The sequence below is a fragment of the Myripristis murdjan genome, chromosome 18, assembly GCF_902150065.1.
Source record: "Myripristis murdjan chromosome 18, fMyrMur1.1, whole genome shotgun sequence".
Lineage (NCBI taxonomy): Eukaryota > Metazoa > Chordata > Actinopteri > Holocentriformes > Holocentridae > Myripristis > Myripristis murdjan.
Window position 1 is genome coordinate 3,879,371 of NC_043997.1, and position 144,179 is coordinate 4,023,549.

General features: G+C 41.5%; 5 protein-coding genes across 5 annotated transcripts in view; 4 read left to right on the forward strand and 1 right to left on the reverse strand.

Annotated features, from left to right (window-relative positions):
• Positions 1-5,900: 5,900 nt before the first annotated feature.
• Positions 5,901-63,487, forward strand: LOC115376415 (endophilin-A1-like). The gene is made up of 9 exons (XM_030075979.1): positions 5,901-6,091; positions 46,556-46,624; positions 47,765-47,837; positions 47,945-48,088; positions 51,520-51,653; positions 52,093-52,251; positions 52,884-52,987; positions 53,231-53,361; positions 57,456-63,487. The coding sequence occupies exons 1-9, from the start codon at positions 6,047-6,049 to the stop codon at positions 57,650-57,652; spliced, it is 1,056 nt and encodes a 351-aa protein (XP_029931839.1). The 5' UTR covers positions 5,901-6,046; the 3' UTR covers positions 57,653-63,487.
• A 3,360-nt stretch (positions 63,488-66,847) lies between these two features.
• On the forward strand, positions 66,848-76,396 carry LOC115377010 (uncharacterized). Its single transcript, XM_030076864.1, has 11 exons — positions 66,848-67,165; positions 68,274-68,624; positions 68,755-68,829; positions 69,345-69,536; positions 70,512-70,697; positions 72,885-73,030; positions 73,469-73,550; positions 74,053-74,394; positions 74,525-74,599; positions 75,107-75,313; positions 76,287-76,396. The coding sequence occupies exons 1-11, from the start codon at positions 67,096-67,098 to the stop codon at positions 76,394-76,396; spliced, it is 1,836 nt and encodes a 611-aa protein (XP_029932724.1). The 5' UTR covers positions 66,848-67,095.
• A 3,339-nt stretch (positions 76,397-79,735) lies between these two features.
• On the forward strand, positions 79,736-90,855 carry LOC115376421 (acidic leucine-rich nuclear phosphoprotein 32 family member B-like). The gene is made up of 7 exons (XM_030075983.1): positions 79,736-79,910; positions 85,258-85,404; positions 85,709-85,831; positions 85,950-86,136; positions 87,598-87,692; positions 89,016-89,088; positions 89,249-90,855. The coding sequence occupies exons 1-7, from the start codon at positions 79,857-79,859 to the stop codon at positions 89,323-89,325; spliced, it is 756 nt and encodes a 251-aa protein (XP_029931843.1). The 5' UTR covers positions 79,736-79,856; the 3' UTR covers positions 89,326-90,855.
• Positions 90,856-92,424: 1,569 nt separating this feature from the next.
• Positions 92,425-103,914, reverse strand: coro2ab (coronin 2Ab). The gene is made up of 13 exons (XM_030075982.1): positions 103,705-103,914; positions 101,599-101,715; positions 100,988-101,137; positions 99,100-99,300; positions 97,734-97,850; positions 97,512-97,616; positions 97,084-97,180; positions 96,190-96,305; positions 95,991-96,081; positions 95,809-95,908; positions 93,723-93,918; positions 93,215-93,283; positions 92,425-92,490 (listed from the first exon to the last, which is right to left on the reverse strand). The coding sequence occupies exons 1-13, from the start codon at positions 103,903-103,905 to the stop codon at positions 92,425-92,427; spliced, it is 1,626 nt and encodes a 541-aa protein (XP_029931842.1). The 5' UTR covers positions 103,906-103,914.
• Positions 103,915-134,429: 30,515 nt separating this feature from the next.
• LOC115377011 (endonuclease domain-containing 1 protein-like) overlaps positions 134,430-144,179 on the forward strand; it is a 23,451-nt gene continuing 13,701 nt past the window's right edge. Inside the window, exons 1-2 of the mRNA XM_030076865.1 lie at positions 134,430-134,518; positions 135,424-135,640. Of these exons, the coding sequence (XP_029932725.1) occupies positions 134,509-134,518; positions 135,424-135,640 (227 nt within the window). The 5' untranslated portion in view covers positions 134,430-134,508. The remainder of the gene's footprint in view (positions 134,519-135,423; positions 135,641-144,179) is intronic.

Here is a 144,179-nt window from a genome sequence, read left to right on the forward strand (position 1 = left end):
TCTGTATCCATCGGACAGCGGAGTGTACTGGTGTGAGTCTGGATCAGGACGGTGCAGCGACGCCATCAACATCACTGTGACCGGTGGGTTTAGTGGATTATCACTGTGAACTTTATTAACCTCTATTGTAAACCAGGTGAAGCTGCATACTTTGCTCAAGGGCTCCTCAGCAGGTGTTGTTGAGGGAACCGAGAGCTTTCGTCGCTCTTTCATGTCTGATTTTGTCCTGGGATTTGACTGGTGATTCTTGAGTTGCAAATTTACAAGACATTTCTGCTTTTTGATATCTTTAAATTAACACTGTCTAAATCTTTACAGACCACAGCTGGCAGAGGCATCTTGATGTGTTTTGTCTCTTGGTTTGATTAGGTTGTGACTGGCAGGAGGCGGAGCCTAACAGAAATGCAGAGAATGTCAGCTGTTGGTTGGGAGGTTTATTTTGGAAAGGATATGGATAAAACAGGATATAAGATTATATTCACACACCTGGCATTTTGTCTCAGATGTTTGAATAAGTTCAGGTCAGCGTAAGAAGCTATAAGACCTAAATAGAACTTCATCATCATCAGAGTTATAAATTTATCATGGGCATGAGTTGAAGACCTTCTGTACTTGGTAATCCACGCTAGATTTTCATGTCAGAATTTGGCTAAGAACACCTTTTAAAAGTTGCAGCTCAGTCATTTCCCAGTGTTTCTGCCTGATGAAAACTGTGTGACTGTGCAGTTGGCTCCGTGATCCTGGAGAGTCCTGGACTTCCTGTGACAGAGGGAAGTGATGTGACTCTGCGCTGTAAAACCAGGACAACTCCCTCAAGCCTCACAGCTCATTTCTATAAAGATGGCTTCTTCTTTGGGACCGGCTCCACAGGAGAGATGACCATCCACAGCGTCTCCACGTCTGATGAAGGTTTCTACAAGTGCAGCGTCTCAGACTCTGAGGAATCACCAGAGAGCTGGCTGGCTGTCAGAGGTGAGACCTCTAGAATTTAAAATAAAGTTCAATGGGTTTGATCAAAGCTCCGCCGGACAGGCAATGCAGACCCATCTTTGGGTACAGAAGAGTTGAAGGTCAATGTGTGGTCACTTAGCAACAAGTCGCTGATAAATGTGTGTTTCTGACTGAAACCTGGTGGAAGCGAAGGACCTACAATTCTGAATGTACTCCTCTCCACCGTCTTACAGCTTTGGCCGATCCAGGTGCAGGTCCGACTCCAGCTGCCGTCATGTCTGTCCTCAGAGTGATGCTTCATGTTGTGGTGGGAACTCCTTACCTGCTGTCCACCATCATCCTGGGACTCATCTACAGAGACAGGAATAGAGGTGAGAGCAGGATCTACACCCACAGAGTCTGGACGATTAGCATTAGATATGATGAAAACAAATAATAAAATAGATGATAAGTTGCATATAACAATCACAAATTTACATGCAAAGTATATAATCAAAACAACAGGAGACTAAATGTGTCATGTTTATATCTGACAAATCAGATTTTTGTTGTTCCTATTGGTGACGATGTCTCTTCCCACTCTTTGGTAAATTGTGGAGTCCCCCAGGGGTCGATACTGGGACCCCTTTTTTTACACTGTATATAGTCCCAATGGGCCACATCACACATCAACATGACATGTAATTTGACTGTTAATCTAATGACACACAGCTGTATCTTCTGGTAAAGCCTGATGACACTCCAAACCTCTCCAGTCATAAAAATGATCTAGTGGATATTTAAAAACGGATACCTTCAAATTGCCTTAAATTAAACCCTGATAAAACTGAGATCTAATCATTGGTGCCAATCATGTGCATCTGAATGTCCAGTCCTCTCTTGGTCCCTCATCAAATAATGTCAAACCAGCTGTGAGGAACCTGGTGGAGCTCTTTGACTCCAACCTCACTTTTAAGAAACACACAAACAAAGCCATCCCGTCTTGTTTCTACCATCTGAGGAATATCGCCAGGATCAGATCGATGCTGAGTTTTAATGACACTCAAACTATCATTCATGCTTTGATTTCCTCACATTTGTATTATCATAATGGTCTTTTAACGGGCTGCCAATTTTATTTATAACTCTTAAGGCTCTCCATGGCCTGTTTCCAGAATGTGTGTCTGTTTTCCTACAAGCTGCTGTAAATTTATGGAGTGAAGAGGATCTGGGAGAAAAACAGCAGAAGGATGATGGTCCAGGTTCTGCAGTGTTCACCTCTGTTCTGTCCGGTTCTGTTTGTGTGTCAGCAGCTCAGCGTGAAGAACAGGGCGGACACCATGTTGTTGACATGGTGGTGGAATAGATGACAAAACAACAACAACAACAACAACAACGACCACAAGGACACACCGGCTGATCCAGTTTTCCACTCCTGTAATTACATATTTATAATGTTTGTGTTGCGTGTCATGTTCATATTGCCTATTTCTGTTGTGCATTTTAATTTTCTAGGTGTCCCATTTCATTTAACTGGGTGTCAAATGAATGTGTTGTGCTTTAGGTGACAGTGTGTTTCAAAAAAAGAAAAAAAAAAAAGAAAAAAGGTTTACGTTTAAAAGGTCTGACAAAATTACACAACACAGATGAAGCTCTAAGGTTTTTTTTAATCTTGAGAGTTTCCAAGAACATGAAGACGTGGAAATGACCTGAAACCAGCGAGGGAGGAACAGAGATGGTTAGGCTGTGGTTAACACTATATATATGTCACACACACACACACACACACACACACACACACACACACACACACACACTGGTGCCTGCAACATGTGAACAACAGTTCTCAGGTATTCTCATGCTTTTTTTTTTTTGTTTGTTTCTTTTACTCGTCTGTCAGAGATCTGTTTATCAGAACAAGGAAATCGAAGCCACACAGCTGAGTTGATCTCACGTGACGGCAGGAAAGGAAAGAAGGGAAGGAAACAGGAAGCAGTCTGCGCACAAAACTATAGAACTGAATAAAAAAAATGAGAGATGGAAAGAGAATAATACGCAGAACACAGTAGCTTATATGCCATACTCTGTTTCCTGCAGCTTTGTGTGACAGCTCAGCTCTTGTCCTGTAGGTGTCGCTGTTGGAGTCAAAGTTAGGATTTAAGTGGAGGTTCTGCACTAAAAATGGTTTTGTGATCACGATATAATCATCATGAATAGAACATTTGGACTGCATTTGTTTTATTTTCATTTAAAATAACCCTTACCCTCACCAGTATTGATATTTTTCATATATGTAACTTTTAGCTCTTCTGTCTGTCCATCTCTGTCATGTTTTCCCCTGTTATGAGCTGCTTTGTCCACTTGGGGGTGCCAGGCACTCAGTCTGCTGTAAAACACACGTGCTCTGTCCCGGGTGCTGAAACACTCAAACCCATCGCCTCTCTGTTGTCTGTTCACATGTTTCTGATTCTGGGAGAAAAATGTGGATTTGATGTGACTTTGTGTCTTTATAGTTAATTAAGTTTTGTATTTTGGCAGAAATTCATCCTGATAAATGAAATAACTTTTTATTTCCATTAAAGCCAAACTGAAACATGAATGTATCTGATGAAGTGGTTTACAAGCTCAGAATGATCAAATTAAAAAAAAGTAAAAAAAAAAAAAGTGTCTTTATCAACTATGTTTTTATCGTTTCAGATGTGAGTTCCTCTGTTTACACCTTTTTCTGCTGTTATTTATGTTTTTTTTTTTTTTTTTTTTTAATTATTATTATTTTTAGCTCCACCATTGAAGGTGGATGAAGGTTTTGTTTGACATCGGTTTGTTTGTTTGTTTTATGCTTCTGTTAACAAGAAAACAAAAAAAACTAATATCTGTGTCAAAGGTCATAATTCACATTTTGGGTGACATTTCTGCTGGAGGGATGCCCGGCAGAGAGCTGCAGCGAGGTGTGTGTGTGGTGTTTGGAATGGGGACATGAGCATAAAACACACACCTCGCTGCATTGTATATTGCATATCCATACTGTGACAGCGCTGTAGGTCTGACTCTTGGTGGTTTCAGGTGATATTGACACACCGGAGATTTTTGTTAACCGGGCATCGGTGACGTGGATGTGATGAGCGAGCAGGCGGAGGCAAATAAACAGCTTCATCAGTCTGGTGCGTTCAGGAAACTGCATTTCTTCCCTGTAACGCAGCTTCAAAAGCAAGAGAGGACAGCACAGATCTAACTTCATATCATTTTTTTTTTTATTCATATTTTTAAAGACATGCAAAACAAAAAATATCACCACACAGTACTGACACTCATCTAGACAAGGACAAAAGACTAACCGCACAAAACCAGACAAAACAAAACATGTCAGAGTGATAGAGATTGGCAGAGGACAAAAATCTGTCTTTTTTTTTGTTTGTTTGTTTTTCTAACTTAATGTCATGATATCAATAACATATTGATAAGGTATCGATATATCAGCCCACCTTTAATGCAGCGAGGCTGAGGGTGCTGGTTCTTGTTTGTTTGTTTTGTTTATCTTTCGTTGTTGTTGTTTCTGATGCATGCTCTGATTTCCCACAGGAACCATCTTTCCCCATCTGAGCCATTTTATTCCTGTAATTACCGGAGATCACCGCTCGGGGGCGACAGAGACACAAATAACATAAAACAGTACGACGCTGTTATGAGCTCTCCGTGGTCCTGAACCTCTGTGCGTGTGTGTGCGTGCGTGTGTGTGTGTGTGTGTGTGTGCGTGCAGATGATCAGCATGTCATCCCGTCACGCGACCGTGTTCCGAGCCCCACGCGGCGCTCTGCGGTACGCGGGTCTCGTGCCCTCTCCTCCTTCCGGCGCGCGGGGAGCACGGTGCGCGGTGGTGGCATGCGTGCGTGCGTGCGTGCGTGCGTGCGTGCGTGCGTGCGTGCGTGCGCGGCGCGGGTACGTCACAGCAGAACGTGGCGGCGCTCCGTCGTCGCGGCTCCGGTCCCTCGCTTGTCTGTCGCCGAAGATCGTCTATGGTGAGAAGAGTGGCTCGTCAATAACGGTGGGGAAAAAAACAGCCTTTTTTTCTGCTCTGCAAAATTTGGTTAGTGTACCATAAAGACACCACATATATACCATAAAGTTACCATGGCAACGCATCTGAACCAGACCCGAGTTTATAAATTTGTTTCAAAACTGCTCATCACCAAAAGCCAGATTTACTATGACAATGGTTTGGCACTGGCCCCGAGATTTATAGCTATAACTAAATGAGCTAAAAAATAAAAGATGAAATGAATGTGGTGATATAGCAACCAACAATATACATGTTTTATTTGAAATGTCTTTTTTTGCTGTAATTGTGAATCTTTACACTGTAACTGCATTTTTTTTTACTACTGCTTTGCTGAAATGATTTAAAAAAAAAAAAAAAAAAAAAAATCACCGTTCCAGGCAAGTGTTTCTGTCAAGTACACTGCAAAGTTTTCATTTGTTTGTACAGATTAAATGAATAAATAAACAGACAAAAAATAGCTGACAAACTAAACTCGGCAACAACAAAAATATCAATTAGAAGAAAAAAAATACATAAAATGATAAAAAGAAAAAAGGTAAAAAAAAAAATAGAAAGAGAAAGGGGAGAGGGGGTAAGTGCCTTTAGATCTTATTTATTTTTGTATGTCATCTCTAATTGTATATATATATATATATATATATATATATATATATATATATATATATATATATATATTTTTTTTTTTTTTTTTTTTTTTTTTTTTTTTTTTCTACACAATTATCTCCTGTTCAAATGCACCATGCTGGATTTGGAGTTGTTTACCACTGTGTGAGCCATTTTTCAATAGACGATCTTTGTTCCCCCCTCTCTCTCGCTCTCTCTCTCTCTCTCTCTCTCTCTCTCTCTCTCTCGCTCTCTCACTGAAAATAGAGCTACTCGCCTCATCTTTGCATTATTCCCCGTCGCTGTCAAGCGCCAAAACCACGAAAACACACCGACGGACGCGGACATTACAGCCCGTCGGCGCTTTTCTGCGGGAGGATTTACCGACGTTTCTTTGGCCTCCGCTTCCTTCCGATCAGCGCATTTTGAGGGTTTTATTCTCCCCCAAACGAAGGGATGTCTGTTGCGGGCTTGAAAAAGCAGTTTCATAAAGCCACCCAGGTAAGGAGCCGCCGTGCCGTGTGTGTGTGTGTGTGTGTGTGTGTGTGTGTGTGTGTGTGTGTGTGTGTGTGTCGGGCGGGTTTCTCTGAGGCTGGCAGAGGGAAATAATAAAAGGGGGGATGAACGGCTGTGAGTGTTTGTGCATCGCCGTGCGCGCTGTTTGCTCCGAGGTCATGAAAAGCTCCGTGCGAGCGGGACTCCGGCTCTCCGGAAATAATGCAGGACCTGTTCGTCAATAAAACATGTACATTTCCACAAAACAACCCAACTTCACACCCTGCTGCTCTTAAAACACAGCATATCCACATAATGTCACCACGATAAATACCATAAATATGCATCTTTCAGCTTGTTACCAGGCTAATAAGGCGGGGAAAGTCTGTCTTCTCCTCTCTTCTCCTTCTTTTCTTCGCTACTTTTTATTATGATGTTTTTGTTTTTTTTTTATGCTTCTGTCTTCGTTTCCAAGCCTTTGGGAGCGGGGATGCCCGTTGTTTTTGCTCCAGTATGACGGGGTTTAGTCTAATAAACGAGCCTCATTAGGCTGTGTGTGTTAAAGCAGGGTGTAATCCTCCCCCCGCACCCCTCCTCCTCTTCCTCCTCCTCCTCCTCCTCCTCCTGCTCGGCCCTGTTTGCACCGCGCTGTGTTAATATTACGCAACAAGCCGGAGGAGAAACCAGAGGACCAGCCGGTGCACAGGCTTTTTTTTTTTTTGGTGTGTGTGTGTGTGTGTCTATGCATACTGTGAGGGAGACTACTGGAGCAGAACAGGGATATAAGGAGGAAGAGGAGGAGGAGGAGGAGGAGGAGGAGGGCCGGGCTGAGGTGGATGGATACCGTGTGCAGCTGCTGGCGGTGGTCCGGCCGGAGAGGGAAAACCTCCCCGCAGCACGCAACAGGGAATTCCCATCACCCCTCCTCCTCTCATCCATCCATCCATCCATCCATCCCTCCGTCCTTACACATTCCTCCGTCGTCCCTCTGACATAAGGTGGCAGGGCTTTGGGGGAGGAGGGCGGAGACATTTGTGCCGAACATCAGACTAAAACACGAGACATTTTCCAGAAACCGACCTAAATCAAAACAACATCATAATTCCTTGAAACCCCGGGATTCTATGCCCGTATTTGTTTTGGTTGGTAAATTTATTTTTTCTTTACATTTTTTTTTTTTTTTTTTTTCAAATGCATTTATTTAATTTTAATTCATATATATATATATATATATATATTTTTTTTTTTATAATAATATATAATTAATATATATTATATATATATATATATATATATTTTTTTTTACATTTTTGTGTGGACTAATTTCCCTCGGATTTTTAAATTTATTATTGTTATTATTATTATTATTATTATTATTATTATTATTATTATTATTATTACTTTTCTTTTTTTACTTTTTTAAATATTTTTGTGGTAAGGTGGACTGATTTCCCTTCGATGTTTTTTTTTTTTTTTTTTACTTTTTTAAAATTATTTTTAACTTTTTTTGTGGTAATGTGGAATAATTTTCACAATTTTGTGTAATTTTTCCCCCTCATTGTTTTTTCGAAAGGCGTCTTTTTTCATTTTCTTCTTTTTTTTGGATAATTTTTCAGAAATTGTATTTATTTTAATAATTTTGGGCACATTTTCTTGTAATTTAATTTATAAATATACAACTTCAATAATTGTATATATATCTAAAATATTTTTTTGTTTTTGTTTTTTGTGGTAGTGTGGACTAATTTTCTAATTTTATCTTGGAATTTATTTTTATTTTTCTGTTTTTACTCATCTGCTAGTCCCTTTGAATATTTGGAATTGGGGTGATTTTCTTGTAATTTAATTTTTAAAAATATATTAATAACTTATAAATCATTTATAAATACAAAAAGAAATGGAGATACATTTGTTTATCCATCCCTCCACTCTTCTTTCCATCCCTCCATCATTTCTCCATCTGTCTTTCGTGGCTCCATTTGTGTAACCATCCCTCTGTCCTTCTCTTCCTCTTTCTGTTTGTTTTTCATCACTCCCTCATCATTTTTCCTCTGTCACTCCTCTCCCCTGTCCTCTGATCCACCTTTCCATCCCTCCATCATCCTCCCATCCCTAAATCTCTGATCACTCCTCTTTCTCTCATCATTCCTCATCCCTTTATTTCCCTGTCCATCTTTTTATTGTCCTTTCATTTCTCTACACATATTTTCACCCCATCATCCTCCATCTCATCCCTCCATTTATCCCTCCATCTCTCTATGCATCCCATCACCCCCACCATCTATCATCCCTCTGTCTTTCATCATTCCTCCATCCCTCTATCCTCCCTGTATTTCTCTGTTTATCCCACTATCCTTCTTTTACACCCCATCTGTCCTCTATCTTTCCCCCATTTGTGTATCCATCCTTCCATCCCCTTTTCTGTTTTTCATTCATCACTTCCTCATCATTCCTCTGTCACTCCTCCGTCTCTCTCTCTACCCATCCCCCATTTCTCTATCTACCTATTCATCTCCCATCGCCCTCCCATCCCTTCATCAATACACATCTCCGATTTCCCACATCATCCACCCTTTTTCACCTTCCCTCCATCCTTCTCTCTATCCATCCTACTATGTTTATAATTCCATCCCTCCTTTTTTATCCATATTTCCACCCTGTCATGCCTCCACCCCTCTCCTCATCCCTCCTTCTTTGCATTCGGAGAGAGAAAGAAGAAGGGAGGGGGGTCCCTGGAAAGACAGAGCTGCAACAGATGGTGCTTTATGTTTTTTTTTTTTTTTTTTTTCAGGTTTAGTGTTAAGTATGAAGAGAGTATGAACAGAGCGAAGGAAAACAGAATATAACAGGGACGCACGTTATGCGTATCGGCCGGTATCACCTTTAGAATGAAATATTGAAATATTTGGTGAAATATCAGCTCCGCCTGTATAATCTAATCTAATCTAATCTAATCTAATCCAGCTGTTGTGCCATAAAGTTTCCTCTCCTGCTGCCTATAATGCTCAGCTTGTCTTGTTGTCACGGTAACAGAGGTGTTCATTCACTTCTGTGTTTGGTACTGAGCTCATAGTTAGTGCTGCACTTTACTGACAGCTGTTTCCACTATTCTGTCCCACCTCATTGTCTATAAACGGCGAGGACAAAAAAGTGGAAACCCCTTTCAGTATAATGCAGTCCAGTAGCAGACCTCTGCAAACTACAACCTCAGTAATAAACACAGAATTAAAGTGACACATTCTGCACAATGTCAACACAAAATGAACATGATAAACTTTGTTAAAAGGTAGAGTTGATGGCAGAGCTGCTGTCAGACTGGACAGGAGGAGCTGAGGAAGTGAAGTGTGTTTTTATAGAACATTTGAAGTAGTTTTCTTATTTTGCCCAGTGAAAGCGCCTGCATCTGCCAGTGGGCCTTCACAATAAGAGCCGGCATCGTAACTGAATGTTAATTCCACTACAGGAGAGACTTGCTGTTCTCTGCAATGAGGTGGAAAAAATGTGCATCTGTTGGTGTCGGCATCGGCCAAAACAGTTGGAAAATATCGGCATATTGGCTATCGGCCAAAAAAAAAAAAAAAAAAAAAACACCCAATACTGTGCCTCCCTAGAACAGGGCAAAGTGGAACAGAGCTGAACGGTGTAACACAGAAAAGAAAAAATAATGGAGATGTAAGAGAGCTATGGGGAATCCCTGCACCCACGCACACACACACACACACACACACACACACACACATATCTGTCTGAGCTGTGACCTTTAACCTCGTTACTGTTGACTTTGTGTAAACCTGGTGATCCCTGAGTTGGAATTTATCCTGCTGATGCCAAAGGAGAGCGTCAGGATCAGTGTGGATTTAGAAAGAGATGGAGAGGCCCGTGTGTGTGTGTGTGTGTGTGTGTGTGTGTGTTACAAAGAGCTGAAAGGCAGAGATGTAAAAGGCAGCAGGGCCTCGTGGTGACAGCTTCAGACGGATCGACGCTGCAGCCTGTCTGCACTCCAACATCAAGGCAGCGTCTGTTTACCCGGCCGGGAAAACAACAACAACAACAACAAGCACAGTTGTTGTTTTTCTCACCGCTGTTCCCGTCGGAGGAGCTGTGATTGGCCCTCGAGGCGGGGCAGGAGGTCGGTGTGGTTCAGGTTAGAGGGTTAGGGACGTGGACGTTTCACCTTCTCAGCTCCCAAGAAAGAGGCTCACTCTTCATTATGGTAGCAGCTCACCACAAACGACGTTTTATTGTGAAGGAGCCACATGACCACAGCAGACAGCTCTGTGACTGAGTGATCTACCATGTTCCACTTCTGTGGCTCTAACCTTCATCCTCCTCCTCCTCCTCCTCCCTCAGCTGATCCCACCTCTTAATTAAATATATGAACCGAGCAGAGACGTTTAGAGGCAGACAGAATATAAACAATAACAATGTCATATTAATAATAATGATGATGATGAAGATGATGATGATGATGATGATGATGAGTGTAACTCTCAGGTGTGGGTGGCCCTCTGCCCCTTCAGCACCACGGACAGCAGCAGGACAACTACCAGTACTGATGAATACTACTACTGTTAGCAGTACTATTACTACTGATATTACTACTACTACTACTGTTAGCAGTACTATTACTACTGATATTACTAATACTACTACTACAGTTAGCAGTACTACTACTACTGATATTACTACTACTACTACTGTTAGCAATACTATTACTACTGATATTACTAATACTACTACTGTTAGCAGTACTATTACTACTGATATTACTACTACTACTACTGTTAGCAGTACTATTACTACTGATATTACTACTACTACTACTGTTAGCAATACTATTACTACTGATATTACTACTACTACTACTGTTAGCAATACTATTACTACTGATATTACTAATACTACTACTACAGTTAGCAGTACTACTACTGCTGATGTTACTACTACTACTACTGTTAGCAGTACTATTATCACTGATGTTACTACTACTACTACTACTACTACTGTTAGCAGTACTATTACCACTGATGTTACTACTACTACTACTACTACTGTTAGCAGTACTATTACCACTGATGTTACTAATACTACTTCTACTGTAAGCAGTACTATTACTACTGATATTACTAATACATTACTAATGTTACTAATACTGTCACTACTCTTACTGTTAATAATACAATCACTACTATTAACATTACTACTACGACTGATGTTACTAATACTACCACTAAAGTTACTACTTCCACTGTTACTACTACTACTACTACTACTACTACTACTAATGTTACTAACACTATTATCACTATTATTACTACTTATTCTACTAATGCTGTTATTAATACTGCTAATGCGCCTAATCTTACTACCACTAGTACTGCTACTAATACTATTACCACTAATGCTACGAATACTGTTACTTTTAATGCTACTATTAGTTCTACCACTACAGTTACTAACATACTGCTATTACTACTGTTACTAATACTACTACCACTACAGGTACTAACACTACTACTGCTATTATAAATACTACTACTGTTAGTATTACTGATAGTACAAATGTTATAATATTATTACTGATAATGTTACTAACACTACTACTGTTATTGTCACTATACTAATTTCTATTGTACCCTAACCCTAACTACTACTAGTAGTGTTGCTAATACTAAAACAGCAACTACTACTACTACTTCTAATCTTACTAATACTACTACTATTATTGTCACTAATACTACTATTTCTATTGTTACTACTACTACTGTAAATGTTACTAATGCTACAAAAGCAACTACTACTACTTCTAATGTTACTAATACTACGACTATTAATGTCGCTATTACTATCAGTACTGCTACTAGTAGTGTTACTAATCAGAAACAGAGTCAGAAATACTTCATATTAATATTAATACAGCAGATTGAGCAGCTGTCCATCTTTACCAGAAGTAGAAAAAATTAAAAACACCAGATTTAAAACAAACAAACAAACAAACAAACAAAAAAACCTCTCTTTGTGAAGCTGCAGTGTGAACGCAGCCGGATGAGGCTGAGGTGGATGATGGGGGCCGTGGCGTTTTGTGAGGCGGCGGCGGCGTGAAGGAGCGTCGGCAGCGAGCGAGGCTGAAAATAGAGCCGTGAATCAACAGCACACGCAGACGGAAGGGAGGGGGGGACGAAGGAAAAGAAAAAGAAAAAGAAAAAGAATAAGAATAAGAAAGAAAGCGGGGAGCTGACAGCTGACAGGAAAACATCAGCGACTGGTAGCTCTGGAAACCAAGAGAGAGGGAGGGATGGAGGGAAAGGGGGAAAACAGGAAGGAAAGGGAGGGGAGAGGACAGGATGGTGAGACTTGGGGAAAAAAGAGGGAAAGAAAAGAGGGAAGAAGATAAAGATGGAAGAGGAAAGCACTGTCTGGGAAGAGGAGGAGGGAAGGGGGGAAATGAAGAAGAGAGGGAAGAGGAGATGAGAGGAAGAGGGTGGAAGAAGAAGAGGAAAGGTGGGTGAAAGAGGGAAGAGGGGAATGAAAGAAGGAGCAAACAAGGCAGACAGGAGGAGGAGAGGAAAGCAAAGGAGAGAAAAGAGGAGACGGGAAGAGGGAGAGAGGGATTTCCATCGATCTGTTCATCCATTCATCTAAATTTGAAGTGGACTGATACTCTGTCATATTTTTGAATCAGACCTCGAGCGAGCGAGCAGTGTGTTGCTCTCTCTCTCTCTCTCTCTCTCTCTCTCTCTCTCTCTCTCTCTCTCTCTCTGTGCTGTGGATTAACCATTAGACGGCTGATCTAGTTCATCTGCATGGTTTATTCATGATGACGCCAGGCAGAGAGTGACACACACACACACACACACACACACACACACAGGAGCAAAAAGGCCTGTAACCGGGGGCAACCAGAGCGCTGCTGTGCTGCAGAGGTGAGGGACGAATCACCTGTGAGGCACCAGGTGAGACGGACCTGACTCACTGTGAGCCTCCCTGCTGCAAACAGAGCTGGTGTTTTTTTTAATTTTTTTATTATTATAACTCTTAAAGCTTTGCAACTCATAAAGAGACAGGATGACCGCTTTTTTTTTTTTTTTTTTTTTTTTTTTTGGACATAATTTTTTTTTCACATAAACTCTTAAAGCTTTGCAACTCATAAAGAGACAGGATGACCGCTTTTTTTTTTTTTTTTTTTCAATAGCAGGTGTTTTATATTTAGTTACATTAGTATTTTTCAGCGTAGCTTTCCATTTAAAGTTGCTGTTTTTAATCACTCACACAGCCGCTTTAATAAAATTAAGCTCCATGAAACAGTGACCGGACAGCTGAGGGGTGTTTTAAGAAAAAGGATTTTTTTTTTATTGGTTTATTTAATAGGGATAATGCATATTCATGAACATTAGTATGAGAGATACACACAGGTAAATATGCCAGAATTAGTAAAAACTACTTTTCATGTGTAGTCCCTAGGCAGGTGATATAAAGACTAACATAGAGACAAAGACAAAAAAAAAAAAAAAAAAAAAAAAAAGAGACACTGTATGATAACAAGGATATTATTTATCCACATCCAGCTGCATCTACATTGTAACTGTGTTAAATGTAATTCTGACGCTGTGATGTCCAGGCTTGTCTGTGTTTTCTCCTCATTGCACTAAAATCATCACATCATCAGGTAGAGTTAAAAAAAAAAAAAAAAAAAAAAAAATCAGAGTAAGGACCCTGCCAGCTGCAGTGTGAATGCAGCACACACCATCCATCCTTACCAGAAATAATAAAAAAATAAATAAATAAATAAAACAACAACAACACAAAAAACACCAGATGTTTGTCACAGGTGAGGGGAAATCAATAAAACTCCTCTTTGAGTCAAATTCTGCCTCAAAGACCTTTTCCTGTAAATTTGCACATTGTATACATCGATGCACACTGTTTTTTTTGTTTTTTTGCACATTGTTTTGATCTTTAGATCTCGAGTGTCATCTTTTATTCTTTATTTTTTATTATTCTTTATTTTTTATTATTCTTTATTTAGGGCCCGAGCGCTGACCGGCGCGAAGCCCTATTGTTTTCGTAAGGATAATAATTTTTTTTATTATTATTATTATTGTTATTATTATTTTTATTATTCTTACGCCCCTTTGAACGTGAATAACTCGATTTTTATTATTCTTTATTTTTTTATTATTCTTTATTTTTTATTTACTTATTCTTGTACTCTGTGGATACTGCTGAAAACTGTGAATTTCCTTCGGGATGAATAAAGTATCTATCTATCTATCTATCTATCTATCTATCTATCTATCTATCTATCTATCTGTTTTCACAGTAGAAAATCAAAATTTTTCCAACTTTCTGGCGTACGTGAATGCGGCTTTAGCTCCGTTTGCTGTGGCAGAACAGCGCCCTCTTCCTGTTTCGTGCCATAAAGCAGCACAGCAGATTTCCTGTCGTCAAGGCTTTCTGATGTTGAAGAGACATCGTAGCTTTAGAGGACGTTACTAAAGGGCTCCGTTAGTTTGGCGGGACGCTGCTGATGGAAGCAGCTGGACACTCACGGTATTTAGTGTCATGTTAGTATTATTTATTATCAGCATCAGGTAGTTCATATTCATGAGGGAAGACAATTAAGTGAATACTCCTAATGATGTTTTGGGAAAAATATCACCTTTTCTCCGTCTTCCCCAGACTGAGACCAGATGTTGGACTCCATTCTCACCTCTGTACCTCCACTGGTTCAGCTCCTATGGGTAGCATCTCCTGTTAGCTTAGCATAAAGACCTGAAGTCTATGGGAGTCGTTAGCCTGGCTCCGTCAGAGTGAAAAAATAAACCTGAAGCTGTGTGATTCGCTCAGAGGATCATGTGGATTTAAAGCGCAGAATACAGAAGATAAATAAATAAATACAGAAAAAGTGAATGAGCTGATAATCTGAATAATATTTAAATGAGCACTTTTGCGACGGCAGGTGTGTGTTCGCTGACTCGGCCAATCAGACGTGAGAACAGGAGGCGGCGTGTTCTGTGACGAGGAACACGGATTCTGTCGAAGAACATTAAAAGTTGATTTGAGCTCGACTCCGCCGAGAGCGCAAACTAGGACACATCTCAGCGGTGTGAGTGTGTGTTTACACAGGGTGTGTGTGTGTGTGTGGGTGTGTGTGTGTGTGTGCAGGCAAGCTGATAGACGTGTGCAGTGTTTTGATGCTCCCAAAATATATGCTGGCCCAGGTAGTGTGTGTGTGTGTGTGTGTGTGTGTGTGTGTGATGTAATGCTGGGTAATGACAGGCAGAGCTGCCGTCGGGGAGCGATGGCGGCATGAAGCTGTTTGCCAAGTCACTGTGCCCTCGACCAAGATGGCCACCGTCACTGCTGGCAGGAAATGGGACACCTGAGTCCACCTGGCTGAATAAAACATGAGGGAGAGAGAGAGAGGGAGAGAGAGAGAGAGAGAGAGAGAGAGAGAGAGAGAGAGAGAGAGAGAGCTCAAAGCGGCGCCACAGTGAATAGAGAGAGGAAGAGAGGGAGGGTGAGATAAAGAGGAAAGAGAGATGACAGGGAGAGAGAGAGAGAGAGAGAGAGAGAGAGAGAGAGAGAGAGGGAGAGAGGGAGAGAGGGACGTTTGATTTCCTCTGTCCTGTCCTACATTTCTGTTTGTGCTCCACTTCTCGTCGGCGTCTCTAAATCCTGGGATCTGGGAGTTTTCTGGTCGTGTTCTCAGGTTCCAGCTCGGCTCCGGGCCGTTAGTTTCCACGACTCGCCGCCGTTTTAATCGAGTTAAGTTACTCTCCGAAGAAAAAGAGGCTTCTGGAGTCACAAAAGACTTTGGCCTCCACACTGCAAAAACTCAAAATCTTACCAAGAGTATTTGTCTTATTTCAAGTCAAAAATGTCTTATTTCTAGTCAAAATATCTCATTACACTTAAAATAAGACATGATCACCTCAGAAGTAACTTGTTTTTAGACAATTTTCACTTGTTTCAAGTGAAAATTCACTTGAAACAAGTGAAAATTTGCTTGTTTCATTGGCAAAATTTGCCAGTGGAAAAAGTGAAAATTCACTTGAAATAAGTGAAAATTAGCTAGAAACAAGAAACAAATTTTGCCAATGAAACAAGCAAATTTTCACTTGAAACAAGAGACAATTGTCTAAAAACAAGTTACTTCTGAGGTGATCATGTCTTATTTTAAGTATAATGAGATATTTTGACTAGGAATAAGACATTTTTGACTTGAAATAAGACAAATAATCTTGGTAAGATTTTGAGTTTTTGCAGTGTGGCCTCCAGTCTCACGGCTGCGTGGAAAAAAAAAACAAAAAAACATGCAGTTTAGCAGCAAACATGGCAGCAGCTCTCGGCTCTTTGGACCAAGCAGCTTCAGCTCTTTACTCCTCAGCGTCTCTGTGGAGGAAACACCTGGTGACATTTTAGGATCTGTTTTCTCAAAACCGCAGCGAAAACAGAGTTCATGAAAAAACACAGAATTTCCAAGATTAAAGTTGAAAAATGAGAAAAAAGTTGGAAATTCTCCAAGATTAAAGTCATAAATTTAGATTAAAAAAAACACCTCATCATTTTATGTAAAAAAAAAAAAAAAAGTCAAAAATTCTGAGATTATAAAGCCACAAATTTATAAGAAAAAAAATCCTAAATTATCTGAGATGAAATTTGTAAAATAATGAGGGAAAAAAACCCTGGAAAATTTGTTTTTCTTTTACTTTTTTCTTTCTTCTTCTTTTTTTGGGGGGGGGTCAAGAAACAAAGAACCAAGAAATGGAAGTGATATGGTTCCTTGTCCAAAAAAAAAAAAAAAAAAGACTAAAAAAATAAATCAATAAATAAATTTACGACTTTATAATCTCAGAATTTTTTGAATTTTTGAGTTTTTTTTCTCATAAATTTGTGAATTTTTTTCTTGCAATTTACCACTTCAATCTCTGAGAATATCCAAGTTGTTTCTCTGGATATTCACCCTCACTCAACTGGTTTTCTGTAATTTTATTTTTCCTACAATAACGATACACCGTCGTGCTCCTTGGCGCTCTGGCAGTGAGGAAAAAAAAAAATTTATTCTTCAAGCAAAATGAATAAATGTGATGATCTGAGATCTAAAACCCTTCAGACAGACAGAAAACAAACTCACTGATGAGGGATAAAGTCACTGGGAATTTGATTTTTGTAGATTATTCTCAAACAAATAGTAGTGCATGTCACTGTGTGTGTGTGTGTGTGTGTGTGTGTGTGTTTACTGTATCACTCTGACAAATGTGATTTCAGCCAAATTGAAAGAATCCGACCTTTTTGTTTTTCTGCGAGGAAAATGAAAATGTTTCATCAAATCAGATTATCGGGAGAGGAAAAATAAAATGATCCTGTCGGCTACACGGCGGTGTGTTTGGTGGATGTCAGCGAGTGGAGGAGGAGGAGGAGGAGGAGGAGAGGAGGAGAGACGACAGGAAATGAGCACAAGACAGAGAAGAAAAGAAAAGAAAAGAAAAGAAAAGAAAAAACAAGGCTGCTCCCTCTCTCCCTCTCCCTTCCTGATCAAACACGCCCCTCTAGGTTCAGTGGGCAGCGTTGTCATGGCAACCACACACGTGCAAAGAGAAGGGAGGCGTGATGCGCTGTCACACACACACACACACACACACACACACACACACACACACACTGTGTTCTTGTTGGCTCATTCAATAATTGATCGTCCTTGAGGGCATCGCACGTGACGAGGAGCCAGAGAGGGGGATCCGCACGCGTGTGTGTGTGTGTGTGAGTGTGTGTGTGTGTGTGTGTGTGTGTGAGTGTGTGTGTGAGTGTGTGTGTGTGTGTGTGTGTGTGTTTGCACAGAGAAATCGACCTTTCCTGCCTGCCTCCTCTTCACTCGTCCTCCCTGTCTGCCTCCTGTGAGGAAGATTCACCCCCTCTGTCCTCATGGAGGCGCTGTGACCTCTGACCTCTGACCGCTGACCGCTGACCTTTGACCTGATGCCGCCAATTTAGGCGAAAGTGAAGCTTTTTGGCGCCAAACCCACTCCAGCGCTCAGCCGTCTGCTTTGAGAGGAGTGAACGGTGGCAGACGGGACTTTTTTTCCTTTTGCAAACATTTGAGTCCGAGGCAGAGGCCAGGAGCCGCCTGATTGGCTGAGATAAACCTCAGTGGGCGGGGCCAAAGAGCGGCAGGTTTTTCTGGTTGCTCACCTGCTCCAAGTCCTATATGCTCACGTCTTTGCGTCGACTCAGTGTTTAATTAAAATGTTTGCTCTGAACTCGCGGTGTTTGCCTTCTCCTTCCTCTCTCCTGTTTGTCGTCTTTGTCGTCTTTCTTTGATCGGGAGATGTCGTCTGCTATAATCAATTATTTAACATGCTGCGTGTGTGTGTGTGTGTGTGTGTTGAGGAGGATTATGACAGAAAAAAAATACATTGTGGAGAACCTTTGCAGAGACAAAACTAAATTCAGACGAAGGTCACACGGGATTTGTTTTGTCCGCGGCTGAAATATGAAAATGGAAGTGCGGCGCCGTGGAAAATAATATTGTGCCGCACCGCATTAGTTTGGCCTGTGCTCTGGTATGTATCTGTGGGCGAGTGCGGTGGAGTTCAGGAGAGCCATGAAGCAGTGAAATCATTGCACTGCAAAAACTCAAAATCTTACCAAGATTATTTGTCTTATTTCAAGTCAAAATGTCTTATTTCTAGTCAAAATATCTCATTACACTTAAAATAAGACATGATCACCTCAGAAGTAACTTGTTTTTAGACAACTGTCTCTTGTTTCAAGTGAAAATTTGCTTGAAACAAGTGAAAATTTGCTTGTTTCATTGGCAAAATTTGTTTCTTGTTTCTAGCTCATTTGCACTTATTTCAAGTGAATTTTCACTTTTTCCACTGGCAAATTTTGCCAATGAAACAAGCAAATTTTCACTTGAAAATTGTCTAAAAACAATTTACTTCTGAGGTGATCATGTCTTATTTTAAGTAATATAATAATTATTCAGCTCCCTGTAATTCATGCAGACGAGATATTCCTAACTGTCTTTCAAAAACTTTCCCCCCAAAAAAAAAAAAAATTGCAAATTAGAAGAAATTATTAATGGGCAAGTGACTATTTTTGGTAATTTCAAAAATTTTTCCATATCACGCCCATCCCCTGTCTCAGTTAGTTCAATAATCGTTCGGTCTTCACCCAGCCAATCAGCAAAGATCGCTCCACATCCCAGGTCACATGATTGTGGCACTTGACCAATCATTGGTTTTGATTTTCTATCGGAAAATGAAAATTTTATAAAAATTTTATAAAAAGTGTCATGTTCACTAATAACAGTCTAGGGTTGTTTTTTTGAATTTCAACGTATTTCAATGAGTGCGCTATAAATATCAAGATAATTACAAAAAAATATACATAGTTATTAAGTTGTTGTTCAGTTGCCTTTAATACTAAACATTAACCGAATTTTAATTGATATAAGGGACCCTATGGGGCAAAATCACTTCAAATGGGAGTGCTCGGCTCATTGATTTTTTTTCTTTGATGTAGTGCACAGAAATAATTTAAAAATGAGAGAGAAAATCATTGAGTGATGTGCTGAGATGTGCCGGTCGATAACGAGGAGCCGCACGTTTTTCAACCGTCCTCCGAAAAGTAGTTAACAAGTTTGTCTCTGATCGGCTTTTCTTTATAGCTGTGCACACAGAGAGAAAATACCAATCTATATCAATCTGCATACTGATCACACACACCACACACACACACACACACACACACACACACACACATGCACACACACCTCCCCACTCCCCACTTTCAAAATAAAAGTGCTCTGTAAGGCAGCCAGTGCGACTGTCGGGACAAATGGAAATTGGTTGTGTCCAAAGCCATCAGAATGAGCCGAAGGGCTGTGTTTAACAGTGTGTGTGTGTGTGTGTGTGTGTGTGTATGTGTGTGTGTGTGTGTGTCTAGCCTGAGAACAAACTGTCTGCAGTATTTGTGGACTATTCATCTTCTGGAACAAGAGAATCGATTCACAGCTGAAAAGATAAAAAAAGATGGATTTGTTTCTCTGTTCCTTTTGCTTTGTTTCTTTCTTTCTTTTGTGTTTGCTTGTTTGTCTCTGTCTTCCTTCCTTCCTTCCTTCCTTCCTTCCTTCCTTCCTTCCTTCCTTCCCTCCTTTTCCGTCTCCTCTGTAAATTGATGCCCCTGGGAACCCATCATGAACACTTGGAACACCTTCAGGAACCCTGGAAACCTTTCAGAAACCCATCAAAACCATGTGGACGCCTTTTAAATACCCCTGGAAACCCATCGAGATCCTCTGAGACCCATTCAACGACCCCTGGAGACCCTTCAAAACCCACTGGAACCCCATCAAAAACCCTTAGAACCTCTAAGAAACCCTTGGAACCTCCTGGAAACTCTCCACATACTCCTTCCTGCCTTCCTTCCTTCCTTCCTTTTCTTTCTCCTCTGTTACTGGATACGAGTTTGCTGTCATATTATGAAGATGTAGTGAGGCAGCTGCAGAGGTACCACGCATACTGATTTATATCCATCAGTCTCTCTCTCTCTCTCTCTCAGTTTCTCTCCTCCTCTGCATCACTTATTCCCCCCTTTCCTCTGTCTGTCCTCCCCTAATATCTCCCTCGCTGCTCCTTCTCATTCCCCCATTTTCTCATATCCTCTCTCTCTTTCCCTCTCACTCTCCTCCTTTTCCCGACTCAGAAATCCAATTCGGAGTAATTGTCTGTATCGCTGCTGCCTTCTGCCTCAGTATGTGTCTCTTGGCCGGGCTTTTTTATTGCTCCATCATCCGCGCGCCGCTCTCTGAACAGCCCTTTTATGGCGTCCAGGAGCGGTGCGGCGGCCCTGCAGGGCTCCATTACACTGAATGGGACTAAGGGGATTCTCCTACGCTGTGAAAGGAGGCGGCTCCTCATAATGTCCGTGTCCTGGAAGGCTATTTATACACCGGGAGTTTCAAGCAGGGTGATCTGATGGGTCGAAGACACGTCACGACCTCTCTCATAATGCAGAATATTTATTTTTGCCATGCCAACCCGTGTGACAACGAAGCTGCTTGACAGTCTATTTTTCTATTTTTTAAATTACATGGTGACACTGCAGCACTTTTTTTTAGAGAGAGGCAGACGTTGGTCATTTTGAACACAGAATCTGCATATATACTGCATGCATATGTGCAGTAGGTATAAAAAGAAATAACACTGACATTACTTAAACATAAGAAGCCACTTATTAAAATGTTAATGTGTATCCCTCCGGATTACTGAGGTAGCCGAATTTTGTTTCTAGCATGTTTTTTGCAGGACAATCTTCAAAATGATAAAGGTGTGCCGCCAAACAAATCGAAAACATAAATGGCGTAACTTTAAATGGCTGTGCATCAGGAAGCAATCCAACAACAAATGGAAAACCTTTGATACAGGCCTGAACCCCATCAGGAAACATGGAAACTTTTCAGAAATCCCTGGAAAAACCTATGAAGAATAAGAATCCATGGATACCACCTAACAGCCCCTGGGAACCCATTATGAAAGGCTGGAACACATTCAGGAACCCTGAAACCTTTCAGAAACCCATCAAAAACATGTGAAAACATTTTAAATACCCCTGGAAACCGAACGTGAACCTCTGAAATCACTGGAATCCTTAAAACCTCTGGAAACTCCTAGAAACGCTTCACATACTCCTTGAAAACCATGAAGATCCTCTGAGCACCCTTCAAGAACCCCTGGAAACATTTCTAGAAATGCTGTAAACCCATCAAAAACCTCACGAGACCCTCTGGAAACCCTTCAGCTACCCTTGGAAATCCATCAAAACCCCCTGGAATCCCTTCAGCGAAGCCTGAAAACCCTTCATGTACCACTGTAACCCCTTGAAGAACATCTGGAAAATGATCCAGAACCTCTTGACACCCTTGACAGAACCCTAAACTCCCTTCACTAACCATTTCAAACTCGTCAAGATTCCCTGGAACCTCTTATGCAACCCACGAAAACCCTTCAAGTACCCCCCAGAGTCCCTGCACCTCTCTAACAAACCCCGTAAACTCATCAAAAACACTTAGAAATCCCTTTAGAACCTCTGGAAACCCTTCAGCTACCCTGGGAAATCCATCAAGAATGCCTGGAATCCCTTCAGCGAAGCCTGAAAACCCCTCATGTGCCACTGTAACCTTTTCAAGAACGTCTGGAAAACAATCGAGAACCCCTTGAAACCCTTGACAGTGACTCTTAACTCCACTCAGTAACCATTTGAACCTCTTCAGCAACCCACAAAAACCCTTCAAGTACCCCTGGAGTCCCTACAGGAACCCTGGAAACCTCTCTAACAAACCCCATAAACTCATCAAAAACACTTAGAAATCCCTTTAGAACCTCTGGAAACCATTCAACTTCCCCTGGAAATCCATCAAGAACTCCTAGAATCCCTTCAGCGAAGCCGGAAAACCCTTCATGTACCACTGTAACCCTTTCGAGAAGGTCTGGAAAACAATCAGGAACCCTTTGAAACCCTTTACAGTAACCCTTAACTCCCCTCAGTAACCATTTGAACCTCTTCAGCAACCCACGAAAACCCTTCAAGTACCCCTGGAGTCCCTGCAGGAACCCTGGAAACCTGTCTAGCAATCCCTGTAAACTCATCAGAACCACTTAGAAATTCATTTAGAACCTCTGGAAAACCTTAAGCTACCCCTGGAAATCCATCAAAAACCCCCTGGAATCCCCTCAGTGAAGCCGGAAAACCCTTCATGTACCACTGTAACCCTTTCAAGAAGGTCTGGAAAACAATCGGGAACCCTTTGAAACCCTTTACAGTAACCCTTAACTCCCCTCAGTAACCATTTGAAACCCATAAAATTTCAGTGGAACCTCTTCAGCAACCCACGAAAACCCTTCAAGTACCCCTGGAGCCCCTGCAGGAACCCTGGAAGCCTCTCTAACAAACCCTGTAAACTCATCAAAACCACTTAAAAATCCCTTTAGAACCTCTGGAAACCCTTAGAATCTCCTCAGTAACTATTCCCCCCAACTCTTGAGAACCTTGGAATTGCATCACTTGTTATAATTAAGCACAGCTAATCTGTTGTCTGTAGCATTTTTCAAGGAGTATTCCCTCCCCTCCGCTTGTGCACACACACACACACACACACACACACACACACACACACACACGTACAGTTGTTTTATTGCCTCATGAATCGTGACTACAGCTATGACGCACAACAGCCTATGGAGCCTGCAGTGCTGCATGGTAATGAATGGGTGAGGGGTTTTCCTGCCCTGCTAATGGAGCTGGACTCATGTAGAAAAATGTGGAAGGTGGATGAAGAGAAAAGAAATATTTCTAAGAACAGAAAGTCGAGTGGAAAGGGTACAAGACCCTTTTGAAATGCAGCATGGCTCTCTCTCTCTCTCTCTCTCTCTCTCTCTCTCTCTCTCTCCATCCCTGTCCTCCGTCCTCTCATTTGTTTTCAGTCCCTCATTCAGACAAGTCGATCTTAATTTGTCTCTTTTGCAGTCTTTTATTTTTTTCCCCTCCATCACGCTCTCACCGCCTCTGCCTGTCGGACCGCCTCGTCTCGCTCGCTCGCTCGCTCGCTCGCCCCTCTTTCTCTCTGTTCCTTTCTCTTTTTTCATTTCTTTTTTTTCTCTTGCTGTCACCTATCCTGTCTGTCTATTTCCACTTTATTTTTTTTTTACTCTCTCACCTTCTCTGTCATGCTCTCTTTCCCACTCTCCCATCTCTGTATATAATGTGACATCCCTTGTGTGTGTGTGTGTGTGTGTGTGACTGTACTTTACTACTGTAGCAAGTGACCCTTTAATTTGTTATATAACATGTCATCACACACTTTCTCTCACACACGCACACAGGGTATGACGTGACTAGCTCCCACTGTAGCCCAGTGGCAAAATCTCATTACACACACACACACACACACACACACAATTACAATGAAATACAACTCAACAAAGCACTTGATGCAAAAAATCTTAAATTTAAGTTAAAATGCAATATAGTTATATGCATTTTGTCTGTAATCACATCACGATGAAACATGATAACTGGCACCAAATTTAACATGAATAGAAAGAAACCACAAGATTGTAATGTTGTGTGTTTTTATTTAAGGTGGCTTGTGTTTTATTTTACCATGAATAAATCATTACCGCACTCAGAGACGTTATAATTACCCGAAAGATATAGATCAGTGAGGGAGCGGCTGCTGAGTGTTTCCTCTGTTTTCATTTGAACCACCGCACATCAGAGAATAAGTGAAATCTGCATCTTATTATTATCGAAACCTGAAAAAGTGTTTCAGAAGTAATGATTATATAAAGACTTGAAACATTTTTAGCACTAAAAACTCAACTTGAATGGTAACTTCGGCCCAGACAGCGACAGAAATGGGACCAATGTCGAATAGTTGCTCAAAGGCACCACAAACATTACAGAGGAAACGCAGCTCTGTTTTTACTGTTCACCAGCAGGGAGAATTCGTCAATAAAAATCTGCCGTGTTCCTTTACGGCGCAAAAAAACAGGAAGAGGGCGCTGTTCTTCCAGGGCAAACGGAGCTTAAGATCCAGTCCAGTTATGTCAGAAAGTTGGAAATTCCTACTTTCTGCTTTGGAAAAAATGCGATGGAAAAAAAGGCCATTTGGGTCAGAACAGACTGGACACTGAACGCCACACAGAATTACATTTAACACGCTTACAGTCGTCAACATACATGTTACATGAACATTAACTCCATCAAAACAGCTGTCTGGAAGCAGGTAAAAATGTCAATTTGAAATGCAAAATGGTGCTAACAACCGCTACCAAATGCTAAATACATGGCATTAGCAGGGAGGGTAGTCAGGCCTATTCCTAATTTTTTTTTCTGCCAGAGTTGGCAATGAACTGGAATTATGACCCAGAAGCTGGGAATTTCCATCTCTGTCCCTGTTTGGACCTTTTTGGAAACACTTTCTTGAGTGAAGAAAATTTGAAAATGGTAGTTTCTGCTGAAGCGTCACCAGAGAAATCGAGAAAAAACCAGAGGGTTTGGTGACATACGATTGTCATGTGATTCTGGCCAGGAGCAAAACAATCAACACGGCAGCGACGGATTTACCATGGAAGCCTGTTAAAGAAATTTAAGCATTTTTTTTTTTTTGGCTCTTTGATGATTGATTGATGTGTTGATTTCTTTTCAAAAACTTGGTGAAAATGCCATTTCTGTGAGCGCACCTTAACTAAAATGATCATTACTTCATCAAGTTTTAATGAATGAACTCTTAGCTCACCTGTCCTCGTCTCAGTCCGGATGCTAACGTGACCTCCATTAATGAACACTGGTCGTTGTAGTTCTTTAACTAACGCGGCACTATGTTGTCCTGCCATGTTTTCAACAGTTTGATACGAAAAATGACCTTTTGATTTCTCCATAACAGTGTGGACTTGGCATAACTTTGCGTGAAATGCAGGCATTTTTATTTTTCGGGCAGCTCTTGGCCACAGGGCTTATGGGAAATGTAGTCTTACCTTTGTGATATTCAAAATAGAGGCGACCAGTTGTCTCAACAGTGGTCTCATTTGTATGCAGTTATTATACCGAGCCTTCACAATTAATGTGAAAAGGAGGAACTGATTGTTTAAAAAATGCACCTTTAGCACCTTTAATCTTAATCGAAAATGTTTAATTATGAATATAAAATGAGGCAGTGTTGAAAACTGGCATGATGCTGGCTAATTTGACTGCAAAAATAAACAGAAATGAAGGTAGTTTTCCTCCTTTCTCTGCCTCTCCTTCCCATTTGTCCTGGTTATTGATCCACACTGTGTTTGATTCTGGCTTTGTCCTCTGAGGAGACGGATACAGGAGTAGGTATTGATCCCTGGAACTCCTGGCTCATAGTTTATTGATCAGGTATTGATTGGACACCGATTGTGTATTAATCCGACTCCCAGAGGAGCGACTGAGCAGCTGAAGTGAAATGAAAAGCCCTGTCAGTCAGTTTCCTGGTCTTTTGTTTCAATTGACATCCCTTCAGGCTATTGCAATTCCTTGTAAGACATCTTGTAAATCATATTTTCACAAATTTCATTGGCAAATAAGTTATTCTACAAATAGAACAAGGGAACAGAAGCAGTGCTGTCTTTAAAATAAAACAACATATTTCAGTCACATGGAGTTTTCAAAGGAAATTTTAAAGTATTGATGGATTAGTGAGCACATTTTATTTAAATATCCCTTTGTCCTATTTTTCCTTATTACCAAAAGCACATTCCTGTCATCCAGTCTTAGATATTTTAGTTCATGCGTATCACAGTCGTCGCTCTCTTCTTTCTCTTGGGAACTTTTTTATCAAAGACACTCGCGATTTCCCACATAATAAAGAGCCATGGAATTTTTTTTTGAGAGCAGTTGATTTTAATGTTTAATGTGATTTGAAACCTCATGTTTCATCCGTCAGTCTTTGAGCAGATAAAGTTGCCACGGCTTGACGGTTTGAGAGACGAGGCATGCCGACAAATGATGTTGCTTGAGGCTGAAGGGACTGTGCAATAGTTTCAGGATGTTTGCCATTGGATGTGTGCAATAGGTGTTATGTGCAATGCATGTGCAATATTTTTGTTATGTGCAATGTGGATTGTGGTGGTACAGTTGGCACTGTTTTTTGTTTATATGAAGTTTGTTTCAGGCATTTGAGTCCAAGACAAATTTCCCTTTGGGGACAATAAAGTATATTTTATTATTTTGCATTGTATTGTGAGTGGAAGGTCGCTGGTTTAAACCCTGTAACAGCCAATATTTCACTTTCTTTCTACCACTCTGAAATGTTCATGTGTGTGTTAGTGTCAGAAACAGAAGGAAAGAAATACATTTTTATTCACAACATGTGGAATGTGAAGATTAAAGTACTACTGCAAGTACTATCACTATTACTAATACTGTCAATTCTACTACAGTCAGAACTACTGCATGTCTTCTAGGGGCTTATAGGAAATACTTATTGAGGTGATTCCCAGGGGTCATTGAAGGGTTTCCTGAGGTCCTTGTGTTGTATTTCTGTGGGTTCTTGACATATTCCTGGATTTTGAAGGGTTTCTCGGGGTGGTCAAGGGATTTCTACGTTTTTTTTGTGGGGTTTTCAGGGTTCCTCAGAGAGGTGTCCAGGTTTCCCGAAGGGGTCACAGAGGTACATGAAGGGTTTTCAGATTCTGCTGAAGGGAGTCCAGGGATTCTTGATGGATTTCCAGGGGTTGTCGAAGGGTTTCCTGGGGTCTTTGTCATGTTTCTGCGGGTTCTTAACATATTTACATGGGTAGCTGAAGGGTTTCTTGGGGTGCTCAAAGGATGTCTGGGTGTTTCTGATGGGTTTACATGGTTTCTTAGAGAGGTTTCCAGGTTTCCTGCAGGGGCTCCTGAGGTATTTGAGGGGTTTTCAGGGATCATTGAAGAGGGTCCAGGGAATCAAACTGATGGTTTTCCAGTGGTTTCTGAAGATGGTTCCTTCAAGTGCCTTTGGATCATTTTCCAGAGGTTCTTGAGGGGGTTACGGAGGTACATGAAGGGTTTTCAGGTTTTGTTGAGGGGAGTCCAGGGGTTCTTGATGAATTTCCAGGGGCTGCAGAAGGGTATTCTGGGGTCCATGTTGTGTTTCTGTGGCTTCTTGATGCATTCTCAAGGGTAGTTGAAGGGTTTCTCGGGGTGCTCATGTGATTTCTAGGTGTTTTTGATGGGTTTCCACAGTTTCTAGAAAGATTTTCCTGGTTCCTGAAGGTGCTGCAGCGGTTAGTTGAATGGTTTTCAGGGGTTGTACAGGAGGTTCCAGGGGATCTCGATGGGGTTTCCAGTGGTGCCTGAAGGGGTCCCAGGGTTCTTTCAATGGTTTCAATGGGTTCTAGGTCATTTTTCAGAATGTTCCTTTTTTCCCACCTTGGTAACGCCCCCAGGGCAGCAACTTCAGTCATATATAGAAATACTACAGCAAAATTATTGCAAATGTATTAGTTCTGCTGAGAATTTGGACAGGAGCTTCTTTAGTGTTACAGATCTTCCTATTCAGACTGCACTGCCTCCATATTAAACTGTCTCTGGTAGTGTTACCACGAATAATACTACCACTAGCAGTAGTAATACTCTTGCCACCACTGTTAACACTAAGATAGGATACCATGTCATTGACACCCAGTTTTGCAGCTGCAAACGCAACAGGATGCAGGAGCAACAAAAAGAAAATAGCCTGTAAGTGGAGAAACAGAATTTCAGATAAGCAATGAAAACGCTAATACAGCTGTCCCTCGGTATAACACGGTTCACCTTTCGCGGCGTCGCAGTTTCGCAGATTTTTTTTAGTGCAATTTTGCATGCTTTTTTTTTTTTTTTTTACTGGACTTATTTTTCTACGAAGGTTTGAACTATGAGAGTTTAAACAAGAGAGAAAAGTGAGAAAATGTTAATGCCTGTCTGAGAAAAGTGTATAAAGTGTGTAGTGAGGGGTTTTACAGCCTTAAAACATCTAGAATAACTGTAAAAAATAAAGCTGACTACTTCAGCTTCAACTACTTTCACCTATTGCGGGTTATTTTTAGAACGTAACTCCCGCGATAAACGAGGGACCACTGTATTGTTGCTCTTAGTTTTGGTGAGCTTCATGTTTTTGCTTAATTTGAGTGTTTTCGCGCTCCTCTGTGGGTTCAAATAGTTTCACACAGCTCAAGGTAGAGAAACCACAAAACTAGTCGTATAAAGTGAAAAATGTTCATCGTCCACCTCAGAGACAAAACTGTTTTCCTCAGTTTGTTATGGAGATACGAGGTTTTGGTTGGACAGGGAAACAGATCATTAGTATCGGCGAGGTGATGTGGATGTGAGTCGTCGGCGGTTTCTTCTCAGAGTCGGAGGGAAGACAGAAAGTTCTTGCCTTTGGTGTTTAGATGAACTCGGTGGTTGTGACTGTAGCCGCTCCGCCTGGCCGGGCCCGCCGCCGTTACCGGGACTCGCCGCCTGCGCCGCTCCCGCTCACGTTCATGAATTATGCATGCGAGCCGGTGAGGTATTTATCTCCTCCGTCTCAGCGCCTCTGCAATGCAGCTGGTCAGATTTGTGCTGAAATGCACAGATCGTCTCCGAAGAATTAAAATGCGTCTGTGCGGCATTAAAGCCGGAGGAGTAAAGCTCGGCGAGGGACGCCGGCTCACACCGAGGGAGGAGCCTGAGCCGCCTCCTCCTCCTCCTCCTCCTCCTCCACTCCTCTTTCTCTTTTCCCTCTTTGCTCGTCATCTTCATCTTTTCTCCCTACTTTCTCTTTTCTTAGTTTCTCTCCTCCAGTTTCCTCCCTCCCCTCCTCTCTTTGTTTCTCTGTCCTTCCTCCTCCTCTTCTTCTCCTCTTGACTTTCTTCTTGTCCTACTTTCCTCCTTTCGTTTTGTTCTCTCCTCCTCCTCCTCCTCTCTGTTCTCGTCCTTCCTTCCATTCCCCAGCCTCCTCTCACTGGTTTTTATTTCTGACTTTTTTCCCTGTTTTTTATTCCCTCTCTACCTTTTCTGTCCTTTCCTCTTTCCTCTTCATCTCCCCTTCCCTTTCCTCTTGTTCTTCATTTTCTCATCTCCTTTCCTTCTCTTTTCTTTCCTCTTGTTCTTTCCATTCCTCTCCTCTCCCTTCCCTCTGTCCTTCTCTTTGCTTTCCTTTCCTCATGGTCTTTACTTTTGTCTCATCTCCTTTCCTTCTCTTTCCTTATTTCCTTTCCATTCCTTTCTTTTCCTTTCCTTTCCTGTCCTTCTTTCCTTCTTTCTTTTCCTCTTGTTCTTTCCTTTCCTCTCTTCTCCTTCCCTGCTGCCCTTCTCTTCTCTTTCCTTTCCTTCTATCCTTCTCTTTCCTTTCCTTCCCTCTTGATCTTCCCACCATCTTCTTTCCTTCTTCTCTTCTTTCCTTTCCGCTTGTTCTTTCCTTCCCTATTGTTTTTTCATTTTCCTCACATCTCCTTTCATTTGTTCCCTCTCTTTCCTTTCCCTGTTCTCATCTCCTTTCCTTCTCTTTTCTTTATTCAATTTATTTTCTTTCCATTCCTCTGTTTTCCTTTCCTTCTTTCCTTCTCCTTCCTTTCCTTCCCCTCTGTCCTTCTCCTTCCTTTCCTTTCCTTCTCTCCTTTCCTTTCCTTTCCTTCACTTTTCTCTTGTTTACTTTCCTCTCATCTCCTTTCCGTCTTTCCTTCTCTTTCCTTCCCTTTCTCCTTGTTTTTTTTTACTTTTTTCCTCATCTCATTTCCTTCTCTTTCCTTTTTCCAATTTCTTTCCTTCTTTGCTTTCCATTCCTATCTTTTCCTTTCCGCCTTTCCTCCTCCTTCATTTCCTTTCCTTTCCTTCCCTCTTGTTCTTTACTTTTCCATCACTTTCTTTCCTTCTCTTTTCTTTCCTTCTTTCCTCTCCTCTCCTTTCCTTTCCTTTCCTTTCCTTTCCTTTCCTCTTGTTCTTTCCTCTCCACTCATTTCCTTTCCTTTCCTTATCGTTCAGTCTCTTTCCTTTCCATCAAACCTTTAATCCGATCATTCCTGCCACAGCAGCCAATAGCTTTGATTTAATCCATCTCCCCGGCCAATCAGGGCTGTCCGGCTGATCCAATTAGCCAATCAGAGGGAGTTAACTCGAACTCTGAGCTCGGAGCTCGGCCACTTGTTTTCCAGTCGTTTGTTGGACTTTAATGACGGATCAGGTTACGGCGACGTGCACACACACACACAACACCATACGACAACATGTATGTACACACACACACACACACATTCCCTCTCTTCACACACACACAAACACACACACTGAGTGTCCTCAGAAGCCCTTGAATGTTCGATCACAGATAACTGATTAAAACTGATCTGGGCTTCGTATCCAAGACACTCTCTCTCTCTCTCTCTCTCTCTCTGTCTCCCCCCTGCCCCCCTCTCTCTCTCTCTCTCTCTCTCTCTCTCCCTCTCTCTCTCTCTCTCTGTAGTTTAAAGGGTGCTGTTTCTCCCGGAGGAACAACTCGTGGGAAGAGCCGCCGTGATTCTCTGGTTAAATATAGATGGAGAGGAGAAAAAAAAAAATGGCTGTTTGGGTTTCAAGCCGTCTCGGTTTCGTCTGCTCGGTTAGAGCCGACCGAGGCTGCGAGCGCTTGCATAATTTTCCTTGACATTTACAAATCTGCCAGATCTGATGACATAATCGCCTTCGTGCTGTTAAAATAAATGCAACCTGGCTCTGAGGAGAAAGGGAAAAGGAGGACGAGACAAAATGTAGAGTTGTATTTCAAATTGTAGTACTAACACAAATAAATAAAAAGAAAAACAAGCTGTGACAGTTTGTTTTGCTGGTGTGACGGGCTCCGTTACATTCGAGGCGACTCGTAATGAATCATCTCACACTGATTTTTATGTAAACCTGCAGCCTGAATGCTGTAGATCCTCTTTGTGCAAATTAAATTGTGCCGTCAGGATGAAGGAAAACACAGAAACACAGACAGATTTGACGTCTGCTTCTCAAGATTTCCTGACTTTTCAAACCTCGTGTGTTTTCGACAAAATCGGCACCAAATCCGCCGGCTTTTCCCGACCGCGGCGAACAACGATGACACGTCTAATCCCCACCGACTTCCACCACGACGTCACCGATGAAGCGCTCTGACTCTGATTCTGTCTGAAAAGTGAATTCATGAGCAGCCCGGAGCTTCTTTCCCTGGAAAAGAGTGTGTCACTCTGCTGAAGCGTCTCCTAAACAGCGAGGACTTCAACACCTCCAGTAACACGATAACACCGCTGTGCTCCAGAAATGTTGGAAAATACGTGGCCCATTTATGTCAGAACGTCAGGAAACTTTGTCCAGACTGTCCACCTTAAAGTTTCTTAAGTTTTCTCTAAAGTTTCTACTTACTTGATGCCAGCCACAGGTGCTTTTATTGACTTGACTATAACATAAAATATTCTTCAATGATAATTTTCCAAGATGAAAGACATTAAACATTAAGAAAAACTGTGAGGAAACATAATTATAAAAGAGAACCAGACGTGGGCTGCGTGCCGAATTTGGTGAGTTTTTGAGCATGTTTAGGGGGTCAAATTAAGGCCGAATGACACGTAAGAATAATAATAAAAAACGAAGGAAATACAATAGGGCTTCGCACTGTTCCAGTGCTCGGGCCCTAACGAGATGAAATCAGGGGCGGATCTACTGTGGTGGCCCGGGCTGGCAGCTGCCACCCCAGTTTGGCTAATCTGACGGAAATAAAAATGCTGTTGCTGGTTGGAAATTTGCGAGAACCATTGAAACAACCATCAGTTTTACTTTTCAATTCAGAAGAAATTGCTGGAGGCTCTGGATTCAGACGCTCTGTGGTGTTTGATCATTAGCAAAAGTGATCTATCTATCTGTCTGTCTGCCACCCTGTAAAGTTTCCGTGCCACCCGGTGGATCCTGATGAATATTTCTTTAGATCTGTCCCTGGATGAAAATGCCATAAAAACTCTCCAGACTTTAATTTGGAAGGAAACCAATCGTTAGTTTAGGAAGGTTCATAAAACAAAAGCTAGATACTAAATATCAGAAGCTATCATAAAATACAGAGGAGTCTATGAGGGTCACTAACAAATAACTTAATGAAGATATTAAAGAGAAAAAAAAAGAAAAATGGTTCAGTAGAATTAGACCAAACCTTTGTTTTCAGTGACTAAAGCGTGACAAGAACTAAAGTGCATTTTAGTTAAAAGAGTTAAACTAACTGTGGCTGTTAAAACGAACACTGGTGTTAGCAGTGTGTGTTAGCAACATCAGTGTGTTAGCAAAATCTGTAAAACAGCACATAGCATTACTTTTAATGCATGTCTGTTTTGTCCTGTCAGCACCACATGATAACTGAGCGTAAATGATTTTAACATGTAAATTTGAAACGTAGAGTTGTTGTTCACTAGCCAGCTGCTAAATATCGTAGCAAACGGATAAAAAGCAGATAAAAAGCGGGTCAGCGGGCCGACTTACTTTAAAATCATGGCTGGAAAATCTGAGATCCGGAGGTTTCCAAAGATCCCAAACCTGAGCTGCTGAGTTCCAGAGGAACGAGTCTGAAATGAAGCAGCAGACATGCAGATCTTCTCTATCTGATGTGATTCTGCAGCCATAAAACAAAACAACAACATCTTGTCTTTGAATGTTTCCCTCAGTGTCAGAGTGAAGGAGCTTCAGCAGAGACACAGCATGGATGTAACATAATACAGGAACAAATGTTTTTCAAACTTCAAAGAAACTCAGTGAGAAATTGAACGGAAACTCAGACTTCAAGAGGTGAAACTTAAGATTTAAGTCACAGTTAAGCTGCATCTTCTCCATCCTCTGAGGCAAAAGACAAAAATAAAGAATTATCTAGCACATGCAGTATGTACCTCTTGCATATCCTGGCATGTGCAGCTGTTAACGTGTTGTTTAAACGTGTAAAAGACGTGTTTCGTGCTTGTTGTTGTAAAAAACTGATCCTGGACGATGTGAGCAGGAAGAAATGATGCAGCCTCAGAATAACTCTGCAGTCACCAGAGACACAAATATTCTGCGAGGGAAGTTTGTGTTTTTTATTTATTTTTTTATTTCCCCCCAAAAATACTGACATAATGCATTCTGGTCCTCCACCGGCCCAAATGAACAGGCTGCACCAGTGAGACGCCTCGATCTGTCTGTCTGCCTGTCTGCCTGTCTGTCTGTCTGCCTGTCTGTCTGCCTGTCTGCCTGTCTGTCTGTCTGTCTGTCTGTCTGTCTGTCTGTCTGTCTGTCTCTCTGTCAGTCTGTCTGTCTCTCTGTCTCTCTGTCTGTCTGTCTGTCTGCCTGTCTGCCTGTCTGTCTGTCTGTCTGTCTGTCTGTCTGTCTGTCTGTCTCTCTGTCTGTCTGTCAGTCTGTCTGTCTGTCTGTCTGCCTGTCTGTCTGTCTGTCTGTCTCTCTGTCTGTCTGTCTGTCTCCCTGTCTGTCTGCCTGCCTGCCTGTCTCCCTGTCTGTCTGTCTGTCTCTCTGTCTGTCTGCCTGCCTGCCTGTCTGTCTGTCTGTCTGTCTGCCTGTCTGTCTGCCTGTCTCCCTGTCTGTCTGTCTGTCTCTCTGTCTGTCTGTCTGTCTGTCTGTCTGTCTGTCTGTCTGTCTGTCTGTCTGCCTGTCTGCCTGTCTGTCTGTCTGTCTAAAATCCAAGATGGCATCTGAACATTTTGGCAGTCGGTCAAGTTGATAGATGAGCCGTCTCCAGACACACACCGAGTGAGGGATGGAGAGGTTTATACCCTTCCTACCCAGCACACACACACACACACACACACACACACATGCACAGATTATAGGGGTGATAAGGAAGATTTACTCCACCTATCTGCTCGTTATGATCATGAGATTCTGTTGTTTCTCTGAAAATGAGAAAAGAGATTCGGCTGAAGGGATTCTGAATGTTTGGTCTGTTCAAATCCTGCTACAGATTTCACAAAATAAAAACAAAATGTGAGTTTGTGGTTGAAGCAGCCGCCTCATAATGTTCTGCTTCCTCAACACTCAGAAACCACACAGCTGATGATTGGCTGTGGAAAGCAAAACGTGTCCCCGCTTAGGGACTATTTTCCCTGGCGGAGGAGGAGGTTTTTCAAAGCTACTAGCCACCGAGCGTTTTCACTGGCCACAGTTTTGTTGTTGGAAAATTACATTTTTATTTGCTCAGCCCTTAAAAACCTGAGAGGATTCATTTGATTTCTTTCAAAAACATGATAAAAAAAAAAAAAGGGTAGGGTTAGCTTAAACAAGAAAATGACCCAAAAATTGGTGGAAAAAAGGAACGTAAAAAACAAACAAAACCAAGCAAACAAGGAAATGACCTGGACTGAAGCAGCCAGAAAAGTCCTGAGAATTAAAAACAGGTAAATAAATAAATTAATTAATTAAAATAAAAAATGACAAGAAAATGACCTGAACCTGAATTCTTTTCGTCTAATCAAATTCATTTAAGCCCCCAAAACACAGCTGGTATTAACGCGCCTCCTCAGTGTCCACATTCAGATCCGACCAGGTGGAACCTCACCTGTCACACCCTCCGGTCAGGGGGGGCGGGGCTTAATGCACTTATCCCTCCATGCAGTGAACTCACTTCCTGCTTGTTAGGGGAACATTTTAGTTTTAGTTTCACTTTCATTTTCATTGGACGCACTGCAAGAGACTGATTCTGACCAATTTTAATCTTTATACGTGTGTGTGTGTGTGTGTGTGTGTGTGTGTGTGTGTGTGTGTGTGTGTGTGTGTGTGTGTCAGTGACATGTGTCAATGCTAATAATGCACTGTATTTTTCCTCAGCAACATGAGTGGCGATATCAATGAAAAAGCAGCGTCCCGTCACAGTGCGATACTTTAATCATCTTCAGTGTGTCGTCGGTGTGTTTACACCTGTGTGTTCACATGGCTGAGTGTTAACCCTTTGCTGTCTGATCACCCGACACACACACACACACACACACACACACACACACACACACACACGTGTCTGACCTGGGACCATGTGTCTAAAACTCTGTAGACTCATGACTAACGCTGTGTGTTCGCTCAAAGCCAGAAACATGAAGACATGTTCTCTCGGTCAGATTCATGAAGCCGTGCACACACACACACACACACACACACACACACACACACACACACACACACACACACACACACGTGGTTTCTGTTTGATGGATCTCACTCATTAGGAAGTGTGTGCACGTGCACGGCTCCCACAGTGAACCGTAAACGTATGAACACACACACTCGGCCAGCTGTTCTGGCATCAGCTCGTCCTCCTGCAGCAGCAGACTGAACACCTGTCAGAGATGGAAAACACGCCGTTTCACCGATCGAGTCAAGGTTCTCCGTTACTTCATCACCTGTCACGTCGTGGAAACTTCGTCTTAATGACCAGAACAGGTGTTTTTCAAACCGAACGTTGATTTTTTGGTCACTTCAAAAACGAGCCATATGTGTTATAAACAGTGATGGGAGTAACGGCATTACTAACGGCGTTACTTTTATCAGTAACGAGTAATCAAAGAAATGACTGTTTCCCCCGTTACAACGCCGTTACCGTTACTGACAATAAAATGCGCCGTTACTAGCCGTTACTTACTACTAATACTTATTATTATTATTTTACTATCCTGTTTGAAAAATGTGCGTCTTGTGGAGAAAAAGCGGTGTGTCAATTTTCAAACCGGTCGGACTTTGCAGTTTTTCGTAACTTATCAACGTGCATGGAGAATGACTCAGCACAAATTAGAAAAATCGTCTGTGTTCTCTGACAGCAGAGCGGATAGTTTCACCGCCTGTCGTACAGAAGACCACGGGTTCAATTCCCCACCTGGACAAGCTGGCATCACTACTGTAATGAATTACTTTTTACGTGTACTAGTAACGTGGCCAACACTGACAATGATAGATGAAATTTGACAGCAATGTCCACACTGCAACAGCAACGCAGAAATATGTGCAATAATAAGAGGATTTAAGAAAAGACAAAAAGTAATCATAAAAATTACTTTCCCCAGTAACTGAATTACTCTTCTGTAGCAGTAATTGAATAGTAATCAAAATTACTTTTTTACAGAAGTAATTAGTAATTGTAACTTATTAGTTTTGTGAGTAATTGGTCCCAACACTGGTTATAAATAAGGCTGGTTTCTACGAACACACAAATCCTCTGTTTATAAAGTTGCACATTCTGAAATTTAAGGATTTAGTTGATGATAAAATAATGCAAATTATGTTCAGAGCTAAAACAAAGTCGCTCCCAGACAGCATACAAAAAATTCTTCTCCATAAAGGAATGGAAATATATTTTGAGATATGTTGTTAAGTTTACTATACAAAAAGCAAAAAAAAAAAAAAAAAAAAAGTGATTAACAGGAGATATACTTTTTTTTTTTTGCTAAATTTATTTCTGGTCTTTTTGTTTGTTTACTTTTTTGCGAATTTTTTGGCAATTGTTTGAGGCCATTTTCTTTTTGTTAAATTTTTAATTCGGGATGTTTTTGAAGGAAATCAAGGGAATTTTCTTGGGTTTGGAGGAGGTTACTGTGGGGGGTCAGTGTCCGGGCCCAAAGGAGCTCGAGGAATTCAAATCCTCTGTTTATAAAGTCGCACATTATGAAATTTAAGGGCTGCAATAATGCAATACAAATTCAGAGCTAAAACAAAGGCGCTCCCAGACAGCAGCATACAAAAACTCTTCTCCATAAAGGAATGTAAATATATTTTGAGAGCTGTTGTTAAGTTTACTATACAAAAAGCTAAAAAAGAGATTAAAAGGAGATGGATTTCTGTTGTTGGGGTAAAACTCTGGAATGATTCTGATGAAAATATATGAAGGTGTAATTCGCTTTTGGTTTTCTAAAAAATGGTTTATAATTCTATTTTTGAGGGTAATAAAAGTGAAGGATGATTATTGTTGAAACTGGTACTATCATTATTATTACTCATTAAATTCTGGAGGTTAGAAGTTGAATGGATAAATTAAAGGATAGGCATATATAAGCTTTTTCCTTCAGCCTATAACTTTTTCAGTCGCCACCAAACACAGATTGTCTGTTCATAATGTGGTTTATATTGTTTAAAGGTTATTTTCTATGTATACTGTATATTGTTTATGCAAATGGCATTGTGTGACTGAAAGAAAACACTATAGCCGACCCCTCCTGACCCCGACTGGACATGGAAAAGAGGGAGAAAAGGGAGAAAAGAGAGGATGAGGGAGGGAGGAGGTGGAAGGAAAATAAAATAGCTGTATCACTGGAGGAGTGGGAGTCGCAGGGAGAAGAGACACAAAGCGATACAGCGAGGAACTGTGGAGGAGGGGAGAGAGAGAGAGAGAGAGAGAGAGAGAGAGAGAGAGAGTCTTTCTTTAGACTTAATTATTGATCCAAGATGAGGGAGAGACAAAGATAGAGTCAGATAGAGAGAGAATGGAGAGAGAGAATGGAGAGAGAGAGAGAACAGATGGGGTTTGTGAATGCCTCGTTGGTCTAAAATGTGGTTAGCTGTACTTTGTGGCCGTGTGTGTGTGTGTGTGTGTGTGTGTGTGTGTGTGTGTGTGTAGGTGGGTGGCAGTGTGTGTGTGGGTGGCTGAGTGTGAAGCCACTTACACAGCCGGCACCCAAGGGTCCAATGCAAGTTTTTTTTTTTTTTTTTTTTCTGTAATTATTACCACCCAGAAAAACTTAAAGTCTCTGTGGCTTTTGTGGAAAACACAGAATTCAAGATTTGGATTGCAGATAGCGCCCCCTTCAGATGAAAACTGTGTGCATTAGCCACAAGAAGCACATTTTTGCACCTTTTATTGAAATAATATGATAATAATAATTTCTTTTACGAGTTTCAAGGATGTGAGAGTCATGAAACTCAAATATTATGATCTAAACTTTTATATGAAGTTTGAAATGAGTTTTAAATCAGCCGTCGTGATAAAGTGAGTCAGAGTCACACTGATTACATATTTATGCAACACAACACACACTGTCTATGTGGTGATTTGAACCTGAACTGATTGTAATGATAATACAATTTTAAAATATTTATATATATATATATCTTTATTTGTATTGTAGTTTTCATGCCCTGGATGCGGCTTAAAGGCCTTTGAATACAAGCAGTAAAGATAATAAAGAAAACACAGGAAAGAGGAAGACAGTTGTTCATAACTGATACAGATAATACACATAAAAAAAAAGATAAATCTATAAAAATGATGGAGGAACAACAGAGAGGAAATCTCTGAAACACCGAATTTAAACACAAACGGTTCACTGAAGACTTTATTTAAAAAAATCTGGTGTGTATCTCTAATAATTTCAATTTCACAAAACAGAATAAATTGTATTTTGGACCTCAGTTATGTTATGTAATGCTGAATATTGACCTGGGTGGAAACTTCACTTATTTTTTGTTGCCTCTTGAGTTTGTTCCCTTCCATCACCTGATGTGTGTTTTATTACTGGTGCTCATTTATTTATTTATGCTTCCTCTTATTTTTCTTCTGTATGTGTGTGTTCATTACAGCAGCTGAAAATTTCAGTAAAATTTAAATTTAAAAAAAAAAAAAAAAGAAAAGAAAATGAAAAAAATTGAAAAATGTAATATAAAGTAAATGTAGCGTTACATTGTACATGCTTCATTATTAGTAACAGCATCAGTAACATTATCAGTATTAGTACTAGGCATAGTAGCAGTAACAGTAGCAGTAACAGTAGTTGTTGTTGTAGTAATACAGTAACATCAATATTTTTAAAGTCTGATTCCGCTGAAAAAAAGTGTTTTTCCTCTGTTTCGGATCTCGACTCGACCGACTTGTATCTGTTTGTCACCATCCTCCCGCCTTATGGAATTTCAGTTCAATTTTATTTATTTATATAGCCCAGAATCACAAATTACAAATTTGTCTCAAAGGGCTTTTTTTTTTTTTTTTTTTTTTTTTAGCACTTTTCATACACAAAGTGCAATAAAGCAATACCTCAAAAACAAAACAAAACAAAACAAAACAAAAAAACTCATCATCTTCCAAGGAAACAGCAGAGACGAATGAGAAACAGATAAAACTTAAAACAGCAAAAATCAAAGCAGTAAATAAAATAAAAGTGGAGCTCTAACAGGACAGGTGACAGGAATTTCTATGTACTTGGACCAATGAAGTTCACATCAGTAGTAGCAGTATTGATAATAGTAGTAGTGATAGTAGTAGTATTAATAGTATTAGTATATTAGTAATATTAGTTGTAAATAGATTTGTATATGTGGTCAAAATACTGGCTAATAATCCAGAAACACTGGTGTTGATTAAGAGAGAGAGAGAGAGAGAGAGAGAGAGAGAGAGAGAGTGTCTGTATGAGTGTGTGTGTGTGTGTGTGTTATGTAACAGTGTCAGTACACCTCTCCATAACCTGATAACCAGACTAAGTGTTCCTTACAGACAAGTGTGTGTGTGTGTGTGTGTGTGTGTGTGTGTACAGTATTAGGTTCTAAGAAACATGAGCACCCCCCCCCCACCCCACCCCGACACTGCAGTCAGATTGCTTGTCTCCATGGCAACTGCATCTTCCTCCTCATCAGTCTCTCTCTCTCTCTCTCTCTCTCTCTCTCTCTCTCTCTCTCTCTCTCCCTCTTTCTTTCTTTCATGCTCAGTTTTTATTCTTCACTTGGACTTTTTACATCTTTGTCACTCTCTCTCTCTCTCTCTCTCTCTCTCTCACACACACACACACACACACAAACTCTTTCTCTCAACTGTCTCACTCCATCCATCTCTCTCTCTCTCTCTCTCATTAGAACAGTTTATATCAAAGTGATGTCTTTAGGAAACACACACACACACACACACACACACACACACACACACACACACACACACACACACGGCGGTGCTCAGGTGTGCTGGTGGTTACATAAGCACATCCACCTTCATGTTTGCATGGCTTGTTAGCTTGATGGAGAAGTGTGCTACAGCTGGCATGCAGAGCTCACACACACACACACACACACACACACACACACACACACACACACACACACACACACAGTAACAGTCACAGGTGTCTCTGCTGCAAATGTTCACACACTTGCATCAGGCCCATTCAGAACATATTTGATCAGGTTTCTGATGTCTGACCACATGATTTTTTTTTTTTTTTTTTTTATTGCGTTGTGTTTATTAATATTTCAGGTGTTACATCACCACATTAAGAGAACCTGCATGAGCTTTGAAAAGGTTTAAAAATTCAATAACTGTTACTGAATAAAGATTTGAGAGCGGATGGTGCAGGCGAGTATTTGGTAGTTTTGCTGTTTTAATTTTATGTTGTTTTTAATTAAAATTTAAATATGTAATTATAAATACCAGAAAAATAATTTTCTTGAGCTTACTTTATTAATAATTTTACTTATTTTTTCCCTAATTTTTTTTTTTTTTTGCTAAATTTATTTCTGGTCTTTTCTGTTTGTTTACTTTTTTGCAAATTTTGTGGCAATTTTTTGGGGTCATTTTCTTGTTATTAAATTTTAAACACGGGATGTTTTTGAAGGAAATCGAGTGAATTTGCTCGGGTTTGGACGAGGTCACTGTGGGGGGTCAGCGTCCGGGCCGACAGGAGCTCAAGCTTTCAGAATCTGACCAAATATATCACTGCTGATCTGACAGTGATACATAAAACCTTTCATGTTTAATCTTTTTTTTTTTTTTTTTTTTTTAAATAATGTTCAAAAATGCCACACAGACCTTAAAGTCATGATGATTCTAATTTATTCAAATCACAAATCTCATGTGAATTTGTCTCCCATCAAAATTTGTAAATACACTGCAGCCAGTTACATGTATGCATCTGTGTATCTATTTGTGTGTGTGTGTGTGTGTCATATTGTGTGGGTGGCCAATTTGAGTCACGATTATGGAAAATCCCCCCCCCCTCCCCCCTCCCTCTGCAGCCGGAGGTGATTTGTGAGCGAGATGCGTCACTCTGAGTCACTTCCTGAATGATAATGTGCCGCCGGCTGCGGGTCGGGCCGCCGGCGCCTCAGCCGGGACCCGAGCGCAGTCTGCTGCTCGCTCTGCAGCGGATCACACACCACACACACACACACACACACACACACACGGTTCACATTCATCAGAGGCTTTTAACCACAACGGGGTCCAGCTGAGCATGAGCTGTATCAACATAATAATAACATATTAACATAATGTCTAAAAACATAAAAAACAGGGAGAAAGTTTGTTGAGGTGCAGAGACTGAATCTGACTCACCTGGCCTGCACACCTGCCCAGCTCTGCCTCTGATTGGCTGCTGGTCACTGCGTTCATCAGGCAGGTTAATTAAAGTTAGGGTTGGGTCAGCCAATCAGAGGCAGAGGAGGGCCGGGTGTTCGTGGGTATGCAGGCCCAGGAAGTCAGATTAGGCCGTGTTGTGGTGTGTGTGTGTGTGTGTGTGTGCGTGTGTGTGTGTGAGCAGTGTGATCAGGCAGAGCTGCTGTGACTCAGTAAACTGTCTCATCTCTACACCTGAACAGCAAGGCTCCATTATTCTGCATTCACATGTGACTTTTAGCCGCTAGCTGCTAGTTGACCCGCTCAACTCATGATGCAACTTTCACAAATTTCCAGAAAGCTTAAAAAAATATCCAACTACGAAGAAAAAATGTAGAATCATCTGGAAAATGGTGAACGTTCAATGTAAAAAAAAAAAAATTCAAACTGAATGCCAGTTAACAGTTTAATAATATTTAATAATTAACAGTTTAATCGTGTTTCCTTTTGCTAGAAACATGAAGAACTGTAACGTCAGCTCACTTTACTCACATTTGCCCGTCGCATTGATGGGAAACGTTTCCGACCTTTGCCTTCCTTCCCAGACGAGGTGAATCCGACATAAACATGCTAACATGCTAGCTTCCTCCAGCTACGTTAGCTAGTGTGCTAGTCAAATGTGCTAACAACAAGACGGTCGTCGGGTTCCCATTCAAATATATCGCAAATTTTAACCGAGTTTTCAGAAAATCGGCAAAATAAAATGCGAAATTACGCGCGTTTGCGAGTCAGTTCATCGAGGTGAGCAACAGGTGGCGCTAATTCTCCAGCCGGGTGACATTATACATGAAACTTTGGTGTTTGCTATCCAGAACAGCATTAATCTTGTTTTCTTTAATTAGTTCAAGAAAAGTGAAAGTCTCTTCTTTGGTCCAAACTTTTTTCTGGCGTTTTTCCTCACGTGATCATGAACGTCACCGTTTATTGGCTAAACCTGTTTCCATAGCAACTTATTGGCATTTTCCTTTCATCGATACACCAACTTTTCCACCTCCCATGAGTGTATAAACTTTTTTTGCGATATTTGGAGATTTTTTTTTTTGAATTTCCAGTGTTTCCATTCGGGTTTTTAATGTGCAAATTGAAAATGCGAATAAAAACAAGGATGACACTGTCTAAACACAAAATCAATCAGATGGATCGATGATCAGAAATAAACAAACCTGAAGCCCTGCAACATGGCCGCCTCGGGACGCACCGTGTTGCATTCAGAGCAGCTGCGGCTTAAATTTTGAAGTTCTCAGATTCAGATTGTCTTCTTTATTTCTTACCGCCGCTCTTAAAATGTCAGCCGTCTCTCCTCGGAGATCACCGGCTTTGAAGGCGAGCTGCAGGAGTGTGTTTTTCCTCAAAAAAAAAAAAAAAAAGAAAAATGGATGAAAGTGAGAGCAGTGAAAGCAGTGAAAGCGGGCTGGTCTGGAGAGAAAAGCTCGTGCCTCATCAAAGGTTTTTCACCGGGACGGATCAAAGAGGACTGTCAGAGGAGGAGAGAAAAAAAAAAAAAAAAACCTGCCCGCCTGATGCCTTCAGGGACCAGGACGGTGGATAAATAACTCTGACGGACTTTGTCTCTGTCAGTCCGGCTCACTTTGGCTGGTATTAAACTGGAGATCAATATTAGCGCAGTGGGAAAAGGTGAACATCTGCATACGAGCTCCTGGTTTTGCGGTGAAGTTGCCGCCGTGTTCGGATCACAGACGCAGGAACCCGACCGCCACCACGTCTGATTTCACGCTTCGATCACTCAGACTCGGTTCATGTCATCAATCAGACTCCAGTTCCTCCAACTTTTTTTTTTTTTTTTTTTTTAATTTTTTAAATTTTATTTTTTTTGGAGAAGTGTGCTACAGCTGGCATGCAGAGCTCACACACACACACACACACACACACACACACACTGTAACAGTGACAGGTGTCTCTGCTGCAAATGTTCACACACTTGCATTGCACCCATTCAGAACATATTTGATCAGCTATTTGATATCTGACCACATGATCGCGTTGTGTTTGTATCGGTCAGTATTTGGTAGTTTTGCTGTTTAAATTATCTGTTGTTTTTAATATAATTTATATAAAACTAGAATATACTAGAAACATAATTTTCTTGAGATTACTTTATTCATAATTTTGCTTATTTTTTTCCCTAATTTTTTTTTTTTTTTTTTTTTTTGTTATTTTTGGATCATTTTTTGGCAATTTTCATGGATTTTGAACTTTGTACTTTGTACTTTTTTTTGCTAAATTTATTTCTGGTCTTTTTGTTTGTTTTCTTTTTGCGAATTTTGTGGCAATTTTTTAGGGTCATTTTGTTGTTATTAAATTTTAAATATGGGATGTTTTTGAAGGAAATCAAGCGAATTTGTGACCGTCGCCACGTCTGATTTCACGCTTTGATCACTCAGACTTGGTTCATGTCATCAATCAGACTCCAGTTCCCAGCTGCTCTTTTTTTTTTTTTTTTTTTTTTTTTTGACATCTGCCACATTTCTCCGTCTCTGCCTGACATTCCTGACCTCCCCGTTTCATTCCCACTCTCCTCTCTTCTCTCTTCTCTTTCTCCTCTTCACTTCAAAAGACTCAATTTTCTGCTCGTTTTTTTCCCAGACACCAGACACCACTCTGCGTTCCCTCACAGCAAATTATTTTCAAACTGTTTGCTCAAGCCTGTGATCCCTCAACATAAATAAATAAAAAAAAAGAGAATAAAGTCCTAAACGCCGCTGTGCAAACAAACATCTGATAGTGTGTGTTCAGCAAATAATCTGAAATCATGTTTATGGACGATGTACGGCACGAGCGTGGACGATTAAATATCTCTAAAGGCCGCTCATATTCAATTACACAGATTATTTACAGGACATTAGCCATCAGATAATGCAGTTTTATGAATGTACCAGGCGTATGGACGAGATTGAAAAAAGAAAAGAGAGAAAAAAGAGCCCTGGGAGTAAAGATGCACTGATACCAGGGTCTGTGATGCGATCCGCTGCATTAAAGTGATTCAACACAAAGTGACTGAGTGTGATATGATGATGCCTGGGAGCGAGGCTATGCAATTCAGTGAGTTTGATTATTTCTATACCAAATAAAATTATGACCTTTCACTAATGGGCCGTCTGTCTTTCCAGCTGACGGTATGCTAAACTTTCACAGCACAGTTGTTGTCTTTATTGTTGCTCAAAATTGTTTGTATAGCAATATGAAAAGTTTTCTTTCAAACATGTATACATCAACAGTCCTTTAAATATTGACTTTGACTTGCTATGATTTAGACAGGGTGGGCCCACATGAGCCTTGGCTTTCAGCCCAACCCTTTTGGTGCCACATACTCCTGAACAGTAATGTGATGTGATACTATGTACTTCCTTCAAAGCACCAAATAAAACAAATCAATCAATCAATCAATCTTTGAAAGTGTGGAGCTGTCAGCCGGGAGGGCGTTAAAAACTGTTTTAATACTTTGCTCTCCACTCATGGGGTTAGGGCATAGGCGGTTCTAGGGGGTGGCAGGGGGTGGCAGCTGCCACCCTAGAAAAATGCCTTGCCACCCTAGTTGCCACCCCAATTTCAGACAATTTATTTCTTTATTTTTTAATTGTGGCTGTTCGGAAACTCGCTGTTACGAGACTCAAATGTCCGAGTGCAAGTAAATGCAGCAAAAGATGACACTCCCACTATTTAAGGGGTTGATAAATAAATAAATAAATAAATAAACAAATATTTCTAATGCCACCTTTTGGTTTTCTATTCAATGCTTCACTCATGTACCACAATAATGGAATGTTTTTGAGTTAAAATATCCTCATTTGGGGGTTTTCCAAGCAAATACTGATATATGTGATCGTTTGGTATTAAATCAGCATATATATTTCTGCCACCCCTTAAAGTCTCCATGCCACCCTCTTGCCACCCCATGAATATCTGTCTAGATCCGCCCCTGGGTTAGGGTTAGGGTAAGGGTTAGGGTTTGGCAGTCACCTTGACGTTCACACCACGTCGCCGTCTCAGGTGTGTGATGACGTTCGCTGTGCTGCCTGTGGACATTTTGATTTGCCAAGTTGTCCGTCTCTCTCGTAAAATCTGTAGTTTCTCCAAACTTCTGATTTGCAGTTAACCGGTGTGTGTTTGTTCTTCAACGCAAAAGAGTTTGTTGAGTGGTTGTGATGCCCCCTAAGCCACGGCATCCACTCCGTAACGCAAGGTAACACAGGAGACATATCAAATTATTGGATGGGTCATGTTTCTGAATGAAGTTATAGAACGTCTGATAATTAACTGGATTGAGTTTTATCGATGCAAAGACACAAAATCCGAAAAGCTGCTCTACCGATGCACTCACATCATGCCGAGCGTGTGTGTGTGTGTGTGTATTGATAGGAATCAGTTAAACTTCCCATCCTGAGCTGATACCGCTGGTTGAACATTGGGCAATTTGTTGGGCAACGTATCAGGCAAACATCGAATTTTGTTCAAACGATCCCTGGAAATGAAAATGAAGTTCTTGGTCATTGATGGACAAAAGTTTGCTTCGTGTCTCACCTTAACTCTCTCTCTCTCTCTCTCTCTCTCTCTTTCTCCTGTGTGTGTGTGTGTGTGTGTGTTTCTCCCTGTAGAAAGTCAGTGAGAAGGTCGGAGGGGCAGAAGGAACCAAGCTTGATGATGACTTCAAGGAAATGGAAAAGGTAAACTCTACCTGTCTGTCTGTCTAAGGGGTTGGACGGATTTTCATGAATCTTGGTGGGAAGCTCGATCGTGGGTCGGCAAAGAGGGAATTCACTTTTCGGACGACCGGCTTCAAGGAGGCGTGGCGGTGGGCGGGGCTTAGCACGAGCTGGACTGACAACGGCAAACTGGTTAAACATTCAGCAGCCAGACTGATGCGTAGTGTCAGTAACTGTTGGTCCTTCTAACTTGGACAAATGATTTTCACTTTGGCCTTTCATGTGTACAACCTTTTCCTATTACAGCAGATTTCGACAACTGAAGTCTGACTAGTCATAATTCCAGTTGGACATTTGTACAATTTAATTCTGACTGGTTATACTTCCACTTCAGAGTATCTTTAATTCCCTTTAGTTTAAGATAACGACATTGTCCTTTTTGAGATATCCTAAATCAAGTGTCGAATAACCCGAATGACACTGTACATATCCGGAATTGGAGTCACGACTAGTCAGAGTTAAACTGTAGAAAGGGACAACTACAGCTGAATTGATGATAGTCCAATACACATGAATACCAAAATTGACGTTGTTTGTCCTCAGAGGAGCGATGTGGAAATCTGAAAGGCTCTTTTTGATGAGTCAAACCTGAATCACAGACATCACTAACTGAGGCTTTGACTCATCAGAGTGGTGTTGTAGATATCTTAAATCAAAATTCTAGACTAGTCACAAGGTAATTACAGCTAGTCAAAATGATGTTGTCGATATCTGTAATGTTGAGTCCAACATTTTGGGGGAAATACTCTTTTTTCGGACTTACCCCGACTGAGATAAGAGGTTAGATACCAGTGATCTGTGAATGGCTGAAGGTGCAGGAGGATCCGGCACAAATTAATTTCTCCTAAAACGACAGGCTTTTGTTTCTCTTCAGTTCCAAGCCATGTATTTAAAACACACATGATACACTGGGTAAGTCAGAAAAATGGGGATTTTGTCCAAAACTTCTGAGTATTCCTGGATATTAAATGTCAAAATGGCTTCCTCTGACTTGACTGTGATTGGACGACTGAAACTGTCGTCCAATCACGGTCAGGCGGTAAAGTTTGGTCAGCGTGATGTGGCTCCTCACCTGTGGCCTGATGTGTTTTTGCTCTGCAGAAGGTGGACACCACCAGCAGAGCAGTGCTGGACATCATGACCAAAACCACAGAGTACCTACAGCCGAACCCAGGTGCACACACACACACACACACACACACACACACTGACCTCCTACTGAATCTTCCTTCCGTCACTGTACTGTCTTCTCTAACCTCCGTGTCCGTCTCCGTCCCTCAGCGTCCAGAGCCCGGCTGAGTATGATCAACACCATGTCCAAGATCCGCGGGCAGGAGAAAGGTCCGGGCTACCCGCAGGCCGAGACCGTCCTGGGCGACGCCATGCAGAAGTTCGGACGGGAGCTGGGGGAGGAGTCCAGCTTCGGTAAGAGCCCACCCGGGGAGTTTCTGTGCGAGGGACGAACCAGAACCACAGAACCTGAACAGAGTCCAACATAAATCAGGCATTTGCTATGTGCAGACTAGATTTCAGATAAATTGACTTCCAGGACTCAGTGAGGTGAGAGGTTTTGCAGCGAGGACCCAATCAGCGGAAAGACATCTCGCTTTTCAGTCGATGTCCGTTCTACTCGTCTAAAGTTATCAAACACACACTAATTCGATTTTTTTTTTTTTGGTAATTTCTGCTACACAGCACAACACATCTCCCAGCGGTTCTCAAGCGAGTGTGTTGCACTTCACGGCCCTTCTGACTCGTCTTCATATTAAATCTATAATTGCTGTTTTACTCTGCACCAGTCAAATGACCACAGCAAACACTGCAATGACTGCTCTACTCTATTCAAGTTCTGTGACCAGAATAATTGATTGTCTGATTAGTTGATCAACAGCTTTTTCCTTTTCTTTTTTACAGCTGGGATTCCTACAACATTGTTTTTTGACAGGCTAAATGAAATGAACTAATGAAATCATGAAAACTAGAAGGGAAAAAAAAAACCTTTTCGTTAACTGAAATTAAATGAAAGAGGCGTTACAAAAAAAAAGTAAAAAAAAAAAACAATAGCTAACTGAAACTGTATTGTGCCTTTCTAAAACTAACTAAACTAAACCAAAATTACAGAGAATATTTCTTTAGTTTTCATCGTTGTCAGTTTATTTGGTGGTCCCTCTGTCCTGAGTGAAGACCGTTTTTGAAAATGTTTTGATGTTTCGATGTTTGATACTTTCCGACCTTTTTGATTCTCACCCCTGACAAATACCCCATATTGTCAAAAAAAAGAATACTAAAATAAACACTAAAACTAATAAAAATCAACCAAAACTGAGCATTTGCAATAAGAACTAAACGAGTAAACCTGCTTTGAAATGAGTTAAAACCAAACTGAAATTGCAAACAAAAAGACAAAAGGAATTAAAGATAAAAAAAAAAAAAAAAAAAATCAAAATGCAAAACTGTAACAGGCCCCGATGCAGCTGTATGATTGGCTTAGAGTATTAAGACACACACACACACACACGCACACACACACACACACACACACACACACACACACACACACACATACACACACACACACGCACATTCATAATCCAGAAACGGCCCAGCAGTTGTCAGCCTTCATACATCCCATAATGAGCATAATGCAGAACAGTGATCAGGGTTTGTTTTCCTGTAATTGTTTTTAATTTCACAGCGCTGCCCACACTGATGTGCTGCCAGTTTGTTAATTATCCAACTTATTATTATTACGTTTGTAGGAAAGACACTGATTTAGTAACATTATAGGATCATCACACTGATTCTGAGTCTGTGGTCCATTTACTACAACTCCCCCACATTTTACATCAGACCATTTAGCAAATCCTAAAGATTTCACAACACAGAATCAAAATGTGAGTTTATTTATTTTATTTATTTATTTGCACCATAATACAGAGACAATTACATAGATACAATAATACAGAAAGTGATGGAGAGGTAAAAAAAACAAAAACAAAAAAAACAAAAAAACAAAATGGGCTTATTCAAGGAAACCACCCAAAAATGAAGATAAGATAACAAATAAAATAAAATACTCAAAATTCAAATAACGACAAAAACAACAACAACAACAAAAGTACAAATGCCATATTATAACACCAAAAAACTATAAAATTAAGAGTAAAAGTGAAAGTGAAATAATGAGGTAGAAGCTGTAGAGTCTTGGTGTTTTAGATAGGACTTTAGTCTAAACTTAATTAATCAGAGATGTACATGTTTTCGCTAAATGAAAGTATGAATTCCAAAGTAATGAACTGCAAAAAGAGCTATAATGAGCCAACCAATTCACTATTTATTCATCATAACGTTCTCAAATTCCAAAATTTAGTAGATTACAAAATAATACAGATTATGTATAAAACTAGAAATGGACAACTACCACCAAGCATCCAGAGGTTGTTTAAAATGAGGGACAGCGGTTACAATCTGAGGGGAACAATCTTTTTTGAAAACCCAAAGATCCGTACAAATGTAAAAGGTCATTGTCCGTCTGTTAAGGGGGTGAACTGATGGAACAGTTGTTCTGAAAATATAAAAACCTCGATTACATTGGCCAGTCTGAAAAAACTTTACAAGAATATCTTAATTATGCAGGACACTGTCAAAAAATAGTAAGTACGTCTTGTATCTCACATATCCACGCCATGCTGCTTTTTTTTTGGTCTTGTCCTTTTGGCGTCCGATGTTTTGGTTGACTAAAAATTTACCAATTAGTAGCTTAATTAAGTTTGTATTTGTTGACTGAAAGCTGCATCGCTGGTTGACTACTTAGGTAGTAGTTATGTTTGGATTAGCTCATATTATGTGTAAATGGTTTATTTGTGATAAGGGTGGGCGTTATAAGCTCTGCTTCAGCCTACACCTTTTCGGTCAGTCCTTGTTTTGATTACTTGTGCATTGTTGCTGATATTCTCTTTTTTCTCTGTTGCTTTAATTGACCGAAATAAATCAAATCAATCAATCAATCAAAGTTTGTGGTTGAAGCAGCCGCCTTTTAATGTTCTGCTTCTGTGGCGAACAAAGTCCTCAACATTCAGAAACCACACAGCTGATAATTGGCTGTGGAAAGCAAAACGTTTCCTTTTTGCTTTCCACAGCTTTCTTAGGGACTATTTTCCCTGGCGGAGGTCATATTTCTGCTGCTTTTAGGGGAACTAATGTGGAGGAAGAAAGTCTGAAGTGTCTGAAAGTTCATGTTCATATCGTAGTGGAATGAATGGAAACCAGCAGCTGGAGGAAAGGGAGGCGGAGAAATGATACGGCAGCTCGCCAGCGGTCCGTCCAGTTCTTACTGACAGAAACGGGGCAAAAAGACCAGTCCTTGCTGCAGGAGTCAGTACATCAAAGCCGCACGGGATAAAAGAGGCCTTTGTGGACGTGGGCATTCACTTCAGAGGAGGCAGCGTATGAAATTAAAATAAACCATAACCCAAGGTCAAGTCTTTGTTCTCTAAACGTTGGTCCAGCCCTGCCGGGTGGATCTGCAGAGCGATGAGGCCGGACGGCGAGCTGTCATTTGCTCTACAAACACGGAAAAAAACAAACCAAACAAAAAAACACTAGAAAAGGATTTTGAGGATTTTTTTTTTAAAGGTGTGCTGAAGAGCCGAGTGAAGTGCTGCTCTGCCGGCTGCCAACGTCTTTAATCGATAGAGAGAAAAAGATCAGGCGGCATTGAGCTGAAGCTGTGGCCGCAGGTTCAGCATCAGAGAGGCCAACACTCACTCAGCAGTCGATTATTTGTCTTTCTTTTCTCCTCTGTCTCTGCCTTACTTTCCCTTTCTCTCTTTTCCCTCCTCTCTCCTCCTGTCCAGGCCTGGTGCTGATCGACGCCGGTGAGGCCATGCGGGAGCTGGGCGAGGTGAAAGACGCTCTGGACATGGAGGTCAAGCAGAACTTCATCGACCCCCTGCAGAACCTCCACGACAAAGACCTCAAGGAGATCCAGGTGAATAAAACAGCAGAGCAGAGGCCACACAAATACAAGTAGACCCCATTTGACTGTTGTCACATCTCTGACTGGACGTTAGCGGTCCTAGTGCCCCAACAGGTTTGGGTCAGTCGGTCCCTGCCGCACTTTCTAGTGGCTCAGAAGCTTTAGCCACTTTGGTTTGCTCTTAGCTTCTGTTAGCTGCTTGGTTAAGGTTAGGGGAAGGTGATGGCTGAGGTTCACAAACTTTGACAAACACGATGTTCGTTAATGTTTTCTGATTGAGGAATCACTTAGGATATGGCTCAAGAACATTAACAGGCAGATGTTCTACTAAACTTTGGTATGGCTTTAAAACGTAAAAGTCAAATAAAAGAGTTTTCCACATGCCAACACGTCTTCAAAGTGTGTGTTCAGGTGACCTATGGGCCTGTTGTTGGGCGTTCGTGTCTTGCAGCATCACCTGAAGAAGATGGAGGGCCGGCGTCTGGACTTCGACTACAAGAAGAAACGCCAGGGGAAGGTCCAGGACGACGAGATCAAACAGGCGCTGGAGAAGTTCGACGAGAGCAAAGAGATCGCAGAGCAGAGCATGTTCAACCTGCTGGAGAGCGATGTGAGGACGCTGTGTGTGTGTGTGTGTGTGTGTTTACGCTTATCTGATTTGTGTGAGTACACAGCAGGTTTGGCCTGATTCATAGTGCTCTCAGAAAAATACTGGTTCTTAAATGATTCTGCAAAATGCTCTGTGGTTCTATGAAGAATCGTTTGAAGCTGAAGAACCTCTTTATTTAGGGGCTGGGTCTTCACACACAGTGAAAGCTGCAGTATGTCTTAATTATAGATATTGCATATAATAAAGCCTCAAAAGCTGCAGTATGTCTTAATTATAGATATTGCATCTATTAAAGCCCCAAAAGCTGCAGTATGTCTTAATAGAAGGTAAATAATACAGAATTACCTGGTACTGAGCAGCTCTCCGACCTCCTGCTCATGTTATGGGCCGCTGAAAAACTGCAAAATAATTTAATCTTAAAAAAATCTGTTGTGTGTGATGTTCATGTGGGTTCTGGCTGCTCTGGTTCTGCTGCTGCCGGGTGGATGCATGTGGTTCTGCACAGAGCCCTGCATGTTCTGCATGTTCTGCCACGGAAAAACCACAGGGAGCAGCGCTGTGCCAGACCCACAACCAGCAGGGGCACTCATGCAGTGTGTGTGTGTGTGTGTGTGTGTGTGTGTGTGTTGCAGATAGAGCAGGTGAGCCAGCTGGCAGCGTTGGTCCAGGCCCAGTTGGAATATCACAGCCGCGCCGCCGAAATCCTCCAACAGCTCTCCAGCAAGATGGAGGACAGGTATCTGTCTATCTATCTATCTATCTATCTATCTATCTATCTATCTATCTGTCTGTGTCTTTCTATCTGTCTGTCTCTGTCTATCTGTCTATCATCTCTCTCTCTATCTATCTATCAGTCTGTCTGTCTGTCTGTGAAAAACTAATATAACTCAGACACAGCGGTCGACACTTCATCTGTGTGTGTGTGTGTGTGTGTGTGTGTGTGTGTGTGTTTGTGTGTGTGTGTGTGTGTGTGTTTCAGGATAAAGGAGGCGTCCAGTAAACCGAGGAAGGAGTACGCTCCCAAACCCCGCATGACTCTGGAGCTGCTGCCGCCCAGCGAGAGCCACAACGGGGGGCTGCACTCCGCCAAGTCCCCCGGGAAGTCACCAGGTGGGCGGAGCCTAGGGTTAGACTGACTGACTGACTGACTGACTGATTGATTGATGGATTGATTTTCTGAGTGAGTTACTGACTGACTGAATGATTGACTGACTGACAGACTGAGTGACTGATGACTGACTGAAACAAACTACCAAGAACAAAGGATCTTTGACAACAAACTCAACTCCAGTTTGTATTGACCTTAAAGACGAGGACTGTGTCCATATGGACATTTTTTTAATAATTCAACTTCAACATTATTCATTAAAAAGAAAATATCTTTGTTCATACGAGAACCCATAAAAACACATATATCTTCACAATAAGAGCATATGCAGGTGACATTGGTATTCATCAAAGTGTTTCCTTCCTCGATGTCTCCTCTGGAGAGTGTCTTCCAAAAGTTCAGTTTTCTGTAACAAAAAGCAATGTTTTTGTGCAGACAGAAGCTTGAAATAGAAAGAAAAAGTTGCATTTTTAAGAGAAAAAAAAATCACCTCTGTGTGGAAATAGCCTCAGGAAGCAAACCCAGGCCACTGCTGACAGCATTCCCAAAGTCGTGTAACATTCCAGAATCAATTTCCAGAACGTTATTGAATGTCCTGGAATTGATCAGCAGCTGTCCACTCAAGTGTTTTTGACACTGTGTCATCTGTGGGGCTTTAGGATTACATTTAGATCCCTTTGTTTGTTTGTTTTTTGCACCTCATGTGAAAATGAAGGGATTTTTTCCCCATTTGCCATTACTCCTTTTTCTTAAAAATAAAATAATACAAGTAGAAATTAAGATATTGCATATATTAAAGCTTCAAAACCCATTAGACTGCTGCTTAGCAAATAAGGAATGGGTCATAGAGGAAACCATGAAAGCACAAATAGTCAGTATTTGCTAATTAAGATTATCTTACATGCCTGTTTTCAAAAAGAGGGCAGGATCCAGAGTCGACTTGAGAGGACAAGGGGATGAAGATTCAGGACTGCAACTTGATCTCCTCTTCTGTTTCTCTAATCAAGTCCACTCGCTGTGTTTCAGTCTGCTTTGTCTTTCATTCATTCACGTAACGTGCCCTGACAAACGAGCTTGTTTTCAAGATGCATTAGCCAATAGAGATAATTAAAGGGCTCAAGGTGTCATCCTGTCATTAATTTAGCGCCCTCGACCGTTCTTCCTTCAGGCGGTCCTGTTTTAAAACAAACAACCAAATCTGTATGGCTGAAGTTGCGCAGCTACCCTAGAGGACATTTGAGAGCCCTTTTCAATATTCTAGAAAGCTGGTAGTGCTACAGAACTCTTAACAACCTACCAGAAAAAAACCCAGGTGAATTCCCAAAACTTTCCACAGCCTACAGAGTGGTCAGGAGTACCTGGAACGTTCTGAAGTTTTACGCACTTTCACTGTATCGTATTTTAAAACATCTAAAACCCTCACAATATTTCAGTATTCTAAAGCTTCCTGATGATATGCACAAACACAACCGCACCCCGACTCAAAAGAGATCAGACCATTGCCCCGTTGGTTGCAAAGTCGCCATCCAGCAGGTGTAACGAAGACGGTGTCCGAGTGAATTCTTTTGGTTACACCACCGTGAAGGTGGTGTAACCACGGGGGTAGCAGGCTGAGGAGGTCAGCCCGGACGGTGTTTTCCACTGCCACATCCACCAGCTCCTTCTGGCAGATCCCAAGTTGTTCCCAGGGCAGCTGGGAAACATAGTCCCCCTAAAGTGTCCTGGATCTGCCCTGGGGTTTCCTCTCAGGTGGTCGTCCCTTGAACACCTCCAATGGGAGGCAACCACGTGATGTTCTGACTAGATGCCTGAACCACCTGAGCTGGCTCCTATCAATCCAGATAAAGGTGGTTTGCCATCTCTGAGGTGGGAGTGAGTTACTGCCTCAAGTGGAGGAGTTCAAGTATTTCTGGGTTTTGTTCATGAGTGAGGGAAAAATGGAGATATAGGATTGCCGTACCAGACTGTCGTGGTAAAGAAGTAGCTGAGCCAGAAGGCAAGGCTCTCAATATACCAGTCAATCTTTGTTCCAACCCTCACCTATGGTCACGAGTTTTGTGTAGTGGCTGAAAGAATGAGATTGCAGATATAAGCAGCGGAAATTAGTTTCCCTCGCAGGGTTGCTGGGCGCACCCACAGGCAGAAGGAAGTCGGAGTAGAGCCGCTGCTCCTCCACACTGAAAGGAGTTAGTTGAGGTTACACCACCTGAAAGCCCTAAATCCATGATCACATTGGAAACTTTTTTTTCCCGGTAAAAGACAAAAGCTGCACTTGTGAGCACTGATGGTCACATAATGAGATAGAGTGCATGAAGTGCCCAGAGCTTTCCAATCTTGTTACTGTGCGCTTCCATTCCATCGAGCTAATGGGGATAGCATTGATGAAAACAGAAATGGCCTAAGGCTGAAAGCTCAGCCATCATTTAAGCATGGCATACCTTAGGGCTGGGCCATAAATTTGGATTTATTTTTTAAATTGATGCAAAAAAAAAAAAAAACAACAAAAAACCAGCAGATTCGCAAAATCGAGATTTTGACTACATATGTTATAATGTTTTAAAAGCAGCTGAGCACTCTGTCAAACAAGTCAAACAAGGTTGACCTATCTACACAGAATGTGCATGCCCAGAAATAATCGCCAGTCACATGATCGTGCCCACTAAGTTTCCCCTTCATTTAGTAGATGTAGTTAGTGAAAAGCTCCAAATCGTGTTGTTTGCTGGAGAACAACAGTGCTGGTAACAGGGAGGGAGTTAAACTCGAAAGATCTATTACACTGGTATAGAGTTGAATCAAGGTCAGCTGGACTTCTTTGATGTTTCACTTCTCATACTAAGAAGCTTCCTCATTTCTGATAAGTTCTGGATAAGAGCTCCAACTGTCACTTCAAGCAGAAACCATTCAACTTTGAGCAGCCAGGGAAGCACCTGTGTGCAAAAGGCATGGCTCCAGGTGTGGAGGAGACTCACTTCCGCTGTGGACAAAACCACTGAAGAAAAAAGGCACATCTGTGTTCAAAAGGCTGTGTGATTGTAGCCTTACAGACACAGAAAGCCCTCTGCGAACTAAATCACTTCAGGGAAGATTCAACCGTAAAACACCTCAACGCTGAAAAACACAGATACGCCATTTTTTTTTACATTGCAGCTGTGCAACTGCTTTGTTGTTTCTAATTTTCTTCACTGTAAATTCCTGTTAGAGTGGCAGAATTAGGACAACATCAGAATCAGTATCAGAATCAGAAATACTTGATCCCTGACGGAAAATTAGGTAAGATCCAGTTCCGTTCTTGTTCACATTTTGCCCCGTTCTTTGCATTCCCAACAAATATAGATTGGTTCGCTAAGATCTGGTTCTCAGCTGGAACCAGAAAATAGTAGTTCTCAAGTACGAACGTGTGGGTGTGTCATATTCTGCAAGGAAAGGTGGAGACAACTACCAAGAGAACCTTGTGGTCTGGTTAAAAATAAACTAAATAGAGATCCCCTCCACACTGGTGTGGATGTCTGTAAAAAAAGGGGGGAAAAAGGCATTTTACATATGATTTGTTTGCACATACTCAGGCTGGGACATTGCGACACTGTGTTCATGAGCTCCATAGTATTTACTTCATTTGTGCACATTCACCATTCATGATGCAATAGTTTCACTCCAAAAACTGGTTGAAATGTGGCCCAGTGCCTTAGTTTGCATCAGGGTTTCAAGAATCTTGAACCAAACCAGTTTGAGAACCAAAACTTTCTTGGTGTAAAAGGCATATAAAAGACTACAAGGAGGATAGCAGGAAAGGACTTACATCCATGACTTGCATCCACAAACAGCTCAAATTTTGGGCTCCATCATTGCCATCGACACCCAAGCAAATGCCTTTATCCTACCACCAGTGTGGTGGACGATCTTGGGAAATGGTGTTTTTTGGTTTTCGATAACAAAATACTGTTTCTTCACCTTCTTCTTATTAAACGTTAGATTGTGCATTTGTTTGCTAATGGTAATCAGTACATCTGGTTACATATACCTAAGCCTACCTAACACTATCAGGGTTGAAACTTCTTCTAACCATGTCCCTCCATCTCCCTGTTTTCCATCCCTTCAGCCCCCATGGACCAGCCCTGTTGCCGGGCGCTCTACGACTTTGAACCAGAGAACGAGGGTGAGCTGGGCTTCAAAGAGGGTGACATCATCACCCTGACCAATCAGATTGACGACAACTGGTATGAAGGCATGATCCATGGCCAGTCGGGCTTCTTTCCCATCAACTACGTGGATATCCTGGTCCCGCTTCCTCATTAGGCTTCGCCGAAGGCCCAACCTCATGCCCGCCCCAATCCAACCAATCCAAACACCCCGGAAGCAGCCTGTATTTGCATAAACAACAAACCACGCCCCCTTCTACTACTACTTCTGTGCTTCTGTGCGATTCTGCTTTCACAAAATGGACTGAAACAACTGCGATGGTTTCCAATGACAGGAGATGAGACAAGACAGGATGATTGATGTTTAGAAGGGAAGATAAGCAACCGAGCGAGGAGGATCTGAGTGTTGCAGAAAGATACAGAAGAGAGGAGGAAGAGGGTGATGGGAAGGGAAGAGAAGATGAAGAGATGACAGTGTGTTTCAGCACAGTGCTCAGCCATGCAGCACCGGATACCAGGGAAGATTTGGAGACTTGTTAAGGCACAGTGTATATGTATGTGCATGTATGTGTCTATTCGTGCGTTTCGACCTATTCTTACTCCGTCACGATCAAGCCAGCACAGTTCCTGCTCGGCAGTTCAACTGTCCAACAGGTTGTTTTGGACCCAGTTTTCTTAATTTCTCTCTCCTTCTTGCTGTCTTTCTCTGCCTTTTGAAGTTGTTCTGCCTTTTCTACTTTGACATGCCTTCTTTTGCTGTTGCTTGTCGCTAGGTTTTTCAACAATTGTCATTTTCTTTTCAGGGTATTTTTTTATTTCTTTCCTTATTTCTCTAGCTCTTCCTTTTAGCATGGCTCCATATACAGAAATCAATGATCCAAAGTTACAGATAGTTATTTAATCTGCCCATTTCTGTTTGAGTATAACGCATACCTGCTCCAAGCACTTGTTGTAATGTACTCTGCCTTTTTCGGAGTCTGCATCGAAACTCAGCAAAGTGGCTGCATGCATGAACTAGCCATATTAAACGTTGAGCGATAAGACGCAAATGAAATTGAGGTTTCAAGAGTGTATCACTGTGGTTGGAGGGAAGCTGTGCCATCTGCAATAAGTAGATTTTTCAGAAATGAAGAGAAGAATGCTTACTCATTTTGATACCCATTTGTCTATGAATAGATACAATGGGGATTTTACTAGGATTCAAGCGTCCAAAGATCACGAAACTCCTCCCCACACATACATGTCAACTTTTAGTTCAGGTGCTGAAAAGAGAAATTTGAGTCACTTATGACTTACTTGACAGCAGTGCCCTGCTAACACAACCAGCACAGGCCAGTTGTTTTGAAGAATTTTTTTGCCGGGCTGGTGAACAGATAGGCCTATAAAGATTTCAGTGTTTTCTTTCTCTGTATACTATTCTGAGTTACCCATTCAAAGTGTTTTGTATGTACTGTGTGGAGTAGATGCTTGCAGATTTGTCTCATCCGTTGCTTTTGCATGCAGGTCCGTGTACAGCGGTAGCCATTATAAAAGTCCCATATTATGTACCTTTGTTATGTATCTGCTTTTGAGGACTCTGAATCAGAGCATTTATTCAAGTGAGGCAGTAGGAAGGGTTTTAGTGCCACGCTAAAGGGCACAACAATGGGACCGCGTCATGGTCGGTGGGCACACTGCCTGTTTTGCATAATTGCAGCAATGATGAGCATTAAAACCGCCATCCCTTCGCCATCTCTCGCCCAGCTGTACCGAGTTAGTTCCAAACGTTCCAGAATCTTGACCGTGTTCTTAGACCCTCGAAACATGTCACAGTTTTCTAAATTTTTGAGAATGTTCCACCCTTGAGTCCACCAAACGTCACTAAACCTCAAGATTGTTCATAAGCTCAGAAGAATCCCACAATCTCTGCAGCACTCTAAAGCATTCTCAGACTTCCTAGACACTCGAGAACCCTCAGACCCTTCGAGAATTTGCAGAATATTTGAACAACCCGCAGCCCTCGTAAGCTCCTGTAAAACTGAAGAATCTACTTTCTAAAGCATTCTTAGGCCTTCTGGAATGCTCAAGAATGCTCAGAGGATTCTGAAACCCTAAGACCCTTTGAGAATTTGCAGAACGGCTGGGAACCTTCAGGACTGTTCTACTGAATGACACAGACTCCCAACATTATTCATAAACTTCGCAGTGTTCAAGAATCTGTACAAGATTCTAAAGCATTCTCAGACTTCCTAGTCACTCTAGAAAGCTCAGACCGTTTGACAATTTGCAGAAGGTTTGAATGACCCACAACCCTGGCAGTGTTGGTAAGCTCCACAGGATTGCAGAATCTTTGCAACTTCCTAAAGCATTCTCAGGTCTCCTGGACACTCTAGAACGCTCAGAGAATACTGAAACCCTTAAACCATTTGAGAATTTGCAGAACGTTTGGGAACATTCAGGAACATTCTACTGAGCATTCATAAGCTCTGCAGCATTGGGGAAGCTGTGTGACATGCTGCAGCGTTCCCAGACTCCCGGGATGCTCCAGAACACCCAGAGCATCCTGAAACCCTCAGACAGTTTGAGAATTCATGGAGCGTTCATGAATGTTCCACTCAAAGTCGCAGAACCCTGAGAGCGTTCACAAGCTCGGGTGAGTTGTGGAATCTCCACAACTTTCTAAAGCTTTCTAAAGCTCTCTCAGGCCTTCTGGACACTCGAACGCTAAGAACGTTCTGGAACCCAGAGACCATTCGAGAGTTCGCAGAACATTCAGGAACCCTCTGAATGTGCCGCAGCTGCACCCTCTGGACAGGTCCTGCTGTGCAGCTGTGCATGCAGGCTCACATATTTGATATTACAAAGAGTTCCTCTCAGTTAGTACGTGGTTTGTGTCGGTGGTGACTATTCGCTGTGCTTGTTCCCTGTTGCATGGCAGCACACAGCAGTAATGGGACTTCTACAATGGCTATTCCTGTTGCTCCACCAAAGTGCGATGTATGTGTTTACGTGTATCAGCAGTATTCTGTATAAAGCAGTACTGAAGAGCCTCCTCTGACGCCGACCTCAACAAAGACGTTGACGTCATTTATTGTTGAAGGCTCTTGTTATTGAACGTTCAATATCACTGGTGTCAGACTAGAACTTTGTAAATTAACTTTTAATCAGTTAAGATAAACCTTTATTCCAGATTGACTACCATGTATTTTTTGAAGTTTTATTCTGGCTTTTTAGTGGATTTCATAGTTCTTACGGTGATGAAACACATTCTACCTGTAAAGGACTAAGGAAACCTTTAATCCAAGTAAACACATGAAAATCGGTGAAACCAGAGTCACAGTGTTTTGCCATTTATGCAGAATTTATGAGGAATCTGTTCCAGGATGTGTCTGATATTCTGTTTATCAAGATGTCATTGATTTTTCTATATCGCAGCAACCAAGACACAGGCTGCATGGATGTAGCTTTATGATGTATTTATATTGGCACTGTTTGCTATCCTGCAAAAAAAAAAAAAAAAGGAAAAAAAAATCCAACTTCACAAGTGATTTGATCTTGTGTTAAGTTTTGAAAAGAGGTTTCACATTCTCCGATCAGCTTGTTTCAAGATTTTTCTTTTAAGCAAATGTTAATTGCTCTTGAAATAATGCAGGTCGCTCCATTTATACCAAGATGAAAAAAAAAAATCTAAATTAAAATACTCTTGCAGTGTTTAGAGATCTGCTCAGGCGCGAGGATGTAGTATTATAGTTCTGACTGGTTAGGGTTAGCGTTCCTGTGGTGCGGTGCAATGCTTGGTTTATGTAGAATCCATTGTACATATAGAAAAAAAAAAAGGATAGTGTCAAAGATTGGATAAAGGGCCTGTGCTGTATGTTCCTCTGCTCTGTGGTGCAAAAAGCAGGAGCTGAACTCGGTTTAATTCTCATAAACTGACACTCTAATTTGCCGCACTAACATTATCCAAATTAAAACAAGACTCAGACGGTTGGATATTTCCTGAAGCAGAGCCTGGGTGTCGCGCGCCGAGCAGATCATTTTGATCCTCATTAAAGCTGCTGCGTTGAACTTCAACGGGACGGGCCTAACGGTAATGTGGCTAACTAGCTAGCCTTATGCTTCACCTGCCTGTGCGTGTGCTTTGGTGATGTCATACATGTGCGACAGCTGTTGTGGTGGCGACATCATCAGTAAAGTGCCAGGAAGCTACTGTAACCTTTTTTCGTTGTTGTTGTTGTTGTTAAGCAGAGAGTGTCTGTGACTAAAAAAGAAAAAAAATATAAGCAGTATATATATATCAGCTTGAGGTAGAACATGCACGACTGAATCAGCTCCTAAAGCTATGGCTCGGGGCCACAAACGGGGCCACGTCATGCCTGTTTGTAGGGCCTTTCATAAGAGTAATAAGTATTTATCAGGTTTCCAGCTGAGGATGAGATATTCCTACAAGTTTTTTCCTAAAGGCTGGAAAAAAGCTCAAGAATCCTTTGTGAACGCTATAAGGGTTCAGCAGTAATAACAATAACAATAATAATGATAATAATAATAAAAATAATAATAACAAAATCAGGTCAGTTCTCTCAATAATCTCTCAACAATCAACAGACAATAATCTTTCAATACCAAGGCAATAAGTGAGGATGTAATAATGAAATCAAACATTTCAATAAGACGAGGAGATCAGTGGGAAGGAAAGCTGTTGAACTTTAGCTGTTCGTGTCAATATGACTGTGTTTAAAACTCACTCCCTGGCTCTCTGTCTGTCTGTCTATCTATCTATCTATCTATCTATCTATCTATCTATCTATCTATCTATCTATCTATCTACCTATCTACCTATCTATAATAGAAAGAGCTTTACCGGTATATGATTCTCTTCCGTTACCAAAGCACATGACATGACTAACTTGAACTGTAACAACACCAGTAACCACAAACCAACTAACGCAAATTATAACTAGGAATCTCTCTCTCTCTCTCTCTCTCTCTCTTTCCTTTCCTATAATCGTCCCAGGTTGTTTTAAAAAGAGAGGACGGGAGTCCAGCTGTTGTTTTTATTTTAATTTTGTTATTTTCTCCCTCTTGTCTGTGGATTCTGAGTCTGACATCTGGTTTCTGAGTCCGCCTGTCAAAAGTCTGTGAGCTGCATGCAACTGAACCGCTTTACGTCTGAGGAGGTTTTCGACGAATTAAAAAAAAAAAAAAAATGAAAAGAAAAAAGAATAAAAAAACAGGACAGACCTGGGAGGTAATGATTTGTCCTGCTGGCTTTCTCTCTAACTTCAGTTCGCCTCTGTTTTCAGGTTCTTGCTCGTTCTGTCACTTTTTCCTCTTAAGATTTGCTCTCTTTCTTTGAACAGAATTGATTTTTTTTTCCCTTAAAATTACTTGATTATTTTAAATGAAGTGCTTTAAGACTGGGTTTTGTTGAGCACTTATTTTGTGATTTTTTTTTTCAGTGTAATTTTTCCAGTTTTTTCTTTATGTTTTTCTTGTTTCATGCTGTTTTGCCCTCTATGGCGACATGTATTATAACCTCAATGAGGGATTGTACAGTGTTATCCTTTTGTTTTTCCTCGTCCTCCTCATCAGAATCGGACCTTTGCCACATTTCACAACACCTGAAATCTGTTTCAGTGCCGCTCTGGGACCAGCACCTCCCGGTCCTGGAAAAAGAGCAGGTCAGTTTCAGATCTGCAGACATTTCTCAGAGGCAGAGCTTCTGAAATAATCTCACTGGCTGAGCTAAACCTAAAGGGGCGGAGCCAAATAACATAGTACCTGTGTACACACTAGAGGGCAATGTTGAATTTACCAAATCAGAATATGTAATACACAAAACTAGCATTTGTATTTCCAGTTGCTGGACTTTTTAGCAAAGATTCCAGCTAGCGTTGATAGGCTAAATCCCAAATGTAATTAGCATTGCAAAACTTAGCAACTAACTCATTGTCCTTGTAGTAAAATCAGCTAAAAAAAATACTTTAATTCAGATCTGATAAGGACTAGTGGCCAAAAATAAATAAATAAATTAATTAATTAATAAAAATAAATAAATAAATAAATAAAACATAATAGAAGAGGAAGCTAATACGATCAGCCTTGATAGCTGGTTAGCTTAGCTGAGCGTCAATGTTAAAATTAGCCAAACTAGTCTTTGTATTTCTGGCTAGCATTGCATATATGGATAAATTTGAGCACCTAACTTATTGTCCTTGTTGAAAATTGAACATATCAAGTGGGTTTGGGTCTTTTACATTGAAAATTTACAGACTTGTCATTGAGGTTTACCAGGTCGCTAACTCGCAGTCTAAAATAGCACTGTGGATGTTTGGCTCCGCCCACTGAGGTAACGCTCAACCAATGGAGTTCAACCATTTGCAGAAAAGTAAAGTGTTGTCTGAGGGGATTTCAGGCGGCAGGACTGTGGCTCCGGTCCGATCTGGGACCGTGCGACATTTACGCCTCGTGGCTGTATAAAAACGCCCTTATTGCCTATGGAACCTGGTGTCTTGTAGTGAACTGTGTGTGCGTGTGTGTATATATGTACATATACATACACCTCTCGTTGCTATTTATTTATTTATTAGTTTATTTATCAATTTATTTATTTATTCCTGCGGCCTATTTATTGGTTTGGCACCTGTGAGTATTCGACGACTGTCAACACGTTAATGTACAATGTGGGCGGGGCAGAAGGAGGGGGGGAGGGGTGGAGGTGGAAATACAAAACACTTGTGGGATGGGGGGTGGGGGGGTTGCTGATAAAGGATGAACTGAGTTTTTTGTGGGGTGGGGGGGGTTGGGGGGTAGAAAACTTCAAACATTACAGATTTGGGGATTTTAATTGGAAATCTAGCTGTGATTCTAACTCGTAACTGTTGCTCTCCTCGTATTGGACAGTGATATAATCTAAGACCACTGTATGTATAACTGCTTGTCGTGAAGATGACCTACAATGTAATGACAATAAAGAATTAACACTATGATGACACACTGCAGACAAGACGACTTGGCTCTGTTTTTCACCTTAGATAGATAGATAGATAGATAAATAGATAGATAGATAGATAGATAAATAGATAGATAGATAGATAGATTCACCATATGGACAGAAGTACTGGGCCTCAGCTCTTAATCAGTTACTTCAGGTGTTTAATTAAGTCCCGTTCCCACAGGTGTGTAACCTCCAGCAGCAGCCATGCAGTCTGCCTTTACCAACATCAGTGACAGAGCGTCTGGTTCTAAAGAGCTCACTGAGTTCAGGTGCTGCTGGAATAGTGATGGAACAGGAAGCCACCGCTGCAACAAGTCAGCTGCTCAACTTTCTTCCCTCCTAGATATTCCACCATCAGCTGGAAGTGGGATTATTGCAGATATTCCACCATCAGCTGGAAGTGGGATTATTGCAAAGTGCAAGCGTTTAGGAACCACAGCGACTCAGCCACCAGGGGGCGGCACCACGTAAAGTTACAGAGCGGGGTCGCTGAGCGCCGAGGCTCATAGAGCGTAAAAGAGTCCGACGCTCTGCCGCCTCAGTACCTGCAGAGCTCCAAACCTCCTCTGGCATCAACATCAGCACAGAAACTGATCGAGTTTCTCCATGTGGTGGTCTGATGGACATGTCTGGGTTTGGGGAACGCCAGGAGAACGTTCCCAGTCTGGGTTCGGGGAACGCCAGTAGAACGTTCCCTGCCTGAGCGCATTGTGCCGACTGTGCAGTTTGCTGGAGGAGGGGTCACGCTGTGGGCTGGTGTTTCTGGGCTCGGCCTCGGCCCCTCAGCTCCACTGAAGGGAAATCTGAACGCTTCAGCTCACCGACACATTTTGGACAATTCTCTGCTTCCAGCTCTGTGGGACCAGTTTGGGGAAGGAAGGCCCTTTCCTGTCCCAGCATGACTGAGCCCCAGTGCACAGAGCAGCTCCATAAAGGCGTGGCCAGCTGAGTTTGGGGTGGAAGAAGTTGAGCGGCCCGCACAGAGCCTCGACCTCAACCCCATCCAACACCTTTGGGATCAACTAGAACGGAGACTGGGAGCCGGGCCCTCTGGTCCAACATCAGAGTCTGAGCTCACAAACGCTCAAAACTCCCACAGACACTCCAACATCTGGCAGAAACTCCCACAGACACACTCCAGAATTGGAGGTCAGAAAAGCTCCTGCAGGTGGACCAGGACTTCTGTCCATATGGTGTAGATAGATACAGTATGTCCCAGTGTTATTCTTATTCAACAGCACCCCAACCTGTTTAAAAATGAAATTACAACAACAACCAGAAAAAAAAACTAAAAGGGACACGTCAGAATTTAAGCCCAGTGTTTTTCCGTCTTCCTCTTTTTTCCTTTTTTTTTTTTCCTTTTTTTTTTTTTTTTTTAAATGGAAACTAGATCTGCCTTTGCATGCACACAAACAATTAAGAACAATCCCCTCAGGGTAATGATTTCAAAACACCAGGCTCATAAATCACACCCAGCACTGAAAACATTTGAGTGTTTAATTTGCATATGTAGTGATTTAATAGTTACAAAGACAGCAGACGCAGGTGGAAATGTGTCAAACAACTACATTTTTGTTGGGAATGAAAATGAAAAACATCCTTCCCCTTGCAGAATATTTATGATTTACATAAGAAATCAAGACTAAGAGGCTCGTGGATATCTTTTGCAGTGTGTCCATACATGCATCTCATCCAGCTCTGCCTGAAGATTCTTTCATGCGCCACTAGCAGTCACTATATATATATATATATATATATATATATATATATATATATATGCATATATATATATGTAGCTCATCAGTTCTCAAGAGAATTAAATTATGAGAAATAGAAAGAGACAAATACAAAAATGTGTCTTAGAAATCTGAAAAAAGCATGTGCATTTTGTAGAGTTGTGACAAAAGCATGTGCATTAATCCTACAAAATATTACATCAACAAATACAGAAATAAGAAATTGAGCATGTGTAAAAAAGTATACCTATACACACTACCTATACATGTGGATATTGCACTGCTGAACTGTTGCCAAGGCCTACAGGTGTAGATGTTTGCACAGTTAAATGGTTAAATCAACAGGTAAACAGAGTGCCGGTGATAGTGTAGCCTGACACGGTTTCATGTGGGAACATTTCCTAATAATATAATATCATATTAGACTTTGATTTGCGGAACCAACGTTGCATCCTGTACCGGACACATAACACACCACCCTGTCGTCTTCCTCTGAGCTGCTGCTGGTTTTATTCACAGCTGTCTTGGTTCTGGTTGTGACAATGGCCAGTAAAAATGAGGTCATGTGGCGGTCGACATGTTTCTACAAGACAATCATCCAGTTTTTAGTTTCAGTTTTCTTTTCACAGCAGAGAGAGCTCAAGAAAGCACGGATCTCAGAGGGGTCGCACCACATCAGCCGTCTGATTTCAGCCAGTTCATAGAAAAACTCTGAAACTGAAGTTATTTTTACACTTTTAGGCTGCTTTAGGATTTAATTTGCTTTTGACTTTTGCTCGATCTGGCCAGTCCGGACAAGAGGAACCAGTCAGTGTGGAAACGATCAGGAAAAGCACGTGGAACTAAACTCGTGCTTTATTTGGTTTTTAAACACAGATTTTTATAAAGATGTTGAAGCGAGAGCTGGCACCTCTTCTGCTCGTGTGTAACATTATTTACACTCTGATCAGCGACACAGGTAAGCCTGGGCCCATATGTCTTCAGATTTACTGCCAAAGTTATTGTTGGTTTGCATTTTAATTTAGTTTTTAGTTTTATTTTGTTTTGACTTTTTGTTCTTGATGTGAGTTTGGTTTTAATTCGTTTTCAAAGCAGGTTTGCTGGTTTAGTTTAGTTTTTATTGTTGAAAATGTTCAGTTTTAATTTTGTTTTTATTAGTTTCCATGTTAGTTTTGGTCTTTTTTTGTAGTATGGAGTATTTATTAGGAGTGAGATTCAAGAAGGTAAAAAAGTGTTCACTGAGGACAGAAGATCAACAGATAGTTTAAAATGGAGTGCAGTCGGCTGTTTTTCATCTTCTGCACACATATTAAACTTGAATGTCAGCATATTAGTTCACTTCCTTTATCTGTTTAACTGGCCCATTCAGCACTTAATGCCTCTGAGTGTATGAGTAACATCACATTTTGCTTCCTATTTCATGTCTACAAGTGGGTAAACATGAAATTATGGTATGTTTTCAGTGTCCTGCACACACACGTTCCCTTGGGGTCAGTTTGACAGGTTTCTGCCGTGTCGCAGTGGAAACACAAATCCCAGTTGAGCTGAGCTGACACGCCCAGTCAGAGCGAGTAGAGCCGGGCCTGCACGTCTAACAGAAAAATAGCAGAAAACTGTTTCACACTGTCATGTCTTTAAACCACTGCTGCTAAAAAAATGAGACACACCTTGTTGGAGCGCAGCAGCCTGAGGCGTCTTGTGCTCACATCCACATGCAAATTAGCCCGATCCCTCCTCCTCAGCATCAGGTCACTACAGGAACAGCAGGGAATATTTCATTAGTCATATGGAGTCGGTCCCCCTTTCCTGCAAGAACAGCTTCCACCCTTCAGCTTATTTTTCATGACAAATTTAGATGCTGCATTCATGGACCATTGAAAATATGAAGTCTGATGATCTGATGAACATCACAATAACAAACACAAAAACACAATAACAAAATGTGATTCATTTTCAAAGGAATTGGCACTATTCTTAGTGGGACATGTTTTTGCCAAAGTCTCAAGAATCAGTGATTTGATATGATGAGTGTGACACTGAAGAGGTTTTGATACTTGTTTCTCCAGGAGCGTGCAAGCTGATTGGTTCCTCTCAGCCAGTACACGCTACAGACGGTGGCGAGGTGATTCTTCCCTGTTGGGTGGACCCCACGACTGATGTGACAGACAGGACAGTAGACTGGAAGAAAGGTGGAGCCGACAACATGGTTCACACTTATCGAAATGGAATGGACGATGAGAGTGCTCAAGAAAACCGATTCAAAGGAAGAACAGCCCTCTTTCTTGAGAAAATGACAACAGGAAACTTGTCCCTGAAACTCAGCAATGTGACGATGAATGATTCAGGAACTTACACATGCTCTCTGCGACGAAAAGCAGAGAGCGGCTCCTGCAGCACCGACATCGTCCTCCATGTCGGTGAGCACAGTAATACTACATCGCTCAGATACTTAATGCCCACAATTAACTCACTCTCTAAAATGGATTTGTGTCTCAATTTGTCCTGTTTCCTGAAAATTTGAACACTTTTATGTGTCATTTTGAACAGACCCTAAAACTGACAGAGCAGAGAGCAACCAGCCTGGAGGTTCACCACTGCTGACAGACAAGTCAGAACATTCTGGTAAACATTTCAATAAATTCTCTGCCGTCTTTTCTTTTTCCCATATGGGGTTTTCTTAATTATTTTATCGGTCAGTTGTTTAATTAGTGTGTTACTGTGTGTTACGTTTATGTATTATTTTATAAGTTAATTCATTTCATAATTTTTTTACTTTTAAACTGTTTTATTTGTTATTTTATTTGTTGACTGACTGTGATTATTTATTGGCCAGAGTTGGCTTGCTTTTATTCTGTCCCTTGTTTGTGAAGCACTTTGTTTTGAAAGGTGCTATATAAAGTTATATAATCATCATCATCATTATTATTATTAGCATTATTATTATTAGCATTAGCATTAGCATTCTCTCTGTGCTGTTCTCTCCCACCATGCTTACTGAAAATGATCACAGTCATTATTGCAGGAACCCCTTTTGTTTAACACCCAGCAGCACACTGAAGATGAATGAGCAAAATTCAGTTTGCATGTTATCTGCAGGGCATCACCCTGAGCTCCACCTGAACATTTCTCATGTACGGTTTCAGGTGGTAACAATGATGCCAGTGACACTGGCATCATCCGTAGCATCATCGCTGGCATTGGGAGTCTCACTATCATTGGGATCGTCATTGCATTTGCTGTGAAGAAATGCAAAAAGGCCAGTAAGAAGAAGACAAACCAAGCTGAACTGGAAGATGTGCAGAGTCAGGGGCTGATGCCTCCAGCTGCAGGTTGGTGTTTCGCTCATGTTGGACTGCACAGCATTTTGAAGCTTTGTATGTTGAGACGGTCAGCCCTGCACACACCAACGTCTCTGAGTGGTCCAAGTTACACCTTTGGTTTCCCTGGTGGACGTTGCTCCTTCAAATGCACCGACACCTCGCTCCTCAGGGGGCTTCACAGCGGCTCTGTTCATTGGCTGCAGCTCATTCCAAATGTATTGCTTTGCCATTTCCTGGCTGCACATAGATGTGTTAATGTGTGAGGCGAGTTTTTCATGTGGCACAATTACATACAAAGTCAACGCAAAGATATGAATAGATGCAAACTCGTGCCGGGTGACCGGATTGAAATGTGCTTATGCTTTCAAGTGCCAGTCAGGAGTCTAGCAGCAGCATTTTGAACCAGCTGCAACCTGGATAATAGTGCCTGGTCCATTCCAATGTACAATAAGTTACAATAGTCAGGCCTTGAAGCAATAAGAGCAGGAGTGACCTTCTCAAGATCTTTGTGAGAAAGAAAGGGTTTGACCTTGGCCAAAACTCTTAATTGAAAACAGCTGGCCTGCACGTCTAAATTAAAAAAGGAATCAAAAATAACACCATGATTCCATAGAGCCAAGGTATGATGGGATATTGTCTGAGGACACTTGTGGATGGTGGATATGGATGCTTTGTTTGTTTTGTTTTAACATCAACCAAACAACTGATTGATGAGTCGGTGTTAGGTTCCAGCGATAGGTATATCTAAGTGTCATCAGCATAAAAGTGATAGTCAGTGTTATGTTTTTTAAATATAGAGGCAGCATATATACTGAAAAAAGTATTGGCCCCAATATGGACACTTGTGGTACACCAACATTAATTAACATTAACTTTGCATGCCTTCAGTACAAATACATATGCACCCAGACAATGCACAAAAATAACTGCATTATTTTTTAATAATTTCAGTCTTCTGTTTTTGTTTTCATATTCACACTGAAGATTGTGGTGGACCAGCCGACCATGGGACCCAACAGTCGTCCAACCCACCAGAGAACAGCATGCAGGACCAGCCGGTCGAAGAACGTCATGATGGATCAGCAAACATCAGAGCGTCGCGGTGGGCCACCATACCGCAGACCGGCTCAGGTCACCGTCCATCATCCAGGCGCCGGAAACGGTTGACCAGCAAATAATAGAACCACACGGCTCAGGTCCCTCGTATCCCAGACAGCAGCGTACGACCTTCAGACAACACACAGGATATGCGTGGCGGACACTAGTCGGGTTTCCATCCAAATATATTAGGAGTTTTAACTGAATTTTAAGAAAATCAGCAAAACAAAATGCAAATTCATGCACGTTCCCATCCACTTCTGCTATGTGAATAGTTGGTAAGCAACAGGTGGCGCTAATTCTCCAGCCGGGTGACATTATACTGCTGCAGAATGTGATGACGTTGTATTCGAATTTTCCTTTTATTGATACACCAACTTTTCCACCTCCCCCAAGTGAAAAAAACTTTTTTTGTGATATATGGAGTTTTTTTTTTTTTTTTTTTTTTTTTCAGTGTTTCCATGCAAGTTTTTAATGCGCAAACTGACAATGTAAATAAAAACAGGTGGATGGAAACCACCTAGTGACAATCAAACCCAGGTGCCATGAGCCGCTGTGCAGCGCTGCATGGTCATGGATTAAATCTTACCTTCAGTTATGGTTTTGCAGAGGTGGAGGGAACTAATTACACTTGCTCATGTTACTATAATTGAGCAGCTTTTTTGTGTACTTTTTTAAGGCATTTGCTGTAAAGTCAGTAATATGACTTTCCCTTCAGATTATTTCTGCTTCAGTTTTGTCCTTCACTTCATTTTAAATCAGATCTGTTACAGAGAACAGACGATCAGTGACAGACTGTGGAAGCTTTCACAGTGAAAAACTGTTATTTCTGGGATTCTGACAGTATATATATATATTGTGTGTGTGTGTGTGTGTGTGTGTGCTATGCTGAGAAAAAAAACTTTTTATATTCTCTGAGATTAAAGAGGTTAAAAAAAACTCAAAAAGTTTTTCTTTTACTTTTTTCTGCTTGTTTTGGATCAAAGAACCACATGGCTTCACTTTGCAGAACCCAGTTCTTTATTCTTCTTTTCTCATAAATTCACAACTTTAATCTTGTAAATTCTGAATCCCTCGAAAAATGGCCCTAATTCACCGTCACACTGAAGAATGGTGATGATATAAACCCAGATAATTTCTTTCTTTCCTTCCTTCGTTCTTGTACAGATGTTTTTTACTCCACACAATGAAAAAACGATTCCATTGAAGATATTATTACATCCATTCATGCATCTCATCCAGCTCTGCCTGCAGATTCCTTCATGCGCCTTCCTGCATCACAGACTTGGTGTTGCTGCCATCTATGGAAAAACAGCAGTCACTACATATCGTCTTACTCCTTGACCTACATTAGAAACAAGTTAAAACGACTGGAACTTGTGATTTTATTATTCTATTATGTTTTTTTTCTCCTTTATTTCACCAGGAAGGTAACACTGAGATACAGCACCCTTGTACCAGGGAGTCCTGCACATCGGCAGCACAAAGAGTTTCACATTAAAAAAAAAAAAAAAAAAATCAAATGACAAAGGAGGCATGCAGGCCGTACCAATGACATACAAAATATTACAACACCAAATACAGAAATAAGAAATTGAGCATAAGTAAAAAAGTTTACCAATACACACCATCTATACATGTGGATATTGCACTGTTGCCAAGGCCTACAGGTATAGATGTGTGCAGGGGCGCCGTATAAGGGGGAAAAGTTAGGACAATTCCAAGGGCCCTTGCCTGACAGGGGCCCCAAAAAATAGGTAAGAACTAATATAAAATTATTAAACCATCATCGAGTAAATATATATACTTTTTTTTTTTTTCATGGGGCCCAAAATTCCTGGCGCCGCCCCAGGATGTTTGCACAGTTAAATGGTTAAATCAGCAGGTAAACAGTGTGCAGGTCATAGTGTAGCCTGAAACGGTGTCATGTGGGAACATTTCCAACTAGTATAATATCAAATTACACTTTGATTTGCTGAATCAATGTTGCATCGCATACTGGACGGCAAAGCTCGACATAACACACCACCCTGTGATGTTTGGTCGTCTTCCTCTGACCTGCTGCTGGTTTTATTCACAGCTGTCTTGGTCCGTCTGTGTGGTTTGAAATGCGACTGAGATTTAACCTCAACCTGCCGCCGTTTTCCTGCCAGTCGTCTCAAACTGACTGACTGACTGTCATGTTCACTGTCCAGACGCCGGAACCAGTTCTGGACATTCGGTTTGGACATTCCTTCACAGTGTCCCTGTGAAGTGCAGAGCTGGAGCTTTTCACTGGGCAGGTCAGCTGGCAGCGTTTCAGACCGACTGCAGGCCAGACGACGGAGCAAGAAGTGAAATTCAGCATCAAACAGCCGTCGAACAAACTGGAGGCTGTGGAGTCTAGCAGCCGTCGTCCTCCTGAGGTGATAAGTTACTGATTTATACGCTCAAATATCAATATACCTCAACGAAACTTGGTTTTTATCTTCTCAAATAGGTGTAAATGAACATTACTAAACTTGTAACAGTGGCCGGAAAAATGAGGTTATGTGACGGTCGACATGTTTCTACAAGACAATCATCCAGTTTTTAGTTTCAGTTTTCTTTTCACAGCAGAGAAAGTTCAAGAAAGCACGGATCTCAGAGGGGTCGCACCACATCAGCAGTCCAACTTCAGCCGGTTCATAAAAAAACTCTGAAACTGAAGTTATTTTTACACCTTTAGGCTGCTTTAGGATTTGATTTGCTTTTGACTTTGTTTGATCTGGCCTGTCCGGACAAGAGGAACCAGTCAGTGTGGAAACAGGAAAAGCACCTGGTACTAAAGCCGTGCTGCAGCTTTATTTGGTTTTTAAACACAGATTTTTGTAAAGATGTGGAAGAAAGAACTGGCACCTCTTCTGCTCGTGTGTAACTTTATTTACACTCTGATCAGCGACACAGGTAAGCTTGGGCCCATATTTGTTCAGATTTACTGCCAAAGTTATTGTTTCTTTGCATTTTAGTTTAGTTTTTAGTTTTATTTTGTTTTGACTTTTTGTTCTTGATGTGAGTTTGGTTTTAATTCCTTTTTAAAGTGAGTTTACTGGTTTAGGTTAGTATTTATTTTTGAAAATGTTCAGTTTTAATTTTGTTTTTAACTGTTTCACACTGTCATGTCATTAAACCACTGCTGCTATAAAATGAGACACACCTTGTTGGAGCGCAGCAGCCTGAGGCGTCTTGTGCTCACATCCACGTGCACATTAACCCGATCCCTCCTCCTCAGCATCAGGTCACTGCAGGAACAGCAGGGAATATTTCATTAGTCATATGGAGTCGGCTCCCCTTTGTTGCAAGAACAGCTTCCACTCTTCAGCTTATTTTTCGTGACAAATGTATTATAATAGACGTATTTGATATGATGAGTGTGACATTGAGGAGGTTTTGATACTTGTTTCTCAAGGAGCGTGCGAGCTGATTGGTTCCTCTCAGCCAGTACACGCTACAGACGGTGGTGAGGTGATTCTTCCCTGTTGGGTGGACCCCAGGACTGATGTGAGAGACCGGACAGTAGAGTGGAAGAAAGATAAAGTCGACATCGTCCATGTTTATCGACATGGAGCGGACGATGATGATCTTCAAAAGGAACGATTCAGAGGAAGAACATCCCTCTTTCATGATGAAATGGCCACAGGAAACTTGTCACTGAAACTCAGCAATGTGACGATGAATGATTCAGGAACTTACAGATGCTCTCTGCGACGAAATGCCACATTCTGCAACACTTCCATCGTCCTCCATGTTGGTGAGCACAGTCATACTACATCACTCAGATGCTTAATGCCCACATTTAACTCACTCTCCAAAATTAATCTGTGTCTCAATTTGTCCTGTTTCCTGAATATTTGAACATTTTTATGTGTCATTTTGAACAGACCCTAAAACTGAGCCACCAAAGAGCAACCACTCCAGAGGTTCACCGCTGCCAACAGACAAGTCAAAAGATCCTGGTAAATAATTAAATCAATTCTCTGCCCTCTTTTCTTTTTTTCTTTTTTTTTTTGTTTAATTATTGTGTTACTTCGTGTTACTTTTATCTATTATCTCATCAGTTAATTTATTTCATAAAACTTTTACTTTTAAACTGTTTTATTTGTTATTTCATTTGTTGATTGACTGTGAGTATTTTTTTTGCCAGAGTTGGTTTGCTTTTATTCTGTCCCTTGTTTGTGAAGCACTTTGTAACTCTAGTTTTGAAAGGTGCTATATAATGTTATAGCATTATTATTATTATTATTACTATTATTATTATTAGCATTAGCATTAGCATTATTATTCTTTCTGTGCTGTTCTCTCCCACCATGCTTTCTGAAAATGATCACAATCATTACTGCAGGAACCCCTTTTGTTTAACTCCCAGCAGCACACTGAAGATGAATGAGCAAAATTCAGTTTGCATGTTTTCTGCAGGGCATCACCCTGAGCTCCACCTGAACATTTCTCATATATGGTTTCAGGTGTTAACAATGTTGGAAATGGAAAAAATAAGCTCATTGGCATCATTGCTGGCATCATCGTTGGCATTGGGATTAGCATTTTGATCATTGCATTAGTTGTGAAGAAATGTAAAAAGGCCAGTAAGGAGAAGACAGATGACGCTGAGCTGGAAGATGTGCAGGTTGGAGATGCAGAGGAGAGTCAGGGGCTGATGCCTCCAGCTGCAGGTTGGTGTTTCGCTTCATGTTGGACTTCACAGCATTTTGAAGCTTTTTTCTGCGTCCCACATGTTGAGACGGTCAGCTCTGCACACATGTCGCTGACGTCGTACAATGTCTGAGTAGTTGAAGTTACACCTTTGGTTTCCCTGCTGGCCGTTGCTCCTTCAAATACACCGACACCTCGCTCCTCAGGGGGCCTTCACAGTGGCTCTGTTCATTGGCTGCAGCTCATTCCAAATGTATTGCTTTGCCATTTCCTGGCTGCACATAGATGTGTTAATGTGTGAGGTGAGTTTTTTACATACAAAGTCAATGCAAAGACGTGAATAGATGCAAACTTGTGCCAGGCGACCGGATTGAAATGCGCTCACGCTCTCAAGTGCCAGTCAGGAGTCTAGCAGCAGCATTTTAAACCAGCTGCAACCTGGATAACAGTGCCTGGTCCATTCCAACGTACAATAAGTTACAATAGTCAAGCCTTTAAGCAATAAGAGCATGAATGACCTTCTCAAGATCTTTGAGAGAAGGAAAGGGTTTGACCTTGGCCAAAACTCTTAATTGAAAAAAGCTGGCCTGCACGTCTAATTTAAAAGAAGAATCAAAAGTAACACAACGATATGATGAGATATTGTCTTAGGACACTGGTGGATGGCGAGGAGGACTAAGTACCAAAATCTCTGTTTTATTTTCATCGAGAGCCATGTTTTAACATCAGCCAAACAGCTGATTGATGAGTCGGTGTTAGGTTCCAGCAGCAGGAATATCTGAGTGTCATCAGCATAAAAGTGATAGTCAGTGTTATGTTTTTTAAATATAGTATTGGCCCCAATATGGACCCTTGTGGTACACCAACATTAATTAACATTAACTTTGCATACCTTCAGTACAAATAAATATGCACCCAGACAATGCACAAAAATAACTGCATTATTGTTTTTTAATCATTTGATTCTTTTGTTTTGTTTTCATACTCACACAGAACGTTGCGGTGGACCAACCGACCACGGGACCCAACAGTCGTCCAACCCACGAGAGACCTGCAAGGTGGGCCCGCGGGTCAAAAAACGGCATGATCGGTCAGCTAAGTGAAGTCAACACCGTGTGCGTTAGCCTTTTACCCACTTTTATAATTAATATTGTTTTCTTAAATTAGTTGAAGAAAAGTTCAAGTCTCTTCTTCGGTGCAAACATACCAGCTGTTTTACAAAGGCGCGGAATCATGAATGTCACTGTTTATTGTCTAAACTTGTTTCCATAGCAACTTATTTCCTTTTTCCTTTTATCAATACACCAACTTTTCCACCTCTCCTGAGCATAGAAACTTTTTTTGTGATATTTGGAGATTTTTTTTTTTTTTAATTTTCAGTGTTTCCATTCGGGTTTGTAATGCGCAAACTGACAATGTGAATAAAAACAGGTGGATGGAAACCCGACCAGTGACAATCAAACCCAGGTGCCATGAGCCGCTGTGCAGCGCTGCATGGTCACTGATCAAATCTTACCTTCAGTTATGGTTTAGCAGAGGTGGTGGGAACTAATTACACTTGCTCATGTTACTATAATTGAGCAGCTTTATTGTGTACTTTTATTTTTTTTTTAAGCATTTGCTTTAAAGTCAATAATATTACTTTTCCTTCAGATTATTTCTGCTTGAGTTTTGTCCTTCATTTCATTTTGAATCAGATCTGTTACAGAGAACAGATGATCAGTGACAGACTAGAAGCTTTCGCAGTGAAAAACTGTTATCACTGGGATTCTGACAGTATTAAAGAGTCTTGTGTGTGTGTGTGTGTGTGTGTGTGTGTGTGTGTGTGTGTGTGTGTGTGTGTGTGTGTTACGCTGAGAAAAAAAACCTTTTTATTCTCTGAGATTAAAGAGGTTTTTAAAAAAAACTCAAAAAGTGTTTCTTTTACTTTCTCTCTCTCTCTCTCTCTCTCTCTCTCTCTCTCTCTCTCTCTCTCTCTCTTTTTTTTTATCAAAGAACCACATGGCTTCACTTTGCAGGACCTGGTTCTTTATTCCTGGATCAAAAAAAAAAAAAAAAAAAAAAAAAAAAAAAAGAAAGCATTTTTTCTCGTAAATTCACAACATTAATATAGTAAATTCTAAATCCCTCAAAAACTGGCCTTTAGTTCACAGTCACACTGAAGAACAGTAATGATTTAAACCCAGATCATTTCTTTCTTTCCTTCCTTCTTTCTTGTACAGGTATGTTTTTTTTCCACACAATGAAAAAATTATTCCATAGAAGATATTATGGCCCTGTAAAGTAAAAACAATAATCTCTGGAGATATTATAGGACTATCACAGTGTTTTTTCTTGTTGTTGTTGTTTGTTTGTTTGTTTGTTTGTTTGTTTTTGTCCACTTCTGATATGCAGCTTTCACATCATTATAAATATTCTTGAGCAGGCCAACAGTAAAACGTGTGAAATATTCATGAACTTTTGTTTACTCTTCAGGAAGTGTAAACTGTGAAGAGACCGAGCAGCTGTTTTGTAGCTGGACGCAGCCTCACAGCTCCTGTTGTTGTTGTTGTTGTTGTTGTTGTTGTCCTCTGCAGTTCAGCCAAACGGCCGCTGGGGGCGCAGCGGAGCTCTGTTTATCTCGGCCGTTTCCCTCCTTTTCCAGCGACAACGGCTCAACCCAGCACCTGCTGCCTTCATAGGCCGCTCGGAAATTTCAGCTTCACATTTAAATGAGCTGACTTGATGCGTGTATGACAGACGGTTTTATAGCTGCGTTTTATTCACAATATATACATATTTTTTTTTTATTTGACAGTGATTTTTTTTTTCTTTCACAAACGAGGGTATGTTAGAAGAAAACGTAGTGTGTGCAAAGTAAATAAAATGTATTGGTATAGTACAGGAAAACAATAATTATATAAAAAAAATAAATGCATGTAAAGGCTAAGGAATGAGCATCTGCAGCAAAGAATGTGAGGTTTTTGGTCTTCAAGCTGTGATATAATCTTTCTTAATGTGTCTGTTATGGCGATAACTACAGTTAAGTACATGTTACATAACTTAACTGTCAGCTGGTTTTCTGTAACCACAATGAAAAATGATTACAAAATTCAAACTCCTTCTCCTTTGGGTTTAGGAAATGATGTAAGACCCCTTCACTGTGAGCATTTCAGAGTGTACACATGTTTGCGCTGGTAGAATGAAGAGGAGAAAATGCACAGTAATATACAGATATATACATAAAACAACCCACAGCTATAAATTGCAGTACTTTCATTGTGGTGTTCACCAAGTTTTTACTAAGATTTTTTTTTTTTTTTTTTTTTTTTTTTTTACTGTTAATAAGATTTAGAACAGGATTTTATAAATGTGTTTGTTATGATTTTTTTTTTTTTTTTTTACTGAATAATAATAATAAAAAAGTTGGAAACAATCAAACTTAAGCATGTTGTGTTCACTTGTGGCAGGTGGAATAACAGTGAAATGTTTTGTTTTTAATTATTTCTTCGACCCCATGACGTCACCCGTGGGAGCGCGTGTCAGAGAAACCCTGATTTCCCGCCCCTGAACACCCCTTCGGTCTAAAGTGTTGATATTTCTGAGCGCACTTGAACGCAGCGGCTCGTTTGACCTATTTAACTGAGGCGCGCGGCTGAGCTCCGTTAAACTGAACAGAGATAGGGCAACACCGGAAACCAGGCAGTGACTCCTTCAAAATAATAGCCTAAACATCTCAATTTCTGCTGAAAAGCACAATCACCTGTTTCAATTTAACAAATAACAACAGTTACATAAACTCACCGTGGTTTCCTGAGGCTTAGAGTGCATAGTTATTAAAGTCCTTACCATACTGTCTTAATAAACAAAATAGTTTTATAACATGTAGAATTAGTTCTCAGCAATGAACTCACTAAAGTCAGTGATCAAAATAAAGCAAAAGTTGAAACGGTAATCAAATTGCATTAAACAATTTTTTTTTTTTTTTTTAAAATTAGACAGGTATTTAATAAGTAGCATGATTTATTACTGTAACACTTCACAGTAATTATGCTCAACACAGTGTATATTTGTTTAGGCTATAAACTGGTGTAATCAGTGTTTTAAAACAAATTAATTACAGATACAAAATATCTATCTATCTTTTTATCTAATTATGGAAATATATATCTGCATATCTATAGATAGATAGATATTTTGGTTGTAACACAGTGTTCACACAATGTATAGCCTGCCAGTGGTTCAGAGGCCTTTTTTTTTTTTAAGGGCCTCTGGAAAAACTTCCATGGTTAACTTCAGTTTGCTGTAGTGACCATGGTGAACTCGTTAGGGAAGGGTTAGTGAAATTTATGATTAAAAAAAAAAAAGGGGAATAAAACTTCGCTGCAAACGGGAGGAAGTTTGACACAGAGGGAGGGGAAAACGGTCGCTGGTGAGAGGGATTTATTTTGAAACTCGCGGCCGGAAGTCCCAGTTGTTCATCCCGGCTCGCTTGACAGCGGTTCCGCGTTGATACCGGAGAGAGAAACGAGGAGAAACAAGTTTTGGCAGAGAGCCGCCGCCGCAGGGAGAAAGCAGAGGAACATGGACATGAAGAAGAGGGTCTCCTTGGAGCTCAGGAACAGGACGCCGACTGACGTGAGTGTCCGACCGCGGGTCGCGGCCCCGGGACCGGCCGGAGCGGAGCGGGGCGGGGGGCAGGCAGGCAGGCAGGCGAGCACATGGCAGCGTGCATGTGGCTCCCAAAGTACGAAAACAACCTCAAATCATTTCTAAATCAACTCAAATCAGCGTCGTGTGTCTGCGCGGGTCCATAAAAAGACGCTTTAAAGTGCAGCTTGCGGTGTTTTCGCCGTCGTTTCCACGTCAGGCGGCGGATTCAGCGCAGTCATGCCGGACGTTACCACACGACACGAGTTAAACTTTAATGTTTATTTAAAAAAAAACAAACAAACAAATATAAACCAGTTTCAGAGCGAAGTGGCTGTGTTTAACTCTCTCTGATGATTCACGGCCGCTGCAGTACACCTCAGTGTCTCCTCGGGCCTGGCTAATCCCTGGAACCCAACCGAGACCAAAGTTTATAAAATGCGCTGTTTTCTGCCCCCGTGTCCTCAAAACGACCCGGAATTATGAATTCCCCTCCAAAAGGCTGAATCACCAGAGATTTAAAATATTAAACCGAGCCAACGAGAAGTGAAGTCACTGAAATGGATCCGGTTATGAAATGAAATGTCACTCAACCGCCGCCAGAATAGAAGTTCGTCTCAAACGTGTCAAGTGTAGTTTTAACTTGGTGGTTATGTGTGAAATTATGTTTGAGGTAAAAGAATAAATCAGAGTAAACGGGAAAAAGTAGACCTTATTAACTTATTAATGTGCTCATTTAAACTAAATATCGTGTGACGTTGTTTTGGTCTTAACTCCGGGGATTAGTCGGAGCCCGTGCCGTGCTAAGGGCGCGTAGCCAGCGGCATGCTAACGCGAGCTAGCCCCCAAAATGGCTCTCCATCCCCAGGCTTTTTAATGAGAATACCCGCATCTGTTAGCAACCGGAGCCAACGGGACCCACTCGGTTCTGTGTCCCGGTCACATTGAAGTGAATGGTTCTGGATGGTTTTGTAGGGAATAACGTGGTGAGTGTTTTAACGGACGCTTAGCCTGCGAGCTAACGTTAGCATCGTCACGTGTGCGGGGAGTTTACAAACAGCGCCTCGGCCCGCAGGGTTGCCAGGTGTGCGAGACAAAAGCAGCCAAACAGCGACTCAAAACCAGCCCCAAAACCCGCCCAACCGGGTATAAAAAGGGCCCCAAAAAAATCAGCCCAATCCCAGAACTCAAAATATGCCCATAAAAATCCATATATGTTGCTTTTAAAGTCCAACAGCGTTGCTATAATTGCAAAATGCACTATAACATCTATAAAATAACACCATAAACATTGAAGGCAATTTCCCGAAACAGTTATTTTCACCTATTTAATTAGTATATCAGAACTTAAAATATAATATGGGATACTTTGCTTCAGCTGAGTGGTGCTGATGATGTGATTGGTCATGTGCTGAGTGGCCTCACACAGCATTGGCATATTATTTGTCTGTGGAGCAGGTGACATATGTGGATAGTTTATATGCTGATCTGGCCCGGAGTCAGTTTGACAGGATTTGAGTATAAACATGGGTCATTCAAAATATGAATCTTTATTCATGACTGCCCAAATTTAACCCGCGGACAAAATTTGTTACCCGCGGCAACACTTAAAAAGTAGCCCAATTTGGCGGAAAAAACGCGGACTTGGCAACCCGGACCCGTTCCAACATGAAGCGGGGCAGGTCGCCTTTCCGCCGGGACGAGGACAGCGAACACCCCCTCCCAACCTGCGGACCTGGGAACTGATCACTCAGCCAAATATCTCATTATGTAACATCACATATGCACACATTCTGCTAATCCAGATTAAGGACGCCCTGGAAATTAGGGCTTTAGATTAATCCTTTTTTTTTTTTTTTTTTTTTTTTAATGTCTCAAATAATGAGAAATTCCTCCACAAGTGAGCAGAGCCCCAAATAAGCTCATAAAATCAGTTACCTAGTCTGATTAGCAGCCATAAAAATCCAAAAAACATAAAATTTTACAGTGATTTAAAAAAAAAAAAAAAAGTGTGCAAAATCTTTGCAACATCTAAAACAATAAATGAAAGTTGTCAAGTATAAATCGCTAAGTGACTCATAACGGTAGTGAGTGGTTCAGCAGCAGTGAAAATATCATTAGTGTGTGTTGTACATTTGGGGACTTTCCTGATTCGTGCAGGAACCCAAAATGCAGCATGGCTATGTGTGTGTGAAGATTTTTTTTTTCTTCTTCTTTTAAGGAAACTACAGATAAAAAACAGTAGCAACAATAGACAAAATGAAATATAACTATCAAATATGGCAAAATTAAATATACAGTTATCAATATTGTGGGGATGATAATTGCTGCTTTTTGATGATAATGTGGATATTATGACCAAGCAGGTAGAAGCACATGATAGAACGGGCTCATCAGTCTAATAGGTTCAGAAAACTGCACGCCTTTTACTGTAATGCAAATTTTAAATCCAGAAAGACACTTAATCCACATTATCATATCTAGTTTAGTCTCATATCACAGTACTAATATAATATCTATGTATTGTGCAGCGAGAAAATGATGCATGCGAGAAGAAACAGGAATGAACATCAAAGTAGAAAGAGCATAATTCTGATTAATGTCTGGGATTGTCACGTAGTGTTTCTAAGGAATATTCTCAGCTCTAAAGCGGGGATGGCGTGACGCCGCGTACAAACTGAAAACACCCTGAGTAGTTTTGATTTGACTGATGTGTTTCGGTCTCACCGGGCGGCTCTGAATTAACACGCCGAGTGCTGCATGCTGGGAGAATGCTTCATCACAGGGGTTTTTCCCTGATACAGAATGAGGTGGTGGTGGTGCCTGATCATGGGCGCGCACGTGCACAGTGCCTTCAACCGGCTCAAGCAAATGTTTCACAAGCAGTGTGTGTATTAAGAGTTCTGATTATATGGTTGAATAATGACAAATATCATTTTAAACCATAGTTATTTACATTTTAATGCGCCCTCTTCAACATTTTAGACTGGCTAGACTTTTAGACATCTCGGCATTTTTCTGGGGGCCCCTGAGAAACCCTCAAGGACCCCTAGATGTTCCCGGACCCCACGTTGAGAAGCACAGGCCCTGCTGTCAGATCAGATGAAGACAGGTGTGCTGGGCTGACCTGAACGTCTCATGAAGCCATTATAATGTTGTTATCCTGTTTCAGTGTTGATTTAAGTGATTAGTGTTGAGTCTGTCCGTCCTGGAGAGCGACCCCTGCTCTGCTGCTCTCCTGAGGTTCCTCCCTAGTTTCTCTCCCTGTTAAAGGTGTTTTGTTTTTTTTTTTGTTTTTTTTTTTTTAAAGGGAGCTGTCCCTTATATGGATATAGATTTACTTTATTGATCCCAAACTGGGAAATTATGTCACAGCAGCCTCAATAGAAACATAAAAAACACATTGTACAATATGCAGCAAATAGATAAAATAGAATAAATGTAAAATATATACAATAAAGACTATAAACAGTAAAAAATAAACATCTAACGATATGAAAATATACAGATGGTGCATTAGTTAAAACAGAATGAATATATTAAACTATAAATGTGTGTACAACTGCAAAAAATGTGTCAGTTTAAGAGATAGATGTGGCAGTACAAGAAGTAGAATATAAATAATAAATAACAGTAATATATAAAAAATATAATAGGCGGACAGAGGATGTCGTGTTGCTGTAAAGCCCCTTGAGACAAATTTATAATTTGTGATGTTGAGCTACACAAATAAAATTGACCTGATTTGACAGGATGTTTAACTGATCAGCTGTCAGACAAGTAGTTCAGCTTTTATTTTGTAATATAGTTTTTATTCTGACACTCCTAACTGCGACTGTCCTGCACTCTGACCCTCGTCCTCGGCTTCTCGTCGGCTTGTCTTACTTTCAGATCTGACAGATTTACCGCGTCTCATCAGTAACATGAATTACTGCTTTTACCTGCCTGTAATAAGTCGACACTGATTCTCCTGATTCTCCTCTTCCCGCCTCGCTTTGTGAAAGTCGCTGATCGTACGACTCGCCATGTCTGCAAAACTGAGAACACCAACCTGCACTGATGTGGTAATTTAAGAAACTTTTTTTTTTTTTTAAGGAACTGGACGTGCTCGCATGCAAAAGAAACAATATTCACCTGTTGCAGCCATGAAGAATTAAGTTAAGAATTAAGAGATCCTGACAGTGCAACGCTGGTTGGTGTTTCTCATTTAAAAAAAAAAAAAAAAAAAAAACAACGAAAAAAACAAAAAACAACCATCACCACCGCCACTGAATTCTCCATCAGGATAAACCCTGACTCAGCAGATCAAAGAGCCACTCGTCAATAACGTTCGATCGCCTCAGTTACGTACATGATGATGAACAAGTGGCTGATCCTGCGCCCAGATAACAGGCGGGGCGACATTCCTGAAGTGCTGCGCTGCCTTCAGGGTCCCATATAGGATCAGGAAAGTCTCCAAACATATAGAAATGGAAGATGCTGATTTCCGTGCCGTGATACATTTAAAAAGGGCATGTCAACGTCTACATGGAGCTGCAGTTAATAAATAAATGTATTATTTTTTTTTGTTTAAGAGCCATCAGCTCTCATATTGAGAGTTTAGAAAGCGTGTGTGTCATTTTGAAGCTGAAACTGCGTAGGAGCTGTGTGTGTGTGTGTGTGTGTGTTGCAGATGAGTTCAGTGGAGTTTCTCTTCCTGCTTCCTCTCAGGTCCGGACAGTCCTGGACTGGTTTTGCAGGGCTGGGAAAGCTTTTGGAAAGTTGAAAAATGTCAAAAAAAAAAAAAAAAAAAAAATCTTTGGGAGGCAATGCAGTTTTAAATGATGATGCTATATTTATTGTTTTTGAAAGTGTGAAAGTGAAATTTCGCAGGGCTGATTTGGGAAGAAAAATGCAGCAAAAACAAATCATGACTGAAATGCAAAGCGGTTTGAGCGTCAAGCAAAATAAATATTCAGCGTGACAGCGTTTGTGGAGATGCAGCTTCGTGCAATGCTGTGCAAGTTCAGTCATAAAAACTGGGTATGAAGTCATAGGAAAGTTTTAAAATGTGATTGTTAAGTCGGTGTGGGAGCCCCGCAGACAGCACAGTGTTTTCTCCTCTCACCTCCACCTCTGTCAGATCAAAAAATATGATGTGTGTGTATCGGGAGCTGAAGCTGTGTGTAGTCAGTTATATATCGAGTTATGTGTTTAGAAACATAATCACAGTTTGAATGTCAGCGAGCTGCAGCCCAGCATCTCCTTTAAGGCCTTGCTGTTTTGCTCAGATTTCCTCTCCTCGTCTCCTTGCCTCCTCGTCTCCTCACCGTGCCTCCTCGCCTCCTCGTCTCAGGTCCGGGAGCTGGTTCTGGATAACTGTCGCTCCAGCGGGACGATCGAGGGCATCACGGAGGAGTTTGTGAACCTGGAGCTGCTCAGCCTCATCAACGTCGGCCTGGTCAGCGTGTCAGACATCCCCAAACTGGACAAGCTCAACAAGGTGAGCAAATCAAGCGCACCCCGAACCGGATCCAGGATCTGGACGGTTTCAGGAAGGTTTGGAAATCAAAAGCACCAAAAAATGAAAGGGAATCGGTCCCAAACTAGGTCAGAATATTGTTTCTTTAATACAATAAACCCTCCGTTCTGACGTTTTATTGTGAAATATAAACACACATGTTTGCCAGTTTCCACAGAGGAGAGCAACATTTCATGCCAGCAGGGAAACAGAGTAACACAATAACCTGTGTGTGTGTGTGTGTGTGTGTGTGTGTGTGTGTGTGTGTGTGTGTGTGTGTCCTCAGTTGGAGTTGAGTGACAACAGGATATCGGGGGGTCTGGAGGTCCTGGCAGAGCGGCTGGTGAATCTAACGCACCTCAACCTCAGCGGGAACAAGTTCAAAGACATCAGCACTCTGGAGCCCCTGGTGGGTGGAGCTGGAACTGCGACTCGTTTTACCCGACGAGCAGTTTCTCCCTCTCTTCTCTGCTTTGTGGTGTTTTCGTGTGTTTGTCAGTAAATCCAGTTTTGATTCCCTCCATCAGAAAAAGCTGCCGCAGCTGAAGAGCCTGGACCTGTTCAACTGTGAGGTGACCAACCTGGGCGACTACAGAGAGTCCATCTTTAAGCTCCTCCCCCAGCTCACCTACCTGGACGGCTACGACATCGACGACTGCGAGGCGTCCGACTCCGACGGAGAGGGAGACGGAGTCGAGGACGAGGAGGACGAAGGTGAGCCGCCGCCTGACGCGTTCATGCTCCTTTTTATTGTAGTTTTGCATTTTCATTAGTTTTAGTTTTGCCTTTTTGTTTTCAGTGTCTGTTTAGTTATAATTGTTTTTTTTTTTAAGGTGGTTTTGCCAGTTTAGTTTTTTGAAAATGCTCAGTTTTAGTTGATTTTTTTTTTTTTTTTATTAGTTATAGTCCTTCTTTTTAATATGTGGTATTTATTTATCAGAGGAGAGATTGAGAAAGACTGCTTAAAAACTGGAAAATAAATTACATACGCACGTCAAGTTACCAGCCTTATGTAGGAAATAAACTGATAAAAAGTAAAGACATTTTCTCTATAGTTTTATTTTGTTCATTTTGTAAACTCACAATACAGTTTCGGTTCTTTTTGTTAAAGCCTCTTTTTTTTTATTTCAGTGTCAATGTTTTTATTTGTGCATGTTGACATATGTACACATACATGGGTATATACATATATCTATACAGATACACATGCAGTTCCATCACAGTGTGCTGTGTTTGGTTTTTCTTTGAACATGAGTGTACAAGTCACAGTAATAACTAAATACAGCTGTCCCTTGCTATAATGTGGTTCACCTTTCGCGGCCTCGCAGTTTCGCAGATTTTTTTTTAGTGCAATTTTGCATGTTTTTTTTTTTTTTTTTGCTGGACTTATTTTTCTACGAAGGTTTGAACTCAGAGTGTTAAACAAGAGAGAAAAGTGAGAAAATGTTAACGCCTGTCTGAGAAAAGTGTATAAAGTGTGTAGTGAGGGGTTTTACAGCCTTAAAACATCTAGAATAATTGTAAAAAATAAAGCTGACTACTTTGCGGATTTCGCCTATTGCGGGTTATTTTTAGAACGTAACTCCCGCGATAAACGAGGGACCGCTGTATATGATGTACGTGAAAATCCCTCACACCCTGCTCCTCGTCAGGCCACCGCTTTGGTAACTTTGTTAGTTTTGAGTCACAGATGTGAGATTAGAGTTGGTCAGTTTGTTCCTCTCTCTGTCTGAGCGGAGTGTGTTGGTGAGGGCATTAAGGCTCCACAGAGGAGGCGTCTTTCTTTTTCTTTTCATGAGGAGAAGCAGCTTCTTGACAACAACAAGGACTGCAGGACAGGAAACACGGCTTCTTTATTTCAGTTATTAAATCTTAATAATAAATCTTCAGCAAATCAAACCGTTTGAGCCTGGAAACGAGCGGAGGAAAGACGGTAACCTCAGATGACTCAGTAACCTCACATCTACATCCTGCTGGTTTCCTGTTTCTTTTTTTTCTTTTTTTTTTTTAAATCCTCATCTGCTCATTCAGCCGATAATGTAACCGGCCTGGTTTTTGTTTTCTGCCGTGCTGTTCTTTGTTTTGTGAGCCCGTTACTCGTCTTTATATTCACTCAGACGAGCTGTGTGCGTAAATGAACTCTGCTCTAACGTCGCCTGTGTTCTCCTGCATCAGAGGGCGAGTCCGAGGACTTTGAGGAAGAGGAGGAGGAGGACGAAGAGGACGTGGTGGCAGAGGAGGACGATGAAGACGACAGCGGAGACGACGAGGTCAGTCGAGGTTTTTTTCTCTTTTACCTGCCTTATTAAAATGAATGAAGCTGAAATGAATGAGACGTTTAATTCTTTAGTCGCTGCTCCGGTCAGAGGCTCTCCTCACCTCTTCACAGAAATATTGAGCTCCGTTTTCTCTCCACTGGTCACTTTCACTTTTAAAATCCCCTCGAATTTGCTCCTTGGTTTGTATTTTATTTCTTTTGCTCGTATCTCTCTTCCACATGACGCACAGGAGCGTCAGGGCTGTGTCATTAGTCAGAGAGAGTACTGTGGGTTTGTGGTTTTCAGTGAAATTAGGACGAGTGTGCCTCATGTTTTCACTTCCCTTAAAAGTCCCACCGTGGTTTTAGCCATCACTTCCGCTTGGCCGCGCCGCTCGCCGCCTCCCAGCGACCGACACCAGCGCTCAGATTGAAAAGCAGCAGAGAAACTGGACGTGGAGCCAGACGGAAGAGCAGCAGAGAAACTGGACATGGAGCGTCGGCGTCGTTACCGAACAGATCACTGGAGAGGAAACTCCCAAAAACATTTTAGTTTCTACCAGTGAATCCTTTCTGAGACCAAAGCCGAGCGCCAAAGAAACGATCGTTTTAAAAGCACTAGGGCTTAAAAAAGTTTGTCTGAAAACCAGGAGAAGCATCTCTGATCAGTCCCCGTAGAGTTTTCTTTTTAACCCTTTATAGGGCACTCATTGAAATACTTTGAAATTCAAAAAAACAACCCTAGACTGTTATTAGTGAACATGACATGACTTAATTACTTTTATAAAATTTTTCAAAAAATTTCATTTTCCTATAGAAAATCAAAGCCAATGAGATTGGTCAAGTGCCACAATCGAATGATGATTATTTAACTAACTGAGACAGGGGATGGGCCTGATATGTAAAATTTCTGAAATTACCAAAAATAGTCACTTGCCCGATAAAGGGTTAAGGACAAATTAAAAAAAAAAAAAAAAATTGTTTTACCTCGACAGTTTTGGCGTGAATCTTCATCTTCATCTTCCGCCTTTAATTTTGTCCTTAAAAAGAAAACTCTACGGGAATTTACTCAGGACATAATGAACTTACACTACCTATCTCTGCTCAGTGTTTTAGTAAAATAACTCCTCACTTTTGCTAAACTCCTGCAGCCTGGTGCAGAAATGACTGAGAATAAACTCCAGAAATGCAAATGAAGGTTAAAAACTGAGGGTTGTTCAATCAGTTAAATAGCAATAAGAAGGTTTCAGTCTCGCCGAGCCTAATCCATTCAGGGAGATTAAAATAAATCTAATAAAACCTTCCTCTCTTTCTCTCTCTCTCTCTCTCTCTGCAGGACGGAGAGGTGAACGGAGACGTGGACAGCGAAGAAGACGAGGAGGATGAGGACGAGGAAGACGAGGATGAAGGTTGGTGACTCACAGATGAGGCCTTTTTAATTTGGACTGAACTGAAACAAAATGAAAACAAGTTCATTAGTGTGGAAATATATTTGATCACTTCACAGGTTCTGCTATTAAATCAATAAAACCATGAAAAAGCATTAAAATAAACATCTCGTTTGACCAGATGAAGACTCGTCTCCGGTCAAGGGCGAGAAGAGGAAGAGGGACCCCGAGGATGAGGACGACGAAGACGACGAGTAAGACCGACGCAGACGCAGTGACCTCTGACCTCCTGCCCGGTGACCCTGAGACCCCCCCCCCTCCCTCCTCCTCCTTTCTGTGCAGCCTTTCCCACCAACACCTCACCACTCCTTCCTCTTTTTTATTTTTTTATTTTTTTTTCCATCCTTTCGACGCCCGTCATCCCTCCTGCTGCTGGCGGCTCCCGGCCGTTTACACCAAACCCCGCCTCTCGTTTTTCTTTTCCCTGCTCGCGTTCTCGAACCGTCGTCGTTTTTTTTGCCTCCTCCTCCCTTTTTCCCACCTTTCATCTGCACTCGTCTCCCAAATCCAGCGTTTTCTTTCTATCAGCAGCGTTAGAGCGGTGCGACTCGCTCGTCCGATGACTTCCGTTAATCAAACAAACCAAAAACAGAGCCGCTAACACAATAAATGTTCCGTTCCTGCAGTGTTTACTTCCCGTTGACGATGAACAAATAACAACACGTCAAATTCTGCCGATAAAAAATGAATGAAATGCAAATTTGGAGCGCCTCAGTGTTTAATTTACATTTATAACGACCAGGACGCCAGGTGATGAAATGAGGCTTTTTCCCACACAATAACAGGAAAGTTGAAAAATGTGTAGTGAAATGAAATGGTGACGTTATGATTTGACGTTATTCCTGTCAAAGCAGCTCAACTGCAGTGTGACATCTGTGGGAATCGATGCAGATTTCATTAAAATAAAATAAAAACTTTTCCTTTTCTTGTAATAAAATCCAGTTAAATGTCAGGTGAAGCGTCCTAACGTCCTGCCTGCTCATTATTTGGGGACTTGATGTCTTTCTCGTCCTCTGAGGAAAAGAGACAAACCTCCAGACGTGCAGGTGATGTGGTCGATGAACCGGAGCTGCTGGAGAGTTTTGGATCAGATCTGCTCAAAGGAAACAAACAAGGGCTCATGGGAGGAAACGGCTTCCTTCCTTCCTTCCTTCCTTCCCTCCTTCCTTCCTTTCCTTTCCTCCTTCCTCCACTTTGCGAGGACTTGAGTTGCCCCCCGGGTTCACCCCACTCCCCTTCCCCCTCCGTTCTCTGATGTCATCACTGTGGGACTGCACCAGCGGCTGCGGTGACATCATCGTGATGTCACGCGGCGGACGTCTCCTCGGCGCGGGGCGACGCTCGTCTCTCTTTTTGCCAACAGAGCTTTTTAAAAGAAATATTTTTTCAGAGGAATTGATTTTTTTTTTTTTTTTTTGTATTATTGTCAGGTTTATCAAGGGGACAGTCGCTCTCTCTCTCTCTCTCTCTCTTTTCGTCCTGGTTTTCTCTCCATCCGTCGCCCCTCCGTCACCTCCCAGCCTTCCTTCATCCCTTCTTCCTTTTCTCTTTGGTCTGTGGGGAGAGAGAGACGGCTCGTTCCCTTATCAATTACACTGATTAGTTGTGGTTGTGTTTTCTTTTTCTTTTGTTTTCTTTTTTACTTTATGTAAGTTAAAGCAAAAACAAACAAAAAAAAAAATACAGACAAAAATGGACTTTGTAAATAAAATCTTAACATTTTGCTCCCGGCGTCTCCTCCCTTGTCTTCTGTTTCTCTGTTCGCTAAACATGTTTATTTACTCTTTTCATCTGTTGTTGTTGTTTTCCTCAGTCCGCTTCCCCTGATCCATTTGCTCTCAGTCTCTTCTCTTTTTTTGTTTTACCCCTCGTGTGACCCCTGGACATTGTTGTCCATTTTCAAAATTTAAAACTCGCTCACCATCCTCACCAGAGTTGATTTTTGGTGAGGGGGTGTCATTCTGGGTGAAATTTCAAAATCTCAACTTTCATTTTTTGACCCTGTAATGCATTTTTAACCTATCCATGACCCTTAAGTGGACAAAAATGTCCATTTTCTAGAAAGTGACCACCAGAAGGTCATGGGGGTGATTTTTGGCAAGGGGGGGTCATTTTAGGTTAAATTTGAAAATCCCAACTTTCAGCATGAAAATCCATTATTTGGCCCTGTAATGCATTTTTATCACATCCATGACCCTTCATGGACAAAAATGTTCACCTGTCATTTATCCAATTTTTATTGTTGCTATTTGTACTTGCTGTTTCTATAGAGAGCAAAACCACTAAAAGGGGTGAAAGAGGTGTACCTTAGAAATAAATTGTACTATCTACTGTACTCTTATTGTTCAAGGTTTTCTGTGTTTATTGTTGTAAATCAAATATAATATTTTTCTCATGTTGAACTCTCATTTTGATTTTATTTCTAAGGTACACCTCTTTCACCTCCTTCAGGTGTTCAAAATGGCCTGGAAGGGGTTAAAATCTTGAAATCCATGTCAAAAATGATTTAGTGTAACTCCATATGAGTCACTTCAAAGATTTTGAGGATAATAAGTACAAATAGCAACAATAAAAACTGGATAAATGACAGGTGGACATTTTTGTCCACCAAGGGTCATGGATGTGATAAAAATGCATTACAGGGCCAAATAATGGATTTTCATGCTGAAAGTTGGGATTTTCAAATTTAACCCAAAATTACCCCCCCTTGCCAAAAATCAGCCCCCTGTGACCTTTTGGTGGTCACTTTCTAGAAAATGGACATTTTTGTCCACTTGAAGGGTCATGGGTGTGACTTTTTTCAAGGGTCATTCAAGGGTTAATTAATCATGTAGCGTGAAAAATTAATCCAAAATCCACCGGAAAGTGACCAGAGCTTAATTTTATAAAGACATGAACAGAGAAAAGGAGGACAGTCTTTCTTAGTGAACGTCAGTGAAGCTGGAATCAGTTTTGGTGTTTGTATTTCATAATTGACTCATCTCATTGATTATGGAAATTGTAGTTGATTTTTCTGTTGATGAACATCGTCTTAGCAGAAACCTGAGCCAGAGAAGGTCTTGATCTGTGTTTTTAGGTGTAATTATTTATTGATGATTTGAAGGAATAATGACGAGCTTCACTTGAGTTTCCCGGCTGTTTGTCTGAGCTGATGAGCTCTAGTCAAACTCAGAGTCAGATGTTTAAAAACCAAAACGTGGCGCAGACAGAAACTCTCCTCAGGTGGAGCTGATGAAGCTGCAGGAGAGCTCTGATTGGCTGAAGCGGCGGGGTAGCGGTGGAAGCTGATTGGCTGCGTCAGAAGGCGGCCCTCATGTTGTTCCTGGTGTTTTTAATCTCCAGCTCCAGCTGAGCGATCCTCACCTGCACACACACACACACACACACACACACACACACACACACACACTGAGCTTCACTGTAACTCAAACACAAAGTGACTTCTTTAATCCCTCGACCAGTCGGGACTTGAGCTCACTGTAAACCAAGGTTATTATAGATTTGCATTTTTCATCAGTTTATATTTTGTAATTTCGTTTTGACTTTTTGTTTCCAATTTCCATTCAGTTTTAGTTTCAAGATTCACGGTTTCTTCATTGTTATCGCACAAAGTCTGAGACTGAGCAGATTTCTCCTGACGCTGCTTCACACAGCGGCCAATAAAAACAAAGAGTTCAAACTAACAAAGAGAAATAGTGAAAAAACTAAAAAAAAACTAGCAGCCAAACTAAAGAACCATTTAAGGTGTCATGTGAATAAGTAAAATTTAAAAATGTATGTAAAAATAATAATTTGAGCAACTGACCCAATTCCCCCTCAGGGATCAATAAAGTATTTCAGACTCTGATTATGATCTGGATCAATATATTGATCTAATGAGCAGCTACCCAGTATATTCAACACCATTATATATTCAGTATCATTATTTTATTAAAACGCCTTTATTTTGAAATTCTCACAGCAGGTCTGTCACTATTTCTGTCCGAGCACACAGCGCCACCGCCTGGCAGATGGATGGCCGGTTGGTGGATTTTGATGTTGGCTTTTCCCTGGATAACTGTGTGTGTGTGTGTGTGTGTGTGTGAACCTCTTTGTGGTTCAGCTGCTCCCTCAGTCCTCTGATCTCCTCCTGCTGTCTGTAAAAAGCCTGAAGCAGCTGAAAGACAGAAACAGAAATCACATCTTGCTTTTCCAGCACACCCCAAACTCCCTTCCAATACACACACACACTCAGTCAAATCTAAACAGGGAATTTGTCTTGTCATTGTTTTACACACAAAAAGTGAATATAAACAGGTGAACATGTCCATTTCCTTTCACAGCTTAGAGAGGAAATGGAGGAAGTTTCCCGCCAAGCGACACAACTTTTACTTTTCAGATTAATTTGCATAATTTGTGAGGAATTCAACAAGTTCAGCAGGTTCAGATGGTTACACCACACGGCCCGAAGCCAAATCAGAAATGTTTTTGTAGCTCCTTTTTTCCCTCTTTGATTGACAGCTCGTATCTGAACCACGTGAAAACCAGTCAAACCAGTCAGAAGTCATTTAATCAGACGACTTGTCGGTCCAGATGTGCAGGTGCGAGCGCCTCACCTCGCTCTCGGAGGTGGGCGGCGGCCTCTCCGCCGGCTCGCAGCAGTGCGGCGTGCAGCCGAAGGCCCACGCCGGAGCCTGGGTCTCGTCCGGCTGCCAGCCCCACAGGTCGCTGCCCTCGCGCGGGTACTTGGCGTCCTGGTAGGCCAGCTGCTCCTGGAGGAAGGACTGGAGGGAGAGAAACACCGGGTTCATGCTGCAGGGCTGTAAACACACACTACACACTACAGAGTGCAGCGTCACACACACACACACACACACACACTCTGCATGAGAGCATGTAGCCGCACACTGAGCTGATGAGGTCATGAATCCACTGAAAGTAGTTTAATATTTGGTTTTAATAGTCTAAGTGGCACTTTTGTCTTTGAAAGAATGTGTGTTGATTTCATTTTGTTACCCCAAACCTCTGAATGATAAAAAAAAAAGGATATTTTTGTGCATAAAAAATAATGAAGAGAATACTGGAAATGTTTTTTTTTTTGTTGTTGTTTTTTTCCCCCCAAATGTACAAAACAAACCGAACCAAAACCAAAATCGTGACCCCCAGTTCATCATGTCAGACTTACTAGAAATACTAACAGCTTGCAGTAGGAATACAAGTACACATGTACTGTAAAACTTTTCAAACAGACCTGGAACTCTAATTTTCAACAGTAGATTGCATTAGTTTTACTCTATTTTACCTGTAACAGTTACATTAGGAGACGCACTTAAATATAAAAGCTAAAGAAAATTTTCCACTCATACTAATATTGGTTTTTAAAGATAATAGATTAGATTAGATTAGATAAAACTTTATTGATCCCTTTGGGCAGGTTCCCTCAGGGTAATTGTGGGTCCAGCAGCATTACAGTAGCTACAATTAAAAGATAGAAAGACAGCACACAAGAAAATAAAAATAGGAAGTAAAAGAAACAATAAATATACAAACTGCAAATGTGTGAGTGTAGAGCAAAATGGCATGGTATATGAATAAATATATATATTATACTAAGTGTGTATGTTGACATAAATACTGGCATTGCCATTTATATTAAATTAAATATTAAGTGTGTTATTGCACACTTAATTAATATGAGCTGATAGTAATACTCTGCCTGGTGTGAATATGAGCCTCCAACTGGGAGAAGCTGTGTGTGTCTGCCCCCTGCTGGTGGTGGGAGTTGTTGCAGGCTGCACTAAGACACTGTGTCAGTGCAGACAGTAAACACAGCAGTGAATTCACCAGTGCTGGTTGCTTTTTGCTCGTCAAGGTCTTTCAAAAGATAATAATACTGAGCTCTGATCTGCTTCTTGTTGGTGCCACAACCGACCAGCCAGCCTGTCAAACGATCTGTATCTGCTGCAGGTGTGTGTTTTATATCGACACCTTCCTAAAATAATCGCCTAAGTTAATTTTTCAGGTTTTTCAGGAGACACAAAAAATTTACTGTAAGATATTTATTGATAATTTCACTCCAAAAGGTTATAAAAAAAAGATGACTACTGACTTACTAAAAACAATTTAAGTCAATTATGCAACATAACAAATAAATGAAATAAATTAGGCAAATTTCTGAACAGGCCTTTGTTGACTTGTAATACATTATATGCCAATGTTATACTAAACCTCATCACTTACCAATTGAGGATGGGCCCAGGATCATTGAAATAACTTCACTAGCAGAGAAAATTTTCTTTCTTCTTGATACTGCCGCCATCTTGAAACACTTAAAACAGCCTAAAATAGCCTAAATAACGTAAAATTGCCTAAATCACATTTTCTTTTGACTTTGGCAAAATAAAGCCACCTAAGTCACATTTTCTTTTGACTCAGGCAAAATAAAGCTGCCTAAGTCACAGTTTTTACACACTCTTGATTTAGGCAGTTATGATTCAGGGGTGGAATGGTATGATCTGTTCAACTGAGGATGCTGGCGATTTTACCAGAGGTGGCCAGCATCAAGAGGAGATGATTTAGGCAAAAAACTCATTTTTGACAAAAAATGGCCAAACCGGGCCAAGCAAACCCGAGTGCATCGCCTACTTCACCTCCTCCGTTACGCTGCGTCCTGTCCAGGAGGTGGCGCCCGCGGCCTGAAACCTCAGCGCGCTCAGCTGCCTCTCCAGCCCCTTGTCAGCAGGGGTTTCTGGGTAAGGGTTGGCGATGTTGGTCCCGGGCCGCAGAGACATCAGCACGGGCCCTGTGGTGGACAGACGACAGGAAGCCGGGTTAAACCAGAGCAGAGACCGAGGCTGTCCGACCCGCCGCCGCCTCCGACTGACCTCTGTTGACGCCGCGGAGCCACTCCTGAGCCGTCATGGCCGCCTTGTTTCCCGCCGTCATCGGGTACAGGTCTTCTTGGAAGATTTCCAGCTAAAGGGAAAGACCAAAAACACTACAGATGATCCCTTCCCTTCTTTCTTTTCTCGGTTCAAATGAGGCGAAGAACGCAGCAGAAACGTTTTCCTCGTCCATCCGAACCTGTTTTCGTGGCACGATCATGGACAGCGGCTCGACCAGGTCCTTGATGGCGATCAGGCGGTAAAATCTGAAAACCTCGCAGATGTTCACGTCCAGACCTCGCTTCGGCATCACGCCTGCAAAGCTCAGGGGACATTTAGCGGTCGTACATTCAGGAAATGTACATTATGTAGTAGAGCTGGTACACGGAGCTAAGAATGCTTGTTAGTGCTGAAGTGTTGGGGCAGCTAGCCGGTCTTATTAACATCTAAACCTTTGGAGAAATTGGTGCTGAAATTGGGCTTTTTAAATTCTGATTATTGGAACAGCGAGCTAAAGCTGAGTGTTTTTAAAGCCAAAGTTTTGGCAAAAGTTCTTTCAAAAAGCTTCAACTTGGCCTGTCTGTCCAAAGTACTACACCTCGCTGTTGTTGGTATATTTAAAGCCCAAAGTTTTGGACGTACACCTAAAGATGGTCCTTTTTTTGGGTGTAAACTTTGGAACAGCTAGCTAAAGTTGATCTTATTAAAACCTGTATATGAGAACAGATAGTTTTACATTGTTGTCTTTCAGGCTTACATTTGGGAACAGTCTTTTGAAGGTGTAAGCTACAGTTGCTCTTTTAAAGTCTAAATAATTTGGAACTGATATTTAAAGTTGGTCTTTTTCAGGTGTAAATACTGGAACAGCTCGCTAAAGTTGGCGTCTTTCAGTTTCAGGCATAAAATTTGGAATAGCTAGATGAAGTTGGTCTTTTTAAAGGCTTCATATGAGAACAGCCAGCAAAAGTTGTGTCTTCTAACGTTGGGTTTCTAGCTTGAGATGTTTGTTTGTCAGCTTTGAGACTGGCAGCTAATGTTTTACTCTGAGTTTTGAGGTGACATGTCCAACTGAAAAACTCAAACTCCAGCTCACCCAGTCCTTTCTGTGGCAGCAGTGACCTGAACTCGGTCAGGAAGCTGATGTAAGGTTTCTCAGCGCTGAGCTCGTAGTACCTGATGTTCCCGTCACCCTGCAGGACACAAAACACACCACAGTGACCCTGAGTACTGCGGTAGAAGTAGAAGTACTGTCCCTCTGCTGGTATGTGACTGCAGTAGAAGTAGAAGTATTGTTCCTCTGCTGGTATGTGACTGCAGTAGAAGTAGAAGTACTGTTCCTCTGCTGGTATGTGACTGCAGTAGAAGTAGAAGTACTGTTCCTCTGCTGGTATGTGACTGCAGTAGAAGTAGAAGTACTGTTCCTCTGCTGGTATGTGACTGCAGTAGAAGTACTGTTCCTGTGTGTGTGTGTGTGTGTGTGTGTGTGTGTGTGTGTGTGTGTGTGTGTGTGTGTTGTGTCACCTTGCCAGCCAGGTACAGCATGTGTGTGTCTGGGTCGTAGAACGGGAACAGAACTCCTGCAGAGCCGTCCAAGTCCTCCTCGTACAGCGGCTCTGACAAGTCATCCTGCACACACACACACACACACACACACACACAATGCTACATACCTGTCGCGTGTGTGTGTGTGTACAAGATGCAGTTATTTGTGTGTATGTGTGTGTGTGTGTGTGTGTATCTCACGGGGTCCCAGAGAGCGATCTGTCTGTGGTTCCAGGGCGAGCTGCCGGTGGACAGAAGCATCTTCAGACCTCCGATGTACAAAACCTTACTGGCTCTGTGGGTCTTACTGCTGGACGCCTAGAGACACACACACACACACACACACACACACACGAGCAGGCATTAGAGGAACAGAAATGACCCCAGTGTTGCTAATCCACAACACCGAATTAGTATATCTACTCACTTCCACAGCGAAACGGCTCCCAAAATATCACTGTCAGCCCAGAAACCAAAACCAACAAAGATAAATTATGACAATAAAACAACCCACGAGTCCCAGTTCCCATTTTTTTTGAGGAATCGAAACGTCTCTTCACTTGTTATTGTCCTGTTCCGGTTGGAAAGTAGATCCGGCAGGTACTGACTACAGCATCTTCTTACTGTAAACACAGCCTGACTTTGCTTTTCTGTGACCAAAAAACTTTAAGCACCCTTCAGAGTCAGAGGTCTTGTTATAGTTTGTTTTATTCTGCGGGGCGAATAATGTGAACGTGAACACAGTGAAAAATAAATTCTACATTTAGTGAGAAATAGTCCAGTCATTTTAGGCCAAAACTGGGGTCAACCTAGGACAAACTGCAAGAGAAGCAAACTCAACTGATTTTGTATCCTCAGTTTGTCCTGAGTGAGGGGAAAAAAAGTCCCAAGGAATCCCATTGGTGGAAAGTTTTGAAAATCACCTCTATATGACCACATATTACCAAAAAACACTGTTTTTAACACACAGGGGAAATGGTTCAATATTTTACTTTCAGATATCACTATAAAAATTCACAAGTTGATTACACACACAAAGACAAGAAAAAAAGTCAATTACAAGTTCTTTGAATTATTCTGTTTACACATGCATATCACACATTATCTGATTTGATATGCGCTAATTGGAATAAATGCCAGAACAGATATTTAAACAGCGAATTAAAAGGTTACTATATATATAGTAACCTTTTAATTCACTTATTATATATATAGTAACCTTGAATTAAAAGGTTATTATATAACAGTGCTGTGAAAAAGTATTTGCCCCCTTCCTGATTTCTTATTTTTTTTTGCACATTTGTCACACTTAAATGTTTCAGATCATCAAACAAATTTCGATATTAGACAAAGATAACCCGAGTAAATATAAAATATAGCTTTTAAATGATGATTTCATTTATTAAGGGAAAAAAAAGCTATCCAAACCTACCTGGCCCTATGTGAAAAAGTAAAAGGGCGTTTTTTTCCCAGTTGGCCTGTGGGAACGTGGTGAAATGTTTGCGTGGTCCTCACAAGGATACCAAACAATCACACCCACACACACACACACACACTCGTAGCTGACCTGTAAAATCTTCCCGGTCCGCGGGTCGAGGACTCGCACTCGTCTGTCTTTGGACGTGAGCGCCAGCCGGCTGCCGTCGCTGCTGAAGCTGACGGACAGCAGCAGCATCTCGGGCGGGTGGCGGTGGAGGAGCGGCGCCAGAACGACCCGGACGGGGCTCCTGAGCGCGGCGCCGGGCTGGGACACGTCCCACAGGAGCACCTGGGGCCCAGAGAGCGCAGACGGTCACCCAAACCCCCTGAAACACAGTCTGATAAACCTTTAAAGGAGTTTTACCATCAGCGGCTCACAGTCAGAGAACTGCTCTCAGAAAAACACTGGTTCTTTAATGGTTCTTCAAATAACCCTCTGCTTCTACAAAGAACCATCAGCAGCTGAAGAACCTCTTTATGTAGGGGCTGGTTCTCCACACACTTTCTGTGGTTCTTTAAAGTGCTAAAGGTTCTTCATGTTTATTGGAGTTATTTGGTGGTGGCAGCTAACAGTTACTTTCTTTGTGGATTAATGTGCAGATTATTTCCTCAGTGAATGGATGAATGTGCAGATTATTTCCTTAATGTGCAGATTAATTCCTCAGTGAATGGATAAATGTGCAGATTATTTCCTCAGTGAGTGGACTAATGTGCAGATTATTTCCTTAATGTGCAGATTATTACCTCAGTGAGTGGACTAATGTGCAGATTATTTCCTCAGTGAGTGGATTAATGTGCAGATTATTTCCTCAGTCAATGGATTGATGTGCAGATTATTTCCTTAATGTGCAGATTATTTCCTCAGTGAGTGGATCAATGTGCAGATTATTTCCTCAGTGAGTGGATGAATGTGCAGATTATTTCCTCAGTGAGTGGATTAATGATCAGATTATTTCCTCAGTGAGTGGATTCATGTGCAGATTATTTCCTCAGTGAGTGGATCAATGTGCAGATTATTTCCTCAGTGAGTGGATTAATGTGCATATTATTTCCTCAGTGACTGGATTAATGTACAGATTATTTCCTTAATGTGCAGATTATTTCCTCAGTGGCTGGATCAATGTGCAGATTATTTCCTCAGTGAGTGGATTAATGTGCAGATTATTTCCTCAATCAATGGATTAATGTGCAGATTATTTCCTTAATGTGCAGATTATTTCCTCAGTGACTGGATCAATGTGCAGATTATTTCCTCAGTGAGTGGATTAATGAGCAGATTATTTCCTCAGTGAGTGGATTCATGTGCAGATTATTTCCTCCGTGAGTGGATCAATGTGCAGATTATTTCCTCAGTGAGTGGATCAATGTGCAGATTATTTCCTTAATGTGCAGATTATTTCCTCAGTGAATGGATCAATGTGCAGATTATTTCCTCAGTGAGTGGATTCATGTGCAGATTATTTCCTCAGTGAGTGGATCAATGTGCAGATTATTTCCTCAGTGAGTGGATCAATGTGCAGATTATTTCCTTAATGTGCAGATTATTTCCTCAGTGAATTCATCAATGTGCAGATTATTTCCTCAGTGAGTGGATTCATGTGCAGATTATTTCCTCCGTGAGTGGATTAATGTGCAGATTATTTCCTTAATGTGCAGATTATTTCCTCAGTGAGTGGATTAATGTGCAGATTATTTCCTCAGTGATTTACCTGATTTAATTCCCAGGATGCATCATGTTAAGGAGAATATGACTGATGGCATTTGTTTTGAGAATGTAAGCAAAGTAAACTCCTTCTTAAAACTGTCTGGATTTTATACTAATTCTCATATTAGTAGAAAATAATTTCATGACGGCAATCAAAAGTTTGTCTGGACAAAAAAAACCTACAGTTTTGAGAAGAAATATCCCAGTAATTATCAGCTCCGGCCTGTTAGACGCTTCATGAATTCGTTTTGACGAAGTCGTCGCTCCTGACCTTGTAGTCGTAGGCGGAGCTTAGCAGCAGGCCCTCGGCGGTCGGATGCCACTCGATAAGCCCCACCCTCCTGGAGTGACCAATCAGAGTCTTCCTGGCCTGGGTGAGGTTTTGCTGGACGCCGCACACCGGGATGTCCCAGATCTTCACCTACACACACACACACACACACACACACACACACACACACATAGATGTAGATATAGGTAAAACTACAGACAGATCACAGGAAGTGCCTCCAACGTTTTGGGCAAAATCCTCTTTTCCTGACTTCCCTGGACTGAGACCAGATGTTCTTTTGTTTTTTTTTTCTATCCTCTAGTTTGTGTCTGTAAAGTTTGATGAGGCTGTGATTCTCCTAGAGGTCACTAGAGGTCATTTTCTCCAGCGACGTCCAGTTGGACAAAAGTCTCTGCCTGCAGTGAAATGGCTGCTATGGGGGCCAACATCATCACACAGGAATCAAATGTGGCTCATTGAATCCACAAGAGTCTCAGCTTTCCAGTCAAAGCCAACTGATGCAGCTCCAAGACTGTTTAGGCCCCAACACTCACACCCAGGACACACACACACACACACACACACACACACAGCGGACCACGTGGACGCACGGTGCAGTCCTCAGAGCACGAGGCGATGCAGTGATCGTCGAAGGGGTTCCACTTGACGTCCAAGACCCGGGCGCTGTGGCCGCACACCCGCGGGTGCTGAGGGTCCACCCGGCCCGTCTGGGAGACAAGAAAAGAAAAGCACACAGGATCAGGTTCTCTAGATCACATTTAAGCTACGGATGTACAACGGTGTGTTAGCGCCACTGCAGGAGAAGAAAAATGCCCCTTTTCCACCAAAAAACACCTGGTGCTAGTTCGGAGCTGGTGCTAGAGCCGGTGCTTAACTGGTGCCAACAAAGAACCGGTTTGCTTTTCCACCGGCCAAGAGCCAAGCGGAGCCAAGTCAGAGCCACGTCATGACGTCATCGTAAAACGTGATCACATGGGTGTGCAAGACGCTTGCTCGGAATCACAATAACAAACATGGACGACAAATGGACGCCCCATTGAAGTGATGCAAATACTGCTCGTGTCTTTACAAGCCTACATTGCGGTCCAGAGGTGAAAAACGCAATTATTGCCGCCTACCCGTCGTATTCGTGGTCGGAACGAACGGTGACTGTTTAGCTGTACGTTTATAGGGTTCACTGTTCCTGTTTGAGTCTGTAAGTCCGCCCACCGATGACGTGGTGGGTCGCGTCATCGGTTCTTTCTCTGGCTCCTGTTTAGCCCCTGCTCGCCGTTGGTGCTTGCTTGGAACCAATTTGGAACCAGTTTGGCCCGTGCTTGGGCGGTGGAAAACCAAAAAACTGGTGCTAAGTCAGGCACGGGCTCCGAACCAGCCCTGGAACCGGTTTGGTGGAAAAGGGGTAAAAGTGGTGCAGGGTGAAGTTTGGACGGGTTATATCAAGAAAAAATAAGAGTTTCTGGAATTAAAACTGTAAATTTACAAGGAAAAAAAATCACTAATTTTTGAGACGAATGAAAAATCTTCTTTCGCAACTGAACTTGCTAGAGTTCTTGAAGATATTTCACCTCTCCTCCAATGCCCCTTTTCCACCAAAAAGAACCTGGTGCTAGTTTGGTGCTGATGCTAGAGCCACTGGTTCCAACAAAGAACCGGTTTGCTTTTCCATAGACGCTTGCTCGGAATCACAGTAACCAACATGGACGACCTCATCGTAACGATGCAAGTGCTGCTCGTGTCTTTACAAGCCTACGCTGCGATCCAGAGGTGAAAAATGCAATTATTGCTGGCTACCTGTCGTATTCGCGGTCAGAACGAACGATGACTACGTTTGAGGAAAGAGGTAATTCGCTGTTCCCGTTTGGGTCTTTAACCCCGCCCACCAATGACGTGGTGGGTCGGGTCATCGGTTCTTTCTCTGGCCCCTGTTTAGCCCCTGCTCAAAGTTGGTGCTTGCCTGGAACTGATTTGGAACCAGTTTGGCCCGTGCTTGGGCGGTGGAAAAACAAAGAACTGGTGCTAAGTCAGGCACGGGCTCCGAACCAGCCCTGGAACCTCTTTGGTGGAAAAGGGGCACAAGATGCTTTTTCAGCTCTAACTGGTTAGCAGGGAACTGAAGAACTGAAGAAGCTTCTTGGATGTCCTGGTTCTGCCCTGGGGGGTCTCCTTCCAGGTGGTCTTGCCCAGGACACCTCCACCAGGAGGCGACCAGGAGGCAGGAGCTAGACCACCTCAACTGGCTCCTTTCAATGTCCCTAAAGGTGCACCTTACCACTCTACAGAGGAAACCTGTTTCCGCCGCTTGTATCCGTGATCTCATTCTTTTGGTCGCCACCCGGAGCTCGTGAACACAGGTGAGGGTTGGAACAAAGATCGACAGGTAAATCAAGAGCCTCGCCTTCTGAGCTCAGCTCCTTCTTCACCGCGAGGAAGGAGCTGAGTCAGCAATGTCTCTCCAAAGTCCAGATGCTGATGAGCCTTTAGAGTTCCCTGCAGCCGTTCACTGACAAATCGTTCTGTTTGGCCCTTAAAAGAACAAGTGAAGCTCCAGCTGAGCCGCCCTGCCGAGTGTCTCTAACTCTGAGGTTTTCAAGAGGAAGGAGAGGAAAGAAGTCTTGGGGAAAGGAAAGATAGAGGGGAAACATTTAGAAGAGGGAAGCAGGAAAGAAAGTGACTGAAAGTGTGCGTCTGCTGCTTACGTGATGGATGGGCAGGACTAAGAAGGAGCCGCCGCCGCCGCACTCGGTCACCACGGCGATGAAGCAGGGGTTGGCGGCGCAGTAGTGGTTGTCGTGGACGCTGCGCGTGATGGGCACGCCGTCGTAGCCGTGCTCCCGGGTCGCCGGCTTGCCAAAGACGTGGCGAAACTTTGAGCAGCGGAAAGACGAACGCCACGACATCTGGAGGACAGACACGACGTTTCAAAGGTGATTATTATTATTATTATTATTGTTGTTGTTATTTAAACCTTAAAGTCACAATGAAACGTTTTGAGTGTCCTACCTCTTTAATTTCTAACAGGATGTTAAGGAGTGGGATGACCTGAGGATCTGGGTGTGTGTGTGTGTGTGTGTGTGTGTGTGCGAGACACTCCTGTCTAATCCCATAATAGCTTTGTGGAAACTCACCAGTGGCATTATCTGGACTGATCAATAATGCAATCAGCTGTCATTATTGGCTCTCATAATCTTATCAATTATAAATCAATATCTTCAATAACACACACACACACACACACACACACACACACACACACATGGGCATGATAATAATAAATCCGTCCTTGTTTTAAATATTCATGTTATCAACACACTCCCTGTTGTTGGAGAGACGGCTGACCTTTGACCTTTGACTGATGATCAGGATCAGTTTTCTGACGGAGGGAGGACAAATGAAGTCTCCCTGTCAAAATAAAAGCCCTGGCCAGGAAACCGTGCAGCGCACAGCGATGAGTTTAAAGGGGCAATACGCACATTTTTTTTTTCCGGCGGGATATCAGAGTCGTACCAGAATCTGTCCTGCTGATCGGCTCGTCGATCAAGTCGGTGCCAATAAATCAATGATGCCTTCACCAGCTGCTGGGATTTCTGGCTTTCCAGCTCAGTGCATCGATGTTTTCACTTGTTAATTAGCTTGCAGCTGATTTTCATGTTTCAACAGCAAAAAACAAAACAAAACAAAACAGAAAACGTCGAACAACAGCCAAGACAAAAAAAAAAAAAAAAAAAAAAATCAGTCAATCAGGATGATTACCAATAGGTGATCAGTTGGTTGGTATTGGTTAATTGTCTCAACAGGAAACGCAGCGTCACATCGTCAGGTGCTCATTGTGACTTTAACTGAATTGAATTGAATTGAACTTATTTAAATTGATTGAATTCAAATGAAGCACAGAGAGCTGGTCTTACCTTTGATCGCTCATGTAACCCTCAGCCGCACTCCCTTCCTCTGTAATACTACTAACAATACTACTAATAATACTACTAACAGTACTACTAATAATACTACAAACAGTACCACAGCCAGTCACACCAATCTACTACACGAATACTACAACTGCTACTAACTACGACATTTACTGTGACTGTTCCTCTAATTCTACTCGCTGACTACTACACCTACTACTGTACTGCAATACTGCTATACTTCTGTTACTACAATACTACAACATGTGGTACCAGTGTACTACAAATACTAACACTTCTGTCCTCCTCCTGAAGCGAGTGACTGCTGACTTCTGACTGCAGCCGCCGCCACACAGCTTTCACTGCATTGTTTCAGTGTGTGTGTGTGTGTGTGTGTGTGTGTGTGTGTGTGTGTGTGTGTGTGTGTGTGTGTGTGTGTGTGTGTGTATGTGCGTTCCTGCCCTGATCCATGACGTCCAGCCTTCCCCTCCCAAGTCGTCCTCGCTTGTTTATGCACGGCTGCACACGCACAAAACCCGCCACTGCATCCGATACGATGGCCACTGACTTCACACACACACACACACACACACACACAGTTCTTGAGCCTGGTTGCCATTAAAAGAGATGGTTTGTGGCTCCAAAGTGCTTCAAGTCGGATCCTCTGCTCATGTTGGCAAATTTAAGATCCATTCATTTTAATTTTGCAGAATGAAAAGTGTTTTTTTTTTTTTTTTTTTTTTTTTTTTCTTACTGTGATAAAGTCATAACTCTGAGTCCTGAGCAGGATTCTCTGATTACCTTTATTTCATTAAAAAAAAAAAAAAAAAAAAAAAAAAATGAAAACAGCACTTCTTGTCCAGTGAAAATCTCAGTCTCATCTGAAAAAGCACTTTCATCACCAATTTCAGAGGCAAAAGACGCAATTTTAATTTTTTTATTCCAAAAATTTTGTTTCTTTGAATACTTTTGTATCACAGTGTTAGATTATTTTTTTCATTTTTTTTAGATATGAAATATTTTTTTGAATTTTCTTCCTGTTGCTTCATACTGTATTTTTTTATTATTTATTTTTGTATATTTATTTATTTATTTTTTTTTTATTTATTATGAACTAATTTGATTTATTTGTTTATTTTAATTTATCTTGTTGTATTTTATTCCATTTTTGGGCCTGCATGTCCACAGTCAGAGCAGCACTAAACACAGAGGCAGACAGCAGCAGGTCAGAGGTCAGAGGTCACTCAGGTGTTTGAGGTGACTTTGAGTTGAAGTTGGAGCCTCAGTTTTTTTTTTTTTTTATTAACTAATTTATTTTTTTGGTCATTTTTTCCCCCTTTCTTTTAATTTTCCTGTTTTGTTAATTATTTTTCTTTGGCAGGCGATTGGTATTGTTTTAAATAAAAAATACATGTTTAAAATACTTTTTTTCTTTTACAAACCCTTAAAGTCACACATCTTACTACATGATTTTTTACAGTGAAATGAGCCTGGGCAGTGTGAGGTTTGGGGTCTTTGTAGTGTGTGTGTGTGTGTGTGTGTGTGTGTGATGTCACAGAGGCAGGCCGAGTTCTGGAGTTCTGGTTCTGCTTGGAGCCACTTGGAGCTGCGACACTGAACCCTTCACACCTTTTTCAAGGTAAGCGGCCTTTTTCTGAACACTATTGATCGGTATTGGTTTCAATATTGATCGGTTCAGGGTTTCAGGGTCCAGGGTTCAGCTTCAGGGTCTCAGGTTCAGGGTTCGGGCGTCCTGTAAGAAGATTCATTTCAAACAAGCGGGATTATCTCATCCCACTAGCAGATTTTTTTCACCTTTTTTGAAGAAAGATTAAATTTGATCAGTGAAAATGAGGCTGAGTGATTTTTTTAGCGTATCAGAGGTAACAGAGGTGACGTATGACCGCTCCACGCCGATAGAGGCTGTTGTATTTTCATTATTTGATGTTAGTACTTAGTTTCCTGTCCTGTTTTACTCACCGTCTTTCTGTCTGTCTCTCTCTCAGTCTGTCAGTCAGTCTGTCTGTCTCTCAGCTTGATGGAAACTCCCCGTGGTTCCTGCAGGGACGTCATCAAGGCTCCCGGAGACAAGAAGCAGCTGAAGGTGATGAAGAGTCACCGCTCATCATCTTCATCACGGCTGAGCTTCTCTCTAAAGTTACAAGAAAAAACAAAAACAAACAGAAATTCTCTGAGGTTAAAGTCATAAATTCACGAAGAAAACAAATCATGAATTAATGAGAAACAAAACTTGAAAAGTCTGAGATCATAAAGTCACAGATTTGTGAGGAAAAACTTGTAGAAACAGTTTTTTCTGATATTTGGTCAAGGAACCAAGAACCAAGAACCAGATTCAGCAAAGTGAAGCCATCTGGTTCCTTGACCCAGAAAACCCTCCATGATTTTTGCCTCCATGCTGTGGCCCTGAAGAGCCGCCGTAGCTCCTCAGTCAGAAACAGGTTCACACCTAGAAAATAAAACAGAATCAAATGGAGGGACCAAGAAAAGACAAGCAATTAAACTGAGCAGGAACTCTGTAAACCAACATAAAACAGACTCATCAAAGATGGCGGACTGATTTTGTTTGTTTTGTCTCCTGTGGTCTCCTGCTCTCAGCAGGGCTCGAACCAGCAGCCGGCCGCTGGAGGACGAGCTGGAGACCAGAACCAGAGGTAGGACAACCCTGCACACCGTTCACTGCAACCTGCCAACAAACCTTTTATCAAAACCTGCAGGGAACTAAATAACTTAATATATGCCTCCAGTAAAGAACCTTTAGGACTTTAAAGAGCCACACAAAGTGTGCGAGGAACCAGCCGCTAAATAAAGAGGTTCTTCAGCTGGTGATGATTCTTTGGAGAACCACAGAGTATTTTGAATACTGCAAAAACGCAAAATCTTACCAAGAATATTTATTTCAAGTCAAAATGTCTTATTTCTAGTCAAAATATCTCATTACACTTAAAATAAGACATGATCACCTCAGAAATAATTTGTTTTTAGACAATTTTCACATGTTCCATTGGCAAATTTTGCCAATGGAACAAGTGAAAATTCACTTGAAACAACTGAAAATCAGCTTGAAACAACTGAAAATTGCCTATAAACAAGTCATTTCTTAGGTGATCATGTCTTATTTTAAGTGTAATGATATAGTTTGACTAGAAATAAGACATTTTGACTTAAAATAAGGCAAATATTCTTGGTAAGATTTGGAGTTTTACCACTTGGTCGCTCTTACAGGATTTTTTTTTTTTTTTTTTTTTGTGATAATGATGGCAGCTCTAGTATCGTCATCCTTCTCACCATCGTCACCATCATCTGCCCTGCACCAGGTGCCCAGGTGTCCTGCCCGTCCACCAATCAGAAAACATCCACGTGGTGCGTCAGGCGCACGGGATGGGCCTGCCGCCCCACCTGGTGGCCCGCAGCATCCAGCGCCGGCTCCGCAGCCGCGGCACCGCGTACCGCAGACTGCGGGAGCTGGTGTCCGACCTGTTCAGGCCGAGGAAGACGCCCTCCAGCCGGGACCACGAGGTCCCCATGGAGACGGACCACCTGGAGGAGGGGCTGATGCTGAGCGAGGCGTCGGCCGTGAGGGCGCTGCAGACGGGCCTGCCCCGTGAGCTCGTCCTGGCGAAGGTGCGAGCCAAGGTCCTGTCGAGCGGAGCCGGATACGCCGACGCCAACGAGCTGATCATGGAGGTGTTGGGGGGTTAGAGGGGCAGCTTTGCATTTATTAATAAAGTTTTTCTTTGCACTAAGTGACTGATAATTATATGCAGACCTGTCCCTGATAACAGTAACAGTTACATTTACACTTATGGACAATTCCACTTTCGACCTGGTTACTCAAGCAACCTGGCTCTGTATGGTTAAAGGGACATTCCACCCACTCTGTAGTATATTTATATTGAGAGTCCATTAGAGTCGGATCAGGACACACAGTTTTGTCTAAATCTGATGCAAACCCAGGAGACATTCTGTCTTTATGTCCAAACCCGACCCAAGCCTGGTGTTTTGCTCGTCCTCCATCCCCAGGTTATATTTACCGCCTGAAACAGTCTATGTGTTGCCTTCAGTGACATCATGCAAACTCCAGCTCTATACAGGGAGTTTCCCAGCACACGGTAGGTCCATCATTTTTATTTATTTCACCCCAGAGTTTCACTAAAATCACACCGATGTGACCTCAACACAATTTCTAATTTTTTGTCCGAACACCACTCCACACCGTGCTCCCCGTGTGCTGCCTTCACTTCCTCGAGGAGAAAGTTTTACTCCCAGAACTTCTTGGTAAACTTGTACGCCAGCCATCTCTGATGTAATGAAAAGGACTGAAACCATAATGTTATGATTTTTCCACAGCACACACACACACACACACACACAGATTTTTCTCAAATGTTTGCTTGAATAACCAATCACTGTTTTGATTTATTTATCGAATTATTTTCATCTGTGTTGGGATGAAAATGTATCGCCCTCATCGATTTGTGTTGCTTCACCACATAAATTATCTAAAATAAAATAGGCTATTAAAAAAATCAGTGCTACAACATGACAAAAGTCTATAGTGCAGAAACAATAAAATCAGAGGTGGACTTGCCAGTGAGTGACAGTAGAGATGATAGTGTGTCGAGGCTCCGTCATCATGCAGTGTACTGAGGTTTGCTGAATTAGTATTTTATTTCAGTCACACAATGCCATTTGCATAAACAATATACAGTATACATAGAAAATAATCTTTAAACAATATAAACCACATTATGAACAGACAACAATCTCTGTATTTGGTGGCGATTTTGGTGGCCGTTCAACTTCTACCCTCCAGAATTTAATAAATAATAATCATAATAATTATACCAGTTTCAACAATAATCATCCCTCACTTTTATAATCCTCAAAAATAGAATTATAAACCATTCTTTTGAAAACCAAAAGCGAATTACACATTCATATATTTTCATCAGAATCATTCCAGAGTTTTGCCCCAACAACAGAAATCCATCTCCTTTTAATCTTTTTTTTTTAGCTTTTTGTATAGTGAACTTAACAACAGCTCTCAGATTATATTTACATCCCTTTATGGAGAAGAGTTTTTGTATGCTGCTGTCTGGGAGCGCCTTTGTTTTAGCTCTGAACATAATTTGCATTATTTTATAATCAATTAAATGCTTAAATTTCATAATGTGTGACTTTATAAACAGCGGATTTGTGTGTTCGTAGTAACCACAGGGACACAGGTCTATAGTTACTCATATGGTACTTATCTCCGTTTTTAAATATTGGAATTACTTTTGCAGTTTTCATCCCATTAGGAAAAACACCTGTCTTAAAAAATTAAACAGTGACTTGTTGCCATGTTGATCCACGGTGCTGTAATGAGCCCTGGTGGGATTTAATTCTGGCATCTTAAATGAGCATTAAATCTTTTGTTTGGCTGTAAATGATCTCATCTCTTGGCTGAGAAAAGACAAGGCGACAGGGCATGACCTTGTCACTGTCTCAAGAATTCCTTGAAATGTTGCGAAATGAAATTCGCGGTTCCCCTTTCATGCTTTCGCTGACTTGCAATATAAAATGTATATATAAAGTAGAGAGAAGTGCAGAGTACATCCAAGGGCAGAGGACAGCGGCAGGACGTCCCTGCTGATTTCTTCAAACAGGAGGTCATGTGTTCATTATTCAGAAAATCGTTCTTTCCAGTAGTCACCAGATTTGTGTCCACGCATATAAATTGTCCATTTTTGTATGCATATGGACAGATACACCAATTTGTCTTTTTACACATTTGGACACAGGAACATAATTTTTCCTTTACTGGAAATGGGTATGGTTAGGTTTAGGCTCCACAACCAAAAACTGGACACGGTCTCAGTCGATGAAAAGCTGGTCTCGCCTCGGACTCGAACCCGAGTCGCCTGAGTGGAAAGGCCTTTGCACACTACAGTCCGTATATTTTGTATGTGTTTTTTTAACCCGATAAAAATCATTACGCACAGAAAGCTTACACACTGACACATGCATTTCATTATTATAATACGCAGTACAAAAAACCAACAGCTGCCCTGGGATCAGTCTGGCTTCTTGACAGTCCATTCAGTTGTCTCAGGGATTGTTTAAACTTGTTGCAAAAAACACAGAAAATCAAACCCACTCCGAAAACTTTGATGACGGACAAATGTGTCAGAGTCGAACGTGATTGACACAACGTGAGGTCCTATTTATGTTTATGCAGCAGCAACACTAAACACTCTATGCACACTTTGATTTTAGCTTAATTTTGTGAAAACACAATATCATTTCAGTTGGTTTACTTTTTATTTTTTAAAATGAATCCTAGTCTTTATTTTCATTTCAGTTCACTGAAATGTTTTTTCATATCCAGCCTTAGTTTTTAGTTTGGTTTTAGTGGACTATAATGACCTTGTTTCAGAGAGTAAATAATTCTGTTACAAAGTAATTTTTAGTACTGGAAACAGGCTTGTGAGTTCACTTTGACCAACTTATAGACATGAAATGAAACCTGATTGACTCAGCAGGGAGATGCTAGGAAGTCAGAGAATTCACAGAATAACTGTTTGGAGAAGTGAAAGAATGTGCCAAGGGTGGTGTCTGACGCTCAAATGTCTGACGCTTAGGCAGATTTTACTGACCACAATAACCATTTTTGATTAAGCCACATATGTTTGATTTGATTAAGCCACCCATGTGTTTGTGGCTCAAACTGCCTCTTTTCCTTTCCTGCTGCCTGTAATGCTCAGCTTGTCTTGTTGTCAAGCTGAGCAGAGGAGTTCATTCACTTCTGTGTTTGGCATTGAGCTCATAGTTAGTGCTGCTGTTGGACTGGACTGCACTTTACTGACAGCTGTTTCCACTATTCTGTCCCCCTTCATTGTATAAGATAAATGTAGTCCAGCAGCAGACCTCTGCAAACTGCAACCTCAGTAATAAACACAGAATTAAAGTGACACATTCTGCACAATGTCAACACAAACTGAACATTATAAACTTTTTTTTTTTAAATATTTGAACTTTGTTCATATTTCTATTTTTTTCTATATTCCACGTTTATAATGTTTATATTGCTTTTTGCTTTTTATTATGTGTTTATACTGTTTATAATGTAAATTATGCTTCATATTTTGCTATCCACTTTGCTGCTGTAATGCTTGAAATTTCCCCACCGTGGGACTAATAAAGGAATATCTTATCTTATCTTATCTTATCTTATCTTATAAAAGGTAGAATTTATGGCAGAGCTGCTGAGCTGAACTGGTCAGACTGGACAGCTGGAGCTGAGGAAGAGACACTGAGTGTAGGTTATCATACAGGGTATTAGTTTTGTTATTTTAATGAAAAACAGTTCATAATGCTAGGTTGTGGAAGTTCATTATGTCTTGAATAGATTCAATTGAATTTTTTTTTTTTAAGGACAAAGTATAAAAACTTGATGCTTTACCTTGACAGTTTCGGCGTGATTCTTCCGCCTTCATTTGCAGATTTGTAGATTTATTTATTTTTAAAAGAAAGAAATGGGACAGTACATGTTAATGCACATATAAATGTAAACACGTGAGATTGTAGCCGTGTGGCTAATTTCCATCTCTAGTCCCATTGGCCGGTTGGTGTTGTACAACGTCCATCAGAAGCGTCACCAGAATGTCGGGTGGTGACATGCCTTACTTCATAACGCTGATCGCTTCTGACGCTCAAAACACGGCGTAATGATTTCAATTTGTGTTTCAAACATTTTAATACCACTATAATATAGAAAACCCTGATCATTTTGCACATAATTGTTAAAAAAAAAAAAAAAAAAAAACGACACCTACTCTTGTAAAGTGACTGGTACCAAACTAAAGACAAATTGTAGAAGAGCAACTTAAGTCCTTGGATCTTCTCTTTTAGGACCTTTAAGACCTGAAAGTAAAATCTCTCAAAGCTGCCACTGAGATGATCAGTGATATGATGCTGTTGCCATGGTAATGACTTGATTCTTCTGAATCTCATACACGGCTTTGTCCTTTCCCATGTCAAAATCATCTGGTCTAGCCACTGTATCAAGTGGTGGTAAAGGGAAGTGTGAATGTCTACTGTAAAGGTCAATTAAGGTTCATGCCCTGTGCAGACACTGAGAAGTGCACACCCCCTGACTGTAAATGTTGATGTGCTGATGAAACTTTGATTTGCATGTCAAAGCTCTGCTAATATTCGAGGAAGAAAGTCACTTTGTGGTTCTTGAAAAGGGAAGACACTGAGCAGCTGTTTCAGGACAGGCAGAGCCAAAACCACATGGAACTGGGTAAGCATTTTAGTATTTAGTTTCCCTCTGATTCATGTTCCATTTTATTCATTTTTGTCTAATTCCAAGGCTTCACGGATGTCCATGAGATAGGAAGTATATGTATGAAATCCAGAGGTTAAATCACAGTGAATGAGCTCATGCAAACCCATCATGCTCATCTTAAGTCTCAGAAATTAGAACCAAATTTGTACTCCGACTGGAATCAGAGCGCTGCTACATCTCTACTTTTAACAGGCTACCAAAACGTGATCCAGTCAACTCTCTTACTTCTGAGCTGATCTGACTTTTGTCAACAAGCCCTGGTTTTCCTGTAATTGGCCAGTGGCAATTTAAAGACATAAAATCAAAAATTAAGCAAAGTCAGCTTTTCTACCTTGTTTTGGACCAAGGGGGGAAAATAAAGTATAAAAGTGCCATAATTCAACTGTTCCCAAAGCTCAAATGGTCACTAATTCCTTAAAACAGAGTAAGGCCTCTTATGCATGTTTTTTTACTAGTAGACTGGACTTCTGCAATGCTCTGTCTGGAGCGAGAGGAGCTATTTTAAAGTCTCTGCATTGGCTATCAGGCGACTTTCATACTGATTTTAAAGTGCTTAAAAGAAGGGATGGGGCTGGGGGTAAAGTTTTCCACTTTGGCTTGGACAGAAGAAAAACAAAAAGCAGCCTGACATTCAGCTGTTAGTGTAACTCTCTCTGTTTGCAGAGCCTGTGACGATGTGGTCAGGGCGTACGTGGGCTTTCCTGGCCCTGCTTGTGTCCATTGGTCCCCTGGAGGCAGAAGTGGTGACGTCCATATCGGCCTGTCCACAGTTTTTCCTGGAGGAGACTCCGCCCCTCATCCCGGGCATTTTGGAAGATGGGAAAATCCTGGACCAGAACCGCTACAAACCCATTTGTCAGACTTACAAGTCAGAAAGAAGGTTTGTGACGCTCTACGACATCCGCAACAAGATTCCAGTGTTTTCCGCCTACAAGTACATTGGGAGCACTACAGGAAGACCCCCCACACCCTGGAAGATAGAGCCACAGGTAATTTTTTAATAAACATTGTACTGTTTTTTTTTTTCATTGTGAAGAGCTGATTGATTGTTTTTTACACTACAAGCACCACAGCTCCCTGACAACTAAAGATCTGTCTGTGCTGCATTATGATGTGAAGGAAAGCATGTCTTAGCTTCAAGAATTAAACGTTACCTAAGGAAGTAATTCATGGAAGCTCACAGATTACGTATTAATGATTATACTGAGCATTTTAAAATACTGCATGAGGCACATTTAGGAAAAATGTGTATCATGAAAATATAAAACTTGAAGTATTTAGCAGATTTTGAATACTTAACAAATCCAAGCTCAAATGTTGCACAAAAAAATCAGATATAAGACAGATGTGATAATATCATAGAGTGCATGTGCATCATAGCTGCACCTATTTATAAATAATTGTGAATAAATTTGAAATTTGTTAAACTATGTTTTTCCCTGTGATATACAGCTGCCTCCAGTACTCAGTACACTTGACAGTCATGCCCAAATACTTAAAATGGGTGACCAAATCTACCATGGAGGGAGTTAATAGACCAAACTTGGTGGATGTATCACCAAGCAAAACACCACTAAATGGGTAACAATCTGAGCAATCACTTCAATAAAAAAAAAAATCATGTATTAACCTGTCACTGTTTCCCACCACTGATTAACATGGCTTGAAAGCTGATTTTCATTCATTCATTCATCTTCTAAACCGCTTACGCTCACTAGGGTCGCAGGGGGTTGCTGGAGCCTATCCCAGTGCACATTGGGTGGAAGGCAGTGAAACACCCTGGACAGGTCGCCAGTCCATCGCAGAAATTCTTATTCACCATATTATTTCTGTTAGGTTTCAGGCTCCTGTCTCAACAGTAAAGATCTGGAGTGCCTCATTCAATATTAATGTTGTAGTTATTGCAAGAACACCTTTCCATCAAAATTGTCCATTGGAATTAGGGATGTCCCGATCACGTTTTTTTGCCCGAGTCCGAGTCCGAGTCATTTGATTTTGAGTATCTGCCGATACCGAGTCCCGATCCGATACTTCTATAAAACCAGGAAATGATATGTTATTAATGATTGAACAAAAATGATAGGAGGATGTATCAGTAATTATTTCACCTGAGGGTTGACAGAGTACTTTTTGCTGTAACAATATGTTAAATTATTATTTGTTTTAACAATGTAAATTACTTATCAAACAGACCTAACAATTCAGCTACCAATGAATGAGCAGTAGTATGCATGTGATAACATAGATCGAAAAATAAGCCAAAGTGATACCTCTTCTCTGAATAGACAAGCTAAGCCAGTGTGCTGCTTTTAGCCAGCGAAAATACAGCGGAGTGGCACCTCTTCGCTTTGTTTCACAATCTATGTCAGTGCGCTGCTGTAGCTGGAAAGTTTATCTGCCTTTTGGAGTCGGTTTCCGTTTTATTTGGCTAATTCCGCGATTCCGTCCGTGATAGTAGCAGCATATCACCAGAGCCCGTCTACTGTATTAGAGTTTCTCTGATATCACACACCTCAGCTTCAAAACAAACTGCTGCGTGCTGCCGTGTTCCGCGCATGCGCTGGTCAGTGGTGTCTGTCACAGACAGACCCGGCCTGTAAACGTTGGTATTTTATTCTCATTTATTTTTTATCACTAATAGCCCATATATTGAAATGTGATTAAAAATAATAACAATAAATATACATATGTATATATATTATTTATCCGATACCTGATCGGGACATAACGTCGGAGTCCCGATCGAGTCTTCAGTCATGTGATCGGCCCCGATTTCCGATCACATGATCGGATCGGGACAACCCTAATTGGAATTCACCAACTCAGTTATGTAATCTGATTACTTTGATGCATTGTTAGAATGTCCACATGTACAGACTACACATTTCTTGATATAGCTTAATAAGTTTTGACTGCTGTTGGTAATGCAGTCTTCTCAGTATCAACATGAAGACTAAATAAACCTCTTTGGGTAGGTAACTTTGAGTTACCTGAGTACCTAGAATACCTAAAATATGTACAATTTAATAGATAGATAGATGGATGGATAGATAGATAGACAGACACACACACACACACACACACACACACACACACACACATATACTGTATATCTATATCTATTTATCTATCTATCTATATATCTATAGATATATGTGTGTGTGTGTGTATACATAGATAGATAGATAGATAGATACAGATATATATGTTGTACACTAACACTTAGCCTTCTAAACATTGCAGCTGGAGAACAGTGGAGGCAACATAAACATGGTTCCCTCCAGAAACAAGATCTACAGGCACCAGGCTGGGAACAACGATTACAAAAACCAGTTAGACCTTGATAGGGGCCACATATTCCCGAGTTCTCATGCCTTCACTGAGGAAGATAAAGAATCTACCTTCACCCTGACCAACATTGTTCCACAAGCAGGAAGTTTTAACCAGAACAGCTGGAAAGATATGGAGAGCTGTGTCAAGTGTGTGCTGCAAAAATACTGCATCGACAACAATGCACGTCATGAAGGCTTTGTGGTTGCTGGGGCACAGCCCAGCACCAACAACTTCCTCAACAACAAGATCAACATCCCCTCCATGCTCTGGTCAGCATTTTGCTGCTACAGTTCCAGTTTGAACAGATGGATAGCAAGCGCACACTGGGGTGACAACGTTCCAGATGAACACACCAATAAATATCTAACGACCAGAACCCTGGAAGAGCTCCATCAAACACTGAGCAGGTTCAACCCAGGATTTGAGGTGTTCCCTCAAACACGTTGTCCTCTTCACACAACTGTTGCTGAGTTTTATTCAGCCCTTAATGAGGAAAGTACAAAATGCAAATGCCCCCCCACTGCTTCAACCACCTCTGCCCCTTCCACAACCACCTCTGCCCTTTTGTCTACCACTGCTTCAACTACGTCTGCCCCTTCCACAACCACTTCTACAACTACTACAACTACTACCAGCCCCACTAAGAAACCAAGGAAGAATGAGATGGATACAAAGACGAAGACGGGGGGAGCATGGGCAATAGCTTCAGCAGTAGCTGCAGGAGCAGGAGCAGTAGGAGCAGGAGCAGGAGCAGTAAGAGCACAAGCAGTAGGAGTAGCAGGAGCAGCAGTAGGAGTTGTAGCAGGAGCAGTAAGAGCATTAAGTTCAGGAGCAGTAGGAGCATTTCGAGCAGCAGTAGCAGCAGTAGCAGAAGCAGTAGCAGCAACAGTAAGAGCAGTAAGAGCAGGAGGAGTAGGAGTAGAAGGAGCAGCAGAAGCAGTAGCAGGGGCAGGAGGAGCAGAAGCAGTAGCAGGGGCAGTAGGAGCAGGAGGGGCAGCAGAAGCAGTAGGAGCAGGAGCAGCAGCAGAAGCAGCAGCAGGAGCAGCAGCAGCAGTAGGAGCAGCAGGAGCAGTAGGAGAAGCAGGAGCGGTAGGAGCAGCAGGACCGGTAGGAGCAGCAGGAGCAGCAGCAGAAGAAGCAGTAGCAGGAGAGGTAGGAGCAGGAGCAGCAGCAGCAGGAGCAGTAGGAGCAGGAGCAGCAGCAGGACCGGTAGCAGGAGCAGTGGGAGCAGCAGGAGCAGTAGGAGCAGGAGCAGCAGTAGCAGGAGCAGTAGGAGCAGGAGCAGCAGCAGGACCGGTAGCAGGAGCAGTGGGAGCAGGAGCAGTAGGAGCAGGAGCAGCAGCAGGACCGGTAGCAGGAGCAGTGGGAGCAGGAGCAGTAGGAGCAGGAGCAGCAGTAGCAGGAGCAGTAGGAGCAGGAGCAGCAGCAGGACCGGTAGCAGGAGCAGTAGGAGCAGGAGCAGCAGTAGCAGGAGCAGTAGGAGCAGGAGCAGCAGTAGCAGGAGCAGTAGGAGCAGGAGCAGCAGTAGGACCGGTAGCAGGAGCAGTGGGAGCAGCAGGAGCAGGAGCAGTAGGAGCAGCAGGAGCAGTAGTAGCAGGAGCAGTAGGAGCAGGAGCAGCAGCAGGAGCAGTCATTCCACCTGCAGTCGGCATTCCCACAACTACCAGCATTCCCATTACCACCAGCATTCCCACAACTACTAGCATTCCCACTACTACCAGCTTTCCCACCACTACCGGCATTCCCACCACTACCAGCTTTCCCACCACTACCGGCATTCCCACCACTACCAGCATTCCCATCACTACCGGCATTCCCACTACTACCAGCATTCCCACCACTACCGGCATTCCCACCACTACCGGCATTCCCACCACTACCGGCATTCCCACCACTACCGGCATTCCCACCACTACCGGCATTCCCACCACTACCAGCATTCCCATCACTACCGGCATTCCCACTACTACCAGCATTCCCACCACTACTAGCATTCCCACCACTACTAGCATTCCCACCACCACTGCTACTATTCTGCCAACACCTGTTGCCACCACTACTAGCGTGCCTTCTGAGACACAAACATCTATTTCTGTCACATTACCATCCACTGTTTCTGCAAATACTGCAACCCAAACTACTGTTCCACCACCCACAATCCCTACAGCCACCACCATCGCAAAAGCTATTACTATTCATTCAGCAACTACTTTCTCACAAAGTTCTACCATTTCACCAACCGCATCAAAGCCGTCCACAGCTCCAAGTCATTCACAATCTACAATTCCAGCAAAAGCCTTGACTACCCATCCTGCAGCCCAACAATCTGCACTAACCAGGACAACCACCACTATTACTCCAACACTCACATCTACTGGTCCATTTCCACAAAACACCAATGCTACTGAAACAATCTCTGATTCTCTGCTCAGTATTGCTACTGTTTCTTTGTCAAACATCACTAATCCAGCAACATCAACATCTCACCCCCACATCCCTACTCAACACACTTCTTCCCCTCTTTTGCTGCCTCCCTCCCACCCCCCTCCTTTTTCTCCAACCACTTTTATCCATCCTGCTTCTTCAAATTCCTCCAGCCATTGCTCTTCTCTTATATCAGTGTCCATTATCCACCATTACCAGACCTTGCTGGCCTACCACCACATGCTTTACCACTACCTGAACAACAACTAGGTGCCATTTGGAGAGTGTCGTGTCCTCTAATGCCAAAGCATTCATAATGTGCATTGGTGACGCACACAGATCCCAAATATCACGTAATAACACCATGCCATTCACAGTGGTGGGAAAAAGTTTTCGGACACCCTTAAAATTTTACACAATCTCAAATATTATCATGAAAGGTTCCTTGTTTTAGCCATTTTTGTGTCTGAAGAACTTTCAATTGTGTTGGCTTTATATAGACACCAAGCTATATCTTGGTGTCCCTCAGATCCTCTTACACTGTTATATATAATTTATATTTGATGTATTGTAATTTTCTTTTCACACACACACACACACACACACACACACACACACACTCAACTTTTCTTGCCTTGTCAATCAAAGTGGTTGAGGTACTGCTTGTTTTGACATGCTCACTTTAGTTAATATCAGAATATATCAGGAGAGTCAGAGTTTAGGTTCAGATAAAACATTGTCATTAATCATGTATGTATTTTTTAATTGCATACTTCATATGAACTCATCTTTGTTAATGTCACATGCTTAATTCATGCTAGTAAACAAATTAGTTAACACGATTACCAAACATAACAACTTGAATCATAATGTTGTTCATGTTAATTTAATATGAAATCATCTTTGTTGATGTTGTTATTTGTTTAATTCATGTTAGCAACACACTGCAAAGTGTTACTGCCAAAAAAAAATGTATTTGACATGCTTACATTTTATTTTGCATCTTTTTGTCAAAGCGGTTATGAAATGAATAGAATTGAAACCATTCAACATGTGTTTATCAGCTGCAAAGGGAAATGGGGAGATGATATATGTAAAATTAAAAAAATATATCTTTTGTCTCAAAAGTCTATTTTTGTGTTGATGAATGTCCCTTGTTAAAGGAATACTCTTTTTTTTTTTTTTTGGCAAAAATCCCATTTTCCTGTCTTCTCCAGACTGAGACCAGATGTTGGACACCATTTTCAGCTCTGTATGTCCAGTGGTTCACTTCCTATGGGTAGCATTTCCTGTTAGCTTAGCATAATCAATCCCCACGGGAACAAATAAATGCATAATCAATCATAATCAATCAATCGTAAAGACTTGAAGTCTATGGGAGTCATTAGCCTGGCTCCGTCAAAGTGAAAGAATAAACTTTCCAGCAGCTCTGAAGCTGTCTGATTTACATAGTGGAACATGTGGATCTGAAATACTAACAACTAATAGCTAACTACTCCCATAGACTTCAAGCCTTTATGCTAAGCTAACATGAAATGCTACCCATAGTAACCAATCTACTGGACGACCAGAGGTGAAGATGGTGTCCAACATGATGTCTCAGTCTGTCTCAGTCTGGAGAAGTCAGGGGAAGGGGATTATTAACCCTAACCCAAAACGTTGGAATATTCCTTTAAAGTTGTGCTGCTGTGCTGTATGGTGCCTGCACATGGCCAAAATACATGAAGCCACAAAGGGCTGTAGCCCCACCTAGTGGCAAAGTCACACCACACCACTTATTCTCATTTTACCATTTATTTGAGTCACATGCATTCGGCCCAAAAGTCTCTTTCACATTTCAGAGAAAATGCAGAAGTTGTGGAGCGACTCCTTCAGCAAGGACAGTAAATACACAGAACAACTTTAAATGCAGAATTATGATTTTATTTAAAGATGCTCAAGTAATATGAATGAATAACGGATTTTTTAAAATTTCTTGCTTTACAAATTATTTCGCTCATCAAGAAGGGGATTACAAGACCCCCCTATTAATAATCAACAACAACAAAAAGAGAAACTTCCTTCAATGATAACAAACATTCAAATATTCATAGAGCAGCAGTCATAACATTATATATCCATATACATCGATTCAAATGCAGCTTCAAATCAGAATCACACAGAATTAAGCAGATTAAAGCTTACTTTCTATCCTGATGGATATAAATCACCTGTTTGAGTATTACAGATTATGTGAAAGGAATAATAATCACAAATTATTAAACACAAATCTAGAAAAAAGAAATAAAGGTTGAAGGCTGAATCGGATCAAAAAGGGTCTGGGAGGAATCTGACGTCATAAAAAAAATTAATATTTTCCTGTTATAGCCATCTTTCTCTCACCCTTTAAACTAGATCATTAAAAAAATCAATCAATCGTGTTACAAATATCTCAACCCAATTTCTCCTCTGGGATCAATAAAGTATTTCTGATTTCTGATTCTGATCAAAACTGCCATGTTTACTGATATCTGGCCTTCTTGATCACATACGTTTCACATGATTATGATCACTTCCAGAGTAAACCAGAATGTTCCAGTCTGATCCAGTCTTCTTAACTCTGTGGTACGAGTGGCCATAGGGCCACATTTTTTATTTTTTATTCTTTTACTTTAAAAAAAAAAAAAAAAAAAATCCTACTTTTGCCTTTCAAGATGCAATTGTTTTGCTGGATGGCACAAGAATTTTTACCTCTCCAAGTCCATTAAATCTGACAAAACTTAACCCTTCCACCGCCTCCCGATTTATCAGCAACCAAGAAAAACAAAGGATCAGGAGGGACATCGGGTTAAATCCCAGGATCAACACTGTTTGCGTTTAGGTAGCTTACGTTAGCCAGATAATATTCCCTAGTTGTACTTCTGTTTTTGTTAAACATTAAGCAGCTATCGCTTTTTTTTTCTTCTTAACCCTAACCTGACCTGTGGTGAAACTACAGATGAAATGGTCCTCATGCAAAAACTTAAAATATGAAACAGGAACAAAATCAAAGAACAGAAACAAGCCAGTAACCACACAAAATTAGCCTGTGCTATCTTTGAAAATTAAAAATAAAAGTATACATGCCAAGCTTCTTTTAAAAATCACCTGCACTTTGCTGTTAATCTGTCTATTTAAGTTAATTTATTATAAACCTAAATTGATCCAAAACCCAATCACAAGCAAGATAAAATAAAATAAAATAAGCTGACAATTATATCTGGCAATTACCCCAAAACTAAAATTAGATCCTTAATTGCCTGACTAGGCCAAAACCATCCTTATCCTAACCTGAACCTGTTTAGAATAGAATCGGCAACATGTAAAGACTAAGGGGACGAGGTGACCCCATAAGGCTGGACCAAGTCTGCGACCCCCTGCCACCCAGTACCAGGTATCAGGGGTTGCCAGTGGTTTCCCATTAACTCAAAACTGTTAACATGTCGAGGTGTGTTGTTCTTCAGGGTCGTGGTATTTAAGTAACAGACAAGGGCCAGAGCCTTTTCTCTCCGCCCGTGCTACTGAAATCAGAGACTTATGTGGTTATGTGGCTTGGAGGACTTGCAAATATGTTGTTTTACCTTGAAATATGGCCCGGTGTCGCTCTGGATATTCACTCGCCACTGTCTTTTCAGTTGTTCATCAATCAGGAAGCAGTGAAATGACAACAATTTGAGAGATCCCCTACGTTTATGAAAGATACAAGCTGGAACACAGCAGTATGACATGGTGACAGCATTTGAGTTTCCCACCCACAGCATGACATCGGGAAATTGGCCACCATGTGATTATGGTCTTTTTGCTGCCTGAAATGCTGGAAAATTAGTTGGCATCCACATGCTCCTTTGTGCCGGCATGAGATACCCCTGATGTTTTAACATCATCTGTCAAAACATCTATGTCTTTGTAAAATAAACAGTTACATGTGTAACAGTTCCCTGTGTGTATTATGAAAAAGGTGATGTAGTTACTCTCATATAATAAAAAATGTCATCTTAAGCAAGCTTTGTAACCGTTTCATCACCATGCACTATGCACCACCATCATGCAAAATTCATCCTGCTGTATGCAAATCACTACCTCAAGGTTTATAGCCGGTCCCTCTTCTGTTTTTTGCTGCTGCCCTTTAATGACACCATGTTTTCTATCACGATGAGAGTGCCAACAACAAAACATGCAGCAAAAACAACAGAAAACAAAAATCATCACACACACAAATACTATCACCACATGAACTATGGGAAAATCCGGTTCTTTTAGAAGAGAGGAGGTTGGAGCAGGAGAAACACTAATTGCAGGGACAGTTGTGCGTCAAAATCAAACTGACATGAGTAATTAAGTATGTTGACGGATTGTCACCGCCTTGATTAATAGATTTAGAGAATATAAACCGATAAAAGTTTAGGCTAGCACACTGGATAATGATAGCAACACATGCCACAGGCAGATAAATTCAAATTCTGTTCTTAAATATAACTTCATTCAATGCTGTTGATGGCGAGGTTAATATGCAGGGAGAGCTATTGTACTTAACTATTTAATTTTAATTTATCAGTGAGGCTGCGGAATGATCGGCAAAGCACATGATATGAAGTTACTGATTCTGGACTGTGGGTCATAATGTGTCTTATTACCACCGCGTTGGACACACTTAACACCATACAGGCCAATAATAACACAGTTCATTTTACATAATAAGTAGAAAGTGAGCTATTTTGTGGAATAGTGCAGTTGACAGCAGTTACCTTCACTAGGAGCTGTGGGGTCAAGAAGCAGGGATGCCACTTCACAAGCTTCTACTGCATGCTGCAGGCCAGGAGTGCAGAGTAAATAATGGTGAGACTGAAAACACAAGAATGAATGCAAAGTTTTTCTATCAGTCATACTAAACAAATGTCCCTTACGGGTGAAATTATCTTGAATAAATTTTGAAGCTTACAGGAGCTCTTTGTTCTGGAGTATCAGTGATGCTGCAGGCCAGGAGTATGGAGTGGACCACAGTGAGTCTGAAAACATAGTAAGGTAGGTCAGGTATAATAAATGCCAAATATATGTTTTACAATGAAATTTGTGGCAGAGCAGTTGAACTGGATTGTATTAGTGTATATAACTGTCATGAATATGTAGTTTATTATTAATTAAATAGTCATACTGCATTGCTGCTGCATGCTGCACATCAGGTGAACTGAAGAGTGACAGTGGCTGGGGAGGAGCAGTGATGTAGCAGGGGCTGGTAGGTGGTGGAGCAGTGATATTTTTTGCATGCAGGTCAATGTTGGGTTCGTGACAGTGGCTGGGGAGGAGCAGTGGTGTCGCTCTGGATATTCACTCACCCTCGTCTTTTCAGTTGCTCATCAGTCGGGAAGCATGTATAAAAGATACAAGGTGGAACACAGCAGTATGACATGGTGACAGCATTTGAGTTTCCCACCCAGAGCATGACATCGGGAAATTAGCCGCCCTGTGATTATGGTCTTTTTGCTGCCTGACCACATCACCATCCACATGCTCCTTTGTGCCGGCATGGGATGCCCCTGTTGTTTTAACATTCATTCATTCATTCATTCATCTTCTAAACCACTTATCCTCACTAGGGTCGCGGGGGGTTGCTGGAGCCTATCCCAGCGCACATAGGGTGGAAGGCAGTGAAACACCCTGGAGAGGTTGCAAGTCCATCACAGGGCTTGTTTTAACATCATCTGTCAAAACGTCTATGTCTTTGTAAAATAAACAGTTAAATGTTTAACAGTGCTTTGTGGATTGGGCGGTAATCGAAGGCGAGGGCCTCGGCAACCCGATCCCTGGACACAACGGCTGGCCATGGGGACATGGAATGTCACCTCGCTGGGGGGGAAGGAGCCTGAGCTTGTGTGGGAGGTCGAGAGGTACCGGCTAGAAATAGTCCGGCTCACAGCTTGGTGGGCAGGTGTGGGCTTGCTTATAGCCCCCCAGCTTAGCCGCCATGTGTTGGGGTTCACCCCGGTGAACGAGAGGGTCGCCTCTCTCCACTTTCGTGTTGGGGAGAGGGCTCTCACTGTTGTTTGTGCCTACGGGCCAAATGGCAGTGTAGAGTACCCGGCCTTCTTGGAGTCCCTGGGAGGGGTACTGGATGGTGCTCCGACTGGGGACTCCATTGTTCTACTGGGGGACTTCAACGCCCACGTGGGCGGTGACAGTGAAACCTGGAGTGGGGTGATTGGGAGGAAAAAGGTGGCATGCCCTCTCCGGGTTGGTGGAGAAGTCCTGCCTCAAGTGGAGGAGTTCAAGTATCTCGGGCACTTGTTTACGAGTGAGGGAAGGATGGAGCGTGAGATTGACAGGCGGATCGGTGCAGCCTCTGCAGTGATGCGGTCGGTGTACCGGTCTGTTGTGGTGAAGAAGGAGCTGAGCCGAAAGGCGAAACTCTCGATTTACCAGTCAATCTACGTTCCTACCCTCACCTATGGTCATGAGCTTTGGGTAATGACTGAAAGGACAAGATCGCGGATACAAGCGGCCCAAATGAGTTTCCTTCGAAGGGTGGCCGGGCGCTCCGTTAGAGATAGGGTGAGGAGCTCAGTCACTCGGGAGGAGCTCGGAGTAGAGCCACTGCTCCTCCGCATCGAGAGGAACCAGTTGAGGTGGCTCAGGCATCTGTTTCGGTTTCCCCCTGGACGCCTCCCTGGGGAGGTGTTCCGGGCATGCCCCACCGGGAGGAGGCCCCGGGAAGACCCAGGACACACTGGAGGGACTATGTCTCTCGGCTGGCCTGGGAACACCTTGGTGTTCCTCCTGAGGAGCTGGCGGAAGTGTCTGGGGAGAGGGAAGTCTGGGCATCTCTGCTTAGACTGCTGCCCCCGCGACCTGGCCTCGGATAAGCGGCAGAAGATGGATGGATGGATGGATGGATGTTTAACAGTTCCCTGTGTGTATCATGAAAAAGGCGATGTAGTTATACTCATATAATAAAAAATGTAATCTTAAGCAAGCTTTGTAACTGTTTCATCACCATGCACTATGCATCACCATCATGCACAATTCATCCTCTGAATAACGGGCTAGACCGTTTTCATGCCATCCCTCTTCTGTTTTTTGCTGCTGCCCTTTATTGAAACCATGTTTTCTAGCACGATGACAGCGCCAACAACAAAACATGCAGCAGAAAACAAAAATCATCACACACACAAATACTATCACCACATGAACTATGGGAAAATCCTGGTTCTTTAGGAAGAGAGGAGGTTGGAGCAGGAGAAACGCTAATTGCAGGGACAGTAATCGTTTGAGGTGTAGTACTAGCAGTGGTTTTAGGACTGGCAGTAGTAGCTGTATTTGGAAAAGAAGCGATCGTGTTCTAGAGTGCCTGTAGAGAGAGAGTGGCGACAACTCTGTTCACTGCAACGGTTCAGTTTTTTCACAGCAATGGCGGCGTACAGAGACCCTCAAAAGTTCCCGGAAGTTAGCATAAGCTAACCGCCGCGCAATGTATTTCAACGGAGCGGATTGCCGGAGCTACACTTTTTCGAGGTAAAATGTTGAAATAATCATATTATTATTTTATTATTTTATTTATTTATATAGCACCTTTCCAAACCAAGGTTACAAGGTGCTTTCCAATAAAAACAAATCATCAATAAACACACATAAAACAATAATAGAGTAAGCTACTAAAAGATCCCATACAACAATAAAACATAATACAAATACATAAAACAAGATAAAACAAGTTATTAAAAGATCTCACAGACAATAAAAACATACAAGTTACATTAAAACCACTGTATTAGTAAAAGGCCATGCGATAAAAGGGAGTCTTAAGAAGAGATTTAAAAGAAGAAACTGAGTTAGCCTACCTGAGTATATAACTGGGTATCGTCCGCGTAACAGTCAAAGTCGATACCCTAACTGTGCAGGATTTGCCCCAGGGTAACATGTAAACAGTGAATAAAAGGGGATCCAGAATAGACCCCTGGGGGACACCACAAACAAGAGGAGCAAGCATCTCCAAGCATAACCAAAAATGTTCTATTGGACAAATATGAGATGAACCAGTCCAGCTCCACATCACAGATGCCAACACTGTTTTTCAGACAGCTGATTAAAACATTGTGATCCACTGTGTCAAAGGCTGAGCTGAGATTGAGAAGAATTAAAATGGAGTACAGACCAGAGTTGGCTGCAAGCAGCAAGTCATTAGAGACCTTGACCAGGGCAGTCTCGGTGCTGTGTAGGCTGAGGAAACCAGATTGAAACTTCTCGAAAATTTGATTGTCATTCATAAAAGAGATCAACTGAGTGGACACAATTTTTTCTAAAATCTTGGATAAAAATGGCCGCTTAGAAATGGGTCTAAAATTACTTAAAACAGAGGTGTCTAAGGAAGGCTTCTTTAAAAGTGGGTAAACAGTGGCATGTTTAAAATGGGAGGGGAAAATTCCAGAAGAAAGAGAGCAGTTAACAATAGATAAAATAGCCGGACCAACCGTCTGAAATACAGCTTTTAAAAACCAAGTGGGGATACAGTCAGAAAGGCAGGTGGACGATTTGGCTTGTGTCACTGTGCGTTCCAGGGTTAAAAGAGTGATTTCATCAAAATGGGTTAGAGTAGAAAGAAGGCAGCAGTCAACATCTGGCTTTATGAGTTCAGTGTTGAACTGCTGGCGGATCTCTTCTATTTTATTGATGAAATGATGTAGAAATTGCTCACATCTCTCTGGGGAGGACTCAACTGGCTGGCTAGGAGGGGGACCAGTAACAGATTTTACAGTTTTAAAAAGGATTCTGGGATTATGACTGTGATTAGCAATGAGGTTTGAGAAATAGGTGTTTATATTTCCATATCAGTTGTGTGTCGAAATCAAATTGACACGAGTAATTAAGTATGTTGACGGATTGTCACCGCCTTGATTAATAGATTTAGAGAATATAAACCGATAAAAGTTTAGGCTAGCACACTGGATAATGATAGCAACACATGCCACAGGCGGATAAATTCAAATTCTGTTCTTAAATATAACTTCATCCAACGCTGTTGATGGCGAGGTTAATATGCAGGGAGAGCTATTGTACTTAACTATTTAATTTTAATTTATCAGTGAGGCTGCAGAATGATCAGCAAAGCACATGATATGAAGATATTGATTCTGGGCTGTGGGTCATAATGTGTCTTATTACCACCGCGTTGGACACACTTAACACCATACAGGCCAATAATAACACAGTTCATTTTACATAATCAGTAGAAAGTGAGCTATTTTGTGGAATAGTGCAGATGACAGCAGTTACCTTCACTAGGAGCTGTGTGGTCAAGAAGCAGGGATGCCACTTCACAAGCTTCTACTGCATGCTGCAGGCCAGGAGTGCAGAGTAAATAATGGTGAGACTGAAAACACAAGAATGAATGCAAAGTTTTTCTATCAGTCATACTAAACAAATGTCCCTTACGGGTGAAATTATCTTGAATATATTTTGAAACTTACAGGAGCTCTTTGTTCTGGAGTATCAGTGATGCTGCAGGCCAGGAGTGTGGAGTGGACCACAGTGAGTCTGAAAACATAGAAAGATAGGTCAGGTATAATAAATGCCAAATATGTGTTTTACAATGAAATTTGGGGCAGAGCCTTGTCTTGCCCTTGCTGGTCTTAACGAACTGGTCAGCCTCAAAATGTGCCTGCAGAGTTACCTCACCTTAGTTCTCACACACAACAGCTCACTTTTATCTGGCACTATGGACATGTCTGGCATATATCACACACTGTTTGAATAGACAGTATTAGATAGCACAATACCCTTAGTAGATATGTTTAAAATCCTTGCAAATATAAAACATAACCAGAACCTGAGGCAACTTAACAAAATGTGTTATGCATAAGTGGCTGATTATACTTGATTGAGTGTATTTCCTGCACTAGACAGCACTTAGCACTCTCCCAGTTTGCAGGATAAGAGCAGAGAAGCAGAGAGATACTAAAGTGGGACTTCCTCTAGGAGCTAAAATATTTGTGTTGCAGTGTTGGTCCTGTGCTCAGCTGTATATCACTCTTCCCTTGTGCAGCACTGTCCTGAAGACCCTTCAGCTGTTCCAGGGTTGCCTTCTTTTTTTTTTTTTTTCTTCTGTTAATACAAACAACTTCCCTTGGTTTTTGTGTTATTTTCTCTGTTTTGTGTTCTGTTTTTAATATATATATATATACACACTACTCACAAAAAGTTAGGGATATTTGGCTTTTGCGTGAAATTTATGGAAAATATAAAAAGTTCATGCTACAGTGATATTATATCATGAAAGTAGGGCATTTAAGTAGAAGCATGCACTGGTGATTTCCTCATCTCAAACAATTTCTTGAAACAAAAGCCAACAACAGTGGTGGGTATACCACAACAAAAAATGTCAGTGTCAATAACTTGTCATGTGCCCTTGAGCATCAATTACAGCTTGACAACGACGTCTCATGCTGTTCACAAGTCGACTTATTGTCTGCTGAGGCATGGCATCCCACTCTTCTTGAAGGGCGGCCCTCAGGACATTGAGGTTCTGGGGTACAGAGCTCCAAGCCTCTACACGGCGACTCAGCTGATCCCATAGGTTTTCTATGGGATTCAGGTCTGAGAAAGTGCAGGCCACTCCATCTGAGGTACCCCAGTCTCCAGCAGCCGTTCCCTAATGATACGACCTCGATGAGCTGGAGCATCAAACACCTGATGTGAATTTTGCCGTTAAACTCCTTGTTAGAGAACAGCAACTTGTGCAAAAAGTACTGAAACACTGAACAGTTGGACATGTGCATTCAAAAGTTTACAGAAGGTCACATTAAGTTCACCTGTAAAGGTTATAATGCATTTTAGGTTCATCCTGAAATTTCACCCGAAAGCTGAATATCCCTAACTTTTTGTGAGTAGTGTGTATATATATATATATATATATATACCTCACATATTTTTTTGTTTTCACAATCAGTGAAGGTGGTGATATTTGTCCTGCTGACTTTAGCCATCCATATTTTCCTCCTGTCCCTGTCTTTGGGGAAGCCATACATGTGCACGCCTTTCTCCGAGCGATTGGAGCATCCCCATGCAGCAACCATGGTGAAGACTAACATAAAACTGAAAATATTCATATTTTATTGCTGTCAACGACTGTACAGGTTTAGTGAAAGTAACAGACTTAAAAGTAATTCACACAAGGAGATATTGACAAGTAAGAGTAGTTAACAAAATAATATGTCCATTTATTTGCTATGAATAGAAATCCAAATTTTATTTACTGGACATGGATTTCCTGTACATGGACATGGTTTTTCCATTTAGGTGAGATGTTAGATCTATCTTCTATTTGACGTCATTGGCTGTTGGGGAAGTGTGAACACTAGTAGCGCGACTTCCAAACAAAACAAACTCAGCGTCCAGAAGATTTAAATTAAACATTCAACTGTCCCTTTAGTCTTTGAGGAACTGAACAACTTTACTCCGTGATGTTCATTAAGAGGAGACAAAAACGTCTTACCTCCATTCATAATTGCAGGCTTGAAAAGAAGTCTGGTTCTTATTTTAGTTTCTCAGTGAACGAGTCCAGAGGATGATGATGTTATCATGTAGAAGACGCAAACGAGGTGGATATGCAAACCCTCGAAACATGCCTTTTTGGATAAATACCTGGATCACCTGGTTGAACTCTTTGTGTTTCTGCCGCACTTCCACTGGTAAGTCCTGACGAATGCTGATTTTACGTTCACCTTCTTGTATCGGTGTCTTTTTTTGCAGCTTGTAGAATGAGTTGTCTGTGTCTGATCCGTAAGAAACGAATCAAGACTGCTCTTTAGTGATGGGAATTCCGGCTATTTTTAGAGAACCGACTCTTTTGGCTCGGCTCACTAAAAAGAGCCGGCTCTTTCGGCTCCCAAACGGCTCTTCAGATTTTTTTGTTGCTTAAATTAATTTATTACCAACAATAATGTAAAATTATGTGCAAAATGAATTACTAATGTAAAAAAAAACATGCGTTATTTTATTATTTTTTTAAATTATATATGTTTATTATATAGGCTAAATATGCCTTTATTTATCCACTCAGTGCTACAAAAACTCAATTATAAAATAAAATACAAACTTTTAACTATTTACAGTTGAATTGAGTTGCTGTACACACTGCAGCAGCAGCAGCAGCAGCAGCAGCAGTAGACACACTTCACCTTCATCAATATCAGGTTCAGTTGCTTGTGTTTTTTCTTCCCATTGCACTGATGGTGGACAGTTCTCATGTGCCTGTGCAGGTTGGTTGTGGAGCGGCTCAAGAATTTTTTTTCTCGCAGACCCTACACTCTGCCTTTCTATTGTCATTAATTTTGAAATGGGTCCAGATTGTAGCTACTCCTTTTCCTGTTGTCACTCATTTTCTTAACTCCACCTTTCCAAAGCGTTCGTGTTGTCTCTTCTTGTGGCCCCTCGCTCTCTTTCTCTCTCGTCTCCCTCACTCCTGTTTTGCTGTTCGTGTGTGTGTGTGTGTGTGTGTGTAACTGCCGCTCCGGGGTGAACAGACATATAGGCTACGATTGGACACAGAGACGGTACCCCACATCTTGACCAATCACGTGCGGCTTTTGCAGAAAAAAATAACCAAGCGGCTCCCGAAAAAAAAAAAAAAAAAAAAAAAAAAAAACGGCTCCCAATCAGGAACCGGCTCCCGTCGTTCACTTCCAAGAGCCGGTTCGTTCGCGGCCGACCCATCACTACTGGTCTTGGTGGTGTACCAGCCTCAGGTGGGGTTCGGCCAGAGCGCATGGCTTGTTCCAGTTCAAGTGGTTTGTCCATAGATAATTTGAGCTAGCTCGGTAATTTCTGCTGGATATAATCGATGAGTGCTTGTTCGCATTCGGACTTTTCTGGGAGACCCAGTAAAACTAAGCACTTCATTCTCTCTTTGTTGGATAACATGTCAACCTCAGTTTCCAATGTTTCTATCACTTTTTCTGCTCTGTGTAACTCCCGCTGAGTCGTGTCTTCTAATGCTGAACTCCGCTCTTCTGTGGCATCCACACGCTGCTTGTTTCTCCAGAAGCAGGGTTGCCAAGTCCGCGTTTTTTCCGCCAAATTGGGCTACTTTTTAAGTGTTGCCGCTGTTAACACATTTTGTCCGCGGGTTGGGCTTGGGCAGACGCAGACCTGTGGCATACAGATGATGAATAATGCCTATGAATACAGATTCATATTTTGAATGACTAATGAAATCTGCTGCCACGAGTTTGAGCCCAGCAGAGAGATGCTGGCCTTGTTCAGTACAGTTCTGTATGACAGGGACCAGGGCGAGGGATCTCAACATGTCTGAAAAGAAACTGGACAGCGCTGTAAATAGTTCAAGTTCATGGAGTTTTTTCCAGTTCTTTTTTATGTTGGAGACAACCAGCAGTTTAACAGGTGAGCTGAAATGATTTTCAATTGCCTTTGCCTGGGAAATTGCCTTTAATGTTGATAGTGTTATTTTATAGATAGGCTATTATAGTGCATTTTGCAATTATAGCAATGCTGTTGGACTTTAAAAGCAACATATATGGATTTTTATGGGCATATTTTGAGTTCTGGTATTGGGCTGATTTTTGGGCCCTTTTTATACCCGGTTGGGCGGGTTTGGGGCTGGTTTTGAGTTGCTGTTTGGCTGCTTTTGTCTCACAGACCTGGCAACCCTGCTCCAGAGCGTGGTTGGTTTTTTTTTCAACGTATCTTTGATTGTTGATACTTGCGTGGTCACGTTCTCCAGACGTGTCAAAGCCGTTCAGGCGGTCTAGTATCTCAAGACGTTGGGATTTTAGTTCCAACATTATCTCCTCTAAGGAAGGATGTGCTCCACGTTCTTTAGCGTCTGATTCATCTGGTTGTTCATCGCAGATTTGTTTGTTGGACACTCCTTTGCGTCGTGAGAGAGGTCCTCCTGTAGCCTGCTGATATTCTCTTCTTATACCTTTAACTCTAAGTTAGAGTTAAAATAGAGTAAAACTTAACAATTTGGAGGTAAAAAGGTGAAGTTAAATGCTGAGGGTAAACGGAGCTCTCAGCTCAGGCAGCCACCTTGAATTCTCCCCGCCACTCCAGTGCTCAAAACCAATAACCATTTTTGATTAAGCCACATATGTTTGATTTGATTAAGCCACCCATGTGTTTGTGGCTCAAACTGCCTCTTTTCCTCTCCTGCTGCCTATAATGCTCAGCTTGTCTTGTTGTCACGGTAACAGAGGTGTTCATTCACTTCTATGTTTGGCATTGAGCTCATAGTTAGTGCTGCACTTTACTGACAGCTGTTTCCACTATTCTGTCTCCCTTCATTGTATAAGATAAATGTAGTCCAGTAGCAGACCTCTGCAAACTACAACCTCAGTAATAAACACAGAATTGAAGTGACTCATTCTGCACAATGTCAACACAAACTGATGGAGGAAGAGACACTGAGTGTAGGTTATCATACAGGGTATTAGTTTTGTTATTTTAATGAAAAAGTTCATAATGCCAGGTTGTGGAAGTTCATTACGTCTTGAATAGATTCAGTTGAATTTTTTTCTTTTTAAGGACAAAGTATAAAAACTTAATGCTTTACCTTGACAGTTTCGGCGTGATTCTTCCGCCTTCATTTGTAGATTTGTAGATTTATTTATTTTTAAAAGAAAGAAATGGGACAGTACATGTTAATGCACATATAAATGTAAACACATGAGATTATAACCGTGTGGCTAATTTCCATCTCTAGTCCCAATGGCAGGTTGGTGTTGTACAACGTTCATCAAAAGCGTCACCAGAATGTCGGGTGGTGACGTGCCTTACTTCATAACGCTGATCGCTTCTGACGCTCAAAACATGGCGTAATGATTTCAGTTTGTGTTTCAAACATTTTAATACCACTATACTATGGAAAACCCTGATCATTTTGCACATAATTGTTAAAAATAACAAAAAAAAACAAACAAAAAAAAAAAAACACCTATTCTTGTAAAGTGACTGGTACCAAACTAAAGACAAATTGTAGAAGAGCAACTTAAGTCCTTGGATCTGCTCTTTTAAAAATACTAAATTATTAATTTTAGGCGCTGAATCAACTTTTCCAACCGTTTGTTTGTCGGTGCAAAGACCTGAGAGTAGAATCACTTAAAGCTGCCACTGAGATGATTAGTGATATGATGCTGTTGCCATGGTAATGACTTGATTCTTCTGAATCTCATACACGGCTTTGTCCTTTCCCATGTCAAAATCACCTGGTCTAGCCACTGTATCAAGTGGGTGTGAAGGGAAATGTGAAAGTCCACTGTAAAGGTCAATTAAGGCTCATGCCCTGTGCAGACACTGAGGAGTGCACACCCCCTGACTGTAAATGTTGATGTAGTGATGAAACTTTGATTTGCATGTCAAAGCTCTGCTAATATCCGAGGAAGAAAGTCACTTTGTGGTTTCTGCTGCCGAAGGAAAAGGAAGACACTGAGCAGCTGTTTCAGGACAGGCAGAGCCAAAACCACATGGAACTGGGTAAGCATTTTAGTACTTAGTTTTCCTCTGATTTATGTTCCATTTTATTCATTTATGTCTAATTCCAAGGCTTCACAGATGTCCATGAGATAGGAAGCATCCTTTTTTCACTCTGAAAAAAAAAAAATATAAAAATGTAAAGATGCATTTTAAACTACAACCTTCAACATTCTCATTTCCCAAACCAACCATAACATGACGACTGGCTTCCTATTGACCGTTATGAATAATTTGGATATTTCTGCATGTGCTCTTAAGTTGTATGAAATCCAGAGGTTAAATCACAGTGAATGAACTCATGCAAACCCATCATGCTCATCTTAAGTCTCAGAAATTAGAATCAAATTTGTCCTCCGACTGGAATCAGAGCGCTGCTACATCTCTACTTCTAACAGGCTACCAAAACGTGGTCCAGTCAACTCTCTTACTTCTGAGCTGATCTGACTTTTGTCAACAAGCCCTGGTTTTGCTGTAATTGGCCAGTGGCAATTTAAAGAAATAAAATCAAAAATTAAGCAAAGTCAGCTTTTCTACCTTGTTTTGGACCAAGGGGGAAAAATAAAGTATAAAAGTGCCGTAATTCAACCGTTCCCAAAGCTCAAATGCTCACATTGGAAATGTCACCAAATCCTTAAAACCGAGTAAGGCCTCTTCTCTCTCAGAAAAGAACAGGTTCTTATGCATGTTTTTTTACTAGTAGGCTGGACTTCTGCAATGCTCTGTCTGGAGCTAGAGGAGCTATTTTAAAGTCTCAGCATTGGCTATCAGTTGGCTTTCATACTGATTTTAAAGTGCTTAAAAGAAGGGATGGGGCTGGGGGTCAAGTTTTCCACTTTGGTTTGGACAGAAGAAAAACAAAAAGCAGCCTGACATTCAGCTGTTAGTGTAACTCTCTCTGTTTGCAGAGCCTGTGACGATGTGGTCAGGGCGTACGTGGGCTTTCCTGGCCCTGCTTGTGTCCATTGGTCCCCTGGAGGCAGAAGTGGTGACGTCCATATCGGCCTGTCCACAGTTTTTCCTGGAGGAGACTCCGCCCCGCATCCCGGGCATTTTGGAAGACGGGAAAATCCTGAACCAGAGCCGCTACAAGCCCATTTGTCAGACTTACAACTCAGAAAGAAGGTTTGTGACGCTCTACGACATCAGCAACAAGATTCCAGTGTTTTCCGCCTACAAGTACATTGGGAGCAGTGCAGGAAGACCCACCACACCCTGGCAGATAGAGCCCCAGGTAATTTTTTAATAGACATTACACTGTTTTTTTTTATTGTGAAGAACTGATTGATTGATTGTTTTTTTTTACACTACAAGCACCACAGCTCCCTGACAACTAAAGATCTGTCTGTGCTGCATTATGATGTGAAGGAAAGCATGTCTTAGCTTCAAGAATTCAACGTTACCTAAGGAAGTAATTCATGGAAACTCACAGATTACCTCTTACTGATTACACTGAGCATTTTAAAATACTGCATGAGGCACATTTAGGAAAAACGTGTATCATGAAAATACACAACTTGAAGTATTTAGCAGATTTTGAATACTTATCAAATCCAAGCTTAAACATTGCACAAAAAATAAGATAAAAGACAGATGTGATACTATCATAGTGTGCATGTACATCACAGCTGCACCTATTTTTAAGTAATTATGAATAAATTTGAAATTTGTGAAACTGTTTGTTTTTCCCTGTGATATATAGCTGCCTACAGTACTCAGTAATTTTTTTTTTAAGTTTAGGTTACATTTGACAGTCATGCCCAAATACTTAAAGTGGGTGACCAATTCTACCATGGAGGGAGTTAATAGACCAAACTTGGTGGATGTATCACCAAGCAAAACACCACTATATGAGTAACAATCTGAGCAATCACTTCAATAAAAAAAATCATGTACTAACCTGTCACTTTTTCTCACCACTGATGAACGTGGCTTGAAAGCTGATTTTGGGGGAGTTATTTAACCGTCCTTTGTCCCTGTGAACCATGGAAGCTTTCCGATCAAGAACAACTTCTTATTCATGATATTATTTCTGTTAGGTTTCAGGCTCCTGTCTCAACAGTAAAGATCTGAAGTGCTTCATTCAATATTAATGATGTAGTTATTGCAAGAACACCTTTCCATCAAAATTATCAATTGGAATTCACCTACTCAGTTATGTAATCTGATTACTTTGATGCATTGTTAGAATGTCCACATGTACACACTACGCATTTCTTGATATAGGCCCGGTTTCGCAGACAAGGCTTAAGCCTAGTCCCAGACTAAAATGCTGTTTGAGCTGGCTTAACTTTAAGTAACTTGCACAGACTTATCTTAAAATAGTCATAGATTCAGTCTGTTCTGGATTAAACAAAGCCAATTGCAAGAGGGTGGATTACAGCTACTCTAGAACTAAATTGAAGTTTAAATTAATCCTACAAAGGGTCAGATTTAACTTCGGCTTAGTACTGTTTGTGAAAGGAAGCACAGATGGTTTGGGAGCATGGAGTATTTGGAATATCTAAATGAGGACCGATATTTGCTACAGAGGCCAGACAGACAAATACTTTCACCTTTTGCGGCCTCGCAGTTTCGCGGATTTTTTTTAGTGCAATTTTGCATTTTTTTTTTTTTTTACAGCGCATTGTGTTCTGCGTCCTGATTGGCTAAGGGACTGTAGACCATTGTCAATCAGTCTCCTCCGTGCCGTGTCTCCTGTACAGTACAGAATGCATTCATTCTTTAATACTGGACTTATTTTTCTACGAAGGTTTGAACTTTGAGAGTTTAAACAAGAGAGAAAAGTGAGAAAATGTTCATTCCTGTCTGAGAAAAGTGTATAAAGTGTGTAGTGAGGGGTTTTACAGCCTTAAAACATCTAGAATAATTGCAAAAAAATAAAGCTGACCACTTCGCGGATTTCGCCTATTGTGGGTTATTTTTAGAACGTAACTCCCGCGATAAATGAGGGACCACTGTAATCCATTGAATCAGTTTGATGAAATAACTTTCCGAGACCGCTTTCGTATGTACAAAGAAGATGTACTGGAGATAATTACTTGAGCCTAGACTTTCCTCCATGTCTCAAAGGGGAAGGCCTGTGCCCAGTTCTCTCCAAGTTCTGATCACTTTGAGATTCTTGGCATCTGGAACGTTTCATCGTGAAACTGGTGATTTGTGAGGTGTCAGTGAAGCAACAGTGTGTAGAATAGTTCACAATGTCTGCAGTGCCATTTGTGAACTGAGAAATCTGTACATTAAGTTCCCTGATGAGCAAGCCAACTATAAAGTGCGATTCTATGGATATGGAAACTTCCCAGGAGTGATTGGCTGTATAGATGGATGCCATGTTGGAATCAAGCGTCCACAGGGGCGTCACTAGGTTTTAAGGACAGGGGGGGCTTAGCCCCAGGAGATGCACAGGATGTGAGTGAACGCACGCAAGCACAAAATTTCACAGACAGAAAACAAAGACTGAGAAATTGCTTTTCAACATTTTTGGACAGATTTAACAAAGATACTGTACAGTGTAAAAGTCTTAGGCCACCAAGAGATTTTTTTTTTTTTTTTTTTTTTAACTTCAGTCTATTCTTTAAATTTGGCTAATTTGGCTCATATATATGTCTCTTGGCTCTCTCCACTTTCTAATCTTGACTCTTAAATAAAAGCTAAAGTTAAATAAGTCATATAAGGTGCACCTTGACTGAAATGTTTCATATTCATGAGAAATTTTTGAAAAACAACCCCTTAAATAGTGGCTTCAGGGGACTTTTAAGAGACATAATATCAAAATTTAGACTTAAAACATAATGCATTCAAGTCACTGTATAATCAATTAAGGGTGTATGCTTAATTAGGGTCAATAGGCCTAGTAGGCGGCTCACTGGAATTGAAAGCACTCATGTAGTTCTATCAAAGTCCTTTTAGGCCAAGCCTGTTCACTTGGTGGCCATATTGGTAACGCCTTTTAGGCATCTATTTCAGATCAGTAAGTGCAGGTGCCTGTCAGCATGAATGGAGAATGAGCCCAAACTGCACATAGGAAGGCCATGGCGACAAAGTATACCACACAAATCCTTGTTTAAATCTGAATCTGAATCAGTTGGTGTATGTATCTCCCCATAAAGTTAGAACAAGGCTTAAAAATGCCTTATTTTTCACATTAACCTACTCATTGACAGAGTACATCCTGGCCTGTTTCAATTCCTTCACAATGTGCTCTATGATTTCTTGTGAGACACTACTTATCATTTCATTTTGGGAAGAATGAGAGATAGGTGGTATGTGTCACACTGGATTTCTAACTGAAATCCAGTGTGAATAATTAACAAGTGCTTAAATAACAAGAAGGGGCACTCTCAATTAGTGCAGTTACAAAGTGCATTACAAGAGATCTGTCATTAAATGTTATGTTTATGGCACTTTATTTATTTATTATTGCTGCTATCTGGACTGGATTTCTCCAAACAAAATTTCGTTGTATTGTGATACAATAATAATAAAGATCAATCAGTCAATCAATCAATTAAAAGCAACATGCATCAATATATCATTTCATTTGTCAATATAATACAATGCAATGCAATAATTTCGGATTTGACATTCATTCCGGTTCATTTCAAATCAATATAAGCACCCAGCACCAGACTTTTAAGTCAAAATGCATTCTCAATAAGTAGCGTTAGCCGCGGAGCTAATGGTCCCTTTGAAATATATGGAGACGGCTAGGCTAGCGGCTACAAACATAACAAACAGTCACCAGGTCACTTTTCAGTTTTAGGTGAGAGCACAGAAATGAAAATTACAGAAACTTTCAATGCCACTGTGTGTTTCATCTAGCCAATGACAGGCAGAATAATAAGAATCACTTTATTGTTTTTGTCAACAACAAAATTAGGTAATAAAGTTGGAACACCTTGTTGTCCAGGCCGGGAATCGAACCGCCAGTCTCCTGCATGTCAGGCAGACATACTAATCTTTTTGCCATCGGGATATTACCGATATGTAGTGTGCTGAGTCTGGATATTATTATTAGTATATCATTATTATGTACTGATATTTGTGACACATCAAGGAGCTCCGCTCCCTTTTTTCAGAGCTAAAACAAGTGACAGAAATCAACATCATGCCAACAATTTAATTCACAAGCCAGGTTTTTATTTATTAAAATGGGGAGCACCTAGTTGATAAATTATATAGAGCTTTCTGCTGTTAGCTGGAGGCTGTAGCTAACTAACTGTTACTACCAGCAGTGATAACGACTTACTTTCTTGAAAAACTTGTGCACCGTATTTCCCCAATTAATCGCCCGGCCGCAAATAGCCGCCTGGTTCTTTTAAACGCCCGGGGTCCAAGTTGATTTTGCGTATTAAACGCCCGGGAGATTAATTGGTGAAATACGGTATATCCCTGCTTCATGTTGTCCTAACGCTGCTCTCAGTCGGCTGTGTGCAGCACGTATGCCGTGTATGCCGGCGGGGTGTAAGGTAGCAGTGAAAACGTGGACTGGATTTTCAGTAATGTGGGCGCTGTCTATACAAACAAGTGGAACGGACTGGATAACAAAGCACTGACGGCTCTCTCCACCTTACACTGTGAAGTGAAGGGAAACCAACAGATTTATGATCATATTCAAGTGAATAATGACAGGTTAAATTATTATTTATTTAAATTCATATTCTTGCGTCTTTATATTGATTTTGTCTGCACTTTTTTGTAAAAAAAAAAAAAAAAAAAATTATATATATAAAAAACCCCACCAAATTATTTGGGGGGGCTTAAGAAAATTTTAGGGGGGCTTCAGCCCCCCTAAAATGGGCCTAACGACGCCACTGAGCGTCCATCAACTCCTGATGCTGAGGAGTACAGGAACCGTAAGAACTGGTTTTCCATCAATGCTCAGGCTGTATGCACTCCCAATTTAGAGTTTTCAGACATTGTTGCCCGTTGGAAAGGAGCAACACATGATTCAAGAATTTTTCACAACTCTTCACTGTTTGCTCAGTTCTTCATGTCCACTGTCCAAATGGTCAACATCTGGTATACCATCCAGAGGCTGCTGGTCCTCTATTATTCCAGTCAACAAGTCAGCCAATTCATCAGTCTTGTCTTTACTTGGTGGGGGTCCACCACCAGTAGTAAATCTCTCTCTTCTGGCCTCTGCATTCCTTTTTTTCTAATCTAATTTGATGTTCTTCCACAGAGTCTATGAAGGCAGATATCATTCAGTATAAACAATGTCACAAAACTATATGACATCTGTGATATACAGATCATAATAGACATGTCTCATCTGCAGCTGCTGTACTGCCCTTGTGGTTACATTTTCATTTGCATTGAATTCACTGCAAATGGCAGCCCAAGCACTCCTCTTCTTATGTTCAATAGCAGCAGTATGGCCTTTACTTTCAATAACAGCATGATTTCCAACAATTTGTTTAAGAAGAGTTTTTTCATACTCAGTTCTTTGAGCGTGTTCTTTTAGCTTCAGCCATTGTTTGGTGTCAAAATTCTCTCCAGCAAAGCTGTCCTCAATTCCATTCCAGGTTTTTATGAGCACCAGGCTGTGCTCCCATTTAGGCTGATGAGGTGTTTTCATTTGAGCTTACTCCAGGACTCCACAGTCTGGGACTAACTAAGACAAATGTAAGCCACGCTCATGCAAGACACTTAAATGACCTAGCTTTACTAGTCTGACTTAGGCCTACTCCTGGCTTGATATAAGCCTTGTCTGCGAAACCGGGTCATAGTTTAATAAGTTTTAACTGCTGCTGGTAATGCGGTCTTCTCAGTATCAACATGAAGACTAAATAAAACTCTTTGGGTAGATTACTTTGAGTTACTTGAGTATCTAGAATACCTAAAATATGTACAATTTAAGATTGTTTGATTGATTGATTGATTGATTGATTGTACACTAACACTTAGCCTTCTAACCATTGCAGCTGGAGAACAGTGGAGGCAACATAAACATGGTTCCCTTCGATGACAACATCTACATGAACCAGGCTGGGAACAACGATTACAAAAAACAGTCAGACTTTGATAGGGGCCACATATTCCCAAATTCTCATGCCTTCACTGTGGAAGATAAAAACTCTACCTTCACCCTGACCAACGTTGTTCCACAAGCAAAACGTTTTAACCAGCAAAGCTGGAATAAAATGGAGAGCTGTGTCAAGTGTGTGCTGCAAAAATACTGCATCAACAACAATGCACGTCATGAAGGCTTTGTGGTTACTGGGGCGCAGCCCAGCACCAACAACTTCCTCAACAACAAGATCAACATCCCCTCCATGCTCTGGTCAGCATTTTGCTGCTACAGTTCCAGTTTGAACAGATGGATAGCAAGCGCACACTGGGGTGACAACGTTCCAGATGAACACACCAAGAAATATCTGACGACCAGAACCCTGGAAGAGCTCCATCAAACACTGAGCAGGTTCAACCCAGGATTTGAGGTGTTCCCTCAAACACGTTGTCCTCTTCACACGACTGTTGCTGAGTATTATTCAGCCATTAATGAGGAAAATAATAACTGTGACTGCCCCCCCACTGCTTCAACTATACCTGCCCCTTCCAGTACCACTTCTACAAAGAAACCAAGGAAGAGTAAGATGGATACAAAGACAAAGAAGGGGGGGGCAGGGGCAACAGCTTCAGCAGGAGCAGAAGGAGTAGAAAGAGTAGCAGGAGCAGAAAGAGTAGCAGGAGCAGAAGGAGCAGAAAGAGTAGCAGGAGCAGAAAGAGTAGCAGGAGCAGAAGGAGTAGAAAGAGTAGCAGGAGCAGTAAGAGCAGGAGCAGGAGCAGAAAGAGTAGCAGGAGCAGTAAGAGCAGGAGCAGGAAGAGTAGCAGGAGCAGTAAGAGCAGGAGCAGGAGCAGTAAGAGCAGGAGCAGGGAGAGTAGCAGGAGCAGTAAGAGCAGGAGCAGGAGCAGTAAGAGCAGGAGCAGGGAGAGTAGCAGGAGCAGTAAGAGCAGGAGCAGGAAGAGTAAGAGCAGGAGCAGGAAGAGTAGCAGAAGCAGTAAGAGCAGGAGCAGGAAGAGTAAGAGCAGGAGCAGGGAGAGTAGCAGGAGCAGTAAGAGCAGGAGCAGGAAGAGTAAGAGCAGGAGCAGGAAGAGTAGCAGAAGCAGTAAGAGCAGGAGCAGGAAGAGCAAGAACAGTAAGAGCAGCAGGAGCAGTAAGAGCAGGAGCAGTAAGAGCGGGAGCAGGAGCAGTAAGAGCAGCAGGAGCAGTAAGAGCAGGAGCAGAAAGAGCAGGAGCAGTAGGAGCAGGAGCAGTAGGAGCAGGAGCAGTAAGAGCAGGAGCAGAAAGAGCAGGAGCAGTAGGAGCAGGAGCAGTAGGAGCAGGAGCAGCAGTATGAGCAGTAGGAGCGGCAGAAGCAGCAGGAGCAGTCATCATTCCACCAATAATTACATTCCTAGAAAGCATTCCCACCACCACTGCTGCCATCACATCAAGTATTCTCAGAACTGCTGCTATCAGGTCAAGTAATTCTTTAACTACTGCCGTCACCACTACCAGCATTCCTACCACTACCAGCATTCCCATCACTACCAGCATTCCCACAACTACCAGCAGTCCCATCACTACCAGCATTCCCACCACTACCAGCAGTCCCATCACTACCAGCATTCCCATCACTACCAGCAGTCCCATCACTACCAGCATTCCCATCACTACCAGCATTCCCATCACTACCAGCATTCCCATCACTACCAGCATTCCCACAACTACCAGCAGTCCCATCACTACCAGCATTCCCACGACTACCAGCAGTCCCATCACTACCAGCATTCCCACGACTACTAGCATTCCCACTACTACCAGCATTCCCACCAAAGTGGTTGAGGTAATGCTTGTTTTGACATGCTCACTTTAGTTAATATCAGAATATATCAGGAGAGTCAGAGTTTAGGTTCAGACAAAACATTTAGGTTCAGACAAACACATTAGTTTACATGATTAACAAACATGTATAACAACTTGAATCATAATGTTGTTCATGTTAATTTAACATGAAATCATCTTTGTTTATGTTGTTATTTGTTTAATTCATGTTAGCAACACACTGCAACGTGTTACTGCCAAAAAACATCTGTATTTGACATGTTGACTTACATTTTATTTTGCATCTTTTTGTCAAAGCGGTTATGCAGTGAATAGAATTGAAACCATTCAACATGTGTTTATCAGCTGCAAAGGGACATGGGGAGATGCCATATGTAAAATTAAAAAAAATATATCTTTCATCTCAAAAGTCTATTTTTGTGTTGATGAATGTCCTTTGTTAAAGGAATACTCTTTTTTTTTTTTTTTTTTTGGCAAAATCCCATTTTCCTGTCTTCTCCAGACTGAGACCAGATGTTGGACACCATTTTCACCTCTGTATGTCCAGTGGTTCACTTCCTATGGGTAGCATTTTCCTGTTAGCTTAGCATAATCAATCAATATCCCCAAGGGGACAAATAAATGCATAATCAATCATAATCAATCAATTGTAAAGACTTGAAGTCTATGGGAGTCGTTAGCAAGGCTCTGTCAAAGTGAAAGAATAAACCTTCCAGCAGCTCTGAAGTTGTCTGATTTACATAGTGAGTCATGAGGATTTGAAATACTAACAACTACTGGCTAACTACTCCCATAGACTTCAAGTCTTTATGCTAAGCTAACATGAAATGCTAC

Coding starts and splice junctions, on each gene's coding strand:
- LOC115377010 (XM_030076864.1), top strand. CDS start 67,096: ATGTTGAAGCGAGAGCTGGCACCTCTTCTGCTCGTGTGTAACATTATT. Junction 70,698..72,884: donor GCGCCGGAAACGGTTGACCA/GCAAATAATAGA, acceptor TGTGAAGTGCAG/AGCTGGAGCTTTTCACTGGG. Junction 74,600..75,106: donor AGACAAGTCAAAAGATCCTG/GTAAATAATTAA, acceptor ATATGGTTTCAG/GTGTTAACAATGTTGGAAAT.
- LOC115376415 (XM_030075979.1), top strand. CDS start 6,047: ATGTCTGTTGCGGGCTTGAAAAAGCAGTTTCATAAAGCCACCCAG. Junction 6,092..46,555: donor AGTTTCATAAAGCCACCCAG/GTAAGGAGCCGC, acceptor TTCTCCCTGTAG/AAAGTCAGTGAGAAGGTCGG. Junction 47,838..47,944: donor GTACCTACAGCCGAACCCAG/GTGCACACACAC, acceptor TCCGTCCCTCAG/CGTCCAGAGCCCGGCTGAGT.
- LOC115376421 (XM_030075983.1), top strand. CDS start 79,857: ATGGACATGAAGAAGAGGGTCTCCTTGGAGCTCAGGAACAGGACGCCG. Junction 85,405..85,708: donor AACTGGACAAGCTCAACAAG/GTGAGCAAATCA, acceptor GTGTGTCCTCAG/TTGGAGTTGAGTGACAACAG. Junction 87,693..89,015: donor ACGACAGCGGAGACGACGAG/GTCAGTCGAGGT, acceptor CTCTCTCTGCAG/GACGGAGAGGTGAACGGAGA.
- coro2ab (XM_030075982.1), bottom strand. CDS start 103,905: ATGTCGTGGCGTTCGTCTTTCCGCTGCTCAAAGTTTCGCCACGTCTTT. Junction 99,301..100,987: donor GCTCCGCCTACGACTACAAG/GTCAGGAGCGAC, acceptor TCTGGGCCCCAG/GTGCTCCTGTGGGACGTGTC. Junction 97,617..97,733: donor AGATCGCTCTCTGGGACCCC/GTGAGATACACA, acceptor GTGTGTGTGCAG/GATGACTTGTCAGAGCCGCT.